At 35.4% G+C, this 144,179-nt stretch overlaps 3 protein-coding genes across 14 annotated transcripts in view; 2 read left to right on the top strand and 1 right to left on the bottom strand.

Moving 5' to 3' along the window:
• LOC107991483 (LOB domain-containing protein 4) overlaps positions 1-1,477 on the bottom strand; it is a 2,621-nt gene extending 1,144 nt beyond the window's left edge. Inside the window, exon 1 of the mRNA XM_051079649.1 lies at positions 1,151-1,477. Within this exon, the coding sequence (XP_050935606.1) occupies positions 1,151-1,333 (183 nt within the window). The 5' untranslated portion in view covers positions 1,334-1,477. The remainder of the gene's footprint in view (positions 1-1,150) is intronic.
• Positions 1,478-41,098: 39,621 nt separating this feature from the next.
• On the top strand, positions 41,099-105,253 carry LOC103496300 (molybdenum cofactor sulfurase). 12 transcript variants are annotated; one of them, XM_051079646.1, is made up of 22 exons: positions 41,102-41,405; positions 41,619-41,717; positions 43,305-43,363; positions 43,600-43,760; positions 44,155-44,306; positions 45,402-45,528; positions 49,737-49,839; positions 49,933-49,978; positions 60,216-60,254; positions 61,018-61,174; positions 62,014-62,116; positions 70,670-70,779; positions 73,127-73,200; positions 73,316-73,413; positions 85,004-85,103; positions 89,337-89,447; positions 94,042-94,106; positions 103,154-103,305; positions 103,432-103,664; positions 103,807-103,946; positions 104,386-104,496; positions 104,619-105,253. In XM_051079646.1, the coding sequence occupies exons 1-22, from the start codon at positions 41,294-41,296 to the stop codon at positions 104,724-104,726; spliced, it is 2,460 nt and encodes an 819-aa protein (XP_050935603.1). In that variant the 5' UTR covers positions 41,102-41,293; the 3' UTR covers positions 104,727-105,253. The 12 variants fall into 12 exon arrangements, 9 of the variants coding, with proteins under 9 accessions (XP_008456331.2, XP_008456324.2, XP_050935603.1 ...); XM_008458094.3 differs by having other exon boundaries at positions 70,670-70,786; positions 73,123-73,200; positions 73,312-73,413; XM_008458096.3 differs by having other exon boundaries at positions 41,104-41,405; positions 70,670-70,786; positions 73,123-73,200; positions 73,312-73,413; positions 103,810-103,946.
• A 22,885-nt stretch (positions 105,254-128,138) lies between these two features.
• LOC103496302 (transcription factor JUNGBRUNNEN 1-like) lies at positions 128,139-130,667 on the top strand. The gene is made up of 3 exons (XM_008458110.2): positions 128,139-128,389; positions 129,192-129,514; positions 130,145-130,667. Exons 1-3 carry the CDS (start codon positions 128,212-128,214, stop codon positions 130,586-130,588), a joined length of 945 nt encoding a protein of 314 aa, XP_008456332.2. The 5' UTR covers positions 128,139-128,211; the 3' UTR covers positions 130,589-130,667.
• Positions 130,668-144,179: the final 13,512 nt, after the last annotated feature.

The raw sequence follows: 144,179 nt of genomic DNA, 5'->3' as shown, positions 1-144,179 counted from the left end.
ATGACACAAATAATATTGATTTTATATAGTAAAATAAATTTAAAAAAAAAAAAAATAGAATCTTACCTTTCTTCTTGGAGCTACCGAAAAAGAAAAAAAGAAAAAAAAAAGGTTCAGGTTGATATTGTAATTTCACGAAAAAGCTATAAGGCTAAAGTTGAGGAGATTAAATAATTAATGAAAACATAATTGAAATAATACTTTGGTTTCATTAAGTGTTAATTAACCAAAGGGTATAGTTAATTAAAGTATGGTTTGATTAATTATTAAGTACAAAATAAAACAATCCCTCTTTACTCTTTCATACGCTAAGGAATCTCCTGAATTGGTCTTCCAACCAATTTTAGGGTTTGCTTTTTCAAAAAGTAGAGACACACTTTCTTTTTCTTTTCTTTTCTTTTTTTCTTTTTTTTTTTTGGAAAAAAAGTGGGCTCCTCAACCGTAATTAACCACTATAACGGAAAATAAATAGAAGATACCTAACATTTACATTACCATCTTGTTTAATTATCCAATTTCAAATTGTAATTTGAAATGGATTTATAATAATTAGTGACTTATCGTCATGGTTCTAATTGGTTGAGTGTGTCGGTTTTGTAGTTGTTGAAAATTTTCTTTTGCCTTGAAAAAGTTAATATCATGGTAATTAAATTACTAATTAGTGTATGAAAGAGAGAGAAGGAGATGTTTAATCTTGTCGTGTGGCTTATTATCAAAGTGAAAAAAGCAAGAGAAAACGATGGAACACCAATGGAAAAATATCCTGTAATTTTTTTAAATGAAAAAAATTTATTTTTATAAAACCCTACTTTTTTTTCTCTCTCTCTTTTAAGTTATTGTGGGCTGTTTTGTCAATTTGTGTGTGGTTAGTAGGGATAATATGATAATATAGAATGGTTGGCTCCTCATTGGCTACAAATGATCTAACTCATTATTTTAATTAACCGCTAATTTGAGTTTACTGCAGTAGGTTAAGCCAAAATTCAAGTCTCTCTCACTTCTATAATAATCCAAACTTCCTTCAATCAAAAAGAAACTAGTTTAATTACATTACCAAATTAAACATAAGGGAGAAAGAAAATGAATCATTCAAAAGAAGAGAGAAACTAAACCAATGTGTATCTAAGGAATCATAATTTGAGTTACTAACCTGTAACATCTTGTTAACATTACTAGCTCCAAAGACCTTATGAACGCTAGCAAATTTATGAGGCTCGTCGGCGGGGAAGTAAGGGGCGAAAACGCAATCTTGAGCACATCTACGGCGAAGAAGCTTGCAAGCTGCACATGGTGAAAGAGATGTACCTTGTTTTCTTCCACTAATCTCCTTCATTTCTCTTTAAGAGAATGCAAATTGTGATAGTTTTAATAACGTAAGTATCAAATTTTGTGGTAAATTTGGGTTTGGAAATAAGAGTCTGGAGGTTTATTTTAGAAGTAGAAGAAAAGAGAAAGGAAAAGTAGGGAGCGATGAGGAAGAAGTTGGAAGATGTTATATAGAGAAGTGATGGCAAATCTTTAGAGGGACCTACTAAAGAAGAACCCTTTAGATTTTCCCCATATCACCAGAATAAATTTTTTAAAATAATTTTATTTATTTATTTATTTATTTATTTATTTATTTATTTATTTATTTATTTATTTATTATTATTATTATTATTTTGTTGAGAGAAGATCTTTCTTTTGCCCCACAATTATATTATGATATTTTGTCTCCTCTCCATTTTTCTTTCGCATCTTTTTCATACTCTCTTTTCTTTAATTATATTTGTGTAAAGTTATTCAACAATACCCACTTATTGCAAATTTTTGTTATTATTATTATTTGTAATTTGGGACATTTTAATACTAGACCACATGCTATGAATTATATCATAAATTAAATTAATCCTCTAGCTTCTTCTCTTTTTTCGTTTAAATATTAATTTAAACTTGTTGATTTGATGTCATTAAGCAACTAGATCCAATCCCATGGAATTTGATAAATAATAATGTTATATTTTTCATATGAATATAAATATGTTTTAATTTTGATTGGATTTTTTTAGAAAAAAAAATCCAAGGGTGTGTGTGTTGATCACTTCAGTTGTTCCTTTCAATAGATTTTTAGATGGGTGAGTTACTTATTTAAGAGCTTCTTATCACTATTTTTCATAAAAATGTTTGATCATTTAATTAGGACAAAGAATTTGTAGTTTAGTTTGAATATATGTTTTTTTAAATTTTTTTTATTATTTTATGTTTAGAAGTATACTTACTTATGGAATAATCTTAGCTATTAAAAATAATGGATATCTAAAATTGTTTTCTTGTAACTTACCTCATTCATAGGGTTCTTAGAAAGAAAAAGAGAGAATTTAGAGAGAGAAAAACTATATTTTTAAATTAAAAATAAATATTTATTTTTAAATATAACAAAATGAACTATGTTGTAAAATGAGGTAAAACAAGAATATGAAAAATAAAAAATATATATAATATTAATCTAATTTAAATTTTTTTTATGACTCTGTTGATCACAATACAACAAATAAATTTTCTTAAAATATTATTTTAGTTTTTATTCTTTTAAGCTCTTCAATTTTAGTCTTAATATCAAAATGTTTAATCTTAATCAACATACTTTATAAAAAAACTAATAATCATAAATCTAGTATCACTAAATCAAACCCAGTTCAGTTAAGTAATGATTGCTGATCGTTTCTAAAAAAAAGCTTTTATAAATTAGCATTTTCACTATAGTTTTTGATGAAAAATATATACACATATTATATTTTATTTTTATGAAAATCATTATTATCATTATTTAATTAGTCTTTGTTTATCGTGAGAACCTTAATTTTAGGAGTCTTTTAAAAAATATAACAAAACGATAAAATATTTATACTATATAGAACAATTTCGAAAATGGAAAAAGCTCACATGTCTACCATATAAAATATCAACCACGTCATTTGGTACACAATCATTTAATTTGGTTACACGATCATTTAGATTTGATCGTTTAAATTTATTTTTTGTACACGATCGTTTAGATTGGCTAAACAATTTTTTTGTAAGATTCTTTTAGTACACAATCGTTTAGATTTATCTACATGATCGTTTATGTTTTTGTACACGATCGTTTAGATTTGGTTACCCAAATAAACGACGTTTCTTTCTAGTTTTTTATATTTAGTACACGATTTTGAACAACGAAATAAAAATTAAAAAAAATAGATCTTTTATATTTGATATACGATCTTGAACAAAAAAAAAGACGATGGAACAAACGAAGATGGGAAGAAAGGAAAAAAAAGAGAGAAACGATGGAACGAAAAGGAAAAAAAATGAAATAACAAATCTGAAATATTAAAAAAGATGACTAATTTTATGGACTTTATTATATCATGCATAAATATTTTACTGTTTGTTATTTGTATGAAAAATTCCCTTAATTTTAAAGGATTAACTTTAAAATTGATTAAAATTAATGGATGAACAAACCCACCCATAAAGATTTTGAGATGGTGTCATAACTTAAAATTTGAGAATTAACAACAGCATTAAGTTTAAATTTAGGAAATCATATGATATTCCTAATTAAAATATTGAATGTAGATAAAAAAAAAAAATTAAAGGTTTTATATTTACGAGTCCCCCAACTTTTTTTAGTTTCTTATATAATAGGGTACGGAGTGGAAGGAAGTAAAGTTTGCTTGAAGTTGAAGCTAATTTGGTCGTTAATTAAACGTTAAATATAGGTTATAAAATGAAATTGGCCGGGACTTTTACATACATTTATTTGACAAAATAACAATTTAATTATATATTTATACAGAAGGAAAAGATACGAATGACAAGATTGGAATCCAAAATGACGAAAGAATCACACGTGCTAATTTTGGACTTTTCTCCTATAATTAATAAGATCCTATACTATATGCTATGTGATCTAATTGATGTTAATCCTAATTTTTGTTAATTGTCTTTGTTTTTCTTTTCTTTTATTTGTTTTTTTTAAGCAAGTTACATCATTTGGATTCGATTTTCTTCAATTTTTTTTGTTTACATTATTTTCAATATTTTATGATATCAAACCAATATGGTCCATTCTCTCCACTCTTTCAAATTTATGCATTTAATTATCTTATCTTCTTATTGGTCAAATGGAGCTCTAGTCGTCTTTAAAAAGAACTTGAAAATTATTGTTATTATTTTGTACTATATCAGCATATAATAAACTTTGTGTTGTAGCACTTTGGTAGAGCTAAGCGTCGTAGTAAGAAAAACTTGCAAAACAGAAGTACGATAAAAAAATTGGCTGAGTCGTAATAACCAAATTGGTATACGAACACTCGATAGATACTTGTTTGCTCGAAAAACTAAAAGATTGGGAAAAAGGAGAGCTCGAGAGAGAAATAAGAGACAGTCCAATAGTTGGGTATTTATGACAGTCAAAATGGAAAACAATTCAAAATAAATTTTTAGCAAAAAATTATTTTATTCATCACCTCACCACACAACGCTCAACCAGAAGGATAGCAGCGACGTGCGTGGAGATATCACAAACCCACTTTTTCCTATCTCCTCTCTTCTCCTCTCCCCTTCCAAAACTTAGGTACCCCTGGAGCCCAAACCCACATATGAATGTGTTGGTATTTAAAGAAGCTTCCACATTGATTTCTTAGAAATGTAGGATGTAGAAGAAGGTATCTCATTACTCTTTCTATAGCATTCCAGTGTTTTAGGCTAGGTATGTAAACCTACATAGTAACCCTACAACATTAACTATATCTGGCTTAGTGCAGTCAGCAGCATATCTCAGACTGCCTACGATGCTCACATACTCAAATTGATTAATATTGTCACCAGTGTCTTTGTACAACTTAACACTAGGATCATAAGGTGTAAGTAATTGTACTTCTTTAGAATCTTCTCTATGTAATGGGATTGATCCAAAAAAATTTCCTTTTCAGTTACAATGATTTTGATACCTAGGATTATATTAGCTTCTCCTAAGTCTTTCATATCAAAACTTGCACTCACCATTGATTTTACATCATTTATGACATGCAAGTTTGATTCAAAGATTAACATGTCATCTACATATAAACATATGATAGTATGTAAGTCATTCTCAAACTTATAGTAGATGCATTTATCACTTTCATTTACTTTAAACCCTTTAGACATGATTAGATTATCAAACTTTTCATATCACTGCTTATGAGCTTGTTTTATGTCATAAAGGGAATATCTAGCTTATAAACCTCATATTCTTGACCATGAACTATGAAACCTTCAAGCTGTTCTATATAGATCTCATCTTCTAAATCATCGTTTAGGAATGCAGTCTTAACATACATCTGATGTACTAAGAGATTGTTCAGGGTAGCTATAGAAATCAATACTCTAATTGAGTTAATTCTAGTCACTGATCATGTGTAAAAAAAAGTCTTGGTTTTCCCTTTGTCTAAAAGCTTTTGCTACTAGTCTAGCCTCTTATACTTATCTACTGATACATCAGGTTTGAGTTTCTTCCTCAAAAACCATTTACAACTTATTTCTTTGCAGCCAGTAGGTAGGTCAACTAGGTGCCAGGTCTTGTTTGATTCAAGAGAGTTCATTTCATCATTTATAGCTTCTTGCCATAAGTTGGCATCTACTAAGGATAAGGCTTTTGTTAGATGTTTAGGATCTCCTTCTACATTGTACATTTCGAAGTCTTCTCCAAAGTCTTTTGTGGTTCTCACTCTCTTGCTTCTTCTAAGTTCAGAATCTATTTTCTTATTTTGGGTTTGGATCCTAACTAAAAGTAAGTTACTAGTGTTGGAATTTATGTCCGGAAACTCGTACTTTGTTATTTGATTCAATAAAATTTATTATTGAATGCTATAATCTTAAAACTAATAAATTAAGGTCTCGAGGCTTTTTTACTGAGTTTGTCAATACACTTGAACTTTATGTAGAGACACAAACATGGATTAAGTTCGAGTTAATAGCCCAAATAGTCTATAGTATATGAATAAGGTTGGGGGCCTCATTCTGGAAAAACATTATGGATGCTGCCCGCTCCGTAGTTAGTACAAACAATGTAATCCTGAATCGTTCATGTAGAGACATGGGAGTGGGGACATCCTATGTAAATGGTTTGCATAAGACTGGAACCACGAAATAGTTACTTTTAGTTATAATGCTGTAAACTATATAAACTGACTATTTCAATTATGATGACCAAGGTAACTTGATCTTAATCCTGAGCTAACTATGAACTTCTGTTCATTCGGTAGTATCCTTAGATCTACATAGGTGAGGGCAGCTCATCATCGCTGGCCCAATAAGTCTCTCATTTCAGGGATAAGACCGAGTAGATAGCTAAGGACATAGGGTGCAAGACATAATTCACTTCTACCCACTTCTGGGATAGTAGATAGGTTCTTCCCTTAAGGACTGAATCCAAATCTTGAACAAGGGGCCCCACCTTTTCATTGGCTCGAGAAGGATTTAGGTTTATAGGTTGGACCTTAAACCAATTGTTCAATATGTAATCTCGGGGGTAAAACGGTATTTTGACCCAACCAAGATTACGAACAACCTATGAAGGATCAACTTACTCATCATGGTTATATCAGGTGGACAGAAATATATCTATAGTGAGCGGAGTGCAACTAAGAGTCTTTAGTGGAATGACTCGTTAGTTAACGAATATTGATTAAGCTTGGTCCAAAAGAGTTTAGTCAGTTAATCTCGAATCGTTGGAGTCCATGATCTATAGGTCCATTAGGTTCCCCTACTAGCTCATATGGATTCAACTAAGAATAAAAATGTTGAAGTAACTCAAATTGTTCGACCTAAAAAAAAAGAGAGAAATCGACAAATATATAAGATATAAGTCGGTAGATATAAACTTTAAGCTTTGTATTTAAACATGATTTAAATAAAACTTTGACCGAAATTTATATTCAAATATGATTTGAATTTTAGAAAAATGAATGCAGATTCAAACTCGGGAGATTAGAATTAGTCAAGACGGATAAAATAGCAAAAAGTCAAAAAGTTGACTTTTAACTAAGAAAAGTCAAAGTTTGACTTTGACTTAATTGGTCAAATGACCAAATTGTCCATTTGACTAATTTCTTAATTAACTAAAAGTTAGTGGGAAATGTGTTAGCTTATTGTGAATTAGAAGTCACTAATTCCATTAAATAGTTAATGGATTAATTAGGTGTTGAGATTTATATGAAATAATTTGCACGTAATTTGCATGTAGATTTTATATATAAACTTCTCATTACAGAATGAGAAGATGATGTTTTCCCATAAATTACCTAAACGATACACCTACCTCCATCCTTTCTCTCTAAAAGTTTTACTTCACAAAAACGAGTCCCACAACTCGATTCTTGGTCCTGAGATTAGTAGGTCAATATAGTGGTTGTCCTTGCTCGTGATCTTCAGGCAGAGAAAAAGTTTTGGATCGAAGAATAAGTTGAGAACTACAAAAGGTAAGTTCATCGTTTACCTTTTACATTCTTCGTTTAGGTCCATCGTTTAGTAGTTGCATGTTTATTTCTAAATTGTTTAGATGCATATAGAGTAAAACATGATCCTTTTCTTCTGTTGCTGCATGCTTTTTGATGTTTTTCCCTTCAACTAGAACTTGAGTCTCCACTAGTTTGACTATTTATGCCCCCATTATCTCTAGTTTTAAAGGAAAATCTATCTTCAAAGAAGTCTGCATTGTTTGAGTTTACGATTACCTTATTAGTCATAGAACCTATAGGCTTTACTATTTTCAGCATATCCTATAAAGACACATTCATAGGCTCTACTGACTAGTTTTCTTCTCTTAGAACAGAAATTCTAACATAGGTTAGGCAACCCCAAGTTCTAAGATAAGACAAGTTTGGTGTTTTATTCTTAAGGACTTTGTAAGGTGAAGTTGTGTTTTTTTATTTAGGAATCCTATTAATTAAGAACATACTTAATTGTCTTAATTATTTCACCTTACCAAGATGGTGCTGCTCCTAAATCAAGCAAGATAGCAACTACTAACTCAGTTAGAGTTCTATTCTTCCTTTCAGCTTTTCAATTCATTTTAGGAGAATAAGGCGCACTTTTTTGTGTATTATTCCTTTTGAGTTATAAAACTCATTAAAAGAAATTGAATCATATTCAGTTTCTCAATTACTACGAACTCTCTTTATTGTTTTATTAAACTGATTTTCTACTTTAGTTACAAACACCTTAAATAATGACAGTTATAATCTGTCATAAAATGTTTCATTCGTGACATTTATTCTATGTCATGAAAAACCACTTTTCGTGACAGTTTTTACAACTGTCATGAAATACTTTCCATGACTGTCGCATCAATGACTCTAAAAAACTGTCACGAAAGCTTTTAATGACAGAATTTAACTGTCATCGTAGGCCATTTTTCTACTAGTGAACATGACAAAAGCATCAGTTTTATTTTTAAGCAAGTAAAATAAAAGTAAAATCAGAACGAACATCTGTAAAGGTTATAAAATATCTTTTAATGTTCCTAGTCTACAAGCCTTTGAATTCACATATAAATCAGAATGAATTAATTCTATAGGTTAAATTACTTTAGTTATAGATTTATGTGAAGCCTTAGTTATCTTAGGACGACTACAACATGCATATTTTTCAAATTCATGCAAAAAGATAACTTAGGAATCAAGTTTAACCTACTCATGTTGCTAGTTAATCTTTTATTTATGTGACATGCCAAATATTAAAAGAAGACAAGTTCTTATTCATTTCTAAGTTCAGTTTGAACATGCCATCAGTTGCATATACCTTCCCTACAAATACATTGTTTTTAGTTAAGGTAAAGAGATCCAATCCTATTGTTTGAGTGAAGCCCGCTTTGTTGAGGAGATAGCCCGAGACCTAGTTCTTCCAAATTTCAAGAGTGTGCAAGACTTCATTCAGGAATAGTGTCTTGCCAGATGTGAACTTTAGTTCCACTTCCCCAATGTCAACTACTTTGGTTGCGTGGTGATCCTTAGAAGGATGCTTTTGTTCTTAGTTTCATTATATTTTTTTAAATAGCCTAAGGTCATGACAAACATGGCATGATGAACCAGTCTCTAGCCACCAACCTTCCGACCCCTCGATCACATTTATCTCTGTGATCATAGCTACTAAATCCTCTTTTATTGGGTTTGCCTGCATAGCAGGACGATTCTTGTTTCTACAATTTCTAGCTAAGTGTCCAGGTTTATTATAATTATAGCACATAATATGTACCATACTTCTAGACTGGGGTTTCTGAGAGTTCTTCAGGTTGTTGGGACCTCAGTTCTAAATCTTCACTTTGTTCCCTTTCGATCATGCTTATGGACAACGTTCACCTTTTTCTTTTAGTCATACTTATGGGTCTCCTCCTCAACCCTCAGTCGGTGGTTAGACTCTTCAGTAAAAACTCCTTTGTCTTGTACCTTAGAGTATCTTTAAAGTCCTTCCACAGTGAAGGTAACTTGTCAATATAATAACAGCAACTTGAAACTGCTCGTTAAGTGGCATACCTTTACTAATTATTTTATAAGCAATTTTATGCAACTCGTGAGTGATTGAGCCTCCACAGATCTATCGTTAGTCATTTGGTACCGAAAATATTGACTTACTACGCACTTCTTGGATTCGACCTCTTCGGTGTTGTACTTCTTTTTGCAATGCATCCCAGCTTCTTTCGCGGTAGACATGGTACTGTAGTAATCATAAAGCTCGTCAATAATTCCATTCAAAATTAGATTCTTACATATGAAGTCGGACTCTGTCCATGCAGCATGGTTTTAGATCTCCTCCTTAGTTGGATTTTCGATTGGAATTGTTGGTTCTTCAGTATTGCAAGCGTTGGGCAACCTTTTTCAAGGTTAAAAAGAACAACATCTTTTATTTCCAGCGCTTGAAATTTGCTCCTCCGAAGTAGAATGGTCAGTTAAGATCTGAGGTCATATGTCGCCTTGAATTATACCGGCCAGTACAGACAAAGAAAAGTCTTTAAATTTTTGTAGCACTTCAATGGAGAAAAGCGTCGTAGTAAAACAAATCTACAGAAAAAAAAAACCATGTTAATTATAATAAATTGGTTGAGTCATGGATATCGCTCTATTTAAGACGTTTCACAGCTCTGCTTGGATGTACAAACAGACATCACGTGCCCCGTCATCCATAGGATAAAACAATCTCTAATTCATCATATAGGAATTCCATTGGAACCGAATCAGTATACCAACACTTGATAGATACTTGTTTTCTCGGAAAACTAAAAGGAAACAAAATGGGAAAAAGGAGAGCTCGAGAGAAAATAAGAGAGCTTGAGATTATCGGTGGTGTGTCAAATGAGAAGAGAAGTGGGTATATATAGTGGATGAGGGAGGCTACCAATGGTAAGAAAACTAATGACGGTCAAGAAATGGTCTGATATTATGATGGTCAAAAACAGTCCAACGGTTGGATATTTATGACGGTCAAAATGAAACGATCCGACGATTGAAAAGCTCCAACAATCGGATATTTATGACGGTCAAAATGAAATGTCCATCGATTCAACGAAATTAAATCAACATTTGAAAACGATTCAACAAAAATTAACTACGTAATTAAATCAGTTTGAAAAATTTTCAAAATAAATTTTTAGCAATAATAACCGTAGGGTTGCTCATGTATGTTTTCTAAACTGCGAGGCTTGCCCTTCTTTCTGCAGAATTATCGACAAAGTTAGAGCTATATATGTTCATATTAACAAGTAATTTTTTTATTATAATTATTTTTATGTTGCTTGATGGTGATAGGAATAGATTATTTTAAACCTATGTGATGTTATATTAGAAAATGAAGCTTGTGATTCAAGAATATATATTGGAAATCACATAAGGTCTCATTGTGGGGGCAAAATGTTTTTTTTTTTTTTTTCCTTTTAAAAATGACATGAAAATTTTGTTCTTGTTAGGTTTGAAGATTTTCTAAGAAATTACAGATGGAGGCTAGTAATTGTTTTTTCTTTGTTGGGTAGTGATGTGAATTTTTGCTTAAATCCAAAAGGAAAATGTATTAATTAGGTTTTTTTTTTTTTTTTTTTTTGAAGAAATGTAGGTTCATGTTCTCTCTTATTTATTGGAGCAAACGCACAGTATGAGTCCAAATTGAAAAAAAGTAATATTGTGATCTAATAATGTTAATTAGTAGAAAATATTCACTAATTAATGAAAATATTTAGGTTAAATGCATGGAGGTTTGTCCCCTTTTTATTTTAACCTTGTATTTTATTTCCATTATAATTAAAGTAAAACAGAACAATCCCTGCATACTTATTGAAAAGTAATAAAAAAAATATATATATATATATATTATATATATATATATATAAAAAAAAACAACTTGACAAAAAATTAAGTGATATAAACTTGAAGCAGGCCGTAAATTTAAACAAATATTCAATTATTACATATTTCAAGTTTTTCAATGCTTTCAAATACCCTAAACTAAGTCTTTGCTTAATTTAACTTGTTTTTTATATAGGTTATTAACAATACTAATGCGCTTTTGATTTTTCAAATTAATTAATTTAATGATACAGGGAAGGTGAATGGAATAGAAGCTCCTCCATATCCTGTCTATTTGTATCCATTCTCTCGAAAATGTTCCATCATAAATTATATTTTTAAACTATGATATATTTTCAAACAATTATTTATATTTATTTTTTAACTATGATATATTTTCAAACAATAATTTATATTTCTATTATTTTAGTGAGGGTCATAGCCGAGGGTGTGTGTAAAAAGAGAATGGAGTTTGAAAGCCTTAAAATTGCATATGAAGTTGAAGCCTTTCCAATTTTTTTTTTTTTTAAGGAAGTCGTATATCGGGCTACACGATTTCTATATAGTCACGTTCCACGTGAAGGGTCAAACTGGTCAGATGCCAATATGTATTAATAGAAGTCGTGTACCTTCGAAAATCAAAATCCCTCATAAATTATAATATTTTTGTCAATATTTTTAAAAATCCACTGTATTCTTAAAAATACTCCTCAAATAACTAGTAAATTATTAAAATTTGTTAATTAGGAGTCATTAGTTTGAAATGGTTAAAATTATTATTTTTTATGTTTAGAGTTTAATGATTCAAAATTAATTTAATTGTTGTTTGATATTATGTCATTTTTATTTGAATATGATTTCATACCATCAAAATCAATTTTGAATTATTAAATAAAAATATTATTGTGTGCAATTATCAATCTAATAAAAATAAATTTAGTTATCTCAAAATCAATCTCACTCATAGTTTATTAATTTGCTACATAATCTGTCACGTCAATTTAAGAGAATTGAATTTTATAAACGATAGTGTACTTGTATCATTATCAAAAGTCAAAAATAGTGGGTACGTGTGATCTTCATCAAGTATTGATATGGATCATACTCTTTTTCCTTATGTTTTAGTTTTTTTCTTATTAGTTTCTCTCCTTTTCACAATAATTAGAAAAGGGATTGTGAGAGAAAAGTTGACTTAGAAAAAATATATCTAACATTTTACATCACCTTTTTTGTAACAACCTAGACCAAGTTATTTCTAACTATTACAAGCTTTGTAAATGTACAAATTTTTTATTTAATTAAGGTTCGGAGAAAGATGTGTCAATAAAACTATCATATACGAATTAAAATTAATTATTTAAAATTTTTAAATAAACTATATTTGGATGGTAATATAAAATATCAATAAATATTTAAATTTAATTTGACTTAAAAAATGGTCAATAAAGGCACCTTTCTGTTTACACAAAAGTATATCAATTGCATCAAATAACGTGTGAATTTCCAAAATTTCAATTAATTGACGGCTAATAAACAACAATGAAAATGTCTTTGGCTGACATTTAGGTTGTGTTGGCAAGAACTTTATTAACACTTTGTGGCCATTAGGAAAGATTTTATTGATGGACATCAGGTCAAATTTAAGTACGCTTAAGCATAAACGTAAGGTGAAGGGGTCTCTTTTGGATTTGGAAAAAGGAACCATTCATGTATATATATTATCCCTCTATCCATCGCCTTTGGTTATGAGTGACTCTGACGATGACTTTCAAAATATTTTATGATGTTCGAGATCTACAAATACATTTTGATTATTTTCCGATCAATATATTCTTGGGGCTCAACTAAGGCCAACCTAGAAGTCGACTTTTTCCTTTAGAAATCTGCATTTGCCTATGTTGGCTCTCAAATTTCAACATATAACAAAATAGAGAAAAGGAGAGTAAAACTTGCCAAGAAATTTGTAGATGGGATATATGCCAAGAAATGTCGGTCGCGATGTACTAAAAATGGATAAACACGTGTGTCGGCAGTTGTGGATTAAGGAAAGAAACGCAAATATATATGGCATCGGCAGGCAATCTTTTGTTTTCTTGGACTCATACTTAGGGTTCATTGTTTCTATATCTTTTTTATAAGTCCAAATACAATATATGATGGGGATGTGAAGAAATTTCCAATTGTTTTTTATTGCTAAAGATTCAAAATAAGTTTTGATTCTTTAAGTGTCTTTTCCCACTGTTTCCAGACATAAATTTGCTAACCTAACGGAAATTTGTCTTCTTTTTTATTTCTCTCAGTATGAATAAGATACTCCTCATCAAAAATAATAGACCAGTACTTTAAAAACAAATCCGTCTTACTTCTCACTTTTGATGCACTTTACCTCGTATGTGTTCATAGGTTGGGTTATATACTTTATATTATTGTATATAATCACTAAATATAGATATTGAATATCAAAATCTATGCAATGTATACCTTTGAGAGTGAGTTGAGCAAGATTGTTAATTTTTACGAAGTTGTATATTTTAATAGTTTATAAATACACACATATTGTACATATAAATCTAAGGTTTTGTTTGCTAATAACTTAAAGGTTGTTGCTATGCATGTAATAAATATGTTTGGTTGGGGTAGAAATGATATATAAAAATTGAATAATACTAACAAACTAATTAAACGCCAATCGACCAATATAGTAATTATAACACACACGAAAATAATATTCAAACTAAAAGTAAGTCAAATAGCATGTAATAAGGCTTAAAAAAATTGAAAAACTAGAAACTTTAGGATCTTATAGAAACATGTTAATAATAGGCATAGACATATTGTTTATAAGTGCTGTCCTAAGGACAATTATTCGCTTTCCACACGGTAGAAGAATATTATAATGATCGTCGCGATTGGATACAAAGACTAAATTCCAGCATAACTGTAATTTTTCAAAATGCTCGATAGCTGCCAAAATATTTGTTATCAACTCAACTCAAGATCAAAAGGAAGAAATGAGAGAACATTTCAAATTGGTATGAGATACTCCAAATTGAGAAGTAAGTGGTTATTATAGGCTAGAAACTTAGAACTCTAAAAAAATTATATAAATACAAAATTGAAACATTTTTTAAATTTAACGTAATTGAGTCGCAACTACACAATTAAATCTCGTTTTCTTAGTATTTTAATATTCAAGAATGTTTCAATTTCTTTGGGGTAAAATATCTAATATAATACGTCAATTAGAAATTGAGAAGTTTTTTTTAGGACAACAATTCGGGGTTGGGTTAGGGAATTCGAACCTTGCTCAACTCTAAGATGAAAATGCATGTCAGTTAGTGTTGAACTAAAATCTGTTTTTTTTTTTTTTCTTTTTTTTCTTTTTTTGGTGAGTAGAGAAACATTCAAACATAAATAAAGGAAAATTGACATATACGTATAGGTCCTACCATGTCGGCTGTCTTATAATGTAGGTTTTGTGTTGTCTACTAACTTCTTTCTTTCAATAATGCAAACTACCGGTGTTGGGTTCGTTATTTATATTGTACACACTCAAAATTCGGTTATAAAATAGACTCAACGCCCACACAAAAATTTGGCCTTTTCATAGAAAAAAATATGAAAAAGTTGATCTAAAACCTTCACTTACTCATTATAAAACTTCTTTCGTGGAGCCGTTTCATTCTATTTGTGGCTAATAGTTTTCCATCATTACATATATGAATAAATTAATGTTAAAAATAATTTTAACCTGCCTTCTATTCATATTTACCGTATTTAAGATTGAACTCTATAAGTACCGTTGCACTATATTTTAAATTATTCTCTCCAACAGTAAATTGTTCTCTCTATGGGTAGACATAGCTAACATATTGTTGGTAAACCATATAAATTTCTATGTCAATTCTATATTGTTTTATGTTATTTTCTTCTTTTTTTCTTTTTTCTTTTTTTTTTTTTTTGTTATTTGTCGATTTCTTAACAAGGAAAATAGAAAATATTGAATGAAGCACCATAATTACATTAGTTAAGGTTAGAACATTAAAATAAGAGACAGTTGGAAAGTTTATAATAATTTAATTATAGATTGATGTATGATAATAAGCTTTGCATATAAAAAAATATATGTCTCATATTATAGAGGTCGATAGTCGTTACATCTGACACTTCGGCTTAGATGATACAACAATCTTTTCAAACATAATATTGTTACGTGATTAAGATCCTACAAATCCTTAATTGCTTGTATACTCAAATTAAGAAAAAAAACTTAAGAATTAAAAGGTGAAAAGAAATGTGATTTGGATTAAAAATCTTCCAAACTAACAAGTTCTCATTTATAATAGGAGGACCTTGTTATCACCCCCACTCAATTAACTATCATCTATTTCACTTTCTATTTGATAGGGAGAGTGAACTGACTAATTAGAAATAGAAAAACAAAACAACATTAAAAGAATAATATAAATAATAAATAATAGTAAATATCTTAAGAATATTCAAACAAGAAAACATCAAAAAAGAAAAAAATCAAAATTGTATCCAATAACTATTCGAAAGATATGCAAATTTTTTAATTAACCTTCGACTATTATCAATAATTCCTTATTGAACTTTCGTTTTTTTTTTTCTCTCAAAAGAAAGAGGGTCATATCATATGGTCAATCCCCACCGAAAGTACATACACCAAATCATATGAAGAAACTTGATATTATTTGGCCTACATGGAACCAAAATATAAGCTCTCTAGTCATTGTCAAATTGGCCATTCTCATATATACGATGGACAAAATATTATATGTTTTTAGGCATTTGCCTCTCTAATTGACCCCAATTTCAATTCACATTCATGTTCTTATGTCTTGTCTTGGAATTTAAAGAAGAAGCATGAGCTCTTCTCTTGATTGGATTAGGAATTATGCTTTGATTGATTATCTTTTGAACACATTTTAATCACACCATGTTCTCTTTAGCCTACTATGGGAATTGTCATCATTGATTTGTTTTAACTTATTGTATGTGTTTTCTTTCCATCATTTCAATCAATTCTTAATTACCTTTTCTACCTTTCATGTCTGCCTTATTAAATCAACGAGTTAGATTTTTTTATTTTATAAATATAACATAATTTATTTTGAAGTTAAATATGTACAATTTCTTTTCTGATGTCTTGATTATTGAACTCATCAACCAAACTCAGTTAGTAACAATAGAAGTTACTCAGTTAGTAACAATAGAAGTGAGATTTGAGAGATGTTGAATAGAAATTTTTTGACAAATCACTACATTATTTACTAAATTAATGACAAAAAAATATATAAATAATTAAATTTGAAACTAATTAAAAGTTGACTTATGTCTCAAATTGAAATTAAAGACATAAATTGACCAATTATGATGATGTTACATATTTTTATTATGATCGTTGGATAAAGTTAATTATTTTTGTCCCATTAAATTGAGCCAAAAAAAATAATCTTAATTTAGCTCAAATGCTAAGTATGACCCAAATCCATGTGGTTGAACCCATGAGTCTGGTCCATAGACCAACCAGGCCCAAGCTCATTGAGCCGACCAGAGAAATCTATAATAGAGGAGTTTTCCTCATTTATAGGGCACATAATTTTTTTTTACTCCAGAAGGTTTAGAGAGAATCTCATTAGACCAGTCAAAATACTCCATAACTTCTGAAACTGACTGACTACCCTCGAAGATCGAAGTTCCTTTGAAAATACAAACTTCCAAGACTTCAACTTCAAGAACATCACGTGCTCTGCTTTCTCAAATCAAGCATGCGTAGGGATTCAACTGAGAGAGAATCAGAAGATCAAATATTAGAAAATAAACCACATCACATCAAATCTACATAAATACAGCATCAACACAAGTTCAACTCCATGAAACATGTTTCTCTATAAACCTGATCATAAGAACAAATGTGATTAGACATTCTAGGTTAACCGACCGATGAAACATGTTTGCTCCCAAAATTGAAGAGGTTTAACTAATTCTTATGCGCCCAAATTTCAAGAAGTCATCCTCAAGCTTAAATTTAAAGGTAATTTACTTTGAATAATTTCATAAATTAGGGTTAGATTTTAAGTTCTAATATAGTGTTTTTTATAACATCTGAGGCAGATGGAAAAATATTCAGTTGGTTTTCTGTTGTAGTTGGATGCATGTGGTTTTGTTTGATGAATCTCAGAATTTTCATCAATCTCGCCTCGTGTAGATGAAGAATCTCGATTGAGATTGATGAAATTTTCTTGAGATTTGTTGAATGAGTCCCGTGATCTGTTGCATTTCATATGCATTTTGTAAGGTATTCTCAGGAATGATTTCACCTAAGATTGGGCTGAGATACATCAAAGAATGCATATAAAACCCTTATCTTATGGCATTTCAATACTCTTAAGTCGAGTACCATGATGAATTCATTTAGTTCTTGGTCAAGATTGACCCGAGATTTAAAATAGTAGACTTTTTTTTCTGTTACTTGTGTTTTCTGTTTTATAGATACCTCTTGTCATCAAAATCCGCAGTTTGAACTTCTTCCTTGCAAACTTGATGTGTTGTCGCATTTAGCGAAGACCGTCTGAAACATTAAAAAAGAATTATCACTTAAGCAACTTTATATATTTAGGAAAACTATCTTTGGACATTTCTTGGATGTCAAGTTGATGTTCAATGGACCTCTGTACCATTACATCTTATTAAGGGAGGTTGAGGAGCGACAGGATGACATAATTAGTTTTAAATTACTTGGTGATAAGGTCTCCTTCAGGCAGGAGGATGTGGACATTATAACCGGGTTGAGGTATAGGTCGATGTGAGGTTCAATTTGAAATTGAAAAATTCGTTAAATCAAGACAGTTACATTTGGGAGATAGGACAAACATGAATGAGTTTGAGTTGGACAAGGAGTACCCAAACCTTCAGTTTAAGAGTGACAAGGATGCAATGAAGATGTCTGTATTATATTTCATTGAGCTAGTGAGATGGATACGGAGAGGAGGCAACATATGGATTGGATCTTATTGGGCCTCATTGACAATTGAGAGGACTTCATCAACTACGACCAAGGTGAGTTGATATGAGTTAATACCCTTGCTAACTTGAAAGGGCCACGTAATGGAAAAGTAGAAGAAACTTGTGAGTAAAAGTCCCTAGAGTCATATAACCTTTATTGGTTTCCCTTCGCCTTTCAGGTTAGTAATTTTATGGTTTTTCATGTTTTTTCTCGTTGTCACTAATTTTGTACTTATTATTCTTTTGTTAATGTTGTTGATGCATTTTTAGGTGTGGGCATATGAGATAGTGTTGTCCATACATGGGTGGGTAGCCAATAGGTGTTCACATGATGTGATACCATTCATCATGCGTTGGAGTTGCATTTACTCCCTTGGGTTGAAGGTGATTGGGTCATAGGTTTACGGGTCGCAAATGATACATTTTGGTTTCTTTTCTTCTTCCACCTTTTCATTAGGGTCTAGGGGTAAGGGCATAGAGTTTAAGGTTTAGGGTTTAGTGTTTAATAACTAATACTTGTTTGTTGATGTTCGAAACTCAAGCCCATATACAGGTGATTGAGCCGACGAAAAAGAAGTGTGCATATCTGAATTGGATTCTTGATATTTCTTCTATAGAAGGTTATAAGAACAACCTCATTGCTCTTCTTCGAGTCGAGGATATTCCCCCTACCCATCCCCATGTCCAGCATCACCCTTTGCTCTTCATCGGGAAGCTAACCCTACTTCCTCTCCTCATGACACTGGTTGCCCTTCAACATACACGGAGGCCAAGTTAAACTAAGGGGTTGGACTCCAAACTGGATGACATTGAGTTCAAGTTGGACCACATGGACTCCATATTGGACTGCATGGAGATTCTTATGATATTAGTTAAAGACAATGTATGTATGACATGTGCAATCTAAGGTCTATAGTTGAGTCACTTAAGGTCGATTACTAAATCTTGATGGATTGTAGGAAAAGGATGCACCTCATTAAAGTAAGACGAAGAAGTTGGAAAACTTTCCACCCAATAAAGGAAAGAAACAAAAAAAAAAAGGTTGATGGACCCTCGGCCATAGTTCTTGTTCTAGAAGTCAAAGAGAAGTGGATACCAAGATACGTTCCCCTATGATTGATTGATAGAAATCAATGGAAGAAACGTACTTTCCTTAGAGGAAAAATTCGTGGAACAAAAATGAAGAAAGGATTGTTGTCTACACATTTCGAAAAAAGAATTTCTTTCAAACAATGGAGAAACACATAGGTGTTAAGAGATGTAAGTTAGACCCATATCTCATTTATTCATATAATATGTTGCTAATCCTTTACTTTTTTGTAGACTATAGATCTGTTGATGATGCACAAGCAAAAGAAGATGCTTTCAAGGATGGATCTAAGCATCTACCGGTTTACAGTATTTGATGTATCATTTATGGTTAGTTCTTTCTAGTTAAAAAGACTTTGTCAAAATCATATTGATAAATGTTATAGTACTTATAATTTTTCTTTTTCCCATTTATTAAGGATGTAATTCAGGAGGATGAAATAATCGCTGAACATCTGGATGACGATAAGGTGTTCATGCAAGATGGTAACAAGGTCATGTGGACGAACCATATTGTACATGTCCAACTATGGAATGATCAAAAGTTGAGATACTTCTTCAACTACACCATTGGTAGCATTAAGAATCGCATATCATAGTAAAAAAATAACTGGTTGTTCGGGCCAGTCAACATAAGACAACATTGGTTGATTGTTGTGACTGACATAAAGCATTGCAAGATGCATGTCTTCAACTCTATACCTAACTATAATGATCAAAGGATTATTGATGAAGTTCTCCAACAGTCGAGCATGTCATTCCCTCACTTATGATAGCGGTCAGACTTGACTCTTCAACTACACGATTCAACTATAACCCATGGCCAGTAAATAGAAGCGAAGAAGTGTTAAAATATGGGAAGTCATTGGATTGTGGTTTTTTTTTCCAGCTTAATTTGTTGTATGCCTTGTATATAATTCTCCAAAGGATTGTTTAGACCAAAATAATATGAAATCGTTTAGAAAACAATAAGTAGTCGAGTTATGGGCCAAAAAATATTTCTGGTATATTAACATAATTCTTGTAATAAATATCTTGTAATTAATTATTGTAATAATTAATTTTTAAATACATGTTTTGAACTAGTCTAAATGCTTTCATATTTTTCCATCAATCATAATTTAAACAAAGGATTATGTAAATAAGCTAAATAATACTATATAATTTAGAACTCGATTTAATCTTGCCTCAAGATTCATCGGGATACATACTAGAAAGGTTTAGTTTTTAGAACTCGATTCAATGTTGAATCCAGTAAACTAAGGTCCCTAGGCTATCTAGTGTAGACTTGAACTTTATGTAGAGACATAAGCGTGGATCAAGTTCCAGTTTATAACCCAAACGATCTATAGTGTATGAATAAGGTTAGCGCCTTGTTCTAGGAACACTATGGATGCGGTCCGCTCTATAGTTAGTACAAACGATGTGATCCTGAATTGTTCATGTAGAGACATGGGAGTGGAGGTATCCTATGTAAAGAGTTTGGATAAGACTAGAACCATGAAATAGTCACTTTTAAGTTATAACATTGTTGACTATATAAACTAACTATTTCAATTAAGATGACCTAGGTAACTTAATCTTAATCCTGAGCTAACTATGAACTTCTATTCAAATGGTATTATCCTTAGATCTGCGTCGGTGAAGCAACTCAACAATGCTGGCCCAATAAGCCTCCCATTTCAGTTGTAAGATCAGATGGATGGCTAGAGACATAGGGTGTAAGACGAAATTCACTCTTACACATTTTAAGGTTAATAGATAGGTTGTTTTCTTAAGGACTTAATCCAAGTCTTGAACAAGGGATCCCACCCTCTCATTGGCTAGAGAGGAATTCAGTTTATAGGTTGGACCTTAAACCAAATGTTTAATAAGGGATCAATGAGACTTAAGAAATAAGATGTAGTGTCAGGGGTAAAATGGTATTTTAACCTATCCAAGATTACGAACAACCTATGATGGATTAACTTACTGATCATGGTTATATCTGATGGAAAAAAATATATCTATAGTGAGGGGAGTGCAACGACGGGACTTTAGTGAAATAACCCGTTAGTTAACGAATGTCGATTAGCTTGGTCTAAAATGGTTTAGTCAGTTAATCTCAAATCACTGGAGCCTATGATCTATAGGTTCATTAAATTCCCCTACTAGCTCATATGAAATTAACTTTGAACAATATTTTGGAATAATTCGAACTGTTCGAATTAGGTAGAGAGAGAAACTGACGAATATATGTGATATAACCGCCGTTATAGAGCTTTATGTTTAAATATGATTTAAATATTAAAAATATGAATACGGATTCATATTCTAAAGCTTGAAATTTGTGGAAATGGTCAAAGTTGTAAAAAGTCAAAATTTAGACTTTTGACTTTAAAAAGTCAAACTTTCTCCGATTTTATATTCAAATGTGTTTTGAATTTTGGAAAAATGAATGCGAGTTCATATTCGAGAGGTCAAAATTAGTCAAGATGAACAAAATGATAAATAGTCAAAATGTTGATTTTTGACTTGAAAAAGTCAATGTTTGACTTTAACTTTAATGGTTAAATGACCAAAATGCCCTTGGACTAAGTTAGTGGGAAAATCCAACATTTTGTTGGATAATCCCACTAACACTTAGTGGGATAGGTGGCTACATTTAGTGGGATAGGTGGCTACATGAGATGTAAACACCTAGCCCATTAAGTTCCACTAATGGTTAGTGGATTATTAAGTGTTGAGATTTAATAAATCAATTACATGCAATTTTACACATAATTAATCTATTTAAAGGGCATTTTTCAGATATTTGAAAAACTTTTGAAAAATTTTGATTTTATGAATTTCAAAATTATTTTTCCAAACTTGTTTTTTCTCCCAAATCTCAAACCAAAATTCCTCCTCTATTTCCATCTCTATCTCAAATTCCTTTACTTAACAGGTCCCACAACCTGGTTCTAAGTTCGAAGAATAATGGGTCAACACTAGTGGTGGTCCCAAGTTCGTGATCATGACGAGATTTCAAGGATTGTGGAGCTTCAAAGGTAAGAATTTCTTTTAACCCTAATTAGTGTAATTAGGGTAGTCTTAAGCATGTTAACTTATAAATTAGTTTAGATGCATCTAGGGTAAAATTTCAATCCGTACTTCCGCTTTGCATGTATTATATTCCATCATTTTAAAGAGGCATTATTGGGGATCTATAATGTCGGTTTTAAACCAACATCAAAGCTCAACCGACATTAAAAGGCTTTAATAACACTATCAAAGATTTCAGTGAAAAATCGACATTAAATGTCTTTAATGTCCGTTTTAAATTAACATTAAAGCCCAACTGACATTAAAGGGCTTTAATAACACTATCAAAGATGTCTGTTGCCAACGGACATTAAAGGTCTTTAATCGGTTTTAAACCGACATTAAAGTCCAGTTTTGTACTAATGACTCCTTAAATTCGGGTCTGCTAGAACCTCACAGTGTGGAAATTTTGACTCTTTTTTTTCTCCCTTTGTGCCAAACAAATTTATGACTTTTTACGTATCTATCAAATAAAACGTCTAAGGTTTTAATTATAGATTTTTAGAGCTACCTAATAAGCTTAGGTTTTCCTAAGGTTTCACAATAAGCTTCAAATTCTCCAATTGAGCTTATTGACTATCTAGGCCAAAGACAAATTTGACCTAGATCTTTCGTGTGTGACCCGTTAGGTTAATTTAATATGGCAATGGGCCTATATTTCATTTTATGGCCCATAAGTCATAATTGGTCTCTAGCAAGACACTACGACTATCGATATTAAATTAAATTGGTGATCCAACATAACCTAATATAATTATTACTTTAATCCGTTTATCACGCGATATCTATAATTTAACAAAGTCACCTTATCTAATTCAATTGCTTTCCCGATCAATAAGCATACTAAAATAATAAATGACATTAATACCCTTATTAATTCATTTATAGCACGGTCATGCATTTCCACAGTTACGCTTAATTGAATGGCCCAAAGATATCTCTTCATAACAAGAGAGATATATTCCATATTGATTAATTATTGTCCACTACATAAATCATAGTGTATTCGAGAACAACCATCCAGTAAAGATAACGTTTGATTTCATCAAAATAGCTTAATTCTTATGTTTGACAATATAATAATCTCAAGTCTAAGGATCAAAACAATCAATTATTTGTGATAATTTATGGCACATGTCACTAGAAGAAATTTGGTCTTTAATGTCGGCTTAAACCCAACATCTTTATAAGCGTTATTAAAGGCCTTAATGTCGGTTTGGCTTTAATGTCGGTTTATAACCGACATCTTTGATGCTGTTATTGAAGACCTTCAATGTCGATTGGCCTTTAATGTCAGTGGAGAACCGACATTAAAGATATCTTCAATGTTGTTTTTAAACCGACATTAAAGGCCTCTTTATGTCAGGTTAAAAACGACATATTTGCCTTTTTCTAGGTTCGTTTTTTAAATTTATTTTTATTAAATTATTTCATTATTGTTCATTTTTTATGACGACGAAACTAACATTATTTGTCTCGAATTACGTCAAGAAATGTTTGTCATCGTATATTGTGAAACGTAAAAAAATTGCTTGCATGCTAACTATAGAATGCCTACTACTCAATGGCAAACCTTATATATTCTATTTCACCTGCAATGCACATAAGAACATCTAAAGTTCTAGCATACACTTTTCCACACATCCATATAGGACTACAACAAATACACATCATCTAACACCTAAATATAATCATATATATCAATAAATACAACTATATTCAACCATAAGACCAACTACTCCAAATCTTCCAATATATCCACCTATATATAATCAGACATATCAAACAACGCATGTTGCCCTCCATGGCAAACCAATAATAAACACCTGCAATGCACAAGATCCAACACCTAAAATTCCAGCACACTTTTCCACACTTCCATATAGGACTACAACAAATACGATCATCCAACACCTAAAATACCAACACACTTTTTCACACTTCCATAGAATACTACAACAAATACAATCATCCAACACCTATATATAATCATATATTTGAATAAACACACTATATCCAACCACCACAAATGAAAACTCAAAATCTAAAGATAATGTATAAGATCGTGATTAATAACTAATGTATGTGTATAACAGAAAGTTTCTCCACTAACTAAAGTATATGTACAAACTATATAACAAACAACAATTAGTACGGGACTGCTTGCCCTTCCAAAAACTATCGGATTGCACGTCCCTACAAAAACTTAATTCAAAACTTCAAGCGAAAAAACTCAAAACTGAGGTATATACAACAACCAGTTCCATCACAAACTAAAATCAACTACTAACTTAACTCGACCAAAAAAATATTTAAAAGCTTACACAAATCGACTAACAAAACTAGCCTTGGACCAGACTGTATTGATAGTGTTGTAGATTGTGGTAAACGCTTCCCTTTCATTCATGTATTGATGGTCAAACTTAGCTTCTTTCCAAAACCTTGACCTGGATCGGACTGTACTTCTTCTTCTAACCTCAACCAGTCCTCCTGGGGAATTAGAATGGAAGAATCCCTGTCTCAAATTTGCAACCTAATTTCCAACATAATAATAGACAAGATATGTAAAGAACAATTATCTACAGAAACACTACCCTCTAACCACTACATAACAAATGTAGAGGAATTCAAATAAGAACAAAATAGCACTTTCTAAGCATTACAATATTTATGAGCACCAATAATTTACCTTCTTTACATCCTCTCTAAGAACAGGCTTTAAATTTTTCAATGGTGTCTACATATAGAAAAAATTAACAAAAGCAACAAAGAAAATTAGAAAAGTTAGAAGCTTGCAACATATGGTTCTTCTACAACAACTCAAGATATAAACTACCCAGGAAATATTAACAGACCCTTGTTTTATCACGTATGACAAACATTAGTGTTGTTTTACGTGGACTAAATAATCTCATCATGACCTGCATACAACAGCAACCAAAATTTATTAAATTAATACTATAAAAGATACACCATGACCCCCAACCAAATTAAAGGGAATACCTGAAATACAGTTTTGAGGAAAGGCTTAATTGCAGCCTGCTCACGGCCAATATCGTGATACCACCTAAATTAAATTATAACAACTTCTTAAACAAGATAGTGTGGAAACAATAAATTTTAGAAGAAAATCAAACGGAAAAGCATGTTATAAGATAAAATAAATGTTTGAAAAACAAAACTAATGGCACTCACATATTTATTAGCACTATATCTGACACGACAAGCGCAAAGAGGGCACTTTGCTTCTCAAATGTAGTGTCGTTCTTAAAAAGAATGTGACAAAAGCAAATTAAGAAACAATCAAAGTATACATCATAGCTTGTTGTGATACAAAAAAAATAAGTATGTTCGCATAAATACATACATGAACATACATACATACATACACACATACATATCCTTAGATACACACACATACGTGTATCTGCAAAAAGAAGCATGGAATGATACTGAATTTAAAACATTGACAAACATATTTGTGGAATAAATAAATAAATAAATAGTAATAAAAGGCAAAAATAAACGAAATTACAAGCAAAAGAAACACATGAAAACCAAAAAGGGCATAAGAGTGCACCTCTCCTCGCTTTCTTTCATCAGTTCCTTCCAAATCCATCACAAGTGTACAAGGTTCGATATCGGCACATCTAGCCAACCATATACCTTTAGTTGTTTACGACCTAGAAAATGACATCAATTTTTCACTCTTCAGCCACAGAGCCCAAATAAACTAAAGATAGAAGGATTATTCCTTATCTACAAAAACCAAAGACATCAGGAGATGAGAATTATTTACCTCCCTTTAAAAGCATCCATCTCTCTGAAGTTGGCTCCAAACAAATTATTTAGTAGTGTACTCTTCCCTAAACATATTATATTATATATTAAAAAGCCAATAAGAATTTATCAAGAGACCATAAAACGAAGGGAATATATCAATCTGAGTTCAAATATTCAAATGTACAGAAGTAAACATAAAGGTTGAATAATTAAATTGAAGTTCACATCTAAAAATACAGTGGCAGAACACCAACTTTAAAAAAAAATAAAATAACTAAAGTACCCGCAGAACCCAAGAAACATGAACTTAAATTTATTGTTTTGGTACAACCATCTTCTGAAAGAAAACTACTTACCCTCAATATCAACCGAACAAGTGTCGCTCTTAATCTTCTTGTACAATCCCAGTTTACACCTTAGAAAATTTTACACAGTAAGGTCAATCAAAACACACATTATTACTAAATTATGACTAACAGTTTAATCATAAGATAGTGAACTTACCGCAATGGTACGGACGGCTGTAGTGAAGCTTTTCTTCATGTGTGGTGTATTGACATTGTTCTATAACTTTTTCTGAGTGAACAGGAACAATGTGTCGATCGCCTACAAGTAGTGAGTACCAACTCGTTAATGACCAAGATAATTGACATAATGAAAAGCGTAAAAATTTCAAATACATACGTAGTAATGTGGTTGGCGTTAAGAAATCTATGAACCACGAAAGCGCCTTCGAGCTTTTCACGGTCTTCCTCAACTCCTTTGCTCTCCTCGAATTTGCGAGGTATGCAAAAAACTGTTTATCAAACTTATTAAGAATCTTGCAAACAGAATTCTAGAGACACACCCTCTTCCTTCTCTTCTTCCTTTGTCATTGTTAAACAATGGACTTCGCAACTTCCACGTATCCCTCTCTTCCTTATTGTATTTCCTTAGGTATAACATCAGCAAAATCGAAAGGTGGGATGACCTCTACGTCAAAATCGGTAGATTGGATAATCGAGAATGAGCATACAATTAGTCTTATTACTAAAATCACCATAAACTTATACAATTTGTAACTCAATATACTTTTTCTTTCGGCTCTAGCAGAGCTTGGATTGGAGGTGGGGGAACATTCTTACCCCTCAAAGATATGCTTAATCGGTACGATACCTCTAGGATCTTCTCTGATAGATGTTCCCGTCTCGTTGTTAACATGTTGATCATCAATGTTCAGAGCGGAAACATCCACGAATACATCATCCACCTTGTTGTCAACCTCTGGTGCATTAAACGACGCACCTTCACCATCAAGCAAAGTCCCAATCGTCTCTCAAGAAAGACAAGTGTATAGTGGTTCACGTTGTTTTAGATGAAGAATCACATCCTTGTATTCCAAAGTAGTTTTGAGCATCATATATGTTGAATTTCATCTTGTAACACAATCAAAACCTAGTTTTATAATGCATGGAATTTGTAATTGACAAACTCATTCCTAAAATATTTCTTTCCTTTTTGGAGAAATGGTCCAAAAAATGAATCGTACCCCTGATCTTCTCTATACCATCAGAAATTGAAGTGAAACCATCTTTTACTATCAAATTCAAAATGTGTGCACAACAATGAATGTTGAACAAACGTCCATGCAACCAAAGTGTCCTTAAATCTAACTTTCTTAATAAAATTCAACCATTGCATCATTTCTTGAACAATTGTCTACTTTTAAAAGAGGACAATTTACGATCTATGTTCTGATGGAATATAAACTTTATTAATGCTTCAGAAAGTAAATGTCCAGTATGTGGATGCAGCACATGCACAAACTTATTACTACATAATAACATGTTAAAATGGAAACTAATAAATGTTGAACAAAAAATAGATTCTATGATAAAGATTTAAATTAAATTAACTCAAAAGTCTACTTTATAAAACCCATAAATCATCAATAAAATGTGTAGTGATCGTCATGTATCTCTTCTTCTGGCTTTCGCAGCCCACATGTTCGTAGTAAGGGCAACCCTACTTTTGTTGCTTTCCAAAAACTTCATTGTTTTAATTCTCTCTTCTTCATAAATTTTTATTATATTTGTCTTCATCGTGCTTCTTGAAATCATCTTAAACATTGGTTGAATACCACTAAAAAACTTTCTAAATCCTTTGTGTTCAACTATGTTTATTGGATATTCATGTAAACTTATGGCACAAGTAAGGTCTATTCTAGAAGCTTCATAAGCAAAGAGGGTTGAATTTAACACTAATGTTGTAACGCCCCAAAATTTGGAATTTAATTTATTATCTTAAGTGTAGTTATTGAAATTTTGGATGTTTTGAAATAAGTGATTTATGAACATTTGATTTTTATTAGACATCAAGAAAATATCTAATGGTGATATTTAATTAGGAAAAAGATTGATGTGATTGGTTGATTTTTTATTTTTAAAATGGAGATTTGATGGGTTTAAATAAGAAAGAGATTAAATTATTTTAATTGATTAAATTAGGGAAAAGAGAAAAGAAAAATAATAATAAGCATATTTTTTTTCTTTAAAAGGCCCATTGGGATCCGTGCACCATTAAACCATCATCTCCTTCATTGAGAAAGAAAAGAAAAACCCTACATCTTTTAAAAAAAATCCTAGCCGCCGCCTCAGGATCGTTCTGCCTTCGCCGTCCCTTTTTTCATCCGATCTCCCCTCATCTGGAAGTCGTCGCCAATCGTCTGCCTTCAGTCACGGTTCGTCGCTCCTACCCGAACCTGAAAACCCGAGCCGACCCTCATCGTGGCAGTCACCCGCTGGATCGTTCCGCCCTTGCCGCCACAAGACAAGTCGTCGACCATTAGAGTTTGCCGCTACCTGGTATGCGCTGCGTCGTCGAAAGACCGAGCACTCAATCCGTCGCCCATACCCGAACTCGGAAAACTGACCCGTACGCCTGCGCCCTTCTCCACGAGCCGATCCACCTCCAGCCATTCCGCACCTCTAGAAATTTGCGCGCCTCCATAGTCGCGTGAAGCCGAGCCGCCAGCGGCCAGCCACACGCGCATCCCTGCAAGTCGCGCGAAGAGCCGAGCCGCCCCAGTCGAGCACGCGCGCGAGCCATGCCGCCTGCCCGAGCCGCCCTGCGCGCATGAGCCGCTTGTCTGTGCCACCTTCTGCTTTCTAGCTGAGCCGCCTAGTCGTTTCACCTGTTTTCGAGCCACAAGCCTAATTTTGTGTCCTTTTTCCACATGTTTGGTAAGTTGATTGGGCTTTGGAACACCCAACTAAGATTTAAAAATTTTCGGATCTTAAATAATTTAACTTTGGGTTAAATTAAATTAATTTTCTTAAAGAACAGTTTGGACCAAGTAATTTTGGAGCATGAGATTTCTCCAGTTAAGGGCTCAAGCGTTGCAACCTCGACCTCGGGTAAGTTATTTCAACTGGTTTTTGGGTCCTTGGTCGTTTGATGATTAAGTTATGAAAATTGGTGTTTTCTAACCATTTAGAACTTCGCTGCTTGGAAAGCGTGATTCTACTGCTAGAATTCTGAGCAAATCCCCAGGTAAGAGATTCAACTACTAGACCTACGGGTAGAATTAAGAGATCGCAGACATTCTTATTTATGCACATTGATGACTAGGCTGCATAACGGAAAGACAATTAATGATGATATGGTTTGACATGATGATATGATATGACATGATGATATGACGTGACATGATGACGTGATGATGTTATGTTACGTGTATGCTATGGTTAGCATACATGTTAGCTTATCCTATTAGAGTCGTGCCTGCATGGGTGTCATTCGGGATCACCACCTATTTAGGATGCGGAGTCTGACGGGACCGCCAGTTTGACATTGATATAGACATGATTCGAGTGATTCGACGGGATCGCTCGCAGCCCGATTGTCTTAGTGTTTTCTCCGGGTACGCTACAGACCAGTTTGTCCTAGGTGCTCCTTTGGGTTCACCGAAGACCAGATTTTGTTCCTACGGGATCACATGTTGAACGTGTTCGGAAACATGCCAATTCTTGGGTACCATTTTCAGGACTCTAATAAGAAGTTAACAGGTACCTAGCGGGACTAGTAGTGGGACCCTTACTGAGTATTTTATACTCACTCTTTCCATTTCATATTTTTCAGGCAGAGGTAGAGGTAAGGGCAAGGGCATGCTGGCGAGCGACCAGAAGTGACCGTGGTGAGCCATAGGGATCTTATGCTTCCGCTTCATGTCGTAGTTCAGACTTTAACGCTTCATTTTAGTCTATTTTTTATTCGTTATTTTATTTCTTTAAAATTAGATAGGACCCGAGTTAGGATGTTATTTTTTACTTATCTCTAATGGTAGTTGTTTAGACTTTTAAATAAAAATTTTTGCAGTTTTGTTTCATTCTATCAAAACTTTACAAATTTCATTTGTCTTTTAAAATTTGTAATGGCTTCGACTTAGTATAAGGAGTTGAGTCGTTACAAATGTTCCCTCATTGGTTTTAGTGGGTCTCAAGCACGATTGTCTAATGTCTCTTTGTCTACGTAAAGGATAAATTTTGAAATGATGATTTAAATAATTTATTCCATTTCTTGATTCTTTGACTAACTTTTTTCCACAATAGTTACATATTGCTTTCATGGTATTATTTATTTTTTGTCTTTTATAATGATTCTATACAACTGATTTCAATATACTATTTTTTAGTAATTCCTCATTATTATCACTATCTAATGTAATATGTGTAGGTTGATCTTGACGACTTGAAGCACTATTCATTGGAGTTGATTCACTCATGTCATACATGTTGGAGTTGAACCACCTTGATCTAACTCATTATCATTAGATAAAGTCATTTTCACTTACAAATTGTCAAAATGCACAAATGAAATATTAAAATTTAATTTCTAATGCAAAAGCAACATCATTTAATTCCTGCTTGAAAAAATGATGCTTAAAACTTATATGTTGAATTCTTTGACATTAGTCATTATTATACTACATACATTAACACATAAAAAATCTTAAGAGGTTATGAGTACAAATGGGCAATGAATTGAAATCCAGCATTAGTTTATTACTATTGGTTATCACATGAAAGAATGGTACATATTGTGTAAATCTTGCTCAACAATTTCACATCAAAAAAATTTCACATCAAAAAATATATCATAGACTCTCAGTGTTGGAAAGAGAAGAGCGTTTGATCTAGAGGAAGGTGATCGCGGCTAGATTTGATGCAAAAGTGATGGGTAGAACTTAGAAGCAGAAAGAAAGGCAGCGTGGCTGGGAGAAAAAATGGATAGGGTCGCGCCGATGTCAATGGAGACTGGATGGAGATGGAATAGAGAAATGAAGAAAGGAAAGGAAGAAGAATTATAGAGAAAGGAAGAAAGGAAAGGACGAAGAAACGGTCGGCAGCTGTAACGTGAAGAAGAAAGTTAGAAAGAGATTCGATTTTTACTTTTTTACTTTTTACTTTTTGTATATATAAATAAATAAATAAAAATACATTTATATTTAATTATATATTTTTCTTTCGAGATGGGGGCAGAGTCGAAGCCCGGAAATGTATTTCTGGTCCACAACCTCGAGTTGCCAATGGGGAAAAAAGCTTCCCACTCACTCCCCCATTTTCTATGTAACCAAAGATTCTCCGTCTCATTCAAGACGAACCCCACGAGTTAAATGGGCATATCTAGCCAAGAGCTAGTATCGAACTTTCGTCGGTGTATTTCCAGAGACGGGAGATCCACTTTTCTGCCCACTCTTTGAGGTCAATCGTCGGTAGATACTTTCAATGAAACAAAAAAAACTAAGGAAATGTAGGCGGGTTGTCTACAAACCATCGAAAGAAGGTTGAACTGCTCACACTCTATGTTAGCATCAACAGATAGTAAAACTATCGATGCTTTAAGTGAGCGTTGGCAGTTTCACTGTTTAACAAACCATAACATTCTTTCTAGTAGTCGCACACAAAAAAGAAAAAGAAAAAAGCAAAGGGATTTTTTGATTGAAATCAGCCATTGTAATTGTTGATCATCCCACCACCATCTGCGACGCTTCTTAATTGTTTGAGATCACGTTTCGCCGCTTCTCCCACCTCCATTTGTCGGCCTTAAGGTAAATCTCACACTTAATTCTCTGGGCTGAGATTTTGGTTGGTGGAAACTAGAAAAGGAAGGGAATTATTAGAGAAAATTTTCTTTTAAAAAGAATTGAAGCGTACGCAAAAATCACAGAACCCTTCTATCTTGCATACTAATATCTCCCTCTTCTTTAGACTAAAGAAGAGGAGTGAAGAAGAGGGAAGTTAGAGAAAAATGGGAAAGTGGGAAAACCATCCAAGTTTCCTATTAATTTAATAAATTAATATTAATATTAAATTAATTAATTAATTAAATCATAGTTAATTAATATTTCATTTAAATCATATTTAAATGAATGTCTCTCGTATAATCTATAGTTTTAATTTAATTAATTTAATTAAATCAAATTTAATTAAAACAAGTTAAACTAAACTATTAATTAATTCTCCAATTAATTAATTTCTAAATTAAATATCTTATATTTAATTTAATCCAAATCTAAATCATATTCAAATATAAATTTCTCTCATAACATATAGTTTTAATATGTATCATATACTTATTAAATTTTAACCTATAATTTTAATATGAATCTAATTCACATTAAATTAACATTTGAACTCACTCAAATATTTTATTCTCTCATAAATTAATATTTAATCATATCCAAAATTATATTTATATAATAAAGTTTATTTAAAATATAAACTTTATATTATAAAGTGTCACCATACATTATATTAATTTCCAAAGTAAATTTGAACATTTCAAATTACAACCAATACAAATAAATCTCATTACCCTTTACAAGCTAGGAAGGGGACCTAATAGACCTACAATTAGAATCTACAATTATATGAGATTAATTAGCTAAACTCATTAACCACATTCATCAATATTTGTTAACTATGTATACACTCCATTAAAGACTCACAGCTGAACTGTTCTCACTATATATATATTTATGTGTCCATCGATATAGACCAATACTACTAAGTTAGTCCTTTACAAGTGTTTGTAACATCAATTGAGTCAAATTACCGTTTTATCCTGGGTTACTTCTAGTCCTTAAATACTAGTGCTCCTCTAATGAACAATTTGTTTATGATCCAATCACTAAATAGAAACCCCTATCGTACCATAGATAGGGTAGGGCCCTTTGTTCAAGTCCGAAGACATCATTTAAGGGAACACTTATCCACTTACCCTAAATTCGGGAATGAGTGAATTCCATCTTGTAAGATTATATTTTCAGCTCCCCATTCGGTCTTGTCCCCAAAATGATAAGCAGATTGAGTCGATAATCTGGCCACTCTTACCTATACAAATCAAAGGACAATCTCTCGCGAACAGAAGTTCATAATACACTCAAGATCAATACTAAGTTACCAATATCATCCTAATGAAACAGAAACCTAACTAGTTAACAGAGTTATATGTAGTGGTTACTATTTTGTGGTCCGGTCTTATGCAAACTTGTTGCATAGGATACCTTCACTCGCATGTCTCACCTACATGAACGCGTTGGATCATTGCATTTGTATCAAATACAAAGTGAGTCATATCCATAGTGTTACCAGGATAAGGTACCCAACCTTAACCCTATACTATAGACTCTTTAAGCTAATCTCAAATATTGATTCCTATATGTCTCTACATACTGTTTAAGACTCATCAAACAACTTAGGATGTAATTTATTGGATTTGGGTTATTAAGACTAAACTAATAATATAATCAATTACACTTATTGAAATTATAATAATAACACTTTATTAATAACGGTCAATGGATTATATTTACTATCTACAAGTTTTAGGACATACCTAACAAACTCCCACTTAAACTAAAACTCTAGTCTCTATGGGATGTACATAACAAAGTAATCCTCAAACATTTGAAATGGTAGAATGTACAATTATATTACATAAAACATATATATACAAATACAATAAACTAGGGCATCATTATACCCATTACACATCTCTCAGTTTTCCTAGATTACCTAATGTACATATCTCGTAGTCCTAGACTTTCTAGATGATCCTTGAACACTTTAGCCATGAGAGTCTTCATAAACATATCAGTAATGTTGTGCTTCGAAGTGAACTTAGTGACGATCACATCCCCTCGTGCACAATCTTTCGTATTGGGTGATACTTCCTCTATATGTACGTGGCTACAAGGTTCTTTAGAATTGGCTACTGCTCCATTGTTATCACAATATAGAGTGGTGGGAAAGTTCATGTTTGGAATTGGGTTGCCAGCCAAGTTTTAATGTTAGTCAAGAATCCCACATCATTCCCAATGAGGAGGATATCATCCACATAAAGTACTAAGCTACTTACCTTTGTTGATTTTCTTGTATACACAAGGTTCATCAACTTTTTGGTCAAAACGATAAGATTTACTCGCAGTATCAAATCTAATGTTCCAAGATCTGGATGCTTGTTACATCCAATTAATGGATCGATTCAACTTGCAAACATTTTGTTCCCAACCTTGAGTTATGAACCCCTCGGGCTGAGACATAAAGATACACTCATCAAGATTGCCATACAAAAAAACAGTTTTGACATCCATTTGCATATTTCATAATCATAAACTTTGGCTATGGACAAGAGAATCTTTATAGATTTTAATATAGCAATAGGGAAATAAGTTTCCTCATAGTCAACTCTTTCGCTTTGGGTATACCCTTTTGCTACAAGCCTAGCTTTGAAGGTCTGTACCTTCCCAGCTGAATCTCTCTTTCTCTTATAGATCCATTTGCACCTTATAGATTTTACCCCTTCAGGTAGATCTAGAAGCTCCTACACTGAATTGAAATACATAGACTCAATTTCAAGGTCCATGGCTTTAACCCATTGGTCCTTGTCTACATCATTCATTGCCTTTTTATAAGACAATGAATCCTCGACACCATCATCTGGTATGATAACTTGAGTTTCAGTTGAATCCAAGTAATGGTTAGGTTGTGATACAATCCTTCCACTGCGTCGAGGCATTCTCAACGATTAAGAAGGATGAAGCTAACCTGATGTGTTGTTTTATCAACTCTTGATGGGGGACCAGTTTCATCAACAACCCTTATTGATTCATCAGTAGCTTCATTTAATACTAATTTGTTTTGTGGTTTATGATCTCTCATGTCATCTTCTTCCAAAAAAGTAGCATTTTTCGATACAAACACTCTGTTTTCTTGTGAATTGAAGAATAGACCACCTCTCATTTATTTAGGGGAACCAACAAATTATCATAACCTTGAACGAGGTTCCAACTTCTTGGGATTTGTCACTAACACATTTGTTGGACAACCCCAGATTCTAAAGTGACTTAAACTAGGTTTACGTCCTCTCCATAACTAAAAGGTGTTTCAGAAACAATCTTCAAGGGAACATTGTTCAAGATATGACGTACAGTCTCTACTGCATACCCCCAAAACGAGCTAGGCAACTGAGCATAGCTCATCATTAAACGAACCATGTTTAACAAGGTTCTATTTCTCCTTTCTGATACACCATTTTATTGAGGTATACCAGGTATTGAGAGTTGGGATTGGATTTCATGTTCTTCATATAGTCCTGGAATCTCAAATCCATGTACTCTATACCTCGATCAAATCGAAATATTTTAATCGTTCTACTTAATAGACTTTCAAATTCAGCCTTATACTCCTTGAACTTTTCAAGAGCTTCAAACTTATGCTACATTAAGTATAAATAACCATACCTTGAATAATCATCTATAAACGAGATGAAGTATTTAAAACCTCCTCTAACTTTTACAACTTTTACATTCATTAGACCACAGAGGTCTGAATGTATAAGTTCTAGGGGCTCTTTGGCTCTATAACCTTTTCCAGTAAAAGGTCTTTTAGTCATATTTCCTTCAAAACAAGATTCACATGGAGGTAATGAATCATCTTCTAACTCGTTTAGAAGTCCATTCTTTACCAATCTTTCGTTCCGATCGAGATTAATGTGATCTAATCTTAAATGCCAAAGATAGATATTGTTATTTGGAGAAATTCTTTGCCTTTTATTTTTAGTGTTAGCAGTTTTAAACATCCCATGATTTAAATTTGCTTTTGCTTCATTAGGTCTTAATACATACAGGTTGTTTTCAAGCTTAGCCAAACAAATATGTACGCCATTCTTAGAAATGAACTCTTCATTCATATAAAAATTAATTGAGTACATATGTTCAATAAGACAAGAAACAAAGATTAAGTTCCTCTTGATTTTTGGAACTATGTACAAGTTTTCCAAAAACATGAATCTATTTCTAAAAAACAACTTAGCATCTTACACTGCACGAGCTGAAATGACATCTCCTGTTCCAACCTTGAACGTCATCTCACCCTCCTCGAGCTGCTTCAAGGAACTAGTTTCCTATAAAGAAGAACAAACATGGTTAGTAGCTCCTGAATCAAGTATCTAGACATTTTGGTTATTTTCCATTAAACAAGTTTTTAAGACAAGTAAATCACATTTACTTTCTTTTTCATTATTCTTCTAGCGAGGTGTTTGGGGCAATTTTTCTTACAATGTCCATTCATATTGCAGACGAAAGATTTTTCCTTATCAGCTACCTTAGCCTTCCTTTTGCTTTTAGCAACAGTAGCAGGACGTTTTCCCTTCTCTCCTTTCTTTTTCTGGATTTTCTTAAACCCAGAGGATAAAGGTTCATACTTGGTTTCAAAGGATAAACCTTTCTGAAACCTTTTGGAATGGGCAACATTTGCCTCTCCTTCTTTCTGTCCCTTAAACATCTCTGAAAGGGGGTCCATGATCTGATGTGCAATGACCATGGTCTCGTGTTTCTTGCTTAGTATGTAAAACATACTGGACAAGAATAGACACGGGCCTTGTTGTTAGCCTTTGTCCAATGGTCATATGCATCCCTGACAATTTGGGATGCATTTTGAGTAGGGGAAGGAGGACATTCCTCCATTAAGATGAAGAGTAGATCATCAATAACTAGAATCATAATCAGGTTTGACTTCCACGTAGCATAATTTTTATCGGTTAATTTTTTATTTTTAAGCAGTGCAATTATTGAGGAAGACATGTTGAAATAACAAACAATTGACCACATTAGTTATCTTTGTCTTAACTTATTACATAAAATAATCCAATCAATTCAGTAAAAACAAACAATTAAACAACCCTAATCAAACAAAAGATTTAGTTTTTGCAATGATATTTCAGAAGTTTAGAACAATAGTCGCCAAAGGGTGATCAATTACTCTTCTCTTGAATTGAAACAATCTCAGCTAATTACTAATATTAGAATAACTCTTATTCCTATATTTTTTTAAATCTACAAGTGGACGATCGTTTTGAAATTTATTAGTTTCTTAAAATACATAAAATTTCTCACCAAACACCAACGATGCATATTAAAAAATATCACTTTAATGTTATAATATTCTTAAGGTGGTGTAGGAAATTATTTTGAAAATCCAAAATAAATTTTCGTCTTTCTTTATGACTCTAATGTCATGCATGATTACTAGTAAATGAGAGTCATTTAAAAAGCAAAACAATATTTTTGAATCTTATTAATTCTTTTAAAATTTAAATAATAAAAGATAAGTTTTGATAATCATTTTTACTTGTATTGTAGGGTTTACTCTTCAAATCAAAATTGAAAATTTGTGTAGATCAATACTTTTTAATTAGTTGACCAATCACATCTTTGATGAATATCATTGATAGTGTTTTTAAAATTGTCTATTTTAAGAGACCCTTAAAAGAGGACATCAACTACTCCCCTTGAATCAAGTTGCATCATATGTATGTATGTTATATGTTTGCATGTATTTGTGTATGAGAATGAATGAAATAACATATCTTTAAGATATGCACATCTTACTTTTTAAAAATTTGACATATGATTGTATCCTATCATATCGGCATCCTCTGTATTTATAACATTTGAAGAATTTTCCAATATATAATATATTAGAGGTATAACTTGGTTTTGAAAATATTAGGAAGTGGGTATTTATTCAAAGTGGTTTGTAAAAAAAATGTAACATTCACATCCCTTATGAGTTTCTATTTAAATAAATGCTAAAATGATCTATATATTTCAAAATTTTATGGAAAAACTATTCTTTCAGTCATCAAGTTTCGATAAATATGTATTTTTGGCCTTTAAATTTTAAAAAGAAACCTTTTTAGTCCTATAATTATAACAATAAACTCATTTAGTCTCTAAATTTTCAAAATGTATATTTTTAGTCTCTGAGTTTTATAAAATATGTTTATAATGTCCTACAAGTATTTTATATTTGATTTTTTAAAAATAATTATATGATATTTAAAATTTTTAAAAAATAGTCTTAGAAGTTATTCTATTTAAAATGTCATATAATTATTTAAAATAAAAATATAAAGTTATTTAGGGGTCTTTAAATCTATTATAAAAAACTCAAAGATTAAAAAAATACATTTTAAAAACTCGAGTACCAAATGAATCTATTCTTATAAACCTGTAGGTTAAAAGTATCTATTTAAAATTCAGGGACCAAAGGTACATATTCATAAAAAATATAAGGATTAAAAAATACATTTTAAAGAGTGAAACGAGTTGGCATAAAAAAAACTTAAATGAATTTGTATGGCAACTCACTTTTAATTAATTCTTTTTAATTACAGATTACTCAGGACTTATTAGTCAACAACAACAATTTGGAGTTGATGTGGAAAGCTTATCCGTCTCCTAGTAAATGAGATATTTTTTAATAAAGCAAAAATTTATAATCTATCAATGTTTATCTGAGACTATATGATGAAATCTGAAAATTTTCTATATTTTATATATATTGTTACATCATTTATAATAATTTTCTTAAATTTTTTTATTTCTTTTATTCATTTTTGTATTAGAATAACTTTTGTAAATATATAAATTCTAGAGTAACTCGTGCAAAGTATATAAATTACCTCCATTATTCATATACTTAGTTTTAAAATAGCGTGCAAAATATATAATCATTTCAATGGATGCTTACAATTTTTCACATTTATGTTTATTTTATTTAAATTTCATTCATTTAAGAGATTAAGTAATCTTCACCATCTCAACAATATGTTCCTACTTCTAGATAGTTCATCATAGCCACATAATTGATGCTCAAAGGTGAAATATTACCAGCCAAAATGAAAATAACAAAGCTAAATTTAGTGAAAAAGAGGAAAAAGAAGACGAAGAATTAAGGAATCAAGATACATTTAACGAAAAAGAGAAAAGCGAGTATAAATACCCAATCGATAGTATTATGACGCTCGATCTAGAAGAGCATTGCAACACCACTGCAAAATTCCTATCTCTCTTTAGTGGGAGTCAACGCTACACGATCTTTCCTATTGAGAGTATTGCAACACTATAATGTAGCGCGCAACATTAGTTAAAATTCTAGCTATTGTTTTGTAATGTTGACTCCTAGCATTGCAATGCTAGATTCTAAATACAATTTGATCATTTTCCCTTCTCTTTTGACTCTTTGATGGATTAGGGCTCTAGATTGTTTACTTAGTTTTCTTTTTACTCACATCCAGTTTTACCTCTTAGATGTTGAAAGCCTACGAAGTTATAGAAACATATTAAATAGCATAAAGAACTTGATTTAAGCTAAGTAAAATAACACATTTCAAGTGCGATCATTTGTCTTTGCAAAAGATTCAAATAAAATTATTTGTTTCATTGATATATTTATACAAGGAAATATGCCTTTTGATGCTCACCAATAAAATTCCTTTTTTTTTTTTTATCAAAATAGTGCCACTGATATAATAATGTTTGACTCTAACTTTAAAGTTAGATGTTCAATTTTTCTTCCGAGAGTTTTAATAGAACCACACATTATTAACAAATTAGGTTTTATCTATTTATTTATTCATTATTACTATTTAAAGAATAATGACACATTAGTTTTACTTCAACTTACTTGTTATTAAGGAGTTTTTGCAAAAATAGCAATTTTTTTTGAAAATAAAGTCTATGTCATTATATTTTCTAAATTGCAAAAATAGCCAATTTAAAAGTGGATAACTATTTGATAATCCTCCGATAACCCTCTGATCACCGTCTGATAACCATTATATTTGCCATATTTGAAATATGCAAAAAAGATGTACTATTTGCTATTTTTTTCTAAATTTTTTTGTCATCTCATGCAATTTCAAAAGTATTAGTATGGTATAGTTAAATTACAAAATTTGAAAAAATTGACAAATACATATAAAACAATTACTATCCTAAGTTTAATTACAAAATTTAAATATTCAACTTTGACAAAATTAAAATTTTTAAAAAGCTAATAGCACTATTACATGAAAATTGAAACCTATCTAATCCAATTTCAAAATTAAATTCTATCTCAAATAAATAAGTGAGATTTAAAAGTACATCAAGACTAAGATTACATTTAATAAAAAATTCTTTAATTTAGCTTTTAAAAATTAAATTTATAAATATTTACTATATGTCTGGATCTTTTACTTTGTTATTTTCTCTCTATAAATACTTTAAAAGGTAGCTTTAAAAATCTATTTAGCTTAAATTTAAATATTTTATTTGAAAAAAATGAAAAGTAGCTTTTAAAAATCTATTTAGCTAAGATTGAACTATTTTATTTGGAAAAAAATGAAGAATAAAAGAATTTTACCCAACAACGTCTGACGTGTAAAGATAAAATTTCAAGGATCAAGTCGACGTGTCGTTCATTGTTATCTTCAGTACGCTTCGAAACGATCTGTAGTTTTATCACCAAACAGGAAAGACGTCAAGAATTCCCGGTCGGAACAAGCCACCGCTTTTCGAGCTCTGACGCATTCGCTTCACATTTTCCTCTTCTCTGCTTCCATCTCGTTCGGCATCTGTGAATTTCACAGCTCCGGTATTGTATGAATTGAGCCGGTGATCATGGGCGCGGCCAAGGAAGAGTTTCTCAGGGAGTTCGGTCGAGACTACGGCTATCCCGGCGGTCCAAAAACCATCGATGAAATTCGAGCCACTGAATTTAAGCGACTAGGTGGTAAGATTTCGATCCAGTTTTCAGAAAGTGATCGTAGTGGACCATGCTGTTGAAGCTGTCGATATCTTTTAGTCTCCGCCATCCTTTTTGCTCTATTTAATTATTAAAAGCCAGTATTTCAATTAGCTTGGAGTCAATCATTCAGAGTTCGTATTATTTTACTTCCTGTTTTCTCCGGCTTTTCTCCATTACTAATCATTCAGAATTCGGTAGGTATGGCCTACTTGGACCATGCAGGTGCAACTTTGTATTCCGAGTTACAAATGGAGTCGATCTTCAAAGATCTCACTGCTAATATATATGGCAATCCTCGTATCCTCTAAGTAATTTCATGAAAATTAGTTTTGCAATGCTCTGGAGTAGGTCTCTTTTTTTCACTCTAAACTTGGATGAGCTGTTGGAGATGAATTAAAGAGATGAGTATTTACTTCAGTGCTATAGCCTGTTCCTTTAAAGTTCTAGATGTTGTGTGGAAAATGACTTCTTCAAAGGTGCTTAACTCTAGCTTTTGTCTGGGATTGTATCAAGTACACTAACTTTAGACATTCAAGATTTGAATCAGTGAATCTGATTCAGACATAAGATGCTTAGGACACCAGATATTCTATTTTTGCACCAATAGTCTTGATTCTTACTAATTAATAAGTTAAGAAGCATGTATAAATTCAGCACAATAATATTGGGATGGTAGACAAGTGTGTGACTTACTTCTTCATGGTTTTATACTGCATCCTTTTTCGACATTCGAATAAAACACTTGGTCTTGCAGCGTGCTGCACTTGCATTAAAGAATAGTTGTAGAGCCCATCCTCAGGTTTGCTGCACGGTTGGGAGTTGGGATGTTTCAAATCTGAATCATCTTGTCACCTGCCAAACTTCACAGGCTCTTCTTTTTGTTTGATTGTTATTGTTGTTATTATTTTTATTTTTTGAAAGAGAAACATCCACTGAATTTCACTCCTGGGATGAGATTAACAAATGAAAAGAGAGAGTTTCTTGCCAAAGGAATCGCAATTTTTTCTTTTTCTAATGAGCCACCAGAGGTGTAGCTAAGATTAAAAAATATAAAAAATAAAACTATCGGAACTCTTCTACTATGTTCTTAAAGATGTGGTTATTTCTCTTGTTTCAAATGGTCAAAAGAAATTCCTTGTGAAATTTAGCCACAGTAGTTTGCTCTTCCTCTTTCAACTAGTGTCCGATCAACATGAGACCGTACAAGTGAAGGGTTTGCCGAAGAGAGCAAGATGCCAATTAAGAACCTTGAGAATTTTCTCCCGGAAAGTTGATGCAAACTGACAGGAGATAAATAAATGCCTCAAGTTTCCTCTGATTTCTTAAACTTAGAGCACTGTCCAGGGGACATAGGAAGCCAAAGGGACCTCTTTTGGAGTTTTCTCGTTGGTGCTGATACTAGCACGGCTCAATTTTCCATATGAAAACTTGATTTCTTTGGGTAGCTTTCTTTCTGGATATCCATAAAGAGATTTGCAATATCATATGTTCCTGCAGTTGTGAGGTTGGTGGAAAGGGATTTTGGTGAAAAGGATGCCTTGTTATCTAACTTCCCAAGCCAAACATCCTTCAATTGGGAAGTTAGATAACAAGGGTATTTATTTGAGAGATCTATTCGGTAATTTTAGCCTCCTTTAGGTCTATGCTCAGGACCCAAATCCCAACAAGAGTTGAAACCATTTCAAATCTCCTTGACTGTTCACTCTCTCCTGTTGGACAGTGTCACAGTGATTAAGGGTAATGGTTAGCTTAAGGGAAGGTTCACCTGGCTCTTCTTTTTGTGTTAGGATTTTTTTTTTCCTTTGGACTTCTGATGATTAGACCTTAGAAACGTACAATGTTGCATGAATTTATTACTTTTGAATTTTCTTAACCTATAGTTAGATAGCCAAAGTGATTCGAGCTTTGCCACTTCTGACATTGTAAGGAGTGCCCGTCAACAGGCAAGTGTACTTTAATCCATGTACTCTTTAATTCCTGGCCAAAGAACTCTGAATTTTTCTTTTTGCAATTATTTCAACTTATTTAGGTCTTATAACATTGAATTTCACAGCCACATAGCTTTGAAAAAAATGATATGGGGGAAATGTTTGGATTAATTATGATTTTCACTGTTCTCATGAGCAATCACATTTTCATCACTTCATATTTGTCGTAAGAATGATGCTGTGGAATGCAGGTCCTTGACTATCTCAAAGCATCTCCGAAAGACTACAAATGCATATTTTCTTCTGGTGCAACAGCAGCACTAAAATTAGTTGGTGAAGCTTTCCCATGGAGTCACCAGAGCAGCTTTGTGTACACAATGGAGAATCATAACAGTGTTCTTGGAATCAGGGAGTATCCTTCAAGTTCAGAGTGATTTCTGTTTGTTATTTCTTTCATGTTAACAGCTTTGGCCACCTTTATTTGTATGTTTTGTTCTTTTCAGGGGGTTTTATTTGGTGATGCTAAGTTTAAACATTATTTGTGATACAGTTATTATTGGCCATTTTATTGATTGTTCAATGTACTCTTAGGTAATTAGTTGCATTTTGACATTGTTTGTGACTGTATTTCACTTATTTAGTAGATGCTCATAGGCCAAATCCCTGTAAGATACAAATATGTTATCTGTATTCTGTTCTGTTTGCTTTTGCTTCTTAGAGCCTGTTTTTCTTTTCTGGTTTTCACTTGAGGAGATTCTCATTTTTTGTTGTTTATAATCCATGTCAAATTTCTTAAATGCTATAAGATATGCTCTTGAACAAGGCGCTCAAGCCTATGCTGTAAATATTGAAGAAGCAGAACATGATACATTCACAGGAAATGTTGCATCAGTGCGAGCAACAAAGCACCAAATACTAACGAGAAATGAAGCCAAGTTTCTTGATAAAGATCATACAGGTTTGTCTTCGGCTGTAGTGGGATAACTCATGTTATCACGTTCTAAGTGTGCAAGCTGTTTCTAGCCCATTTATAACTTATTTGAAACTTTCTGGTCTCAAAAGTTGGATCATTTGTTGGCGTTATATGGGGATTACCAGGTTTCCCCTTGGTTTAATAATTCATTGAAAACTTAATCTTCCTTTTTAAGTTAGGACAATCTTGTCAAGACCTAACAGTAACATTTAGTGTAAGAACATACCGTTGCTTTTCTTAAAAGTTATCCTCCTATAGGATATTTCCCAAACCTGCTGTTTTATGTGTCTGATGACTGAAATAGTTTTCTATTTTATCTATTCATTTTCTATAATCACTTAGACTTTGGGAAATGGCTTACCTAGTATGCTTTCACAGTGTCTGCTGGCTCTTAAAGTTGTAAACTGCAAAATATTTTTATGTGAGCAGCAACTGTTTGTGGATTATTTCTATTATTTTCCAAAGTATATGTACTTCATAATCATTCCAAATATGTGTATATGAGGTACCTATCTTGATTTATAATCATTCAAACGTCTATTTGGGGCGGATTTCAAGTGTTATGATTAACCTTCAGAAGGATTAATTTTAACTGTTGAGGCTATGGGTTTGATTTGGGACGGCTAGTCATGCCTCCATGTCCTAACTTCACTATGATCATTATATGAGTTGGTTCCTTTGCGATATCCTCATTCAAATTGGTTTGCTTAACTTGCTGATATCTGAGTTTCTATGTGTAAAGAAATTTGTTTAACTTCCTGATGCCTGAGTTTGTGTAAAGAAATTTAACTTCCCGAGTCTTGGGACTCATGGCCTGCATGCATGACTTCATCCATAATGTTTTCTTCTGGTTTATTTTGTGCTGTTCACTTGACACATTTTTTTCTCCAATAAAGAAAATCCATAATGTATTGTGCGATTTTAATCTAGATCCATCTTGTTTGCATTTAAGAGGTATAGAAAATTCCATGCTCATTATACATTTAGTCAGAGAATTTGACTTATGACTTTGATGCTGATAGCATCAATTTTGAAGGAGTTTCCGTAACTTCAGCTTTATCTTATGTACAACTTGTGCAGGCAGTGCGTATAACTTGTTTGCCTTCCCTTCAGAGTGCAATTTCTCTGGTTCGAAATTTAGCCTTGAATTGGTGAAGATTGTTAAAGAAGATTTGATTAGATATTCTGATGGCTCACCGTCTTTTAAGTAATTAATACCCCTATTCTGTCTTAAGTTTCCAACAGCTTTGATCCACTTATCATCATGTTTTGCAAGCATGCACTTCAAAATTATTTAACACAACATGAAATTTGGGGTGGTATATGGATAAATTGAGGTGATATAGATAATCAAACACGTTCATATTGATTTAAGATCCTTTTGTGCTACTGCTATCAAACCCTTTCTATTGATAACTGCTTATTGTTGATGGTATATGGATGCATGATTTGAATCCTATCTTTTTTGATTGAGATTATATTGTTTTTAACAGAATCATTCAATATAAGTTAACTTTTGTTATTGTTAGAATTAGTGGGCTTGGCCCAAGGAAAGATTTACCCGAATTTTCTTTCCTTTTCTATCATAAACCTGTTATCTATTTATTTTTCTTATTTATCTTTTGCTTATACGAAATAATAATAAGAAAGTCAGATTGTGATTTTTCTCCCGGTTCTTGGGTTTCCATGTAATTCGGTGTATTTTCTTTTTCCACTTTTAATATGGTATTAGAGGGGTAAAGATGAAATCCTAGGCGTCGATCTTGATGAAACCCAAACTGACCATGAGACAGCCGCCGTAGTCGCTGCCGTCGCCACCACTGTGGGGAAACTACTCCAATAGCTTCAAAAGCCGCCGATGAGTAGAAGTCTTACCCATGGAGCCAACTGCGCCACCTAGTGGAGGAAACCAACCGCACACACCCAACCCTTCTGCCCACACTCCGCTGCCTAGCGCGTGTGCCCACGCGCCGTCGTCTGACTCCTCCATCCTTCAGCCGGCCTACTCCCACCTAATTTCCCAAGTCCACTCGCAATACCCTTTGGTCAGCTGCACATCCACATGCCGCTGCTGCCCTCGTTTCACGTGCTGCCTTTGTTTCACACATCGTTGCCCTCCGATTCTTTACGGCAGCTGCACATTTGTGGTATCAGAATCGATCAACTCCATAATAAGTTAGGGTTGAATCTTCAGCACAATTCAAACCAACTGACTTGCACATGTATTTCAAGAACCCAGTAACTTCGTTCCCTACTTTGTCCTCGAATTAGTTCTCTGGCGCCATCTACAAGTGTCTTTCCAAGAGAGAAGCTGAATGACCATAACTATTTTTCTTGGTCTCAATTTGTCAAAATGTTTCTTGAGGGGCGTCATCAATTCGGTTTTATCCCCCACTCGGTCATGCTCGGGAACGTTTCTGGAGAGGGGAGGATTTTCTTATTCGGCCCATGTTGATTAATAGTATGGAACCACAAATTTGCAAGCCTCTGTTTTATGTAGCAACTGTGAAGTATCTATGGGACACTACTCAGAAACTTTATTCGAAGTGTCAAAACGTCTCTCGTCTATATACACTGAGGAAAGAAGTCCATGATTGCAAGCAAGGAACTCTGGATCTAACCTCTTACTAGAATAGACTTTCCTTACTCTTGCAACAGAGAGAATCTGTGCCTTCGCCATTCCAAATTCAGGTAAAAGTCCATTTAAAAAGATCATAATAGCCATCTTCTCTTGTTGAGCTTGTTGAACTTTAACATCAGGACTAAATGGTAACAACAAAGCATGCTCAACAGTTATCTTCTTAAGGCGCATAAAGTAGTTGGTAACAGACTCCACTTTTTGTTTAGCACGGAAAGATTGCATACAGACCTCAAACATTCTATGTACTTGCTCTTTACCTGAATATAGAAAATCCAAAAATTTCAAAAGTTCTTTAACAGACTCACAGTGATCAACCAATTCAATTATCTAACTCTCAATGGAGTTTTTGATCTGAAGATATAGACGGGCATCATCACGAAGCCAATCCTTCTTCTTCTTTTCATCTTCTGGAATATCCCCGGTCATATGATTATCCATATCCGTACTTCTCAAATAGAATAAGATTGTCCGATACCAATCATAATAATTAGATCCATTTAACTTATGTTCCGTGATCTTAGAGGCTAGGGGAATAACATTAGAAACTACCATATTCTTTATGTCGGCCATATTGGAGACACAAACTAATTGAAGTCCACACAGTCAAAACAAATCAATCCAAACAGCTGCAAGATTGGAACAAAACCAGCCACAACCCTAGAACGAGGTAGTAATCCTCAATTTCCGTCAAAATCGAATGATCTTTGATAGACCCAACTGCATAGAATGATTGGAAAACAGGATTCGAGGCAAGCCTAGAAGACGGAAGTCGAAATGGATGGCCCACGCGCTCCCACGCGCCGGCGTGCGGCAGCTGTACAGGAATCTTTCTGCGGCACGTAAAGCTCACGCGCGGCGTTTCTCTGCGATCAGCAACGACAGAATGCGGGGGACGGTGATGACCCTTCTTCTGAGCTGGGCAGTGTCGATAAACGGCCACTCGAAGATGGCCTAAACTTAAGCCCTAATGGAGAAGGAAACCACCAACTACGAAATTCGAAACCTTAAAGGCTCTGAGACCACGTACTCAAGAAGTCAGAGAAAAGTATCCTTCTTATTATCACAAAATAAAGTTACATATATATAGAGAACAAATAAACCCTAGACTGTATGTACAATTACGATAATGGACATATAATATAAATATATATATAACATAACAGTAATGAGACTGAACAAGATCATTCAGGTAATCTTCGTGCATATGATCCTTCTTTTGACATTCCTATTGTGCTTACGGAAGGTATCAGGTTCTGCACGAAATACCCTATTTGTAGCTGTCTCCTATAAGAGTCCACAGTTTAGTGCCTTCACAGCCAGCTTTGATTCTACCTTGATACCTTAAAATATCCACAGTGCTTTAGAGTGCTCTGAGTGGAAAACTGCAGCTGTGGAAGAGATGAGAGCGCTTGAAAAGAATAAGAATTGGGAGATTTGTACTTTTCCAGAGAGACAAAACCGTGAGATGTAAATAGGTATTCACACTTAAATACAAGGTAGATGGAACTCTTGATAGACAAAATGTTGCAAAAGGGTTTACTCCAACCTATGGTGGCGATTACTCAGGAACTTTTTCCCCAATTACAAAACTAAATATCGTCAGAGTCCCATTATATGATGCTGTGAAAAAATCCTGGCTCCTATATCAGCTAGATGTTAAGAATGCATTCTTGAATGGAGATTTGGAAGAGGAAGTCTATATGATCCCCTCTAGAGTTTGAAGCCCAGTTTGATCATTGAGTGTGCAAACTGAAAAAAATTCTTTTATAGGCTAAAACAATCACTGAGAGCATGGTTTGATAGATTTACTACCTTTGTGAAGTCCCAAGGTACAATTGGGGGCATTTTGGTCACACTTTGTTTTTGAAAGTCTTTGTTAGTGATATATAGTTCAATTTGCCTTCAACCATCAACTGAAGCTTTTGGGTGAATTTGTGGTTTAATATGGCATCAGAGCAGGTGGTTCAGAGAGGTTCTGTGTTCAAGCCCCTGCATTGTCATTTACTCTCTAATTAAAATTAATTTTTACTTGTTGGGTTTTTCAAATATTTCAAGTCCACAAGTGAGGGGGAGTGTTAGTGATATATAATTAAATTTTCCTTCAACCACCCGCTTAAGCTTTTGGGTGAATTGGTAGTATAATAGTCTCAAAGGTTGGGAAGATTGCCGTGTTGATTGTTTATGTTGATGACATTGTTTTATCTGGGGAGAGATCATCCAATTGAAAAAGAAGATGGGTGATGAGTTTAAAATTAAAAACTTGGGTAATATGAAGTATTTCCTTGGAATGGAGGTAGTTAGATCAAAAGAAGGTATCTTCATATCGCAGAGGAAGAGCCTTGATTTGTTGATGTTCTCACTAAGGGGCTTTTTAGACAGAGCTTTGATTCATGTTTTAGGAAGTTGAGTCTCATTGATATGTACGTCCCAACTTGAGGAGGAGTGTTTGAATTCGTGGGCTTGACCCAAGGAAAGATTTACCCTAATTGTCTATCATTTTTTATCATAAGTCTGTTATCTATTTATTTTTCCCATTTGTATCTTTTGTACAAAAGAAATAATAATAAGAGATCGTGATTTTTCTCCCAGTTCTCAGGTTTTCATGTAACTTGGTGTCTGTTTTCTTTTTCTGCTTTTAATAGTTATTAACTTCACTGTATAACCCTATTGTACTTTGAGTTAGGCTTATTTTTTAATAAATGAGATTGTTTCCTTTTAAAAATAGTTATTAACATCTATTTATTTGAATTTACATCTTTTCATTAAACATGCAGAGGATGCTGGAAGGTTTTGATCGATGCTGCAAAAGGATGTGCCACAGATCCGCCGGATTTATCCAAGTGTAATGCTGATTTTGTTGTTATATCTTTCTATAAGGTGTGTTCACAATATTTTGGATTCTATAAAGCCACTACCTTGCTGTGCTCGTTAAATCTTCTTAATAACTTTTCTTTATATTTTCTGATCTAGCTGTTTGGGTATCCAACTGGACTTGGAGCTCTCATAGTTCATACCGGTAAGGATCTCTTTAAGAAGTTTGTAATCTATTAAGTCACCCCATCCGCATAATTCAATTTAATATTGTTAGAATTAGTGGGCTTAGCCCATTGGGGAGATTTACGATAAATATTCTTTTCTTTTTTATCTCTTCGTACTTTTCTATTTATTCCCTCTTGTACTTATTGTATGATTATCAGAAAATAATGAAACTAAAAATATTGTGGTTTTTCTCCCGTTCTCGTGTTTCCACCTAAGCGGGTTTCATGTTTATTGCTTTCAATATGGTATCAGAGCGAAGCAACAATGAAATCCTAGAAAAAAGTTTAGGAAACACCCATACCAAAACAAAAGCTGCCACCGTTGTCGTCGCCACGGCCGCCGTGGACACCACCATGGAAAAACTACTCCAACGGATTCAGACGCCGTCGATCTATTCAATGGGCCAACCCTCGTCGCCATGTGCACAACCTTTCGGCCAGAAACCACTTCATGCGCCGCCTTTGTTAGGCGCGTGGGCCCATGCACCGCCGTCCGTTAGTCTCACCGCCCATTCCATCCACTTTTACGTGTCATCGCCTGTCCAATCGTCTCACCCTTCCGGTCATTTGCCGCAGCACGCGCCACCCATCGCCGTCGGACAGCAACCTCCAAAACTGTCACGTCTGTATAGCAATGCAAATCTGTATGTTGACCCTTTAGAGCAACCTTTCTTCTATAGGAACGGGGTTGACCAACGCCATAACAGATCGAGGATTGAAGCAGGCGAGTCATCGGCACCCTCCGATTGTGGACAACCATATGTTTGTGGTCTCGGGATTGACCAAACCTACAGGAGAGCTGTTTTTGAAGTTGGTGCATCCTTGGCACAGACCGATCTACCGATGTATTCTAAGAAATCGAAAATTTTGCTTCCTAACATGCCTTCAAATTATATAACTAACTCTGCTGCCTTTAGTGCTTGATCCTTGACCCATGATAATGAAAAGAATAATGGGAAACAAATTCTCGTTTGTGAGCACTGCAAGAAACAACGACATACCAAGGATCAGTGTTGTAAACTCCACGGTTCGCCCTCAAGAGGTAACAAACGTTCCTCCAACGAGCAATAAAACTCAGGACATATCGATGTTAGGGAGACTGCCAACACCTCTCAGCCAACTGGCCCTACTGCTAGCCAAACCAGCTCTCCTACTTTAAGTGTCATTGCTCAGTCAGGTATGTCTTAGTCCTTATTAGTTTTGATGGGAAGAATCCCTGGATTTTGGACTTGGGGGCCACAGATCACTTGATAAGTTTCTCGGAGCACTTCTTCTTTTATACCCCAGTGCCGGTAAATCCAGATAGCCGATGACTCTTTAGCTCTGATTGCTGGGAAAGGACATAGTTCTCTTTGACGGTTTCTTCGTCTAGAATGTTTTGCATGTGTCTAAGCTTTCTTACAATTTGTTATCTATCAGTAAGGTCATCCGTGAGCTGCACTGTAAAGCTACTTTCTTACCTGAATCTGTTTGCTTTTAGGACTTGAGTTCGGGGAGGACGATTGGCACTGCCCGGCATAGTAGGGGACTTTACATTCTTGATGATGCTACCTTCGGTAGTAGTATCTCTACGACTAGTTTACTGTCTTCCTATTTTAGCACTTCTAAACATGACTTTATGTTGTGGCATTTTTGGTTGGGTCACCCGAACTTTACTTATATGAAATATTTGTTTCCCCACCTCTTTTCTAAAATAGATGTCTCCTCGTTATCTTGTGATGTGTGCATTCGGGCAAAACAAAATCGGGTTTCTTTTCCTTTACAACCATATAAACCCACACAACCGTTTACCCTTATCCATAGTGACGTTTGGAGTCCAAGGTCACCACCTCATTTGGGAAAAGGTGGTTTGTAACTTTCATTGATGATTATACCTGTCTTACCTGGGTTTACCTTATCACCAATAAATCTGAGGTTTTCGTTATTTTCCAAAACTTCTATCACACCATTGAAACACAATTCCATAAAAAAAATGCTATACTTCGGAGTGATAATGGTCAGGAATTCCAAAACCATAACCTTAGTGAATTTCTAGCCTCCAAGGGGAATGTTCACTAAAATTCGTGCGCCTACACTTCTCAACAAAATGGAGTGGTCGAGTGAAAAAGCCGTCACCTTCTGGAAGTAGTTTGTTCCCTTATGCTTTCCACTTCCCTTCTTTCATACCTGTGGGGAGATGCTATTCTTACTGCAACTCATTTAATCAATAGAATGCCTTCTTGTATCCTCCACTTACAGACTTGTTTAGAATGTCTTAAGGAATCCTACCCCTCTACTCGTCTTGTTTCAGAGGTTCCTCTTCGTGTGTTTGGGTGTACCGCTTATGTCCATAATTTTGGCCCTAATCAGACCAAATTTACCCCTCGGGCTCAAGCTTGTGTGTTTGTTGGGTATCCCCTTCACCATCGCAGTTATAAATGTTTTCACCCACTGTCCTGGAAATACTTTGTCACTATGGATGTTACTTTCTGTGAGGATCGACCCTATTTTCCCGTTAGCCATTTTCAGGGTGAGAGTGTGAGTGAAGAGTCTAACAACACTTTTGAATTTATCGAATCTACTCCTAGTACTGTTTCTGACATTGATCCTCATCCTATAATCCTACCCACAAACCAAGTTTCTTGGAAAACGTGTTACAAGAGGAATATCAGAAAGGAAATCGGGTCCTCTACTAGTTAGCCACCGGCTTCAGTCCAAGATTTTGAACCTCCTTAAGATCAAGGTATGGAAAACTCTACTGAATCTTGTACTAATAATACAATGAGTGAGAATGACAGGTCTGATGTTGTTCTTGAAAATGTGGAAGAAAAGAACAGTGGTGAGGAGACTGAGGTCAGAACAGAAACCAGTAACAATGAAGCTGAACAGGGTCATACAGGGAAACTTGACAAGTAGGATCTTTCTCATCTTCCTATTGCACCGAGAAAAGGTACTAGGTCCTGTACAAAGTACTCCATATCTAATTATGTATAATACGAGAATCTCTTACCACAGTTCAGAGCTTTTACTGCCAGCCTTGACTTTACCACAATACCGAAAATTATTCGCATTACTTTAGAGTGTTCTGAATGGAAGAATGCTGTCATGGAAGAGATGAAAGCTTTTGAAAAAAGTAACACTTGGGAGATTTGTGCTCTATCCAAGAGACACAAGCCTGTGGGATGCAAATAGGTATTCACTCTCAAATACAAAGCAGATGGAACACTTGATAGACACAAGGCAAGGTTAGTTGCAAAAAGATTAATTATTCAGAAACTTTCTCTCTTGTTGCTAAGTTGAATATTGTTAGAGTCCTTTTTTCTTTTTCTGTAAACAAAGATTGACCTCTATATCAACTGGATGTTAAAAATGCTTTTCTGAATGGAGATCTAGTAGAGGAGGTCTACATGAGTCCCCCGCCTGGTTTTGAAGTCCAGTTTGGTCAGCAAGTTTGTAAACTCTAGAAATCCTTATATGGTCTAAAACAGTCACCCAGAGCATGGTTTGATAGATTCACTACTTTTGTCAAGTCCCAAGGGCACAGTCAGAGACACTCTGATCATATTTTATTTATAAAAGTTTCCAAAACAGGGAAGACTACAGTTCTGATAGTTTATGTGGATGACATCGTTTTGTCTAGAGATAATCAGGCAGAAATCAGTTAACTTAAGCAGAGAGTTAAAATTCGAAATCAAGGGTTTGGGAAATCTGAAATATTTCCTTGGAATGGAAGTGGCCAGATCTAAAGAAGGCATCTCCGTGTCTCTGAGAAAATACATCCTTGATTTGCTAACCGAGACAAGTATGTTGGGATGTCGTCCTTCTGACACTCCTATTGAATTCAACTGTAAACTAGGAAACTCTAATGATCAAGTTCCAGTTGATAAAGAACAATATTAGTGCCTTGTGGGTAAATTGATTTACTTATCTCATACTCGTCTTGATATTTCCTTTGCATTGCTAGCTAGTTTATGCAGGCTCCCAATGAGGAACACATGGAAGCTGTCAAAAGAATTCTGAGGTACTTAAAAACGACACTTGATAAATGGTTGATGTTTAGAAAGACTGATAGACCATTGAGACATATGCTGACTCAGACTGGGTAGGATCTGTTGTTGACAGAAAGTCTACCTCTGGTTATTGAACCTTTGTTTGGTGCAATCTTGTAACTTGGAAGAGTAAGAAACAAAGTGTTGTGGCCAGTGCTAAGTCCGAATATAGAGCTATGAGTTTGGGAATATGTGAGGAAATTTGACTTGAATGTGAAAGTCCTGTTTGATCTTCATCAAGAATGTGAAAGGCCTCATTGATATTTACGTCCCAACTTGAGGGGAGTGTTAGAATTAGTGGGCTTAGCCCATTGGGGAGATATACCCTAAATATTTTTTTCTTTTTTGTCTCTATGTACTTTTCTATTTATTCCCTCTTGTACCTATTATATGATTATTAGAAAATAATAAAACTAAAAACATCGTGGTTTTTCTCTCGGTTCTCGGATTTCCACGTAAGCCGGTTTTGTGTTTATTGCTTTCAATATATACACTTGGTTAGTGTCTGACGTATCACTAATATTTTAAATAAGAGGTGGCCTCAAGTGTCGAGACTTTTTCTCTTGAAGCAGCGAAGCATAAATTTCGAAACAATATGAGGCATAAGCCTCAATTTTAACAAAACAATTATACAAGTTATACAAACGTGTGATCAAATATATTACAGGTTCTCAAAAGTGTACGACATATGTGAACAACCGTTAAGCTCCAATATACCTGCAAGTTAATACCACCAGCATACACACAAACACAAGAATACTGGGAGGAAATATTATGTATTGAATCAATCAACACTATCAAAACAGTTCATCAAATGGTTCCCAGCCAAATAAGAGGACACATAGCAAAGAAGATGATCAACCCCAAAATACCTATATATATATTCCCTCTCTTCTACTGCCACGTGGTTCTAGGACCACTGACCATCCTAACTACCGTATTGTATATGTAGAACTTCCCTTTTTACCCCTCCTTTTATACACTTGGGTAATGGGTGGCCTAGCAATACCCCATGGATAAGAGACACCTTGTCCTCAAGGTGAAAATCTGGGTACTGATTTTTGAATACTGCGTAGGACTCCTAAGTGGCTTCATGAGTTGGTTGATCTTTCCATTGAACCAAACACTCCCAATCACGTTCAGCCTCATTCCAACGTATTTGGTTCACTTTTTCTGGTTCTAAAACCCATTCCATCGGATCATCGAACAACAAAATGTGGGGTTGGATTTGATGCTTGTCTCCCACCACTTTCTTAAGCTGTGACACGTGGAAAACCGGGTGTATTCTAGCTGTTTCTGGCAAGTCTAGCAGATAAGCCACCTCTCCGACTCTTCCTAACACCATATAAGGACCAAAAGTTTTGGGCGGAAGTTTTTTACATCGTTTTTTAGCCAAAGACTGCTGTCTATAAGGTTGTATTTTCAGGTAAACCCAATCAATAATGTCAAAAACCACGTCCCTATAGTGCACATCAGCAAACTTCTTCATTTGTTCTTGGGCATGTTGCAAATGACTCTTTAGGGCAGCTAGCATTTCATCTCTAGATTGCAATTGATATTCAACAGAATCATTTGGATTGGTGCCCGATTGGCCATATGAAATTATTGGCGGGGGCGGCCGTAAACAACAATAGAAGGGGTGCTCTTGATGGATGCTTGATAGGTTGTATTATACCAATATTCAGTCCATGCTATCTTCTCACTCCATGTCTTTGGTTTCTCATGACAAAAACTCCTTAAGTACAATTCCAAGCACTTGTTGACCATTTCCGATTGTCTGTCCATTTAGGGATGGTATGTCGTTGTTCTCTTCGACGGAACAATTCCTTCCAAAAGTGGCTAAGAAACACCCAATCCTGTAGGATACTATTGAACAGGGGTACCCATGGAGGTGAACTACTTCCTTGACAAATACCATGGCTGTTTCTTGGTCGAGAATGGGTGGCCCAAGGTTATGAAGTGGGTGTACTTGTTGAGGCGGTCTACTACTACCAACACCGTATCAAGCTCTTTGGAGCGTGGCAACCCTTGCACGAAGTCCATAGATATATCTTCCCAAATGCGGTCAGGAATAGGAAGTGGCTGTAATAGCCCAACCAAAGATAAAGCTTGAATTTTGTTTTGTTGACAAACATGACACTGGTCCACGTATGGTTTGATGTCATTCTTCATTCCTTTCCAGAACAACTGTTGCAATTCTTTTATATGTGCGCAACTGCATCAAATGTCCCCCAATCCTCGAGTCATGGAAAGTGTGTAGGATGATAGGTATTAAGCTCGAAGTCTTTGGAAGTTCTAATCTGTCCCTACAAAACAGTTTGTCTTGTCTTACAGAATAACGAGGAACACACTTCGGGTCTTGAACCACCCGGTCAAAGATTGCCTTAAGCTTCTCATTGGCTTGAACTTCCTTCTCAACTACCTCAATATCTAGCAAGGATGACACCATAATTACATTCAATTAAGCTTATACCAGAATACTTGAAAGGGCATCGACCGCCTTGTTCTCCGATCCCGCCCAATAATATATCTTAAAACAAATCCTATTAACTTCATTCACCACTTCTGGGCCCCTGGTAATATCTCTCTCTGTTCCAGGATATGTCTCAAGGCCTTTTGATGGGTATAAACTACAAATCGATGTCCCAACAAGTAGTGTCACAATTTCTCAACTGCTAACACTATTGCCATATGTTTTGGTCGTTTTTCCCTTGTATAGGCTGAGATCATCTTTGGGCAGTTTGTTTGGTTGTTTTTGTCTTTTCTTATTTTGCTTTTAGTATAATTCTCTTGTACTTTAAACATTAGTCTCATTTTCCATTATTAGTAAAGAGGCTTGTCTCTGTTTAAGGAAAAAAAAAAAACACTATTGTCATAAGCTCTCTTACAGATAGATTTTTCACGAGTCTTGTTAGAAAGTTGTTGGCTGAAGTAGGCAATCGGTCTCTTGTTCTGTGACAATACTAGTCCAAGACCAAACCCGGATGCATCTGTTTCAATTTCAAAAGGCAGGAAATCCGACAATGCTAGCACGGGTAACGTAACCATGGCCTTCTTGAGGGATTTGAAAGCTTTCGTTGCTTCCTCTGACCAACATAAATTATTTTTCTTTGTCAACCGTGTAAGAGGGGTGGTAATGGTACCGTACTACGCCATAAATCATCTATAATAACCGGTTAGCCCTAAGAAGCCTCTAAGTTCCTTCACATTGTTCGGGATTGGCCATTCCAGTATGGCTTTAATCTTTTCTTGGTCAGTTGCGAATTGGCACTTCTTTGGGTTAGCAAATAGACTATGTTGTCGTAATAACTGAAACACCATTATAAGATGCTCCAAATGGGTCCCTGCATCCTTGCTGTACACAAATATATCATCAAAAAACACTAGCAAAAATTTACGTAAGTAGGGTTGAAAAACCTGGTTTGTCATAGCTTGGAATTTAGCCGAAGCATTGGTTAGACCAAACGGCATGACTAAGAACTCATAGTGACCCTCATATGTTCTGAAAGTTGTGATTCTTATGTCCTTGTCGCGTACCCAGATTTGATGATAACCATATTTCAGACCTATCTTGGAGAATATGCTCGGCCCATTCAATTCATCCTAAAGTTCATCAATTATGGGTATAAAAAATTTACTGGTACAGTCGCCCGGTTTAGAGCCTTATAATCTACACATAATCTCCATCCTCCATCCTTCTTTTTAACTAGAATGACTGGACTAGAAAAGGGGCTGATGCTCGGTCTGATAATACTAGAAACCAGCACATCATTCACCAAATTTTCAATTTCATTTTTTTGAGCATGTGGTATGGTATGGCTTTATATTGATGGGATCGGTCCCCTCCAATTGTATTCTATGATCAATTTGTCGTATAGGTGGCAATCCATCTGGCATGTTGAATACATCCTCAAATTCTCGCTTGAGTTGCTTGAATTCCGATTGAAACTCCTCTATTTATTCCTTCACTACCTGTTGTCGGTCGGCTTTGGGGATTCCCATGGCTCTGAAATTAATTAAGAATCCTTGATCTTTCAGCTGCCATGTCTTGACTAGCATTTTCAGAGATACTTCCTTTCTCGCCAGCGATGGGTCCCCTTTGAGGATCACTTTTGGTATCTCCAAGTACAAAGGTCATAGTTAGCTCCTTCCAGCACCATGTCAAGGTTACCTAACTCCAGTGGTAGAAAATCCTCCACTATTGTCAGCACCAACAACCCCACCTTGACCCTTTACACATTTCTTGCCCTTGCACTGACTTCCCCGTACCTATAATGACTCCATAATTGGTTGTTTCTGCCATGGGTAGATTAAGGCTTTCCACCAATTTCAATGAGATGAAGTTGTGAGTCACCACAATCGACCATAATCATGATGTCTCTATCCTCCACCATGCCTTTGATTTTGAAAGTTCCAGGTGCTGTAAGACCTACCAGTAGTTCACCAACAATTCCACTACCGGGCTCACCTCCATCATCAATTCATCGCTCGTTATATCTCCCATCTCTGTGGCCTTAAGTTGTCAGAAGCAACATGAAGACGGAGCTCCTTGTTTTTGCAGCGGTGACCTTTACTAAACGGCTCGTTACACTGGTAACACAACCCCTTGTCGCACCGTGCCTGTAGCTCGGAATCTGTCCACCTTCGAGAGGTGTTTTTGCGTTGGCCATTTCCTCACGAGACATTAGGCTGTGTTCGAATGAGCAGGAACTTTTTCGGCAAGGGTTACCATACGAGTTACAAGGCTCTTTGAATTCTTTATTGCTGGTTTTTGGGCCGTTTTCCATATGGGTCCTGTGTCTTTCGGACCATTTCAATTTTTTCCTCATCTAATGGGGCCATATCCATCATGTCTTCAAGGTTAACAGTCCGCATGGCAAATACTTCTGTCTTAATCATTGGGTCAAGACCGTTCGTGAATGTCCCCACCAGAATGTCTTCGGCCATCTTCGGCAATGGTGGCAACAACTCTTCGAATTTCTGCAGGTAATCCTTTACCGATCCTTCCTGTTTTATAGCTCGCACATCTTGTCCCTTGTTCCCTAAAGCGAAAATGATGATACATCCTCTCATTCATTTCTTTCCATGATTGAAAACGCTTCCGGTTCTCTGCCCATCGGAATCAGCTCAATCCTTTTCCTTCAGACTCACCATTGCACTCTTCAGCTTCTCTTGCTCTTTCAGAAGGTGTAAGTGGAAATAATGCTGGTCCTATAAAACCAGCCATCCGGGTCTTCTTTATTGAATACCGACATCTCCAACTTCTTAAACTTAATCCGGTCTTGCCCTGCCCCTGTTTCTGCGCTCGGCGATGTCTCTCCTTCCCGTCTGTTTTTTCTTCAATGGTATCTTCCTCTCTCAGTTTCCGTTTTTCCCTTGCTCATCCCTGTCAGTTCCGAACCTCTTCTTGCCTCTGATGGTCGTCATACATCTACACCAACATCGCATGCATCTTTTCGACTGTCTTCTCTAACAGCTCTGATATCTGTTTCCAAGGCTGCTAAACATTCCTCTATCTGTTTTTGCATCATCTTACACCCTCCCCCCCCCCCCCCCCCCCCCCCACCAATGTTAAACTCCAAGATGCCTGCAAGTTAATACCACCAGCACACACACAAACACAGGATGGGAGAAAATATTCTGTATTGAATCAATCAACACTATCAAAACAGTCCAAATGGTTCCCAGCCCAATAAGAAGCTGTCCTCTCCCAATGAACAAAAGTTCATTACAAAACACATAACATCGAAGATGATCAACCCTAGCACAAAATACCTACATATATATTCCCTCTCTTCTACTGCCACGTGGTTCTAGGACCACTGACCATCCTAACTACCATATTGTCTATGCAGAATTTCCCTTTTTACCCCTCCTCTTATACACTTGGGTAATGGGTGGCCCAGCAAACTGACATTATGTTGATGCGATCTCTTTTGCTACAATGTAACGCCCTCTCTTGTTTTTCCTCCTCATTTCCAGAGACCCAAATAAAAAGAAATTAGTAGACCTTAGATTTTTCCTAAAATTAGTTTATTTCTCTCTCCCACTTTCTTTCTGAAGTAGATTTGACGGTAAAATATTTTAGAGCTATGTGTCACATAACAAAGTTAAATTGTATTATTGTTGGAAAGGTTTTTAACTTCTATTTTTCTAATGACGTCCTTTTATTCTTTGAATATCGCAGATGCTGCCAAGTTATTGAAGAGAACATACTTCAGTGGAGGTTTGTATTTAGCTATGATAACTGGAGGCCTTTCTCTTCTTCTTCGTTCCACTTAAAAAGTTAGAAAGAGGGAAATATCCTCAACCAAAACCATAGTTATGAAAAAGCCCTTCCCATCGACAATACTTAAAGAAAAGGAAGAGTAAGAGCTAGAGAGATAGCTCCAAGAGGAGACTACAATAGCAATAAGGTCAGAAGCTCCCGCCAATACTTTTCAAGCCTGCAAAAATTTGCCTTTTTTGTCCAAAACTTACCTGAGCTTTCTTCTTAAACCTTTGTGGCACAAAAGTTTTACGCCTTGTTGAATCTTGATTGGTAATACAAAAGCCTTCTGAAATCTCTCCTGTTCCTCCAACATATATCAAGTGTGTGGGGCCGGTTTAAGAATAGATGGTCATGTGGTCCTCCGTTCCTGCATTTCGAGATTACACCAAGCATATGGTGTATAAGAAGACTTCTAAGCTGGATTTTAGTACATTTTGTTAAACCCCTCATTCCAGAAGTTAACAGATCTCACTAGTTTCCAAACTATGCTGTTTTCTCTTTTACTGCATCGAAGAGCACCCAATTTAAAGAGAATGCTATAACACTTCTTCAACTTCCATCTATTCTAAGCTTCCAGCTTGCATTTCTTCACTTCAGACTCTATCAATAGCTAAACTGTGCTAACTAGTTAGGTTGCACAACCTGAGAAAAAGGTTTAGACTATCTGCAGACTGCAGGATAATTAATTGAAGTTGTCACAAATTTTCTAACTATGTAGGCACTGTTGCTGCTTCAATCGCTGACATTAACTATGTCAAACGAAGAGAGGGCATCGAGGAGCTCTTTGAAGATGGTACAATCCCATTCTTGAGCATAGCCTCTCTATGCCATGGGTTCAAAGTTCTAAATTCTCTAACAATACCTGCAATATCTCGGTATGCAAAATTCAACTTTTAGGTTGAATGCTTTCTCTGAAAATAAATAATGAAAAATCTTGTTCATCTACCCAGATTCTTTGGCTAAAATAATATAAAATAATATTTTTTTAATTGTTGAGACTTTTGTAGTTAGCTGCTCCTAAAATTGTTTTGATGATTCTTTCTGTTCTGACATGTGCTTTTAAAGTTAGGAATAGGCATGTTCACAATTTGATTCGATTTAGCCAAACCGAAAAACTAGGTTTGGATATATATCGAAGTTTGATTGTCTATGTATCAATGGTTCGATTTGATTTTTGATTTGGTTTTCAAATCTAATACTGAATCAGAACAATTTAGTTTCTTTATAATTTTAAACCAAACTAAATCAACCCCAAGTAAAAACCGAACTTTTAATTCGGTTTGGTTGGTTTTAGTGTACACATCTTTAGGATGTAACTGGGTTGTCCAATTTATTATTCTCAAATTCTTTGCATTTTTTCTGTTTTATGTGTTAGCTCTTCTGGATTAGATCTTTTGTAAAGTTTTTGTGTGGTGGTGTTTTAGATTCTTTTCTTACTTGGTGTTGCAATAGTATCCTTGTATTTCATTTTATATCTGCATCTTTCTCAGTTGTGGTAAGCATGTTTTGCGTTCTTACCACAAAAGCAACACTAATTTGTTAAGGCTATATTATATTATGTCCTTGTAATTGAGAATTTAATGGGTGACAAGAGCACTCATTGGTGATTAATCTCTCTGCATCTTTTATCGTTTCTGGTTACCTTTAATTGTTATGTTTATACTTTTTATCAACTGCTTATTTTACCATGCATACTCGACATCATTACCTTAAGGCATACTTCATCACTTGCCACGTACTTGAGGGACATCCTCGTGGCCCTGCGACATCCAAATGGAACGAGCGTATGCACTATCTATGGAAGTCGCTCTTCCAAGGTTAGTTCTAGTACAAACTTGTGTTTAGTTCAATTTTTTCCAAAAATTCCCATATTATTGGTTTGAAGGTTTTGTGTTCAAATAATGTTTACAAAAAGCTTTATTGTTGCACAAGAACCTAATGTGTTAAATTAGCTCTAAACCGAATCATCTAGGGACTATTTTACCCATCTGAAACCCTTTTTTTAGCTGGGTTTTTGTGGGCTTGGTTTTTTTGTATGTCCACGTATTCTTTCCTTCTTCTCAATGAAAGGATTGTTTCTATATAATATAAAAAAGCTTGAGGATGGGTCATGATATTTTTGATTTTTAACACACTGACGGGCATTCTTAACACTTACTTTACTTGTGTGCTTGGAAATTAGAAACTAGTACCAGATTTAACAAGTGGACTATTACATTACATGAGACACAAAAGAAGAAATGGAATGATACTGCAAATGTTCAAACTCAGGAACTTCTGCTTTTGATTCCATGTTAAATTGCATTTAGCTTTCAAACCCATAAAATTGTATATGGTTAGGATTTAGAAATATGAAAAACTCTGAAGAGAAAATATACCAAGTCATAAGATAGGCGTTCAGACATGATAAAGATTAAAATTATTACCATTTCACTACCTTTATTAACTTTCTAGACATTCAGTATATGGTAGTCAGTAACTTCTGTTACTGGTATAACAAGTCAGGCAATCACTAGGATGACAGATAGCTCTAGTGGGCTAAATACTGGCACTACATTACTTTCCATATCATAGATTGGCACCCACCTTTCCAGGTATTTGGTGTTACTCTTACCCTTATCTGGTCAGGTGGCTTATTCCACGCTACCATAGATCAGCAGGTAAAGGGACGAGCTTGATGACCCCAAAGTTCACCTGTCTTGAGCTCAAGCCAACAAAGATGGAGTACCATGATAAAAACATCATGAAATTGAGGTTTTATTTATTTATTTAATTTTTTGCTTTTTTGAAATGAAAACAAGCCTATGTATTAATGATAATGAATGAGACTAGAGCTTAAAGCACAAAAGTATTATACTAAGAGTAAAAAGAACTAGGAGAAAATACACGCAAAACTAAAACAAAGACTATACTCGGGCAACATAAATATGATGGTAATTCAAAAATGAACCCTGACAGAAAACAATGTGTCAGGCGTCCTATTAGATTTCATTATAGTAGGAGGAAGAAGGAGAAGTCACACGTGTGAAGCATGTGTAATTAGTTAGTGTCAAAGTTGGTTAGCTGTGGGTATAAATAGTTGTTGGTTTAGGCGGGAAAGGGAGTAAGTTTTGGATCTGAGAGTTTGTAGCTTGTTACTTCTTGAGAGAGAGAAGAACAAGGAGATTGTAACGTGAATTGAGGAATTCTCAATTCACTTCTGTGTAAGAAATCCTATACATCATTTGAATAAAGATTGAATTACATACCAAAAGGTAGGGTTCTATCATTTTGGTATCAGAGCATGATTCCGGAAGGTTTATCCGCCATGGTCCAAACACGGATTGGAGAACAACTAGAGGTAATTGATCAAGAAATCGCTGGACTGAAGAAGGAGTTGAGTAAAATGCTGGTGATCGAAGCGAGTTTGAGTGAGATCGCGAAGAACTTTGAACTGATGGGGCTGGAATCGGAGAAGCAACAATAAATGCTTCTTATGATGATGGAGTCGAACGCGAAGGAACGCTCGATGATGAGCGAGCGATTGACAGAATCAGCTGTGCATGATTCTGCGATCGTGAAAGGGAAGGAAAGCGAAGCTACGTCCAGCAAGGTTGCCGAAACGGACCGAAATATCGGAGATGTACGAAACAAGAAGAAAGCCGATAATGATGAAAATGCTGGAGATCGGAACAAATTTAAGAAGGTCGAAATGCCTGTGTTTAATGGAGAAGATCCTGATTCGTGGCTATTTCGCACCAAAAGGTATTTCCAAATACACAAACTTATCGAATCTAAAAAAATGCTTGTGTCGACGATTAGCTTTGATGGACCAGCCTTAAACTGGTACTGATCATAGGAGGAGAGAGATAGGTTCCTTAGTTGGTCGAACTTGAAGGAAAGATTGCTGGTTCAATTTAGATCTTAGAGAAGGAACAATTTGTGGTAGATTTCTTCGCATAAAACAAGAAACTATAGTAGAAGAGTATAGAAATTTGTTCGATAAACCTGTAGCATCTCTGTCTGACCTACAAGAAAGAGTAGTAGAGGAGACATTTATGAATGACTTATTTCCTTGGATTAGAGCTGAGGTAGCATTCTGTCATCCTAAATGTTTGGCTGAAATGATGCAAATAGCACAACTAGTTGAGAACAGATAAACAATCAAGGAAGAAATGGAAAATGATTTGAAGTTTCAGAAGGTGATAGTTGAATTGAAGGAGTTAGAACAGGAAAGCGGTAAATATTCAGTTTAGAATGGTATGCTGAGGTATAAGAACCGGTTAGTACTGTCAAAGACATCATCCCTAATTCCAGTTGTTCTAAATACTTACCATGACTCCGTTGTTGGGGTTCATTCTAGATTCCTAAGAACATACAAGAGATTAGCTAGTGAACTGTACTGGGAGGGTATAAAAGCTAATGTTAAGAAACATAGTGAAGAATGCTTGATGTGTCAACGAAACAAAACATTATCACTGTCTCCTGCTGGTTTGCAGGTACCTTTAGAAATTCCGCTGCAGATATGGACCATGAATTTTGTGGATGGACTGCCAAAAGCTAAAGGTTATGAAGTAATCTTGGTAGATGTGGATCGTTTAAGCAAATATGGCCATTTCTTGCCCCTTAAACATCCATATACAGCTAAGGTTGTAGCTGAACTTTTTGTAAAGGAGATAGTTAGACTCCATGGATTTCCTACATCTATTGTTTCAGATAGGGATAAAATCTTTCTCGGTCATTTTTGGAAGGAAATGTTTTGAATGTTTGGTACAAAATTGAATAAAAGCACTGCTTATCATCCTCAGTCCGACGACCAAACTGAAGTGGTGAATAGAGGTTTGGAGACGTACCTTAGATGTTTTTGTAGTGAGAAACTCAAAGAGTGGGTTAATTGGTTACCATGGGCTGAATTTTGGTATAATACCTCCTTCCAAAGAGCCCTAGGTGTAACCCCTTTTCAAGTGGTATATGGTTGGAAACCACCTTCTTTATTATCTTATGGTGATTGGTGATACTTCTAACTCTACATTGGATGAATAGTTGAGGGAAAGAGATATTGTTTTGGCAGCTTTACGAGAACACATTTTTTTGGTTCAAGAGCAAATGAAGAAGTATGCTGACGGGAAGAGAAGGGATGTTGAGTATCAGATTGGAGAGTTCGTTTTCTTATAAATCAAGCCCCATAGACAGTTGACATTAAGGAGAAAAAGGAATGAGAAGCTTTCTTCAAAATACCTCAGGCCCTATAAGATCTTTAGAGAAAATTGGTTCAATGGCTTACAAGCTAGAATTGCCAGAAAATACTTCCATCCATCCTGTATTCCATGTTTCCCAATTGAAGAAATTGGTGGGAGAGCATTCGAATGTACAGCCTACTATCCAGTATGTAAATGAAAATTTTGAATGGAAAGCTCAGCTTGAAGAAATCCTCGGTTATCAGAAGAACAAAGCTAGATGTTGGGAAGTCATGCTTTGTTGGGAAGGGTTACCGAGAGATGAAACGACCTGGAAAGTTATGAGGATATGCAACGACTTTACCCCGATCTTCACCTTGGGACAAGGTGAATTTAGAGAGGGAGAGTAATGTTAGACCTTCTATTCGATTTCATTATAGTAGGAGGAAGAAGGAGAAGTCACGTGTGAAGCATGTGTAATTATTGAGTGTCAAAGTCGGTTAGTTGTGGGTATAAATAGTTTTTGGTTTAGGCAAGAAAGGGAGTTAGTTTTGGATGTGAGAATTTGCAGCTTGTTACTTCTTGAGAGAGAAGAACAAGGAGATTGTAACGTGAATTGAGGAATTCTCAATTCACTTGTGTAAGAAATCCTATGCATCCCTTGAATAAAGATTGAATTACATACCAGAAGGTAGAGTTCTATCACAATGAACTAATCAAAGCCACTGGAAGGCAATACACCAGTAGAAAGCTAAATACAAAGAAAAACTTAAACGCTCTCTAAAGAAGAGCCCACTCAAGTCTAAATTCTTGCACACCCAATTCTTCAAGATGATAGGAGAAAGAGAATACCAAGAAGATGCAACCAGTTGCTTCAAAACTATCTTGCCAATGCACCCAATGCCTAGGAACTTGAAGAAATCTTTCAACCCACAAATTCTACCATAATGTTTTGGCATCAATAGTGTAGAGAAGTAGGACCTGATAAACAGCATAGATTTAATTGCCTGTTCCCATAAGGTATCCCCAGTAGTTGCTCTTGTTTGGCTGGCCAGAAATCGATGACCAACACAAAACCCATTATTAAGCTAGCGACAACAATTATGAGGCTTTACTCACTCACCAGCGTGAAGAAAAATCATGGAAAGACAAAAGTTAGGTTAGGTGGAGGAAATATGCTTAATCGAGGATTAATCTTCATTTGTTCTCGGCTTGTTGCCTTTTTGTTTTTATGTTTTGTATGGACAGATTATTATTATTATGATTGGCCTTGTATTTGTGGCTTTTTTGTTGTTCTTGTATTGAAAATAGGAGCCTAGTATAAAGGTTTTTATTTTCACTTCATCGATATGATAACGGCACTAAGGGGGTGTCAACCTAGTTGAGATGCCTTGGTGTGCTTGTTGATCCCCTAATTGTATAACCCTCATGTACATTGAGCTTTGTCTCTCTATTTTTCAATATTAATAATAGTGAGACTTATTTCCTTTTCAAAAAGAACAAAAAAAAAAAAAAAAAAGAAAGTGGGAAATCGGAGAGGTGGATGAAAATTGATAAGAGAAGGTGAGAATAATTGAGATTCCAAGTTCTAGGCTTTCAACTTGTAATAGGAATAGATGGTATGGGAACAGAAGGGTACACCAAATCGCCGTTAGTATGGTATGAATATGTTGGAAAGAGAAGGATACACGTACACTTTAAGGGACTTTGTTAGACCACCAACACTCTATTAGTATAGTGGGAGGGTGTGAAAGTAATTGTGGAAGGTAGTTAGGCGTGGAAATGAGGAATAGGAGAGAAGAGTTGCAGTTGGTCAGTAGGGATCATCTTTTTTTAAATGGAAATGAGCCTCCTCATTTCTATTAATGAAATGATACTATTGCTCTAAGTACAAGAGAATTATACAAAGAGCTAGGATCTCTAATGGTTAGTAGGGACTATTAGGTAGTAGAGAGAATGTGTAAGGGAGGTTACATATATCTTTGGGGTATGGGAGTATTTTATTTCACTTTTTGGTTTGAAGGGAGGCCCTATTGCCTTGGGGCAAGTTTTCCATTCAATAATACTTATATTGTAAGGAAGTTCGTTATAGTTTGTTTGGTAGGCAATTGTTAAGACCCTTTTCCTGCACTCAGAAAACCCAACACAATGCAAGAAATAGAGGCAGCATTCTGTGGATCTTTATTTATATAATAGGGAGAGTTCACAAGGAAAGATTAACAAAAAACACAAGAAGATAGTCACAATCAGAGAATGAAGGAAACAAATAACAAACGAACGACAAGCTTGATAGTCTCCAGCAATTCGAGAAGTTGGTGTCTTCCTGCAGCCTCCACAGCAGCCTTTCCTCCAAGAAATAACAGACGCCCCCCACTAATCCCTAAACATTCCTTAAATACCTCTATTTCCTCCGGTGGGACCCCCTTACTCAGAATATTCTTTATTCCCTTTTTTTTCTTAATTCTTTTCCTGGGCCGGGTTGTCTATGTGGGTATTCTGTTTTCTTCCCTTCTGCTTGTAGGTATGTATGATAGGGGGCCTTACAGCAATCTGAAAACAGAAATTTAAAAACAGAAATCTAAAAAGAAGTGATTCAATGAAAATACTCTTATCCACAGTGATGTTTAGGGACCGTCCAAGGTTACTATCGCTTATGGGAAATGGTGGTTTTTAACCTTCACTTGGTGGGTCCCTTAGATTCTACCAGTTCTACTCTTGTTACCTTATCCTCACCTGATCCGAACCCTATAACACGGTCTTATCTACAAACCAATTTCCTTGGATAACCTACTATAGGAGGAATATCAGAAAGGAAGTTAGGTCCCTTACTACTTTGCCAACTTTTGTCCAAGATTCTGAACCATCACAAGATCAAGGTGTGACTAATTCTAGTGATTCATATATTGATACTAAAATGGGTAAGAATAACAGGGTCGATACAACTGTTCTTGAAGACATGGGTGAAAATGGCAGTTTTGATGAGATTGAGGTCATGGTAGAAACGATAGGTGATGAGCTAAACCAGATCACTAAAGTAACTTTGATGAGGATGATTCATCTCTTGACATACCTATTGTGCTAAGGAAGGGTATCAAGTCCTGCACGAAGCACTCCTTTTGTAACTATGTCTCTTATGAGAATTTATCAACCTAATTCAGAGCCTTTATAGTCAGTCTTGACTCCACCACAATACCAAAGAACATCTACATTGCATTAGAGTATCCCGAGTGGAAAACTACAGTTATGGAAGAGATGAAAGCCCTCGAAATAACAAGTTGCGGGAGCTCTATGCTCTCCCCAAGGCATAAAATTATGGGCTATAAATGGGTGTCTACACTCAAGTATAAAGCAGTTGGAACTCTTGATTGACACAAGGCCAGATTAGTTGCAAAAGGGTTTACACAAACATATGGAGTTCACTACTCTGAGACCTTTTCTTCTGTTGCGAAGTTAAACACTGTCAGGGTCCTGTTGTTTGTTGTTGTGAATAAAGATTGGCTCTTACACCAATTGGATGTTAAAGACACGTTATTGGATGGAGACTTAGAAGAGGAAGTGTATGAGTACTCCAGGCTTTGGAGCTCAGTTTGACCATCGGGTTTGCAAGTTTCGAAAATCCTTGTATGGGTTGAAATAGTTGCCAAGAGCTTGGTTTGACAGGTTTGCTATTTTCGTCAAGTTCCAACGATATAGTTAGGTCACACCGATCACACTGTTCACAAAAGTCTCTAAGGCTGGGAAATTGTTGTGTTTATTGTCTAAGTTGATGACATTATGCTATTTGGTGATGACACTATTGAGATCATCCGATTGAAAAAGAAGATGGGAGATGAGTTTGAGATTAAAGGCTTGGGAAATCTAAAGTACTTCCTTGGGATGGAGGTAGCCATATCAAAAGAAGGTATCTCCGTTTCTCAAAGAAAGCACACCTTTGACTTGCTGGCTGAAATAGGTATGTTGGGATGCCGTCTTGCTGAAACGCCCATCGAGTTCAATGCTAAACTGGGAAATTTAGTTGATAAAGTTCTTGTTGATAAAGAAAAATATTAGTGTCTCGTGGAAAAGTTGATCTCTTATCCCATACTAGATCCGATATCTCCTATGTTGTTAGTATAGTCAGTCAGTTCATGTAGACTCCTTACGAGGAACAAATGGAGGCAATTAATAGAATTCCACAGTACTTGAAAACTGCTTGGTAAAGGGTTGATGTTCACGAAAACTAACAGGCGAAGTATTGAGGTCTATACTAATTCAGACTGGGTAGGTTGTGTTGATAGGAAATCCATCTCTGGGTACTGTACGTTTGTGTGGGGCAATCTTGTAACTTGGAGAAGTAAATGGAAGCAGTGCTGAAGCTGAGTATAGGGTAATGAGTCTAGGAATATGTGGGCAAATCTGGCTCTGTAATGTTTTATTTGATCTTTGTCAAGGCTATGAGGTGCTTATGAAACTATTCTGATAAGGTTGCTATTAGCATCGTTAATAACCTTGTTCGACATGATAGAACCAAACATTTGGAGATTGATAGACATTTCATTAAAGAAAGATTGGACAATGGTAGCATACGTATTTCTTACGTTCCTTACATTCTTTCAAATAAACAGGTTGCTAACATTCTCACCAAGGGGTTTCTCAGATAGAATTTTGATTCCTGTGTGTACAAGTTGGATCTTATTGGCATTTACGTCCCTACTTGATGGGAGTGTTAGAATTTGTGGGCTTGGGCTGCATTGAAAGCCCAAGGGTTACCCTAATTTTTCTTTCCTTTTTTATCTTGGTTCATGTTGCCTCTTTTATCTTCCCCTCTTGTATCTTTTGTGATTATGCGAAAATAGTAAGAAAATAATACCGTGGTTTTTCTTTTTGCACTAGGGTTTCCACGTAAATTTGTGTGTTAGTTTTTGTCATTATTTTCGGTAAGGTCCAATGTCTGAAGCCATATGAAAGTCAAGTGTGTATTTGAACAAATGAACGTCATTCATTTTTAAGGGTGCAGAACCCTGAAATGGAACTTAACCACGACTCTTATTCTATTTACTTTCATGCTCTTCATATGAATATTTGGTTCCATTATCATGCCTATGAAGTGATTTAGCATGCTACATAAACGTGATGTACTGATGAATTATGCTTTCTTGCGCTTTCAAATTTTCTCTTCAACTTTTGGTTCCAGTGAGAAGAGTTCTTATTATGTACTTAATATTTCCTTTCTAGACACTATGTAACGAAATGGGTCCTGTAGTCTCATTCAACTTGAGACAACCAGATGGATCTTGGGTTGGACATCGTGAAGTGGAAAAACTGGCCTCTTTGTCTGGGATTCAGTTAAGGGTAAATCTTTTTGTTTTTTGTTTTTTTGTTTTTTTTTTGCATTATACTGTTTAAATTTTATGTTTATAACTTCTATTTTAAATTATCTCTAATTGATTCTTCTCATCTGATTTTATTCTTCTTGATTTCTCTGTGATAAAAATATGAAAGTAGTCTTTATTGTGAATCAAAATCTTTGAATACGAGAAGAAAATTCATCTATTTAGAGAATTGTAGGGAAAACTAATCCGAATCCTAATTAACAAAAAAACTAATCCTAGTTATGATAAACAAGGGAATTAATCTAATCCTAATCAATTAAGAAAACTAATCCTAAGCCTAATCAATTAAGAATTTAGTTGAGATATCTAATTTACTCTAATCAATCCTACCACGTCATTCTATTACTAAAAAGATACTCGTCCTCGAGTTTTTAAAATGAAATAAAGAATTCAAAGTTTTGTTTGCTTTCTTTTTTTTTTCTTTTCTTTTTCGATAAAAAATCCCAAATAAAATTGTCACCTTGTGGAAATTTTGTACTGCAACTATGATTGAAGGAGCCCAATTAAAGAACTGTAGAGCATGACCATGACGTCATCAAAATTTTTCCTTGGTTGTCAAGAACTATGTACATTCCTGCCACCAAGATTTTGCTCGACCATTTTATGGAAAGTTGGAGTATCAAAGCAACTCATAAACCCGTTTGGAAAGTTGCTGTATAGCCCAAAATTTGTGAAGAAATGGTTTGAAATAAGCCCACAAACAGCAAATTGAAACTGGGGAGACGAAACTGAGGGTCATACAAATTCAAAGAGGTCGGAGCGTGTAAAGTACATGTCAAGAATTATATGTGTGTTTCTCCGTTTTGGTGTCACATGTCACGAATATGCTGAATCTCCTGTTCATTTGTTTCTGCAATACCCTTTTGCAGCTAACTTTTGGGACATTGTTCTTCATTCTTTTCGTTGGTCTTTTATTTGCCCTAATTCTGTCTCAGATGCTTTGGCTTCACTATTGGTGGGTCATCCTTTTGGTGGGACTAAGAAAATGGTTTGGTTGGCTATATTACATGAATGGTTTGGTTGGCTAGACTACATGCTTTGTTTTTGAGTTTATGGGGTGAATGGAACAGACGACTCTTCAGTGATTCTTTTTCCTCTTTTAATTATTTTATTTAGTTTGGTTTATGGCTTTTTCTTGGTGCAAAGCAAAGCGCCATTTTACTCATTACAACTTATTCTTTTTAGTCGGTAATTGTAGTTCTCTGATGTAATCACCTTTTGGTGTTTGGAGTTTACCCCTGATTTCATCTATTAACAAAATGTTTCTTTTACAAAAAAAGGAAAAAATGTTAGAAATTGAGCACACATGTTGAATCAGATTGCGGTGGGTAAAGTCAAATGTATCATGTGTTACCACATATTCTTTCTCATTGTCTTTCAAGTAATTGACTGCAAGAAAAAGATTCGAACTTCAAATTGGGTTGCCCATGTTTGTCGTCTATTCACCAAAAACACTTCCATCTAATATTACATTTTCTTCTTTCTTGAACACGACTTCCATAGCTTTTGCCCTAGATTTTTCTTCGATCATTTTTCTTCCTATGTCGGTCTACATGTGGATTCCAAAGTTCTTTTGCACTTTTTGTCTTATATGTTCCTTGCAAGATTCCACAACCTCGATTGAATTCTTGATCTTCTTTTAATCCAGCTAACTCCAGGTTTTGATTTTATTGAAATGTTGTTGTTATTATTATTATTATTATTATTATTATTATTATTATTAACTCTTTCCATTGTTCTGCAAGCTGATCAATGTTTTGACTCATCTTTCCCATCTCTTTTACTCCCTTCTTCATTTCCTCCATTCATTTGAGATTAGTGTACAAATTGACTTTTCTTGAATAAGTCTCAACCTCATAATTGTCTTAGGACTGATTCTTGGATTTTCTTGAATATGTCTAAGCATTTCAAACCTCGGGGACTAAAAGTGTAATTTGCCCTAAAATCAAACACTTTATTATGGATCAAAATTTGTGAATACAAGAAGACAATTCCTCCGTTGATAGAGTTGCAAAACAAAACTAATCCTAACCTGAATTAATCAAATAAACAAATCCTACTCCTAATAAACTAGGGAACTAATCATAATCTTAATCAGTCAATAAAATCAATCCTAATCCGAATCAATTAAGGATTTAACCAAGATATCCCAATTTACTCTTATCCTACCACATCAGTCACTATAATTCATTTTTTACTTGGCGGAAATTGATCATTCCAAAATTTTTGTGGTAAGAAAATTGTACTGATGTTTTGTTTGCTACTGACCATCTCTTCATTTTATTTTCTGTGTAGACAGGATGTTTTTGCAATCCTGGTGCATGTGCAAAATATCTTGGTCTATCTCATTCGGATCTTGCTACAAATATTGCGGTAAATGTTTTTGTTCCTACCTCAATATGTGGGTCATAAATAAATTTCTAAATTTCATTTTCCCTTCGACTCCAATTTCTTGTGTTCTCATGAATTGGCTACTTGGTCCAGGCAGGTCATGTCTGCTGGGATGATTGTGATATAATTAATGGAAAACCAACCGGTGCTGTGAGAGTATCCTTGGGATACATGTCAACTTATGAAGATATCAAGGTAAATTATTTATTTTCCGTTCTATTAATTCTTTTGGCCATGTGGGCTTGACAAATCAGGATAACTGGAATCATATCATAGGTGATTTGGAGGGGGTGTTTAATGAATTCTTTGAAAGGGGAATTTTGAACAGTTCGTTAGTGGAGACCTTGGTGTGTTTAATTCCTCGAAAGGGAAATGCAAACAAGATTAAGGAGTTTAGGCGTATCAGTCTTTTCACTAGTGTCTATAAGATCTTTGCTAAGGTTCTTGTCGATCGATTAAGGTATGCCTTATAAAATTTATGAGGCCCGAGGCCTCTTTTTGGAGGGTAAGCAGGTCCTGGATCAAGCTCTTATAGCTAATGAAGCTGTTATAATTAGTGGGTTGACCCTTAGAGTATTTATGGAAAGAATATGGGAAGATCTTCCCTATTTCCTAAATCTTTTCCATTTTTACTTCTTATTGTATTCTATTTATTCTCCTTCTTTGTACCTATTGTATTCATTCATTAGAAAATAATAAAACAATAATATCGTGGTTTTTCTTCCGGTAGTTAGGTTTCCACGTAAAACTTGGTTTCGTGTTTATTGCTTTCAATATGGTATTAGAGAAAAGCAACAACGAAACTCTAGAAAACAATTTAAGAGGAACCCAGACCAAACCAGCTGCCGTGCCACCGTCGCCGCCGTTGTCGTTGTAGTCACCGCCTTGGACACCGTCATGGAAAAATTAGTCCAACAACTTCAGAAACTACCGATCTACATAGTGGGACCACCCTTGCCGCCGTCAGTGCAACCCTCCGGCCAGGATCTCTCTCACGCGCCACCTTTGTTCGGCTCATGGCCCATGTGCTGCCACCATTTTGTCTCATCACCCATTCCAATCTCTTCTACTCGTCGTCAGCTGTCCAATGCTCATACCCTTCCGGTTATTTGCAGCCCCTCGTGCCGCCAGTGCCCTCCGATTATGGACATCCACCACAAAAACTATTAGATATGTTCATTCGCGCGCTGCTGTCTGTCTACCCTTTACTGCAACCCTTTATCTATAATAATGGGATTGATGGTGTCCATAACAGGTCAGGGGTTGAATGGGATGAGTCTTCGGCGCATCCCAAATCAATTGAGTTGTTGATGTATTTTAAGAACCCGCTAATTTCGCTTCTTAATGTGCCTTCGAATTATATAACTAACTCTGTTGCCTTTAGTGCTCGATTCTCGACCCGTGATAATGAGAAGAATAGTGGAAAACCAATCCTCGTTTATGAGCACTGTAAGAAACAATGACACACTAAGGATCAATGTTGGGAACTCTATGGTCGTTCCCCAGGAAGTAACAAACAACGTTCCTCCAACGAGTAACTAAACTCAGGGTGTGTCGGTGTTAGGGAGACTACCTGCACCTTTCAGTCCACTGGCCCTATGCTAGCCAAAACAACCCTACTGCTAGCCAGATCAGCCCTCCTACTCTAGGTGCCATTGCTCAGTCAGGTATACCTATTAATCCCTTAGCCTTATTAGTGTTAACGGGTAACATTCCTGGATTTTTGACTCGGGGGCCACGGATCACTTGACAGGTTTTTTAGAGTACTTTATCTCTTATACCCCGTGCCGGTAATGAGAAAATTTGGATAGCCGATGACACTTTAGCCCTGATTTCTGGAAAAGGACAAATAGTTCTCTTTGACGGTCTCTCTTCAAAATGTTTTGCATGTGCCTAAGTTGTCTTACAATTTATTATCTATCACCTGTGAGCAACATTGTAAAGCTACCTTCTTACCTGAATCTGTTTGTTTTCAGGATGTGAGCTCTGGGAGGACGATTGGCATTGATTAATATAGTAGGGGATTTTACATCCTTGATGATGATACCTTCAGTAGTAGTATCTCTAGTACTAGTTTACTGTCCTCCTATTGTAGTACTTCTGAACATAACTTTATGTTATGACATTCTCGGTTGGGTCACCCAAACTTTACTTGAAATATTTGTTTCCCCATCTATTTTCTAAAATTGACGTCTCCTCCCTATCTTGTGATGTGTGTATACGAACCAAACAACATCGAGTTTCATTTCTTTTACAACCATATAAATCCACACAACCGTTGCCTTTACCCATAGTGATATTTGGGTCCTTCCAAGGTCACCTCATCTGGGAAACGGTAGTTTGTAATATTCATTGATGATCATACTCGTTTTACTTGGGTCTACCTTATCACCGATAAATCTGAGGTTTCTTTATTGTCCAAAACTTCTACCACACCATTGAAACACAATTCCATAAAAAAATGATATTCTTCGGAGTGATAATGATCGGGAATTCCAAAACCATAACTTTAGTGAATTTTTAACCTCTAAAGGGATTGTTCACCAAAACTTATGCGCCTACCCTCCTCAACAAAATGGGGTGGCCAAACAAAAAAATCGTCATCTTTTGGAAGTAGCTTGTTCCCTTATGCGATCCACTTCCCTTCCTTCGTACCTGTTGGGAGATGCTATTCTTACAGAAACTCATTTAATCAATAGAATGTCTTCTTGTATCTTCCGCCTTCAGACTCACTTTGATTGTCTTAAGGAGTCCTACCCCTCTACTCATCTAGTTTATGAGGTTCTTCTTTGTACGTTTGAGTGTATTGCTTATGTCCATGATTTTGGCCCTAATCATACCACATTTACCCCTCGGACTCAGGCATGTGTGTTTGTTGGTTATCCCCTTCATCTGCGCGGTTATAAATGTTTTCACTCGCTGTCCAAGAAATACTTTTTCACTATGGATGTTACTTTCTGTGAGGACCGACTTTACTTTCTTGTTAGCCATCTTAGAGGGAGAGTGTGTATGAAGAGTCTAACAACACCTTCGAATTTATCGAACAAACTCTTAGTACTGTGTCTGATGCTGATCCTCATCCCATAGTCCTACCCAAAAACCAAGTTCCTTGGAAAATGTGGAAGGAAAGAGTAGTGGTGATGAGGCTGAGGTCAGAGCAAGAACCAGTAATAATGAAGCTGAATAGGGTCATACAGGAAAATTTGATGAGTATGTTCTGTCTCTCGACATTCCAATTGCTCTGAGAAAGGTATTGGGTCCTATACTAAACATCCCATTTGCAACTATGTTTCCTATGATAATCTTTCTTCAAAGCTTTTAAAGTAAGCCTTCACTCTACCATAATATCGAAAAATATCTACACTGCTTTAGAGTGTCCTGAATGGAAGAATGCTGTCATGGAAGAAATGAAGGCTCTTGAAAAGAATAGGACTTGGGAGATTTGTGCTCTACCCAAGGGACACAAAATTGTGGGATACAAATGGGTGTTCTCTCTCAAATAAAAAGCAGATGATACTCTTTACAGACACAAGGCAAGGTTAGTTGCAAAAGGATTTACTCAAGCCTATGGTGTTGACTAGTTGACTATTCAAAAACTTTTTCTTCAGTTGCTAAGTTGAATACTGTTAAAGTTCTGCTATCCGTTGCTGTGAACAAAGATTGGCCTCTATACCAGCTAGATGTTACGAATGCTTTTCTAAATGGAGACCTTGTAGAGGAAGTCTACATGAGCCCCCGCTTGGATTTGAAACCCAATTTGGTCAGCAAGTGTGTAAACTCCATAAATTCCTATATGGTCTGAAACAATCTCCTAAAGCATGGTTTGACAAATTCACTACCTTTATCAAGTTCTAAGGGAACAGTCAGGGACACTCTGATCATGCTTTATTTACAAAGGTTTCCAAGATTGGGAAGATGCTAGACCTCCGATCATTCAAGTTTACAAGAGAAGGGGTAAAAAGGGGAATTCCACCCAGACAGCTTGGTAGTTAGGATGGCCAGTGGTCCTCATGACACATGGCAGCAGGAGCACAAGAATATTAGGACTATATATAGGAGCTTTTGTATTAGGGTTGAGGTATCTTGATCATTAGGCATTTTGGAGTGAACATAGTTCATGGTGGAGAGTACAGCCCTCTTATTTGACTGAGTATCTTGTTGTTTTTTTGTTACTCTTTTGTGGCTGGTGAACTATTATCCATATATCAATATAACTACAGCTTACTCTCCTGTTATATAAATTTCTCTGTGAATTCTGCTGGAGTATTAGTGTACTGTGTGTGCTGTTTGGTTAATACTGTTGTAGAAAGAAAGGAGTCCTAACATTGGTATCAGAGCCATTCGACATCCTGGGGAGGTGGAAGAAGATGATGCAAAAATTAATCGAAGAACGATTGGATGCGTCGGAAAAGGAGATTGAAGCCATCAAAAAAGAGGTTCAACGCATACCTGTCCTAGAGAAGACGATGGAAAAAATGCACGCCATGTTAACCGAAATGTACGAGGATCGCCAAAGACAGCCTGGCAGTTCGGAACTGACCGGAGTGAGTACGGGTAAACGGAAAATGTGAACGGAAGATGTGGTCGACGGAGACGAGGAAGGGGAAACCTCTCTGAGTTTAGAACCGGGGGCAGGGCAAGATCGCATAAAGTTTAAAAAACTGGAGATGCCAGTTTTTAATGGGGAAGACCCGGATGGATGGATTTATAGGGCAGAGCACTATTTTCAGATGCATCTTCTGAATGAGCAGGAGAAGTTAAAGATAGCGATAGTCAGCATGGAAGGAAAAGGATTGTGCTGGTTCCGTTGGGCGGAGAATAGGAAACGCTTCCGATCGTGGAAAGAGTTAAAAGAGAGAATATACAACCGTTTTCGTAACAGAGAATATGGAACGGGTTGCGCGCGATTCTTGGCTATAAAACAGGAGGGATCGGTGGGAGAATACTTGCAGCGCTTTGAAGAGCTATCGGCGCCGTTACCGGAAATGGCGGAGGACGTCCTGGTAGGGGCATTCACGAATGGGTTGGACCCGGTTATTAGAACTGAAGTATTTGCAATGCGGGCCGTGGGCTTGGAGGACATGATGGATGCGGCCCGATTAGCTGAAGAGAAATTAGAGATAGCTAGGGCTTCGCAGGGCCCATATGCTAAGGATTTTAAATCAGCCCAGAAACACGCGCCAAAAAATGTTGAAACCCCTTCGACGAAAATGGTGACTTTAGCCGAGAGAATCCCTGCGAGTCTGAACCAAGCAAACAACTCACAGAACGGTGCGACAGGGATGGGCGGACGACGGGATACCGATTTTCGAAGGTGGACGGATTCTGAACTGGAAGCACGACGTTACAAGGGGCTGTGTTATCGATGCGACGAACCATTTAGCAAAGGCCATCGCTTCAAAAACAAAGAACTTCGCCTCTGTGTGGTCGCGGACGATTTGGAAGATGTTGAAATGGTGGATAGTGCGTACGAGGGAGAGATGGTGGAAGTTAGTCCGGTGGTAGAGTTGTCCCTGAATTCCGTTGTTGGGTTGACAGCACCAGGTACGTTCAAGCTAAAAGGAATGGTGGAAAACCAAGAAATAGTGATCATGGTGGATTGTGGGGCGACCCATAATTTCATCTCCCTGAAGCTGGTCGAGAATCTAAAATTACCTATGGCGGAAACAACGAATTACGGAGTTATTATGGGGTCCGGAAGGCGGTGCAAGGCCGCGGAATATGTAAAGGTATCACAGTGGGTCTGCCAGTGATATCCATAGTAGAGGACTTCTTGCCGCTGGAACTGGGTAACATCGATATGGTGCTGGGGATGCAGTGGCTGCAGAAACAGGGAGCAATGACAGTGGATTGGAAAGCCCTCACCATGACCTTTGTGGTCGGAGATACTAAGGTAATCCTAAAAGGGGATCCTTCGCTGACCCGAATGGAGATATCCTTGAAAGTGTTAGTTAAAACGTGGCAACCGGATGATCAGGGATTTCTAGTTAACTTCAGAGCCATGGGGATTCCCAAGGCAGACCGGGAATTAGTAGTGACAGATGCTGTGGAGGACTATCAATCAGAATTTGCACAGCTACAGCAGGAATTCAGCGATGTATTTGAAATGCCCGACGGACTGCCCCCGATACGACGAATCGACCATAGGATCCAGTTGAAAGAAGGTACGGATCCCATTAACGTGAGACCATACCGCTACCCACATGCCCAGAAAAACGAGATTGAAAGATTGGTGAATGATATGCTGGCTTCAGGAATCATACGACCGAGCACCAGCCCGTTTTCCAGCCCGGTTATCTTGGTAAAAAAGAAGGATGGGGGATGGCGGTTATGCGTCGACTATCGCGCTTTAAACCGAGCAACGGTACCGGATAAGTTCCCTATTCCCATGATTGATGAGCTGTTGGACGAGTTAAGTGGAGTGAGTATTTTCTCTAAAATAGACTTGAAATCCGGGTACCATCAAATCCGGGTACGGGATGAAGATATAAGCAAGACAGCTTTCAGAACGCACGAAGGTCATTACGAGTTCTTAGTCATGCCCTTCGGACTCACCAATGCGCCTGCAACATTCCAAGCATTGATGAATCAGGTTTTTCGGCCTTATTTACGCAAGTTTTTGCTGGTATTCTTTGACGACATTCTTGTGTACAGCAGGGACGTGGAAACACATCTAGAACATCTGACTATGGTGTTTCAGCTATTGAGACAGCATTGCCTCTTTGCTAACCGGCAGAAATGTCATTTTGCGAAGGACCGAATCGAGTACTTAGGCCATTGGGTGTCGGCCAAGGGAGTGGAAGCTGATCAGGAGAAGATTAAGGCCATGATAGAGTGGCCAATACCGAGGAATATACGGGAGCTTCGAGGGTTCTTAGGGCTGACCGGGTATTACCGTCGGTTTGTGGCAAATTATGGCGCCATTGCTACACCACTCACGAAACTAACCAAGAAGAATAATTTTCGTTGGTCGGAAGAGGCAACGAAAGCATTTGAACAACTTAAAAGAGCCATGGTCACACTCCCCGTGCTAGCATTACCTGACTTTCAGCTGCCCTTTGAAGTGGAAACCGACGCATCAGGTATCGGGTTAGGGGCTGTGTTAACGCAGAACAAAAGGCCCATCGCTTATTTCAGCCAAAAACTATCAGAAACGGCCCGAGAAAAATCTGTTTACGAGAGGGAGTTGATGGCCATAGTATTGGCTGTGGAAAAATGGCGGCATTACCTTTTGGGGCATCGATTCGTGGTATATACTGATCAGAAAGCATTGAGACATATTCTGGAGCAAAGGGAAATAGTACCCGGTGTGCAAAAGTGGCTGATGAAGCTGATCGGATTTGACTTTGAAATACGCTATAGAGCTGGACCCGAAAACAAAGCTGCGGACGCCTTGTCCCGTATGCCATTTGAGGCTGAGTTAAATGCCATTACTGTCCCTTCCTTGCTGGACATTACAGTGATCGAAAAAGAGGTACAAGCGGATGAAAAATTGAAGGCCATCTTTGATAGAATTGTGGCGGATCCGGACTGTGTTCCCCGATATACGATTCACCAAGGTAAGCTGTTTTATAAGGGCAGATTAGTTATTTCGAGAACTTCGAGCTTCATCCCGACTATATTACACACTTTCCATGATTCGGTCCTTGGGGGACATTCCGGACAGCTACGCACTTACAAAAGGATAGCAGCAGAATTGTTTTGGGACGGGATGAAAAAGGACATCAAACAGTATGTGGATCACTGCCATGTTTGCCAGCAAAACAAGATCCAAGCGTTATCTCCGGCCGGACTGTTACAACCTCTCCCTATTCCTAACCGTATTTGGGAAGATATTTCCATGGACTTTGTGGAGGGCCTCCCACGTTCCAAGGGATTTGACACGATATTGGTGGTAGTTGATCGCCTAAGCAAATACGCCCACTTTATCACCTTGGGTCACCCATTTTCAGCTAAAGTAGTGGCTTTGGTGTTCATCAAAGAGGTAGTGCGCCTCCATGGATATCCTCGCTCGATAGTATCCGACCGTGACCGAGTCTTTTTAAGCCACTTTTGGCAAGAGTTATTCCGCCTACAAGGGACTCAACTTAAGCGGAGCACGGCATACCATCCCCAAACCGATGGACAAACGGAGGTAGTGAACAAATGCTTGGAACTCTATTTAAGATGTTTGTGCCAAGAAAAGCAAAAGTCATGGAGTGATAAGGTGGCATGGGCTGAATATTGGTACAATACAAATTACCAATCGTCCATCAAAAATACTCCTTATGCGGTAGTTTATGGTCAGCCTCCTCCTCCCATCATTTCGTATGGTCAAACCGGGACAACGCTGAATGATTCAGTGGAGCAACAGTTGCAATCTCGAGATGAGATGTTGAAAGTGTTGAAGCGACATTTGCAGCACGCCCAAGAACGAATGAAGAAATTTGCCAATATCCATCGTCGGGATGTGGTGTTTGACATTGGGGACAAGGTATACTTAAAATTACAGCCTTATAGACAGCAGTCAGTAGCGAAAAAACGCTGTGAGAAACTATCACCAAGGTATTTTGGACCTTATACTGTGTTGGGTCGAGTAGGAGAGGTCGCCTATCTGCTGGACCTTCCGGAAACTGCTAAAATACATCCCGTCTTCCATGTATCGCAACTTAAGAAAGCAATAGGAGACAAACATCCAGTTTATCCGGACGTCACAGTGATAAATGACCAAATGGAGTTAGTGTTGGAACCAGAAAACTTGCTCCAACGCCGCTGGAACGAGGCTGAACGTGATTGGGAATATTTGGTGCAATGGAAAGACCAACCGAGCCATGAGGCAACATGGGAGTCATACGCGATGCTTCGACATCAATTTCCTAATTTCCACCTTGAGGACAAGGTGGCTCTTCTCCGTGGGGGTATTGCTAGACCTCCGATCATTCAAGTTTACAAGAGAAGGGGTAAAAAGGGGAATTCCACCCAGACAGCTTGGTAGTTAGGATGGCCAGTGGTCCTCATGACACATGGCAGCAGGAGCACAAGAATATTAGGACTATATATAGGAGCTTTTGTATTAGGGTTGAGGTATCTTGATCATTAGGCATTTTGGAGTGAACATAGTTCATGGTGGAGAGTACAGCCCTCTTATTTGGCTGAGTATCTTGTTGTTTTTTTGTTACTCTTTTGTGGCTGGTGAACTATTATCCATATATCAATATAACTACAGCTTACTCTCCTGTTATATAAATTTCTCTGTGAATTCTGCTGGAGTATTAGTGTACTGTGTGTGCTGTTTGGTTAATACTGTTGTAGAAAGAAAGGAGTCCTAACAGAAGATTGCAGTTATAATAATTTATGTGGGTGACTGGAGATGATAAAGCAGAAATCAGTAAACTAAAGCAGATAATGGGTGATGAATTTGAAATCAAGGATTTGGGAAATCTGAAATATTTCCTTGGAATGGAGGTGACCAGATCTAAAGAAGACATCTCCATGTCTTAGAGAAAATACATCCTTGATTTGCTAACTGAGGCAAGTATGTTGAGATGTTGTCTTGTCGACACTTCTATTGAATTCAACGGTAAAGAACAATATCAGCGCCTTATAGATAAATTGATTTACTTACCCCATACTCGTCTTGATATTTATTTTGCTGTGAGTGTTGTCAGTCAATTTATGTAAGCCCCCTACGAGGAACACATGGAAGCTATCAACAGAATTCTGAGATACTTGAAAACGACACTTGGTAAAGGGTTGATATTTAGGACATACAAAAGACTATTGAGGCATATACTTACTTGGACTGAGCAGGATCTGTTGTTGACAGAAAGTCTACCTCCAGTTATTGTACTTTTGATTGGGGCAATCTTGTAACTTGGAGGAATAAGAAGCAAAGTGTTGTGGCCAGGAGCAGTGCTGAGGCCCGATACCAAGCTATGAGTTTGGGAATATGTAAGGAAATTTGGCTCTAGAAAGTTCTGTCTGATCTTCATCAGGAATGTGAGATACCATTGAAGCTTCTTGGTGATAATAAAGCTGCTATTATTATTTCTAACGACCCAGTTCCACAGGATAGAACTAAACATGTTGAGATTGATTGACATTTCATCAAAGAAAGAGTTGACAGTGGGAGCATATGCATTCCGTACATTCCTTCGAGCCAACAAGTTGTTGATGTTCTTACCAAGGGCTTCTCAGACCAAACTTCGACTTTTGTGTTAGCAAGTTGGGCCTCATTGATATTTACGTCCCAGCTTGAGAGGGACTGTTAGAATTAGTGGACTTGGCCCCTAGAGTATTTATGGAAAGAATATTGGAAGATTTTCCCTATTTTCTAGATTTTTTTCCTTTTTTACTCATTGTACTCTATTTATTCTTCTCTTTTTACCTATTGTATTCATTCATCAAAAAATAATAAAACAACAATATTGTGGTTTTTCTCTCGGTACTCGGGTTCTCACGTAAGCCTTGGTTTCGTGTTTATTGCTTTCAATAGAAGCCATTGAGGAGTATAGGTTGAAGAAAAAGGAAGAAGTGGTGTTAAAACTTGATTTTGAGAAAGCGTATGACAATGTGGATTGAGGTTTTTTTTGAATAGAGTGATGATGAAGAAAAGGTTTTAGTTACAAGTCGAGAATGTGGAAGTTGGGGTGTGTCAGGAATGTGAAATATTCTATCCTCATCGATAGGCCCTGAGAAGGTCCATTCAATCTACTAGAGGTTTAAGACAGGGGACCTTTTATCTCCTTTCTTGTTCTTAATTGTTATGGATGTCTTTAAGTCACCTCATTTTTAAGGGGTGGGAAGGACACATATTTTTGGGAGGATCATTGGGTGGAGGAGATATCCATTTGCTCTTTATTTCTACATCTTTATCGTTTATCCTCTTCCAAAAATTGTATGGTCTCAAGGGAGAATCTTGTGTCTTTTTCTTTCGGGTTCTGTTGCACTTTGACGAATAGGAAAATGTTAGTGGTTGTCTCACTTCTTTCTTTGATCGAGGGGTGCAGTTTTAGAGAGGGGAGAAAGAATGTTCGTGCTTGAAGTCCTAATTCAAGTCAGGGTGTGTAAATCGTTGTTCAGTTTGTTGTTAGACTCATCCCCTTTTAGGGAGTCGGTTTTTGATGTGGTTTGGAGGATTAAGATTTTGAAGAAAGTGAGGTTCTTTATCTGACAAGTCTTGCTAGGCTAGGTTAAAATTGTTGATAGACTTATTAGGAGGAGGACCTTGCTTGTAGGGCCTTTTTATTGTTGGAAGGTGGAGGAGAACCCTGATCCTCTTTTTTGGGATTATCAGTATGTTCGAGCTATGTGAAGTTATTCTCTGTCGGAGTTTGGAGTCAACTATGTTGGCATCTCGTAACGCTTCAGCTTGGTGCTCCCTTATTAAAGAATTCAAAGCTTTTAGCATTTAGTAGATCGACCTAAATTGGAGGGCTTTTATTTTTCGAATTGCTATTTTTTCTGGTAGTTGTACTTTGGATATTTCTCTGTATTTCTTTTATTTTGGAATTTTTCTTGTAGTTGTTTTGTTATGGGCTGATCCTATTTGCTCAGGACTCTTCATATGCGGTGGGGATGGATTTGGCCTGTATTTTGATTGTTTGTTTTGATTCTGGTTATTAGAGAAAATACTTTGAGCATTAATCTCATGTTGAGGGTACATAATTTGGATGCTCTCTCTTAGATGTTCCTATAGAAAGCTGTCTTGTAGCAGAAACTCATGCAATTAATACAAGTACAAAGCTCTTTCTCAATTTTGACAACATTTTAGATGTTCTCATACAAAACTCTTATCTTATCGCAGAAATTCATTGATTTTGTGTCAACTTCCTTTGTCTCAACACGAACTCACGCTAGTGATGGATCACAATTTTGTGGAAGGTCAATCCATTTCGCAGACATAGGTTACTTTTCAATCTCTCTCAGCTTTAAGCTTATTAAATTCAATTTATTTGGTCTTTCTTTTGTTTGTTATTACCATTTTCCTGAATTAATGTCTAATATAAATATTTTAGTAAAGTTAATCATTTGAACTAATAAATAATAAGAGGATAATTTTTCTATATTATTTGACATGCAAGTAGTATTACTATAATTGCACTTTTGTTTTTATAAGAAACAAACATTTCATTGATAAAATGAAATAAGGGGAAACCCCAAGCACCTAAAGGTGATTACAAAAAGAAAGCCAATTGACAACTAAGACCGATAAGCTAAAGTTCTTAAAAGGGTGCCAAATTTTGCACCAATAGAAAGTTGTGGACAATACCATGTCAAAAAAAGAACTAAAAGATGAAAAAGAGTCTCGAAAAAAATGCCTATTACGCTCACCATAAAGTCCAAAAGAAAGTTCGAAGAACAGCCGGCCAAATAACCTTCTTGCAACCAATAAACGGGTGACCCACCATAAAGGAGTTGAGGATGTCTGAAATGTCATTGGACAAAGCAGTAGATCAACTAAAAGCCTAAAATATGAGATCCCAAAATTGTTGAGCAAAAGGGCAATGAATAAAAAGATGAGCAAGGGATTCAACATTAGTACAACACATAGTACACCGAGAAGGAGAGAGACAGTATGGCATATGACGTTGGAGACGATCGATAGTGTTTATAGCTTATGACTAAGTTCCTAAAGAAAAATTTTAATTTTCTTCTAGAAGTGATTTATCCAAATGATCAAATAAAAATCCCTTTCAAAAGGCTTGAGAGCACCTATCAAGTCATCAATCATAGATTTCACAGTAAACATAGATGAGGAGTCAATAGTCCATCTCCAAGAATTAGACACCATATGAAATTTGCTAGAAGACAAAATAGTAGATAGATACCCATTCTTGAATTTCATTATCAGTAATATTACGTCTAAAGTGCAAGTCCCAAGTCTCAGTATCAGCAAGCCAGATTTTAGCAATAGAGATATCAAGAGTACAAGAGAGAAGAAGCAAATAAGGAAAAATCCCAGAGAGAATAGCACAAACATGCCATCAATCTTTCCAAAAAGAGATAGTGTCACCCTTACCAAGTCAATGTTGAGTCCTAGAAAATACAAAGGCAGCAGTATGGCAAATGGAGCTCCATGGGGACTTTGACGACCTTCTAACAATAGTCAGCCAAACTCAAGAGGGATAATTGTACTTAACCACAATGAGTTAATGCCAGATCCACCTCTTCAAAAGGGCAGAATTTCGATGATGAAAATTGCCAATGTCAAGACCACCAAGAAGCTTAGGGCGCTGAGTAGTAATCCAATTAACATTATGCATGCCATTTTCATCACATAAACCATCCCAACAAAAATCACGAATCAGTTTCTCCTAACAATTAATCACAATCGTAGGGGCATGAAAAAGAGAGAGATAATAAGTAGGCAAGCTTAAAAGGGTGGCTTGAATAAGTGTATGCCGATCACCCTTGCAGATGTAGGCATATTTCTCTGGTTATGGAGTTTTTGTTGGAACTTCTACAATTGGTTGCCAGAAAATCATCAACTTAGAGTTGCCACCAAGGGGAAGGCCAAGATAAGAAGCTGACCGTTGTCCCTTCTTACACCCAAAAACAGTCACCATCCAATCCAGATCATCATCAGGGATATGGATGCCAAGGAGCCTACTTTTATAGAGATTAATAGATAAACCAGAAGCTTGTTTAAAGACATGAATAACCTCAAACAAACATGTAAGGGCAGCACGGTCAGCAGTGGAAAGGATCAAAGTGTCGTCAGCAAATGACAAGTGATTCTAGATAAAACTCGATGCACCAATGGGGTGAGTGGCTATCAAATTTTTAGATAGACTATGGTCCAACAGACGACTTACGCAATTGACAACCAATATAAAAAGAAAAGGAGAAAGAGGAGAGTATGGATTATTTTACCACGAGATCTACCATTAGTAATAATGCACTAGAGACACATCCTTGAATCCACTTATGCCAAACCCTTCCAAAGCCTTTAGCTTGGAGAATTGCATCTAAGAAGTCCTAATCAACTATTTCAAAAGCTTTTTCACAATCAAGTTTAATAATCAGATCTTTCTTGGTTTCATGAAACCAATCATCCACCAATTCGTTAGCCATAAGGGATGCATCCAGAATCGGTCTATTTTCAACAAAAGCAAGCTGATTTAAAGCAATGGTAGATGGAAGAACCTGTTTCAATCGATTCGATAAGACTAGAGCAATAATCTTGTAAGCACACGAGATGAGGCTGATTGGTCAATAATCAGTGGCCATTCTAGCATCCAATTTCTTTGGAATGAGACAAATATAGGTTTCATTTAGGGAGGCATTGATAATTCCGAAGTAAAAAAATCATGGACCACATTCATAATGTCATCTTTTAAATAGTCCAGAAAGTTGGTCCTGTTGCCTATATTATCCAACTCTCGGAGCTGAGAGATAATGGATGGAAATTTATAGCCTCTTGTTATTCCATGAACAAAGGAACATTTTTAATGCTTTGAGCTTCATAAACATCCATGTCCAGGCCAACCAACAACCTTATTGTTTGTCCACCAAGTTTGCACAAGTTGCCGAAATGATGGAGTAGAGAGCCAGGAGTTCTCAAATTTGAAAGGGTATGGACCCCAATCATGGACCCCAATCAATATCACTTGCAGTCATAGCAGGAGAGAAATGATCCAAAGTGACACAATCTAATCATTCCAATACCTTATATGCATCTTTCCCCTTGGTGAATCCTGTGTAGAAATCATTCCAAGTTTCTGCCCCATCTATTTATGCATTGTTTTTTTGCTTCCTATTTTTGGCTGTTTGTTTTAGAGGCCTTTGGTTGGTTTTTGCCGTCCTAATAATATCATCGATCTGCTTGCATCAACTTTGGTGGGTCTTCCATTTGGTGGTACTAAGAAGACTCTTTGGTTGGCTCTTACTCTAACGTTTTTTAGGCTTCTGTAGGGTGAACGAAATGGTCATCTTTTCAGGTTCATTTTTTTCTTTCTATTGTTTTATGGATTTGGTTCTTTCTACTACTTTATTTTGGTGTAAATCAAAGCACATTTTGATTTCTTAATTTCCAATTGGAGAGCTTTTTATGAAATCACCAATAGGTGTTGGGGACTTCACTCCCTTATTTTATCAATCAATGAAATTATTTATTCTTCTTCACAAAATAATAGGTGCTTACTAACAGGGTGTTTAGACGCTCATAAATAATGGATTTGTAATGTAATATAATGTAATGAAAAAACCCATGCTGCGTTTGATTGGGCGCCTTAGACCTGATTACAATACTGAACTCATTCCATTTTCACAATTTTTAACCCAGCTCTCTTTTCCACATTTTTTTTATGCTTCACAATCCCATTTTTCAGTTCCACCCTTGATTTCTCACACATTTCAATACCCTTCAAAATTCTAATAATTCTGATTTATTTCCAGCTCCCCAAACATCCCTTTTTATTTATAAAGTAATTAAAACCGGAGAATTCCCTCTGGGAAACTTGATCTCTATTAGACAAAATAACTACAAAGTTGGATATGGAGATTACATCCCTCACCTTGCGCAAACTACTTATACAATGCAATCCCTCTTCAATTCTTTCTATCAATATATTACAATGTTTATTCATGCTAAGTTTTAACTCTCGCCCTTATAGAGTATTCTTTTTCTTTTTTCAATCTCAAGATGTAGCTTGCAGAAGTATTCTTCAATTTACTCAAATCGATCTGTATTGCTGAATGGGTCTAGTGTAATTGTACTATTTTTAAAAATAGAAACAGCTTCTTGCAGCTCAATGAACGAGAATTATACTAAGACCAAAAAGAATAAAAAAAAGACTTGAAAGAACAATCACAACAAAAGTATAAGAGTTCAAAACCTTCAAGACCCTGAACAAAACAAAGAAAGTCTGAAAAACAAAGCAAAACTCAAAAACTTCAAAGTCTTTCAAGGAGAAACACTAAAGAGAACTGAGAACTTGCACCTGAAAGCTTCAAAATGGATGGATTGAGAGGACACATAAAGAAAAGACAATCAACCATGTTGCTTCGATTCTGACATGATGAAAAAGATTTCTTTTGTTCTAGTGTAATTGTACTAAGTTATAGGGATCCAGGATGCCTTGATTTTGTATTTACTTGCGTTACTGATCACCTCTTCATTTTTTAATTTATTCCAGGTTTTGAGAACAGATATTCAGCTTCTCGATTTCACTTGAAGTCTATTACTGTCTATCCAATCAAATCATGTGCAGGGTTCAGCATGGATAGATGGCCGTTAAGCAGTGGAGGTATACATTTACTCGTATATTGTTGTGCATTTTGCTGATTATAGTTAACTGTTAGCACCAATAATTTCTTCACAAGACCTTTGATCGTGGCTTGATACATCTGTTGGAGAGCTTGAAAATGATTAGGGGCTAGGAGTAATAAATTTTCGCTATGACTATCTGAAATCTCAAGAAAAGCCATAGATCAATTTTTTTATCCATGGAGGGAGTAATAGAGCGAGACAGAAAACTAAATCAATGCTGACAATTTTTTTAATGATACTGGTTTCTCCCACTGAAAAAAAAAAAGAAGAAAAAACTGAACATTAGTGTTTTTTTTTTTTTGAAGAACTTAATCGTAGAAAATTAGTTTGTGTAAGGGATCTAATTCACATCACGTTCCCAGTTAGTTTTTTTTTTTTTTTCTGGGGGGGGGGGGGGTTGCTATGCGCTGGTGACAGCTTGATGGTATACACGTAATGTTTCTTGAATTAATTTTCTTCTTTATTTAATATTCTATTTGTTGAGATGATGGAGTAGTAATTCTGTAGGAATAAACTTTAAGTCTGTTTTTAACTGCTTCTTTTAATTGTGTGGCTGTCCAGGTTGTTATCTCTGTCAGTTATCAGTTAGGTTGTTATTTTAGTTATCAGTTAGTTTGTTATTTCCTGCCCTGCTGTGTATAAATAGGCTTCTTGCCATCTCTTATAAAAATATCAATAAAAAAGATTACTCTTTTAATAATCTTTAAGCATTTTACATCATGAGATGCTGAGAATCCCATCCTGAAATAACTAAAGAGATTCATACTCCTTATTAGATAGATGGGATACTCCTGTCGTTGACAATTGGTTTTTAGTGTTGGATGATATAACAGTAAATTTACCTTCACCCATCAGTTTAAGCTTTTGATCAATTGGTGACATAAGATGATATTAGAGTAAGTGGTCCTGGAAGGTCCGGTGTTTAAGTCCCTGCATTATTGTTTCCTCTCCAATTAAAAATTGATCTTCACTTACGGTGCATTCTTCATATTTCTAGCCCACAAGTGAGGGGGAGTTTGAATGATATATTATTAAATTTACCTTTGTACTCAAGAATTCAGAGTAAAAGTTACATGTGCATAGAGAACAAAGAAACCTTAGACTGTATGTACAATTACGATAGTGGACATATAATACAAATATATATCATAACACTCTCCCTCAACCTGGAGCAAATATGTTGATCATGTCCAACTTGTTGCACAGATAGCTTAATCTTGCTCCATTTATAGCTTTGGTCAGAATATCTCTTAATTGTTCTTTAGTCTTCACATATCCTGTGGACACCAACTTTTCTTGGATTTTCTCACGAATAAAGTGACAATCCACCTCAATGTGTTTAGTTCGTTCATGAACTGCAGCTTGGTTATCAAACCATAATTTAGCTGGTACTGTAATACTGAAGCCTATTTCAGATAATAGTTGTTGAATCCATACTATTTTGCACACAGATTGCGTCATAGCTTTATTTTGACTCAGCTCTCGAACGAGAAACAACATTTTGTTTCTTTCTCTTCCATGATACCAAGTTTGCCTACAAAGACACAATATCCAGAAGTCAATCTCCCGTCCTATCGAGATCCAAGCCCAATCAGCATCAGAAAAACATTCAACTCTCCTATGTCTATGATCTTTATATAGGATCCCACGTCCAGGAGCAACTTTTAGATAACACAGAATCTGCTCTACTGCAACCCAATGATCCATTGAAGGGGAAAATATGAACTGACTTACAACATCTACAGAATAAGCAATGTTTGGTCGAGTCACTGTTGAGTAGTTCAACTTCCCAACTAATCTCCTATATCCCTTGGGATCTTTACATAATTCTCCTTTGTTAACAAGTTGCTGATTCGGCATCATCAGAGTACCACTTGGTTTGGCCCTTAATTTTCCTGTCTTAGACAATAAATCAAGTACATATTTTCGTTGAGACAAATAAATACCTTTCTTGCTCTTATCACTTCAATGCCCAAATCTTTTGTAGAAACTGACTCTAAAGGAAAGTTTTGATCGATAAAATACCGGATGCATCATTTCCAGTAATAACAATATCATCAACATATGAAATAACAGATGAATAATGCTATGTTCGCACAAGTAAGAGCCAAAGAGTATGAGAAAAATTTTCACCCGCATTCTCAGTGCGCAAAGTTTTAAGAGACATTAAATTGATTTTTTATTTCAACATGAAAGGCACAAAAAATGAAGTAATAACTCATAATGATTTTTCATTAAATATAACCAAGTTAGACGAGTATGATCGTCAACAAAAGTAACAAAATAACGAGAGCCTGAGACACAATTGGACACGAATCTCAAATATCAGAATAAACTAACTCAAATGGAGCATTTGCTCGTTTATTGACTCGAGGACTCAAATTAAGACGACGAAATTTAGCAAATTGACATGAATTAGAATTCAAGGAGGACAAAGACCTAAACTTGGGATAAAGCTTCTTCAACACAAACAAAGAATGATGGCCCAAACGAAAATGAAATTCTAAAGGAGTAGGAACGACAGGACACGCCACAACTTGCGATACTTGGTGATCAATGAGATAAAGGCCTCCTAACTCATATCCTGTACCGATAATTTTCTTCGTCACACGATCATGAAACAAGCAATAACCAGGAAAGAACAAGACAACACAATTATGGTGATGAGTAAGTTAACTAATAGAAATTAAATTAAAGGATAAGTTAGGCAAATGTAACACAGAAGACAGAGAAAAGGATGGGGTAAAGTGAATAGTGCTAGAGCGGAGAACAGAGGATGTGGAGCCATCTACCAATGTGATAGATGGAAAAGGGGCAGGGGACAACGACCTAGAAAATAGATGAGAATTATTTGTCATATGTGGTGTGGCACCAAGTCTATGACCCATTTGGTAGATGATGTAAGAAGATACTTTGTATTACCTTGGGCAACAGTGGATGCAACAGGAGTAGAGGAAGATGACGCTTGTAATGAATCTTAGTAGTTCTGAAACTTAGCAAACTCATCTGTAGAAATAATAATCGACGCCACTAGCATATCACATGTGGAAGCTCTCTGGGCATTTTGAGATCTTGACTATTCTTATATAACAATTTCCGACAATCACGTTTCATATGGCTTAGCTTATGACAGTAGTTACTAACAATCTCTGCAGAATATCGTTTTCGATGATCATAACTATTTCTTTAAAAATTGCTATCCATCGCTCGAGGTGCCCGGGGGTTGTTGTTCTTGCTAATGAGAGCACTACTGGATTGAGGAATAGACACACCAGTCGGAGAGCTTTCACTTCGAAAGACACGAGTAAAAGCATTGTCTAATGATGGAATCTTAGAGTTAGAGAGGATCTGTGCCTTCACCATTCCAAATTCAAGTAAGAGGCCATTCAAAAAGATCATAACAACCTTCTTCTCTTGTTGAGCTTGTTGAACTTTGACATCAGGAATAAAGAGTAGCAACAAAGCAAGCTCGGCAATTATCTTCTTAAGATAACAGACTCTGCTTTTTGTTCAGCATAAAAAAACTGCATACAAATCTCAAACATTCTATGTACTTGCTCTTTACCTGAATATAGAAAATCCAAAAGTTCTTTAACAGACTCACAGTGATCAACCAGTCCAATTACCTCACTCTCAATGGAGTTTTTGATCTGAAGATATAGACAGGCATCATGACGAAGCCAATCCTTCTTCTGCTTTGCATCTTCCAGGGGATCTTCGATCATATGATCATTCTTCTTAGTACTCAAATAGAACAAAATTGTCCGATGCCAATCATAATAATTAGGTCCATTTAACTTATGTTCTGTGATCTTAGAGGCTAAGGGTATGACGATAGAAACTAACAAATTTTTTATATCGGCCATACTGGAGGCATATACTGATTGTAGTCCACACACAAACAAAAGAAATCAATCCAAAATTGAATAATTAATCTTCAATGGGCCCAACTGCACAGACTGATTGGGAAAGAAGATTCGAGACAAGCCTAGAAGACAGAGGTCAAAACGGAGGCGGCATGCGCTCCCACACGCTGGCGCGTGGAGGCTGTGCAGAAATGTTCCAGCGGCACATGAAGCTCATGTGCGAAGTTTCCTGACGATCAGCAACGGCAGATTGCGGTGGACAGCAGTGGCGCTTCTTATGAGCCGGGCGGTTTCGACAAACGGCCACTCAAAGATGACCTATGGAGAAGGAAGCCACCAACTATGATATTCCAAACCCTAACATCTTTGATACCATGCTCAAGAATTAGAGAAAAGTGTATGTTTCATTTATTTATAATCAGAATAAAGTTATATATATAGAGAGAACAAAAAAACCCTAGACTATATGTACAATTATGATAATAGACATATAATATAAATATATATCATAACAACCTTCCCCCATCAACCTAAGCTTTTGGGTCGGTGATTTAAGACTATTATTACACAAATGTAGGCTTCAATAATATCCGAGGTTTACAGATGGTCATTATTTTCATTGTGGTTATGTTGATTTTTCCTAATTTAGCCATCTATTTTTATTATTATTATTATTTTATTGAACTCTCCCTTCAATATGAGTAGGGCTTCTTCATGATCGGGAGTGGCTACTTCAAAGCTTGACGGGGGAAACTCTTACACAGAAGAAGGTGAGTCTTCAACATCTTCTTTCTTTAGATATTTTCTTTTAACACGTATGAACACCTCAACATTGCAAGAAAGTCAATAACTGATATAGTAAAAACCAACATTTGTTTGCTCAAACCTTTAGAAACCCGGCGATACATTCGGCTCAAATTTTATGATTTCAAGCCTTTTGGATGGTTTTTGATCAAACTGTTCTCCAACAGCATATGGTTAATTACACTTTGTGCTGTAGACACTTTTGAGTGTATCCAAATCTAAGAAGCACAGATACGGATATGAGACACAAATTTGACAAGACATGAACACGGTGAGACACCATATTTTAAAATTCTAGGGCATGATACGGCAATGACACATTTATTAAAATATAGAGTTTTTAAAGTATAGATTATTTTTATACCAAATGAAAATCCAAGGAGATTTATTTACTTACAATTTCTCTAATCCTTTAGATATTGTCAGATTAAACCAAGTTATGAAGGACGAAAGATTTTGAGGAAGTTTCTTATAGCTCCAAGTTTGACTTTCTCCTTCCTTCGAACTCCATCCCTAGCAAGCAAAGGAAATCCATCTGAAAAGTCACTTGGAGGAGTCCTGGAGTCACATACTTGCAGCATTAAAGATAATATTAGTGTTGTCTCTTTGAATAGGAATGCCAACAAGATATTAATTACCATGAAGGCCAATAATAATGTTCAGTCTGGAGTTGCATTTACTCCACCAAAAAACGAAGAGATGCTATTAAAGAAGAGAGAAAAGAGTGCAGAAGACAGCTATGATTTTAATTTAGTGGGTCCCTGGCACCTTCTAACTCTTATTTTCGAAAATATGGCATGAAAAGACAAAAAAAGAGTAGAGCAAAGGTCACCCAATTTTAAAAAAAAAGCATGTTGTATTTTTCCTATTGATAACAGCGACGCCAAGTCAACATTTTTAAATCCAATCTCTAACAGTCTCCTTACGGTTCATCAATAGTTGTACACCCTTGCTTCTTCTCCAACTACTGTGTTACCGAGCAAGTCAGCCAACAAAGAAGAAAGATCTTCTCCTTCCTTGTCAGCTCGGTTTAACAAAGCTAAAAAGAATTCTTGTCCTCCAAAGTTCTTCTTGAAGCATTTTATAAGGAAAAGGACTTCCTTCAACAATGTTTGGACTGCTCTTTTCAATTTTGAGTCTTTTGGAGCTTGTTCAATCAAGGCTCAAGAGAAGCACTCCCAGGGTCTAACAATCTTTCAAATCTTTGTTCACTGATGTAAATTCGGATCTCTTGGAAGTTTTCAGCTCTCTAGTCCAAGCTACTGGTTGCAATATCAGGTTAGCCGATCCTCAAACTAAGCTTCATCCTTTCTCCTTCTCTGAATTCAAACCAACCGCCTCACATGTGTTCTTTTGCGAGGTACATTGAACTCTCAACAAGTGTGCAAGCAAATTATAAGCAAGGTGCAATATGGGATTGCTAATCCAGAGGAAGTTGACAGTCTCGATGCCCAAGAAACTCGACACAAATGTTGAATCTGTCCCAAGTGTAAGTAGTGAGGAATTAGAAGAGATTAAAGCAAGGGAAGAGGTTGAAGATTCTGAGATTTTAGAGAACATAATCAGCGATGTCCGCTAGTTGTATTTGGAGGAAGGTATAGAAGAAGAACAACCTTCTCTCCAGAAATTCAAAGAAGAAATCCCACAACACGTGCATGACATCATCGAAGCTTATGGTATATCTTTCCTTTGAGCTCTATAAACTCTATCTCCAAGCATTGAAAGTAGTCTTGGATGTGGTAGTGGGATTACAAGGGAGCTAGGAGTTAGTAAAAAAGGTCGGTAGTTAGGAAGCAGATAAAGAAGATAACCCCGATTTTGGTTTTGCTACTAGTAACAAAAAGTAAAGTTTTACTCCAGGTTTTTCAAATCCTCGTGGAGTTCTCTTGTACTTTTGATGCTTATGAACTGTTTGTAAAAAGATTTTTGGATCACAAATGAATATGGACAATATGATCATAAAGTTTTACGCATTTATTGAGACAAAAATCCATGATCAAGTAACCAAAAAATTCATAATCCAAAGAATAAGAAGTATTGCTCACAAAGTTTAGATCAAGATTTGGGGGCAACGGTTATAGGTGAAAAAGTAAGCACTTATTTAGCAAAATGCTTAAGCTTAAGTGACCCAAGGGATCTTTCTAGAAGATAGGTGCTTATCTCACTAAATGTCTAACAATCAACTCTAATATATGCATACCAAGGCCAACTACTAGGATGGCCATGAGGCCAAGAAAGCCATGGAGACTGATGACTAGGTAGACTTAGGCTGGGCCCTTGGAGCTTTATGAAAAGTCGACCCTAAGGGCTAGTGAAGGTCCGAACTCTAGAATTTAAACGATTTAAAGATAAATTCTTTCCATAACCTAATTTATATTTTGGTATGGTGATGGGAATTACGTTGAAGTGTGTTAAATGGTAGAAAAGAGAACACAAAGTTAACGTGGAAAACCCTAGAACAGGGAGAAAAACTATGATAGAGAATCTCTTTTATTATTTTCACACACAATAAAAGTACTTGTTTCTAGATTTATTTAAAGGTCTTGATGGTTCATTTTTCAATGTAAAAGTTTCATTTTTGTCAAAATCATCGATCTGCTTATTTGCCCAAAGCTAAATTACAAAGCTTCTTTACCTTTTTCCTTAATTCACGTAGCTGCTTGGGGTCTATCTAAAGTTTCAACTCATCATGTTAAGCGTTGGTTCATCACCTTTATAGATGATTATACTCGTTTAACTTGACTTTATTTGTTGACTAACTCAGAGGTAAAAGAGTTTTTTGTTAGATTTGACAATATGATTGAAACTCGATTCCCAACTAAAATCTACATCCTTAACTCTAATAATGGCACTGAATATTTTGATGAACATTTAACCAGTACATGAAAAGGGTATTTTTCATCAAGCTACATGTCAAAATACTTCTCAGCAAAATGGAATTGTTGAGCGAGCGCATAAACATTTACTTGAAATTGCTTGTGCCCTTATGTTTTCTATGAATGTCCCAAAATACTTATGGAGTGATGTAGTCCTTATAGCTCTCTACCTAATCAATCAAATGCCAACTAAGATTTTGAATTTTAAACTCTTCGAAATCATTTAAAAAATTATTTTCCTATGTTTTGTTGTTTCCCGAACTTACCCATTAAATTATTTGGTTGCACTGCTTATGTTCATAATCCCAACCCTACTCACACTAAACTTGACCCTCGAGCTATTAAATGCATTTTTGTTGGCCGGCTATGTCTCCCATAAGAAGGCCTACAAATTTTTTGACCCTTCGACCAAAACGTATTTTGGGAGTTTAGATGTCTTTTTTTGGAAAATCAACCTTTTCTTAGTCAAAATTCTCTTCATAGGATGCCTCCTAACCTTGAAAATAATTTTTGTGACACTTCCCCTAACCTAAACATCATTGATTTCAAAATTATGAGTTTCAATTCTTTGATACCAAGTGTGAAAAGTTATTCTTTAGGTGGAGAAACACTACATGACTTACTTGACAAGTAAAAAACCTAAACTACGTGTTTATACTAAAAGAGGCTTGACTCAAAGGAATCGAGAACAAACAGTTGATCTGTCACAGAACCAATCTAATACCCCGATAAATGATTTTGAAGATCCAGATAACATACATTCTCTTTTTACTTCTTCTAATTCTCCTGGTTCTTCTCATAATTCTTTATCTGATGTCTCTGATCTTGATATTCCAATTGTCCATAGGAAAGGTACTTGTAAATGTGTCAAGTATCTCATTGAAAACTATCTTTCTTATAATAAGTTGTCTGACAATCATAAAGCGTTCACATCCAAAACAACTAACCTATTTATTCCAAGGAATATACAAGAGACCCAGAATGATTAAAATTGAAAATTAACAGTGATAGAAGAGGTGAATGCATTGATATAAAATTAAAATTGCACATGGGACATAGTTGAACTACCAAAAGAAAAGATAACAATTGCATGCAAGTCCTATTGTTTAAAATTGCACATTGCACATGTTCACAGTAAAATGTAAAGCTGGTGGTAGTGTTGAAAGGTACAAGGCTAGATTGGTTGCTAAGGATTTACTTAGACATATGGAGTTGATTATTAAGAAACATTTGCTATAGTTGTTAAAATCAATTCTTTAGAATTTTGTTGCCTGTTGCAGTTAACTTTGATTGACCTATTTGTCAACTAGATGTTAAGAATGTCTTTTTCAGTGGGAACTGGAAAAAGAGGTATTTATGGATTTGCCACCTAGTTTTGAGGTAGATCTTGGGATTAACAAAGTGTTCAAGTTAAAGAGATCATTATACTGTCTTAAACATTCTTCTAGAGCCTGGTTTGAATGCTTTGAAAAAGCAGTCACGAGCTATGGATTTAGTCAAAGTCAAGTCGATCATACAATGTTCTACAAACGTACAAGAAATGACAAGAAGGTTGTGGTTTTGATAGTTTATGCTGATGATATCATTGTTACAGGTAATGATGAGGTTGACTTTTGTGATGAAAAAGTTAGTAGATGATTTCCAAATAAAAGACCTAGGAACTTCAAAAGTACTTCCTAGACATAGAGTTTGCCAAGTCTAAAAGTAGCATTCTTGTCAACTAAAAGAAGTATATTCTTGATTTGTTAAAAGAGACAAGTTTACTTGGTTGCAAAGTAGTAAAAACTCCTATCGTGTAGAATTGGAAATTGGAAGCTACAACCAAGAATGAGATAAAGGAAAGAGAAAGGTACCAGAGAATTGTGGGGAGACTCATATATCTTTCTGACATACACCCTAACATTGCTTTTGTAGTTAGTATGGTAAATCAGTTCATGCATGCTCCTGGACACGCTAACTTTGATGCAATTTATAGAATTCTAAAATATTTGAAAGGTACTCTAGAAAAATGTATATTGTTTCAAAGACATGACCATCTTAATGTTGTAGTTTATACTGATGTCGATTGGGTATATAGCACAACTGATAGAAGACCCACTTCTGGAAACTGCTCCTTTGTTGGACAAAATCTTGTTATTTGGCGAAGTAAAAATAGAGCGTGGTTGCAAAAAGTAGTGCAGAAGCAAAATTTAGAGCTTTAGCCCATGCTATTTGTGAGGGTATATGGATAAGAAGATTATTGGAAGAATTGAGATTCACTCAGACAATGCCATGTGCATTTACTGTGATAACAAGGCAGCAATTTCCATTGCCCACAATTAAGTCCTTCATGAAAGGACGAAAAACTTTGTAAAGGCAAAGATCAATGCAAGAGTAACATGCATACCCTATCTTCCAACAATAGAACAAATTGCAGATGTATTAAGTAAAGGCTTTATGAAGTGGCAATTCAACCAAATTGATTGACAAGTTGGCAATGATTGATATCTTCCAACTAATTTGCGGGGGAGTGTTGATTATTTCCTTTCTTATATTATATTTTATTGTATTGGTTGTATTATATTTGCCTAAATTATTTTTTCCTTCTTTTCAATGGGATGTTCTATTTAAGAAACCCTTTATCTCTTTGTGAAATATACAAGAAATATATTATTTTGGCAAGGTGACACTGCTCGAGGGACCCCAAACATCACTATGAATAAGGGTGAACATCTAAGAAGATTTTTAAGGTTGAGACGGAAAGGAGACTCTTTGCTGTTTTGCACGAATGTACACATCACAAGCTAGAGAAGAGCCATCAACTTTATTAAATAAATGAGGAAATACATTGGAAATGTGGGTGGCCAAGGGGAAAATTCTACAACATACAAATATTTTTCTGAAGTTGAAAAATAAGAAGACAACCTAATAGTCCAACGATTCCTAGAGGGAGCATCATTGTCAAGGAGATAGAGTCCCCTATTGGGTCGGTCAATGCCAATCATCTTTCTCGAGCTCAAGTCCTAAAGAAAACATTACATGGTGAGGAGCAATTTGATAATTCAGATCTCTAGTTATCTTACTAATAGATAGCAAATTATAAGTTATTTTAGGTACATGCAACACATTTTGCAAAGTTGAACCATCAAAAGAAGAAATATGGCCCTTGCTCACACAAGTCACAATAGGGGGCAAAGGACCCATCTACCATTCGAATCTTTTTATTACCATCACTTGGAAAATATGATAGAAAATTATAATAGGATCCAGTCAAATGATCTGTAGCCCTTGAATCAAGTATCCATAATTTCCTACCATTTATTTTGAGGAGACTTCAGAATTTAGAGGTACCTGATTAAACAACGGTCCTAAGGTAAGAGGCATCAAGGTCACTTTGACAATTCACCTGATATAGTGATTGGCGAGCACTTGTCGACTAACTCATAAGAGTTTGACTAGGGTTGGGCTTGTCATTTGGAGGACGTCTTCTACCATTTGGTGGTCTACAATGTAACTTCCAGCATTGTTCTTTCATATGCCAGTTTTTGTTGGAATATTCACACACTGGGGTATGTTTTCCATTTTGCTTGTCACTATTAGAACCAAATAATTTTTGCACCGAAAACAACATAATCAATAGTAGATACAACCATGATGTTCATAGCTCTAACTTTGTCTTCCTCTGGATGCACCTTAAAACACACTTCCATAAGAGAAGGTATAGGCCTCTGTCCCAACATACGGCCTCACACTGCATCGAACTTAAGTTCGCACCAGCTAGGAAATCATAAACACAATTGATTTCCTCAATCTTGGAATACATGACACCTCCGCACGGACAATCCTAGACAATTTTACGACACATTCATCTCCTGCTAGATTGAGGACAATTTGTTAAAGTATGAAGTGACATCCGTCGTCTCCTGTTTGTACTTATGAGTTTGTTTACGTAGAGTGTAGAGATGAGACAATAGAGAATTTCTGAACTGCATCCTAGATATCTCAAGCAGTTGTAACATACAACAAATTCCCTGTCTGAGGTTCCATTCTACTAATCAGTGATGATCGCTTCTGCTCCTTTCCAAATGCACTCCTGAGGATCCCTAGTCTAGGTCTTGGTATCTCGCTAGTTGGATACCCAAACTTGTGACGCCCCTCAGAGACCATTTTATGGATTGGGGTTGGGAGAAATAGTGTTAGTCATTCAACTTTTCTCTTGCAGTTAACCCTCTAGAATTTTTCATAGAGCCAGACAAATAGTTTGCTGTAGTTAAAGTAGGGAAAGAGGTCACTTGATTCTCTAGGTGCATCAGTAGACCGGAAGGAATGTCATAATTTATTGTACTAGAAGCACCGGGGGTTGTCCCAAGAACAACGATTTGTTGCTGAAAACTTGTATGAAGATTAGCCAACTCTTGTTAAACCATTATCGAGGATAACCTATCAAAAACCTTGATGTTCATAACTATGCGACGCGTGATGAGGAAGTCCCAATTGCTGTGAGAAGCTTGTTGCTGCAGCAGGAAATTTACCTCTGCGGTAGGCTGACGACCCACAAATCTACGTTTCAGCTAGGGTTTCCATGAAAGGGTTGTCCAGTGCTATAATTGGACGGATATGCAAAGACGGAAGATAATGGATCAACAATGACTTGGACAGCAGTGGAAAAACTCGCGACTCTGGCGGCTGTGGAGTTGGTTGGTGGCCGTTGTGGCTAAAGCAAGACAAGGGAAAAACTAAGATGGTTGGTTTTTGCCATTGGCAGCTAGGGTTTTGTCACCACACTCTGATACGGTAACACCTTGGGTTTAGGAGGGGACATGAATGAAACAAGATCACATTCGAATCAGAGGATTTTAAGGACATGAAAGTAAAGTTAGAAAATATTGAAAAGAATTGGAAATTACTAGCTATACCAACAAGGTGCACCTTCTTTTTCGATGGCTCAATTATAGGAACTCCAAAGTTAGCTTTTAACAATTCTATGTTTGGTGACCTGAATCTTTCTAGGATGCATATGAGTTAGAACAAAGCATAGTGAAAGGACCCATGTTGGTTTGTGGACAACTTTCACTCTAAGAATGACATAGCCGAGTTGCAGAGAATGTAAGGGAATGTCGTAGCCGTCAGTTGCCGAATTCAGATTCTAAATCATTGTCAAAATCTTGGGTATGGGGCGTTATACCTACCAAGTTAAATAGGGAAAACCCTAGGACAGGAAGAAAAAACCACGATAGAAAATCTCTTTTATTATTTTCACATACAACGAAAGTTACAAGAGAAAACTATATATAAGCTCTAGCAACCTCTAAAGCAAAAAAGGAAAGAAACTTGGGGTAAAATAAAATATTAAAATATAATATCTTCGAGCTATAAACAATGAACGTAACCTCTTATTTCCAACGAAGTGTGATAAGGAAATGATTTTGTTTGTAATGCTAGATCGAAAGAACCATGTGCTAGGCCACCAATCCTATTTACATACCATAGGAAAAATAAGAAGAAACATGAAGCCAATGAAAGAGAGACAAGTGGCAAGAAGGATCATGGCCATGAGACCAGCCCCGAGGTAACACGTGTTGAAGGGGAAGAAAGCAAGGAGGAGGGGGACCAGAAAGTGGGACCCACAGTTAGTTAGTCGTGGGCAATAAAAAGGGAACAGGAGGGCAGAGAGGGGTACGAATGTTTTTGGTGCAGAGAGGGCAGGAGCAGCCACCTCCAGAAAGGGGAGGGGTGACACCAGGTTACCGTTTTATTTTTGGTGCTTAAATAGCCTTAGGTTGGAGAGGAAGGGGAGGAAGGATTGAGGGAGTTCTTGTTTTTCGTCTGTGTCCTTGTTGTTACATTTTGTGTGTGTTTTGTTTCACCAGCTAATTTTGTTCTGTCAAGTCTTGGAGAGGATATTGTCATTAATCTTTGAAGTGTCTTAATACTTGATTTTTGTGCTGTAATCTGGTTTTGGAAAGTAAAAGAAAAGGAACGAGGTAGTGTCTTAACACCATGTTACTTTTGCTTGAGTCTCAGCACGTTGTTAAGGGTTTTCTGCTCCCTGCTTGAACTTTGTTTCGAGAAATTATGATATGGCTTAGATGATAGACCTTCATTCTTGTTCAAATATTTGTAATTGTGTTTTAATTCATCTGAAATTGGTTTTTTAGGTTCCTGAAATGTCACTTCTACGTACTTATATTGACCTCAGTCAGGGTATATTGTATATTGAATCCCCACGTTGCAAAGGGAGACTGCAGATTACCCTAAATTCAAGTCCTTGCAATGACAAGAGAGAACAAATAAGTTGGCATGGTCAGATGTGAGTATTACAATGTAATAGAATTACAAATTGCATGGCCTGACATTTTGGGGTGGGGCCTTTCTGTTTCCCTGACAGACCTATGAATTTTGAAGGTTGAAACTAATTTGTCGTTCCATTCTTTAGATATCAAGTTCAGGGTTACAACAAGGAAGTTGATACTTGGTTTAGTACAGCCATTGGTCGGCCATGTACTTTGTTGCGCCATATGAGTTCTAGTCATTGTGTCAGCTCGTGTGAGAGAGATGGCATTGGTACCTGTAGAGAATCACGAAGTCGCCTGAATTTTCCCAATGAAGCCCAATTCTTGCTGATATCTGAGGAGAGTGTATCAGACCTCAATAACAGATTGAATTCCAGTAGGCAATTCCATCCTGTAACTTTTCTAGTGGCATCTGTTTAATACTTTTCGATGAATTTGTATCAACTCACTGTAATTCAGATGTGGACTTAGCTTCATTGAATTCCAAATGTGGTGATCTCAAGTTGCGTGGTTTTTAGCAGATGCTGGAAAGGACGTTCGTAGAACATCAATTCAAATTAATCCTATGAGGTTCCGGCCAAATCTTGTTATATCTGGAGGCAGACCTTATGCTGAAGATGAGTGGAGAAATATCAAAATTGGCAACAAATACTTCAGAGTAAGTTCTCCTTACAATCGATGCAAATCAATGACTGATATTCTGCTGAATGTTGTACTTAAACTAGAATGCTATGATAAATCTATTGTAACCCTGCCTCTTTGAAAATCGTTCTAAAATGTCAGATTTATGTAATTATAGATTAAGAAAAGATTAAGTCGATGGTTTATAGTAAATTTAATTTTATGTTGTACTCCTTCATTTCTGAGCTTGAAAATTTAAAAGGTCTGGAAAGTTGGTTATCAACATTAACTAAAGAGCAAATAACTTTACAATAGCAGTTTGAGATCACGACTTCTTTTACTGTACTACAATTACCACTAAATTCAAAGCTTAAATTGATGGGCTGTAAAGAAGTTATATCAATACCTTTGGAGGTATATATATTCATTAGATGTTGTATCACTCTGTTTATAAACATATCTGTTTACAATTCCAGTCGTTAGGTGGATGCAACCGTTGCCAGATGATCAATTTTGTTATTGATGCTGAACAAGTCCAGAAGACAAACGAACCTTTAGCTACTTTAGCATCATACCGTAGGGTGAAGGTTAGTGTTTTTTTTTTTTTTTTTTTTTTTTTTTTTTTTTAATGTTATTCTCAATTTTTAATTAAATGTATATTTTTAATGTAAAAGACCTAACATTAGGTTAACGACCTATTCCATTGAAGCAGGGGAAAATCTTGTTTGGGGTACTGCTGAGATATGAAAGTGAGGCTGGAGAAGGGAAGACCGATGACTTATGGCTTCAGGTTGGAGAAAGTATAATCCCAGAATAGCTTCTTGACATATATACTGACTCGGTAAAGTATTAAAATAGGGAAGTCATTATCTCCCTTCCTTACCCGCCCTCAAGATTAGTTTTAAGATAAAGTAGTTAGTTAATTCAGGTGTAAAGTAAAGAAATAATGATAGACTAAAAGTAAAAAATGTATTTATTTGAGATAGGAACTCACAGGTTTAGGATTAAAAAAGAGGGACCAATTTGATGGTCATAAAAGATGGACATTATTCTATACACACAAAGATATTCAACAAGATGGAGATCTGTTGAATTTATAGTCAAAAGGGATAGATAAGGGAATCGGGGAGAAAAGCTCCTCGTCGATTTCTTTTGGAGGAAGATGGCCTGCCATGCTTTTCTTCCATCATGAATTCCGACTCTCTAGCTACAATAATAAGGATGGCGATGGAAACCTTTTTTTTTTCCCTCTCGATTGATGTATTGATCACTATCTTATATTATATGTATTATTAAATATTTGAAGTCAAAAGATGTTAAAAGGATTACTGATATTTGTTATTAGTTTTTTTTTTTTCTTCTAAATTTTATATTATAATGCTTTTTTTTTTTTTTTTTTTTTTTTTACTATAGAAGTTTGGTCCTCTCCACGGTTTAAAAAAATGATTTTCATAAACTTTTTCTTTCTTCCAGACATTAATGGAAAGTGAAATTTTGGAGTGTATACACTACCTGGTTTTTAAACCCAGCCTTAACTTTGGTCATAAAACTGTAAAATTGCAAACTTGATGTTCTTACCTCTAAAACTATCCTTTTAGATGATTTAGAATAGCACTCTTCAAAGAACTCAATCATCTAAAAAGACTGGTCAATTCAATTTAACCTATACAGTTTAATTTGGGTTGGGTTCGAATAAATAAATTTTATCCGTTGGGTCGGTTGTTCAACTAATCTTGACTTACTATTAACTTCTAATTCTTTTTATAATACAATTACATCTCTATAGAGTTTTCTTTAATTTAATTTTTATTTTTTTGGATAATCTTTTTTCCAACTTTTAGTAAATAATATTATATAAATCTAAATCGATTTGTTAATCTTAATGAATATATGAAAATAATTCAATCAATTTGCTTTGTTCAAATAAATGATCCAAACGTCCATTTTTTTTTTTTAAATAACGGTAATTTCATTGAAATTTACAACCATCCACAATCTTAGTTTGGAACTTTGATATTCTTGGTCTTAAATCATATTTTATGACTTCCATAAGAGATTTAAATCCTAACTTTTTGGTATTTTCTCAAAAAAAAAAAAAAAAAAAAAACCCCAAACTTTTGGTCAAAGTCATGACGTTTTAACTTCCAGTTGAGGTAGTTATGCTTCTTTGAGCCATTCAATTATTCCTATAAGACAGATCAATATAGAAGTAAGTTCAAAGCATTAGTGAATACAGCAAAATACAACAATATTTTTAAATATAGAAAGATTTAAATTCTTAGTCTCATAACCTTTTAATCGTAGACTATGTAGCTATATTTCTTATAGGAGTTTATTACCAAGTACTTATTTATATAATTTTTGAATTATTAGCTTTGAATGTGCTCGATATTTTTTTTTTTAATCTACTTGAAAATTTTGGAACCCTAAATTGTAAGTCCAATTAACATTTTCATAAAAATGTTGCTTTTACAAGATTTTTACTCCCTTGACTCACCAATTGGGTTTAACTCTCTTAAGGTATCAATTCTACTGTACAAATGAGAAACATGTCAATTTATTATCTCTTAAGACAAAAACTCACTATCATAGGAATCAAATTCACTCGATAGTTTAATTTCATATTTTAATATTTGAAAACTCAAATGATATTCAAAATTACTTTCGTTCCAGAAAAAGAAAGAAAGTACACAAAAACTTCTTTCTCCAACTTCACATATATATCTTAATACTAAAATAGTTTGTCCCAATAAAACCAAAACCAAATGGGTTGCCATCAAAAATATTTCCTAAGATAACATTGACGTCATTCTCGGATATTATTCAATTTTATTGTTAAAATCTGGAATAGTTGATTTTTTATTACACCCCAATTTGAATAGTCTTGATTAGAATCTAAGCCACAGCTTCATAAATATTCAAACTTTTTTTTGCTATCTCTTTCTCTCTCTATGAATTAAATTAATACTACAAGAACTTAGATTCATTGAATGGTTAAGGGCTGCTACCCAATTCTAGATCGTCACCTCACATGGAAGTTAGCCGCCGTTGTCATTCTCCAAAAATTATTGCTAAAATATTGATTTTTTAAAACCTTATAATATTGATTTAAATATTTAAATCTTATAGTAATGTTCTCTTTTTAAAGAGGAACTTTAAAAAGATTGGAAGAAAATAAGATAAAGACAAACAACAAGTGGATATCATAATGTGGGTCTTAAATTACACGTACACTAACAACATATAGTTTATGTTTCAATGTTTGGTTTCCCAACAACAAATGTTAAACAATAATAAATAATAATAGAAAAAAAAGAACTTAGGATCAAAATTTACTTCAACAATAGATTTGGCAATCCAATCCTATGAAATTTCATCGATGCTTCTTTCTTTTTTCATTTTTCGATGAACTGTGGATCAGAATAAAGAAAAAGAAATGAAAATTCAGCCGCCCCTTATCAGAACTGAAAATCTGATTTTGTTTGATTAAATGTTGTACCTTAGTTTATAGAACAATATCTTATGTTGTACTTTGACTACCCTTAGCTTTTGCTAACTACACAATACGTTCGTTCATGTCTCAAAGATAATTTAAGAGCTTGTTAATATCCACCAAAATTTAAAACGAAGTCTACTTTCTTATTAATTGTTTTCGACTATACATTTAACTTTTTAAAATTTGCAAGCTATGTTATTTTATTCTTCTTCGAGTACGATATTATCTATCTATGTATGTATATAACAAGAACAAAATCGGGGACGAGCCATTGGATCTCATACACATGACGGTGTCCTTTGATGAGGAAGTTTTTGTTTTTGGTAAAAAGCCACTTACTATTACTACAAGAATAGCATAAAAAATAATAGTAAAATTTAAAGCTATAATAATCAATTTGGCATAATTTCGAACAGAAAGAAAAAGACAACAAGAAATAAAGTTCACTACATGAAAAATAAATTTCTCACATGCCTCAGTTACAAAATTATTCTTTCAAAACTTTTTATTGCAATTCTGAGACTAGAGAATACAAAATTATCTAATAATTAAAGCTTGAAGTGTTTAATTGATTACAACTAAGGTTGCTTGAAACCAGTAATACAAATACTTATTTTTTATAGTGTGGACTTTCTAAATATTTTTTTAATGTGTGAATTGCATTTCTAATATTTTGTTAAACTCATTTTTTACTTAATACACAACCTAATTAATTGATGAATGACACAGAAGAGATAGATGATCGAGGTCATGGAACTGGAAGAGGAGGAAAGAAGGAGAAAGGAGAGGAAGTGATCTCCTTATTAAGATATATGATTAAATTAACATATTTGTCAAATCAGACAAAATTAATAACTTATTAAAAGTCAAATTAGCACAACAACCCTTTTAAATTACTTTTCCAATTTGATAAATTGATTGTCTCATTTTATAATCATATGATTGGTTTCCTTTTTAGTTTTTAAGAATGTAGCTTATAAATTTTCCACTATCTTTTACTATGATTTTTTATCGATACTTTCAATATATTAATTCAAAATTTTAAAATTAAAAAAATAGGTTTTCTTTAATAACTATTTATCTTTTTAAAGTTGAAGTTATAAACACTTAATATTTTTATTGTTTCATACTCTACTTATTACTCAAGTTCATCAATATTGTTAGAAATTTTCCAAATACTATGAAGTTGAGACCCCACTCTATGTTTTTTACCATACTATTGAACATTGTATTTAAACTTCTATCTATATAATCAAGTCTAATTTATTAACGATGTATTGACTTCGTATCCATTTTCGGTTCTTAAAATTATTTCTTATTTCATTATTAAATGTATTTAGTTCTAAATATTGATTTATATGCTTAAAGTTTATTAGTTTATTATTTAAATAAGTTTTCTCTAAAAATTTACACAAAAAATTATAATACTTTTATAAATTCTCATGTTATCCACAATTTGTTCGAAATATTTCTTCTATATATCTATAAACTTGAGTTAACGATATTTTGTGAATCTGATTTGAATTTACATTATTAGACTGTAGAATGCAGGAGGAGTTTGCCTATATTATGTAGGGTCACATTCATATTGTATAGCTCTTATTTAATATATATTTGTATAAACAAATGAATATTTGTTTGGTGGGATCAATGTTTAAATAAATATACTGTGGTTATCATATTCATATAGTATTTTAATATGTAAAGTTTCTGGAAGTTATGAATATGATAGGCTTCGTCCATTAACTTTATTACAACAAGAAGAATATTATTGTTTTAGGGTAGGGGATCGACAACCTGGTACAACATTAATTATTCTCACTTTCACAATTCAAATATCACCTTTTTTCTTTTAAACAAAATATACATTTTTTAAATTTTTATTTATTATTCAATCACTTTTCTTTTTTTATATTTTTTATTGTTAATTATTTTTAGTTTTAGTCCCATATTGTTTAAATTAATTTGTATTTAACCCTCAAGTTTAATAACTCCAAATTTCATGTTTGTGTGTTTATAATTTGTATGTTGGAGCACTTCAAACGTTAGACATGTTTAAGAAGTCTTTTTGGGTTTTAAAAAATTTATTTCACTGATTTACGTTATTGTAAATTGTAACGGAGTGGTTATAATTAAGTTAGCAAGATCAACTAACTATTTCTAATCACGAGGGTGGATGTGATATGATAATGTGGTTAACTATTTCTAAGTATTATGTTATTGTTTATCAATAATACATGGTCGTAGTTTATTAATGTCTATCATTAATAGACAAGCGGTACTTTGTTGTATTTGTAAAAATTATCCTTATTGAAATATCATACGAGTTAGGAGTGTAAACAAGTTGGGAGACACTCTTGACCTATCACATATTTTCGGGTTGGTTGAGTTGGCAACTCGAATAACTCAAATTAATTTTCCAATCAAACTCGTAAAATATAAGTTGGGTTGAGTTGTCGAGTTGTATTTTTTTTCATTCCTAATTATTTGTAAAGTTTAACTTTTTTCTAATGAAAATGTTGTTATGCTATTAGATTTTTGTACCATACAATCGTTTAACTTTCTATACTATCACAATCATTTACCCTACAACCTCCTACACTGTAACGACCCAACTCCTTATACTGAGTCGAAGTCATTACTAAATGTAGAACAAGTGGTTTAAGTCATACAATTTAGTAAAAACGCATAAGGTTTGAGAAATTTATTTATGAAAATCCAAACAAAGTAATATGCAAAAATGAAATTTCGTTCTAAAGTCCTACTCGGGCCCTATCTACTTTAAAAAATGGTAAATAGTGAAGAATACTCAAACTCAGGTACTAACGTCAAAAACAAGAATAAGCGGAAGCAGAAATCCCTATGGCTCGCCACGGTCACTTCTGGTCGCTCGCCAGCTTGCCCTTGCCCTTACCTCGTCCTCTACCTGAAAAAAAATATGACATGAAGAGAGTGAGTATAAAATACTCAGTAAGGGACCCACTATTAGTCCCACTAGGTGCCTGTTAGCTTCCTATCAGAGTCCTGTAACTGGTACCCAATCTCTGGCACGTTCTCGAACACGTGCAACATGCGCTCCCGTAGGAACGTAACTCTGGTCTTCGGTGTCCCGGGGGACTCCTAGGACAATCGGGATGCGAGGACCCCGTCGAGTCACTCGAGTCATATCTATATCCATGCTAGACTAGTGTCCCGTCGGACCACACAGTCCTAAATAGGTGGTGATCCCGAAGGACACCCATGCAGGTACGACTCTAATAGGCTAAGCTAACAGGTACCCTAACCACAACATACATACACATGGCATCATCATATAATCATAACAGATTAATCATCATCTCACTCTCCATCTCAACACCCGTCGTACAGCCATAACAGTTCTCGTCATCACAACATCATGCTATAATATAACCATATCATCAATCGCATCATACTATCATTAATTTCATGCATCGTACAGTCTAGTCCTCAACATGCACAATTGAAGGTATACGTGACCTCATAATTCTAAACATGGAGCTAGTAGTAGAAATCTCTTACCTGGAGATTTACTTGGCGAGTTCTAACCGCGAGGCAAGTGTGCTTTCCAAGCAACGAGGTCCTAACTGTTTAATACGCCAAAATTCGTAATTAAGTCACCAACGACTAACGGTTCAAAACTCAGTTGAAATGACTTACCCTAGAAAGAGGTTGCAATGCTTGAGCCCCTACTGAAGAAATCCCACGCTGTAGCAGTTACTTGGTCCAAGACGTCCCTTAAGGAAAATAATTTAATTTAATTCCAAATTAAATTATTTAGTGTCCAAAAACATTGAGTCTTACTGGGTAATGCCAAAATAATTAATTTAATTACCAAAAATTGGATGGAAGGAGCCAAATTAGGCTTGGCGGCTCGGCTGGAAAAAGGACAGGGACCGGCTCGACTTGGAGGTTGAAGATCGGCTCGGCTCGAGGCGTAGACAGGCGCGGCTCGTGGTGTAGACAGGCGCGGCTCGACTCGGTACAGAGGCTACGCACGTGCGGCTCGCACGCGGGCGCTGCTCGGCTCGCGGGTGCACGTGGCTCGAGTTCCGAGTCGGAGGCACGCGGCGCGGGCCGGGCTTCGGGTCACGGAGTGGAGGCTTCGGCCGGGTCAGGTCCTCGTGCGACGAGGCATTGGCTTCTGGATTCGGGTGGCGCGACGGCTGCGGGTGGTCCGGCTACACCACGGCTTCGCTCGGTGACGGCTGCAGACGGAAGTTTCGGCTGCGTTGCATCGGATCGAAGCGGCGCGACGCGGCTGGGCGTGGGAACGTCGGCGATGCGGAAGCGGCTGGCTGACGGATCGGCTGCGAATCGGAAAGGGTGACGCGGGCTCGGCTTCGGGCGACGGCTGCGAGAGACGGGCTGCACCGGCGGACACTCGGCGTGCGCGGATCGGCTTGGACGGATCTTCCGACGCGGCTGGAAGCTCGGCGACGTCTCGGGTGGACTGCAGACTCGGCTGAGCTGCTGAACAGAGAGGGGAAGGCTTGGCGGCTCGGGTTCGCGGCGGCGGCGTGCGGCTTATGACTCTTCAACTGGCGGCGTGCGGCTTATGACTCTTCCAAAAATAAAAAATATTGTTTTATTTTTTTCTCCCTTTTTCTCTTTTCTTTTCCCCTCTTTCTTTCTTTGATTTTTTTTTTCTTCTTCTTTATGCACGAGACCCGAGGCTTTTATAAAACAATATCTCTTTTCTTTTCCCTTAAATAACCCAAACCAACCATCTTCTCTCTCTCCAAATCTCACCAAATTCAACCAACCCTCCTTTCAATTAACATTAATTCACCAAATAATTTCTAAATACTAAAATAGATAAAATAATAAAAAAATACATAATATTTAAACAAAATGGAAAATCCCAAACTTTAATAAACCGAAAAATTCAAAATGATAAGGTTCTCCCAATAATTTGAATTTTCCAAGACCATACATAAATATTAATAGCAAAATGAACAAAAACGAGTTTGTTGGGGCGTTACATACTCCTCTCCTTAGAAAGCTTTCGTCCTCGAAAGCTCTAATCGTCGAACAGCTCGGGGTACAGGGCTCGCATGTCCTCTTCTCTCTCCCACGTGGCCTCTTCAACTCCATGGTTCCGCCAAAGAACTTTGACCAGTGAAATTTCTCGACTACGAAGCTTCTTGACCTCCCTTGCCAAGACCTCGACAGGCTGCTCCTCATAGCTCAAGTTCTCGCTGATCTGCAGTGGCTCGAAGTCCACCACATGCGTCGGGTCTGCGACATACCTCCTCAACATGGAGACATGGAATACGTCATGCACTGCAGAAAAAGATGGGGGTAGCGCCAAGCGATAAGCCACAGGGCCAATCCGCTCCAGTATCTCAAACGGTCCTACGAAACGTGGGCTCAACTTCCCCTTCTTCTCAAACCTCAGAACACCTTTCTTTAGTGCTACCTTCAGAAAGACCATGTTTCCCACCTCAAACTCGAGATCCTTACGTCGTACATCAGCATAACTCTTCTGTCTGCTCTGTGCTGTCAGCATACGAGCTCGGATCTTCTGTATGGCTACATTGGTAGTCGGCACTAACTCGGGGCCTAGCATCCTTTGCTCTCCAACCTCGCCTCAGCAGACAGGAGATCTACAGCACTTGCCATACAGAGCCTTAAACGGTGCCATATCGATAGTAGCTTGGTAGCTGTTATTATAGGCAAACTCCATCAGATGCAGATGAGAGTCCCAACTTCCTGAAAACTCTAGCACGCAAGCCCGCAGCATGTCTTCCAAAATCAGGTTCAATCTCTCTGTCTGACCATCAGTCTGAGGGTGGAATGTCGTGCTGAAGTCTAACCTCGTACCTAATGCAAGTTGAAGTCCTTTCCAGAACTTCGATGTGAAACGAGTGTCTCTGTCTGAAATGATGGATACGGGTACTCCATGTAGTCTCACAATCTCTGTCATATATAACTGCCCCCACTTACTGACAGTGTAAGTAGATTTCCCTGGCACGAAATGGGCCGACTTCGTGAGTCTGTCGACAACAACCCAGATCACTTTATAGCCCTTTAGGGTCTTGGGCAGTCCCGTAATAAAATCCATCGACACACTCCCCCACTTCCACCCTGGCACACTCAAGGGTTGCAACAACCCGGCTGGACGCTGTCTAGGTGCCTTCACCTGCTGGCACACCAAACACCTACTGACAAAGTCTGCCTCTTCCCTCTTCATGTTTCTCCACCAATAGACACTCCTTAAGTCCTGGTACATCTTCGTGCTCCCAGGGTGCATGGTAAAGCACTTGTCTTGACTACGTTGTCTTCCAGCACACACAAGCGTCCCTCAAACATAAGGCCATCGTCAGAGGATATGGAAAAGTTCTCACCTTGCCCTGTCTCTACCATACGACGCTTCTCGACCAAGTAAAGATCATCCAGCTGGGCAACGATGATCTTTTGCCTCAAGGTTGGCTGAACTGACAACTGAGCCAACTGTGCGGTAACCTCCCCTACTGAGACTGCAATCTCGGCTCTCTCAAAATCTCTGAGTAAGGGAGTTTGCTTGGTGACCAGCGCTGCTGAATGTGCAACCTTCCTACTCAGTGCGTCAGCCACTACATTTGCTTTACCTGGGTGGTACAGGATCTCGCAGTCATAGTCTTTCACCAACTCGAGCCACCTCCTCTACCTCATGTTCAACTCCTTCTGAGTGAAGAAGTACTTCAGGCTCTTAGGGTCAGTGTAAATCTGTATCTTCTCACCGTACAGGTAGTGCCTCCATATCTTCAGTGCAAAGACTACAGCTGCCAACTCCAAGTCGTGGGTAGGGTAGTTCTGCTCATGATTCTTCAACTGGCGGGAGGCATAAGCAACTACCTTACCTTGCTGCATCAGGACACAGCCCAATCCCTTCTTGGAGGCATCACTATAGATCACAAAGCTTCCCGACCCATCGGGCACTGTCAGAACTGGTGCAGTCACCAGCTTCTGCTTGAGCTCCTGAAAGCTACTCTCGCATGCTGGGCTCCAGACAAAAAGGGGTTCCCTTCCTGGTCAACTGGGTCAACGGGCTGGCTATACGTGAGAAGTCTTCCACGAACCTCCTGTAGTAACCTGCCAAGCCCAGAAAACTTCGAATTTCACTAACTGTGGACGGTCGAGGCCAGTTGGTCACCGCTTCAATCTTTGCTGGATCCACAGAAACTCCCTCACTGGAAACCACGTGGCCAAGGAACGTCACCTTCCTTAACCAGAATTCACACTTGGAGAACTTGGCATACAACTTGTTGGCTCGAAGAGTCTCCAAAACCTGGTGCAAGTGCTCCTCGTGCTCAGCCTCAGTTTTAGAGTAAATCAAGATGTCATCAATGAAGACTATGACGAACGAGTCTAGAAAGTCCTGAAATACCCTTTTCATCAAATTCATGAACACTGCAGGAGCGTTAGTCAAGCCGAAAGACATCACAACGAACTTGTAATGTCCGTACCTCGAACGAAAGGTCGTCTTGGGAATGTCACTGTCCCTAATCCTCAACTGGTGATAGCCTGACCGCAGGTCGATCTTGGAAAAGACAGTGGCTCCCTGCAACTGATCGAACAAGTCATCAATCCTGGGCAAGGGGTAGCGGTTTCTAACTGTCACCTTGTTCAGCTCTCGGTAGTCAATACAAAGGCGCATCGACCCATCCTTCTTCTTCACAAACAACACTAGGGCTCCCCAAGGTGACACACTGGGCCGGATGAAACCCTTGTCCAGCAACTCCTGTAACTGGACCTTCAACTCTTTTAGCTCGGCTGGAGCCATTCTGTAAGGGGCCCTCGAGATAGGGGCAGTGTCCCGCTCTAACTCGATGGCGAAGTCTACCTCCCTGGGAGGCGGAAGTCCTGGGAGTTCGTTGGGGAAAACATCAGGGTACTCCCTTACCACTGGTTCAGAAGATAGGGAAACTTCTGGCTCTCTAATATCTACTACGCTTGCCAAGATGCCCCAAGTACCCTGGCTGAGTAGTTTACTAGCCTTCATGGTTGAGATGACCTTGGGTATACATACCATGCCTGCCCCCCTAAATTTGAAACTAGCCCCGGAGGGAGGGTTAAAGACAACTTCCTTACCAAAACAGTCTATATTTGCATGGTTAGCTGACAGCCAATCCATGCCTAAAATCACGTTAAAATCCTGCATGTCTAACACTAGTAAGGTCACGTCTAACATATGATTCGCTATCTCTACCCGACATGCCTTTATTTTTTCTTTGGACAACAGGACCTCCCCAGATGGAGTAGAAACAGACAAAACACTACCCAAAGGTTCTACCTCCAAACCCACATGCTGAACGAAAACAGAGGATATAAACGAGTGGGATGACCCAGAGTCAAATAGTACAAAAGCATAATGCCCCAAAATTGGGAGCGTACCTGTCACCACTGTACCAGCTCGCTCGGCCTCCTGCCGGGTAGTGGCAAAAACTCTCCCCTACTAGGAAGCAGAAGGCTGGTGCGGTGTCGTCTTAAAGGGTTTCCGAGGACACGCATCAGCAGTGTGCCCCGGCTGTCTGCACCTGAAGCAGACTCCACTTCCAGCCAAGCAACAACCTCCATGGACTCTCCCACAGGTGGTACAGGCGGGTAGCTCTCTCAGGGTCCTCCCGGCTGCTGCAAGCTCTCGTCGGTGTCTCTGAAAGACACCTTCTGACCTCAGAGTCCGCTGTGATATCACGTCAGGCTGCGTCTCCACCTTTCTCTTCTGTCCTAAGGCTGTCCCTCTGCTGGCAGCCTTAGACGAATCAACTCTCTCATGCAGGCTCAAATCCAGTGCTATGCGTAATGCATCCGCATGAGTGCCTGGCCGGAGAGCTCGAACGATGCCCTGAAGGTCTAGTCTGAGACCTCTAACGAATTTCTCAGTCCTGGCGGCCTCATCCCTTACCACATCGGGAGCGAAACGGGACAGCATGTCGAGCTCGGCGTCATACTGCTCCACAGTCATGTCGCCTTGCTCCAAGTTTAGGAACTCTTGCAGCTTGGCGTGTTTCACATTGGCGGAGAAGAACTTAGCATAGAAGTTCTCCTTGAACTGCTCCCAAGTTATCTTGCTAACGTCCCCTCCCAGCATTCTCTCAGCAGTCTCTCACCAGGCGGTGCCCCTATCCTCCAAGAAGAAGACTGCACACTGCACCTTCTGGTCTTCTGGGCACTTCATGTACCGGAAGATAGTCTCTATTGACGTCAACCACATTTGGGCCTTTGTGGGGTTGTCCATGGATCCATCGAAGGTCTTAGGATTATACTTCCTAAAGTCCCGTAAGTGTTTAGCCTCGGCCGACAGTTGAAATGGCACGGGTTGAGCTTCCGCTGGGGCTAGAGGAACGACGGTCTGGGCCTGAACAGGGGCGGCCTGGTTCTGTTGGGCGGCGAGGAAAGGCGCCAAAGCAGCTTGCAGCATGTCCTGATAACGCTGCTCCATCGCGGCGAGATCCGCCTGGGTGACCGGTGCGTTAGGGTCGACCGCCGGCGCAGCAGGTTGCGCCTCCAACTGGCCACGACCGGCTCCTCTACCTCCCCTAGCACCTCCTCGTCGTGCACCTCTGCGTGGCGGCATTCTCCCTAAAATTCACCAACAAAACTTTTCACCACAAGAACTTAACACTCCTAATCCTAGATCTAGTCTATTCAGGCAACATTATAATCTTAACGTTAGCAAAGCTTTAGACATACCTGGTGAGTGACGAAGGACCGTATAGCCATAGGGTGAAGTAAAACCAAAACAAAACAATGACTTACATCGTAGGTCAGTCTACAGAACCTAAAACACTGTGCTCTGATACCAACTGTAACGACCCAACTCTTTATTCTGAGTCGAAGTCATTACTAAATGTAGAACAAGTGGTTTAAGTCATACAATTTAGTAAAAACGCATAAGGTTTGAGAAATTTATTTATGAAAATCCAAACAAAGTAATATGCAAAAATGAAATTTCGTTCTAAAGTCCTACTCGGGCCCTATCTACTTTAAAAAATGGTAAATAGTGAAGAATACTCAAACTCAGGTACTAACGTCAAAAACAAGAATAAGCGGAAGTAGAAATCCTTATGGCTCGCCACGGTCACTTCTGGTCGCTCGCCAGCTTGCCCTTGCCCTTACCTCGTCCTCTACCTGAAAATAAACATGACATGAAGAGAGTGAGTATAAAATACTCAGTAAGGGACCCACTACTAGTCCCACTAGGTGCCTGTTAGCTTCCTATCAGAGTCCTGTAACTGGTACCCAATCTCTGGCACGTTCCCGAACACGTGTAACATGCGCTCCCGTAGGAACGTAACTCTGGTCTTCGGTGTCCCGGGGGACTCCTAGGACAATCGGGATGCGAGGACCCCGTCGAGTCACTTGAGTCATATCTATATCCATGCTAGACTAGTGTCCCGTCGGACCACACAGTCCTAAATAGGTGGTGATCCCGAAGGACACCCTGCAGGTACGACTCTAATAGGCTAAGCTAACAGGTACCCTAACCACAACATACATACACATGGCATCATCATATAATCATAACAGATTAATCATCATCTCACTCTCCATCTCAACACCCGTCGTACAGCCATAACAGTTCTCGTCATCACAACATCATGCTATAATATAACCATATCATCAATCGCATCATACTATCATTAATTTCATGCATCGTACAATCTAGTCCTTAACATGCACAATTGAAGGTATACGTGACCTCATAATTCTAAACATGGAGCTAGTAGTAGAAATCTCTTACCTGGAGATTTACTTGGCGAGTTCTAACCGCGAGGCAAGTGTGCTTTCCAAGCAACGAGGTCCTAACTGTTTAATACGCCAAAATTCGTAATTAAGTCACCAACGACTAACGGTTCAAAACTCAGTTGAAATGACTTACCCTAGAAAGAGGTTGCAATGTTTGAGCCCCTACTGAAGAAATCCCACGCTGCAGCAGTTACTTGGTCCAAGACGTCCCTTAAGGAAAATAATTTAATTTAATTCTAAATTAAATTATTTAGTGTCCAAAAACATTAAGTCTTACTGGGTAATGCCAAAATAATTAATTTAATTACCAAAAATTGGATGGAAGGAGCCAAATTAGGCTTGGCGGCTCGGCTGGAAAAAGGACAGGGACTGGCTCGACTTGGAGGTTGAAGATCGGCTCGGCTCGCGGCGCAGACAGGCGCGGCTCGTGGTGTAGACAGGCACGCTCGACTCGGTACAGAGGCTACGCACGTGCGGCTCGCACGCGGGCGCTGCTCGGCTCGCGGGTGCACGCGTCTCGGGTTCCGAGTCGGAGGCACGCGGCGCGGGCCGGGCTTCGGGTCACGGAGCGGGCTTCATAAATATTCAAGTCCTCGCGCGACGAGGCGTTGGCTTCTGGATTTGGGTGGCGCGACGGCTGCGGGTGGTCCGGCTACACCACGGCTTCGCTCGGTGACGGCTACAGACGGAAGTTTCGGCTGCGCTGCATCGGATCGAAGCGGCGCGACGCGGCTGGGTGTGTGAACGTCGGCGATGCGGAAGCGGCTGGCTGACGGATCGGCTGCGGATCGAAAAGGGTGACGCGGGCTCGGCTTTGGGCGACGGCTGCGAGAGACGGGCTGCACCGGCGGACGCTCGGCGTGCGCGGATCGGCTTGGACGGATCTTTCGACGCGGCTGGAAGCTCGACGACGTCTCGGGTGGACTGCAGACTCGGCTGAGCTTCTGAACAGAGAGGGGAAGGCTTGGCGGCTCGGGTTCGCGACGGCGGCGTGCTGCTTATGACTCTTCAACTAGCGGCGTGCGGCTTATGACTCTTCCAAAAATAAAAAATATTGTTTTATTTTTTTTCTCACTTTTTCTCTTTTCTTTTCCCCTCTTTCTTTCTTTGATTTTTTTTCTTCTTCTTTATGCACGAGACCCAAGGCTTTTATAAAACAATATCTCTTTTCTTTTCCCTTAAATAACCCAAACCAACCATCTTCTCTCTCTCCAAATCTCACCAAATTCAACCAACCCTCCTTTCAATTAACATTAATTCACCAAATAATTTCTAAATACTAAAATAGATAAAATAATAAAAAAAATACTTAATATTTAAACAAAATGGAAAATACCAAACTTTAATAAACCGGAAAATTCAAAATGATAAGGTTCTCCCAATAATTTGAATTTTCCAAGACCATACATAAATATTAATAGCAAAATGAACAAAAACGAGTTTGTTGGGCCGTTACATACACGATCGTTTAGAAAACTAAACGATCATGTAAGAGGTTGAACGATTGTATAGAAAACTAAACGATTACATGATTGTAATTTTAAACGATCGTTTACCATCTTATGCAGTTGTTTAACTTTCAACCTTCGAATGATCGTTTACCCTATAACTTCCTACACGATCGTTTAGTTTTCTATATACGATTGTTCAACATCTTACACAATCGTTTAGCTTTCTATACGATTGTAATTTACACTCTTACGCGATTATTTAGGTTTCTACCTTCAGACGGTCGTTTACTAATTCTTATACGACCGACTAACTTTTCATACGATCGTTTTATATATATATAATTCGGGTTGGGTTGGGTTGGTTTAAAATATCGAGTTATTCGAGTATGAAAATTTTGAACCAAAAATCTTGAGAAAAGATAATAAACCTTGAGAAAAGATAATAGCTTTACCACATTTGCTAATTTGATTAATCTTTTTTTTCTTTTTTAAATTATTTGAGAGAGAGAATGTATATCAAAAGAAATAACTAATTAAGAAAAGAAAAACAAAGCTATTATCATTCAATATTAAATATAATACAACCATATTAGATACCTCTTCAAATCAAATGTCCCCATCATTTCCTAGGAAAGCAATGTTGGGTAATTAGTTCATTCTATATGATTATCAAATTGTCTTTTTTAGAAAACAATATTTTTATTATAAAATATTAAAATTATTAATTGAGACAAATAACAATTTATATTTAAACTATATTATTAGTGTTGTATCAATTAAGACCTTAAACTAGTAATTGTGTATTGCTATTAATTTCTAAACTTTCGTAAGTATATCGACTCATACTCTCTTCCATATTTTGTAGGATCAATATCGTGTGAAACTTATAAATTAAATCGAATAAACTTTTAAATTTTCATAAATCTATCTATATATGTGTGAATAATTACGTCTTGATTAATTACTTATCAAACACATGTTTTAGCTTCTTCAAATATTAATTATACAAAATGAATGTTTAAGGTAAATATATTTATGATTTGAATCTAACTTAAGATCATGAACCATTCATTTTTGAAAATTTTTGGAGTTTAATTCATAAGGTTATAAATTTTACATGAAAATTGTTCAAACAAAATAAAAAATAATAGAATATAAATTAATACACTTCTCAAGAATCATTAAAATTGGATATTATTCTATGAAGAGAGAAATAAAAGAAAATATATATATATATATATATATATATATATATATATATAAATATTTGTTGGTGAGAGGTATTCGTGGTGATGTGTTGACTTGGCAGATACAAAAAAATAGTAGCCAAATTTTATAAGAAATAAAATTAATGAAGTCTTGAGCTGTGTGTCACTCTTTCTTCAGGGGCTTTTCCCTTAGATTCTTCATTTCTAAATTTGATGGCTTCATTATATTGTTGACATTCTAGAACCTAACTTTGGGTTTCACTAATTTTAAAACTTAATCCAACCACCCTATCACTTATACTCTCTCTCTCTCTCTCTCTCTCTCTCTCTTTTTTTTTTTGTTTGGGAGCCACCCTTAATATATTCTCTAACTTCTACATTTATAATTTATTTTAAGATCTAACGAAACACTTCGATTCCATTCTTCTTTTTCATATGGGTATGAAATTGAATTTACGTAAATTTTTAGAGAGCAATTAAAATGATCCGTACATATAATTAAGTATTAAAGTTGCCCTGAATTTTACTTTCAAAACAATGGATTTACCATAACACAATTACGATCAAAATTTATTGTCCTAACTATTAAATAATTAAACTAATTTAAAAAATTATAAAAATATAGTTTTTTTTTGGCTAAATTATAGGTAACGTCGTTATAATTGTTGACCTTTATAAAAAAGATACTCCTAAACTTTCAAAATTTTATTTGATATCCTCATTTTTTTTAAAAGGAAAAAATTAAAATTAAAAAAAAAAAAAAGGAAAGAAGAATTTATGATCTTATGAATGATAAAACCATTCACCCTACACTTTATTCAACTTCCTCTTCAATTTGTTGTCACAGTTGTTTCAATCTATAACTTAATATACCTTTATATTTTCCCTCTTTTTCTTCTCTCTTCTTTGATCCTTTTTATTACCTTTTCCCTCATGGTCTAATCTCTAAAACTAGCGCCTTCGTAGGTATATATCGATGATAAAAATTTGAGCATATATAATTTAACTATAAATCTCTCGACTATCCTAGATATCACTTGAATACTTATGAAAAAAAAAAAAAAAGTAAGGTATCCCCTAATCACTATATCTAGCTAGCTAGCTATGTCACTGTATGTAGATAAGAAAAAAATTATTTTCAATTTCTAATCTAAGAAATATGTATATTCATGTTTTATACCAAATAGTTTATCCATATTAAATATCTTAGATAATAATATTATCCAAGAAACTGAGATTAAATGTTAAAAAAATAAATAAATAGAATGATTGAACTAATCGCTGAATTAAAAAGTGAATTATAAAGTGTCTTTTTCAAGTAATTGCCTCTTTTTTTTTTTTTTCTTCTATTGATGATAGTACTTCTAGAAGTTCTATAAAGTTCTATAAAGGAGGAATATACAATGGTATATTTTTTAATGAAAGTTCTTTTTTCCTTTTTTAACAATAGATTGCAACAAAATCACATGTATATACATTTTCTTATTTCCCTTTTTTTTATTTTTTGTAATATTATAGACTACAAGGCACTAAATTTCCTCATCTTGTCTTTTCATTAAAAATAATCATTTTGACTTTATTCAAACACTAACAGAACAAGAGAATTCCTTAAACACAGATGCATTATTATTACCGTTAATGTGATGTGTATGCATACATATATATATACATACATATATATATATAATCAAACACTGCTCCTATCAACATTGCTTAGCTAGAGAGCACCACATATGGTGCTTCATTGTCTGTTCCCTTTTTATGCTTTATAACATGTGATTATCAACTTAATGACAGCAGTACTATGGTATTATTACATTATTATTAATTCATTTCTCTTCATAATTTGCAACTAATCTTTATCCCATAGATTTATTTATTGGAACTAGTGGGGGCAAAATAAAATATATTTTCTTAAGAGTCTAATGATACAAATTTAATGGTACAATTTGATGCTACTTCCCAACCATTTTTAGTTTCCATCTTGTCGTTTTACTGCAAAATTAAATTATTATTAGAATCTCTAATGTAGTTCCTTTTTTAAAAATAAAAAATAAAAAAGAATAAAATAATTATTTTCTTACTTCTAAGTTATACCTAAAGAATAAATTTTATATAAACTAAATTAAAACCACAAGTTTTTGGGTATCCTCAAAAGTTTGGACTAGTGAGAATTGAGATTTGCAAAATGAATCTCTTTCAATGAGCCAATTTTACCATCAATTTATGTTTCTAGTCGTTCAATAATGGAAACAAAAGTGAGGGATATAAATGATCTAAAACCAAAATTGAGATTTCAAGAGTTATGGTCATGGTTAGTAATCCTTAATCAACTTTGGTACCCAGTGATAAAACATTTTCATTGGTGAAGCAATCGCAATGGATCCACAATTACAAATGTAATTGTATTGTTTTCTTTTTAATTATATTTACTTAGTCAATTTGCATATGTAATGCATTACGATTGAGCTATGTTATTTACATTTTGCAACTTATAAGTAGAGATGAATAATGTAATGTTACTAACTACCTCTTAGCTTTTTAAAAAATTATGACAGTTGTGATAACATTGTAAATTGATATTGGAATATAATTGTTATGCAAATTTAGTATTAAGCGTCAAATTTTGAAAACGAAAATAATAGCGTTTATATCATATTCTATTTAATTCGAGATTGTTCATGTATCTTTTGTGTTTATTTGACTATTTTATAAGTTTCAAGCAGCTAAAAAGTAAAGCGGTCCATTAGTGACCGGGGTAAAAGGGATCGAAAAGGAGTTTAAATACATCAATTCGAAAAAAGGTTGCCAAAATGCGTCTCTGAGGGCAAGGCACTAATCACACAGCACCAAGGTGCTTCAAAGTCCATATACATTAATCTGCCCGTTAGGAATTCGAACATACATTTAGATGACAAAAAAAATTTAGAAAAAATAACTCATAGCATTTCTTTTTTTCATATTGCGAATATGATAAATATGACAAGTAATTAATGATATCAGACAGTTATCAGATGGCTATCAGACGACTATCAGAGAGTTATTAAATGGCTATCAAAGAGTTATCCTCTTTTAAATTTGCTACTTTTGCAATTTAAAAAATGTAGTGACATTGACCCTATTATCATAATTTTTTTTGTTATTTTTGTAAATGCCTCTATTAATTAATTACCAATACGAAGAAAACTAAAGGTAAATGTACACAACAATAACATTCACCAACAACATTAATGCATAAAACGCATCCTAAAATTACTAGACATCAAAAACATACATTTAAAAAACATACATATTATTTATAAATCCTAAACCAAAATAAAGAAGGAAAAAAACCATATACTTACCTGAAGAAGGTGGCGTGGTATGAGACGGGTCACAAGCGGCAAGCGGCGGACGGACTTTGTCGAGGTTGAACGGCGAGTGGCGGTCCTCTCTTCAATTGTCTCCCTCTCGGCTCTTTGTGTCTCTTTCTCTTCCAGATGTAGGTTTACAAATCTGGAAGAGAGTTTTTTATAGGGAAACTTCCAATGCACCAAAATAAACGTTAGGAGTTCTCTAACATTCCAAACGCCATTAGTTACACATACTACAAGAAATAGGGGCTCTCTCGACGCAGAAATAGGCATCGGCGAAGGCACCGTTGGAACAAAGGTCCATCCCCAACGCCTAGAAATATATGTCGATCGAGACAAGTAATCTCAACGTCGTGGTTTAAGACGTCAAGAGAAGATAAATTAATATTTAATTCTTGCATTTTCTCCGACGTTTATATGCACAACGTCGGAAAAAGTGTAGTCATTCCCGTCGTCTATGTTGACTACGTCGGATAAAAGTATACAATAAAATAATTGTTCAACTTCCCCCGATACCATGCAAGAGGCGTCGGGAGAGGTGGACCCTATTCCCAATGTCATAAGTAAAACATCGTAAGATGTGGAAACTGTTCCCGATGTTTTACTTATTACGTCAAGAATAGGCGGTGTCTCTCGATGTTTTCACAATGCGTCGAATTCCCCTATAAAAACTCACTTCCAGTTCTGTAATCTACAAAACTGAAAAGAAGAAGGCCGAGTGAGTTGAGAGAGGGCCCGAGAAGGAGAGCAATCCATCTTTTGTCATCATTTGTCGTTGCCCCATATTCCCTTCGACGTAGCTCGTAATAATCGTCGCCGTCCTTATCTCGTCGTTCGTCATCATCTGTCATCCCCGCTTTTCATTCCGGTAAGTGGTTTAGTTTAGTTTAGTTATTGTTTTGTTTTAGTTAATTAGTTTTAGTATTTAGATTTCAAATTAGTTTTAGGTTTTAGATTTCAAATTAGTTTTAGTATTTAGATTTTTAATTAGTTGTAGGTTTTAATATTGAATTCGAATTTGAAATGTTGTTAGGAATGTGCAAAGAAGGATATTGAACATTATTATGAGTTGCGTCGAAGGAAGTACGAGGCTGTTTCAAACAAAAACAACTCCTGCTCTGGTGGTTCTAGAAAATTAATTGGGAAGAGAGAAGCAGAAAATGACAAGATCGAGAACCGAACATGTGAGTCATAGAAAGTTCCCCTTGCATATTAAGTAAATGCGAAATCTACTTCGCATGCATTAGAAAGTTTAGTTAGTATTTACAACTGCTCAGTAGATCTTTAATATGCATTAATAAATATATACACGAAACATATACTGTTTTTAAACGAAAGTATTTGCAAGGAGAGAATCTTGTTATTGTCTAAAAGTTCGAGTATTTATTGAATAAAATGTTGCTTCGAGTTAAATTCATTGGTTACAATGTAATACCTAGGTTTAGTAATGAATATATTAATGTCATTTGAGATGCTTATTTCTATAGGTCTGAATAAAATTGTGCTTAGTTTACCTTTTTCTTTGATGGTATAGTTGTCCATATATAATTTTATGACATTATTTTGAATTGCTACCAGTTTTCCATATGATTAGTTTTTGCAAGCTATGTTGCAATCATTTTAAATTCATGCGCATACACACATGAAACAAATTTGGGACTATTCGTGTACAATGGGAATTACTTATTCACATGATCAAGATACCTGTCTTTCCTAGGTACTGGAGGATGCTTTGTTGAGATAATTTATGCACACATGACGTGTTTCCTGACAATGTTTTCTACAACTCGAAAATAAAATTTTCTTCTGGGTCTAATGATTTCAAGAACATCAAAACCTCTTCAACGACTGCTACAGTCATGCTGAGGCAATGAGCAAAAGTTGGGGAAACTAGCGTCTGCGACTCTTAGGATTATGTTTTTAGTTTTTATTATTCATGTAATTTCTAAATCTACAAACACGTGTACTTTTTTAATATTTGAATTAATTTTAATATAAATTTGATTTGGCATTTTAATAAATTTTTTATTAATTTTATGTTAATATTTTTTAGAATTTGATTGAATTTAAATCGAATCGAATCCTAATAGCAAAAAAAATTTAAATAATAATAAATTTAAAAAATATATATTATAAAAATGTTTTCCTGACGCATAAAACACGTCAGGCATGGACACCTATTCCCAACCTTTGGCCAGACATCAGACAAGGCATTTCCCGACGTCTTGCCCAAGTCGGCAAAGCACCTATCGCACAAAAGCTTTTGCCGAAGTCGTCGGGTTTGCACGTCAGTTTTGCCTATCACGATGCAGTACTAGCAACACTCTCCCTGACGTAGCTTTCAGAATCGAGATAGACATTCTTGACACGTTTTGTGATTTTACTGATGCATGTGTGCGTTAGGCAAACCCCTACTTTTTGTCGTGACATTGGGTATGCCCACACAACTTCAGACGTTTACATGCATAGCATCGAGATAAAAACAATAGTTATTTGAATGTTTTCTTTCTGTCAACGTCCTGCATGCACACCTCAAGATTTGTGTGGGCATTCCCTATGTGCAACTAATGGTGTTAGGAATACCCACAAAATCCCGACATGTGCATGCATGGTGTTAAGATAAAAACAAAAATAATTTAAATGTTTCCTTTTTGTTGATGTCGTGCATGCATGCGCACGTTAGAAATATTTGTGTGGGCATTCCTGATGTTTAGTTAACTGCGTTGGGAATTCCCACACAGTTCCTCACGTGTTACACGCAGCGATGGAGAATAGTCAATCTTCTGATGTGTCTTACTGCATTGACAGAGACCCTTATCTCCCAACGCTTCATCTTCTGACGTGCTAAAGAAGCATCGAAATATAATGATTTTCATGTCGTGCTAGTTGTGTTTTTCTTTTTCACTCTTCTACATTTGTTGTATAGTTAGTTTCCATCAATCCTTTTAACTCTTTTAAAAATAAATAAATAAACAAAATGTGGCCCCACAAAGTAAAGGTGGTCTTAGAATCACTTCCTCCCCTTTGCGAATGGCTTTGGATATTCATTTTGGAGCATATATATAGACTTTAGAAGAGAAATTATCATAATGCCAATTACAACCAATATTATTTTGGTGAAATTATTTCAACGCACATGACATTGCCACCCTTTGCAAAAACATCGGTTGGCTTCAACTTGTCAACTCAAAAGAAACAACCTATAACATCTTCAATACGTCGATTGCTTTTTGCTGGTCTACCTAGCTCAAAAGAAATAATCACACCTTCAATAACAGTACTTCAAGTAGTGTAAATCAAATATAGGAAATTAATTTGGTTGTGTTTATGTAACGGCCTCTGTCTCTTTTCCTCCTGGTATGGGGCTTCTCCCTAGCCTTCATTGCTCTTATTTCAGCTTCGTTCATGTACTCCCCTATTTCCCCCTGTTCTTTATTGATTACTTTTATGATAAGGGTATTATAAATATGTATTAACTTAATCGAGATATTTTAGTGCATTACCATAGTAAAAATTTTATCATTATTAAAGAAAGAAAGATATGAATACAAAAATGCAAGTTGATAAAAAAAAAAAAAAGAAAAAAAAACCCCTTGATATATGGGTTACTGAGCTAAAAAAAGAGAGGAAACATCTAACCACTTTCTCAAAAGAAACAAAATCTAAAAATAGACTAAGTGCCAAATATATATCAGTATTAATAGTATATGTAGATCATAATTTCACTTTAAACTCCAAAAGAATATTAAATATTTTGTAAAGACCAATTTGGAGGGTTTCAAGAACATGGTGTTCCGGAGGAAAATTAAAGGGGTTTGTTTAATTTTGTATTAATTTATAATTTTGTAGTCAAATAAAAAAAAATTCCTCTAACATTTTTAATACACACTCCACACCTTCACCTCAGGTTCCATCTCCATAACCCTATAAATATAAGGTTCTAATTCTAATCCCAATTACTTTAACTTAAGTTTTGTCTAATTAAACTCCTTTCATTTTGAGTCCTTTTCCCCCCTCTTCTTCACAATTGCTCAAAAGAAAAATGTTTGCAGAGCCTGAGATTGATGATTATCAATTCCCACTTCCAGGGTTCAGATTCCACCCTACTGATGAAGAACTCGTCGGATTTTATCTCCGGAGAAAGGTCGATAAAAAGGTGATCGGTACCGAGCTCATCAAGTCCATTGATATCTATAAGCATAATCCTTGGGATCTTCCTAGTATGATTCAATTACTCTCTCATACCTATATGTTTCACTTCCATAAATTCATTTTATCCTTTTGTTGAAACGTATTTAATTTTGCATACTTTTATATAGGTTTAGCTTAATGATTTTAAGCAAAAAGTACTTTCATAATTTCATAGTATATTCTTTTAAGTATAATAATATATTTTGGGTTTAATCTCAAGAGCTAAATTTTTCAAGATTTCTTTTCTTAAAAAGATGTAATTTTGCATTCATTTATTTATATGAAAGTAGTTTAAAGATTTGAAAAGACTAACCTTATACATCATAGTTTCAATAAAAGAAAAAAAAAAAAAAACACTGAAGTTTTGATCTTGGATTTATCTGAACAAGAGATAAAACTTTCATATGATCTTGTGTTGGATTCTCCCAAAAAAAATTAGTATAATTTACTATAATTAATAAAAAAAAAATCTATAATTTTGTAGTTTAAAAAAGGAGATATAAGAAATACAATTACCAAAGCAATTTAGATCTATTCCAAAGGTTTATTAGATCTGTTTCCAAGGTTTTCATAGATTGCTTGCTTCTTTTAAGTTATTCGGAGACATTAAGATAAATATGATTGATGAACAGTTGTCGTGTTCATATAATATTTTAATTAGCTAAACCCCTATGTACTCATAATTCAATATATATTATTTAATTTTCCTTTGTTTTGTCATTTTTCTATACGTTCATTGAACTATATATACACACATAATTTAAACGAAATTAAATATACATGTTTTAATTTTAATAAATGAAAACTAATAATTGTGTAATGTGAATGCAGATGGGAGTAATAATTTAGGAGAGAAAGAATGGTACTTCTTTTGCAAAAGAGGAAAAAAATACAAGAACAGTATAAGACCAAATAGGGTAACAGGATCAGGATTTTGGAAAGCAACAGGAATTGATAAAGCAATTTATAATGGATCACAGGGAAGCAATATTATTATTGGTCTTAAGAAAACTCTTGTTTATTACAAAGGAAATGCTGGTAGAGGCACTAAAACTGAGTGGATGATGCATGAATTTCGTCTTCCTAATCCTCACATTACTACTTCTTCTATCTTTGGAAGAATCACTACTACTTCTAATAAACTTCAAGATGCTGTAAGTTCAACATCACATATCCTTTTTCTTTAACCTCTTTCCTAATATCATTTTTTGTTTCTACGTTTTTTTTTTAATTTTAAATTTCGATAAAAGTTCAACTTTTTAAGAGGCATGTTGTTTCACAGTACATCGATCTTAAATGATTAAATTCATTTTTTCTCAAATTTTTTCTAGCAAAATATGAGATTGAGGTATAGTAGTAGGCACACCTACATATCTCACTTTATAAATCAATCTCAAACACGTTTTTAATGCAAAATTATTTTGAACCTGAGAAATTTGTTTTCTAACAAATTCAAAATTACTCTTATATATGAACTAAACTTCATACAAGAATTTGTTCCTCTCTCTGCAGGTTCAAGTTTTTTCATACAAGAATTTGTTCCTCTATAAGAACATATTACACTTCTTCCATAATATTACAAAAGTTCCTCTCTTGTATTAAGTTTCTGAGTTCATAGTTGTTTAACCTAGTAATTATTTTTTTTTTTTTTGGTGTGTGTTTAATATATAAACTCTCATACTCTAAACTCATAAGATCATCATTTTTTAAGAATTAATCATGTATATTTATAATATTTTGTATATATATTAATATTTACGTGTATTTATATGAATTAATTGCAGGAAATTTGGACACTGTGTCGAATATTCAAAAGAAGTGTTTCAAGTACAAAATATGCACCAAATTGGAGGGAGATAGCAGGAGGAAATGGAGGTTCAATATTTGGAGAAATGAATAATAATAATGCCAATGCATATAGTGAAGAATGTTATGATAATGAAAGCAATTACATAAGCTTCAGCTCTTCCTTAATTAATTTTGAGGAAAAAAAGCCTATAATCAATAATGATAATAATAACAACCATAATCCATTGATGATGATGATGAATTTTAGCTCCATTTCTGAAGAACAAGAAGCTCCTTCCTCATCTACAATTGAAGAATCATCACCATCAAGCTACTCAAATTTTGATGGAGATGCAACTGATCTATTTGGATACAAAGATAGGAACAAGCTTCAATTACTTAACCAAGATTTTTCTAATTTTATTCATCATCATCCTTGATTTTCTTCATCCCATCATGTATTATGTGTAAATAAATTAAAATCATCCCCCAAAATTGGAAGAAGTTTTTGCACTTTTCAGGGGTTACCTATATGATTATGATATATTGGGTTTGATTAATTTCGACTATACCCAATTTTCATTTTGGTGAGAGAGTTTTATACGTTGACATAAAATTATGTAGCTTTGCTACAAGAAATTCATTGTTCCACGATATTTAGTGAAAAAAGTGGCTACATAAGATGAAGACACCTAACTCACTAAACTCCACTAATAGTTAGTGGAATGTGAAGTGTTGACATTTTGGTGAACTAAATACATGCATTTTTGCATGTAATTAGGTGAAGTGAAGAAAAAGTTTTGCAAAATTTTTGTAACTTGAATTTACAAAATATTTTTACTATTTTCTCAACACTTAGTTTGACCACAAAATTCTATATCTCTCTCAAATCCTTCACCATTTGGGTCCCCACAACTCGATTCTAAGTTTGGAGAATAGTGGATAAACACTTGGATTTGGAGGCTTCGAAGGTATGTATTCGATAAACCCTAATTTTATTCATTTAGGGTAATTTTTGCATGTTAATTCCTAAATTGTATAGGTGTAATTAGAGTAAAATTGTTCCTGTTTTTTGATGCGCGTGTCTCATTTTCCTTCATCCTTTTAAAGTTTGTTGCTTTCAATTTAGACATGCCCCCCTCCGCCTTCTCATTGTGATTAGAATATAAAAGTTGAATCATATTCACTTGAATCCTTTAGGGGCCATTTGGATTGAGGGAACAAGAATGGGAATAACATTGCTAGGAATAAATTATATTTTGGAATATATATAATGCATGGAATAAGATGTCTACGAATTAATTATAAGTTTATTTGGTTGTGTAGGAAATGTTATCACGATCGTTTGTACCCTACAACCTTCTACACGATCGTCTAGTTTTTTATATGATCGTTCAACCTCTTACACGATCATTTAGCTTTCTATACAATCATTTACCCTCTTATGCAATCGTTTAGCTTTCTACACGATTGTTTACTTCTTGCACGATTTGCTAACTTTCCATACAATCATTTAACTTCCTACACGATCGTTTAACAAAATACTCCTTTAAAACTTAATGAAAACAAAATATGATAATGATTTTGAACAAATCATTCAAATTAAAACGAAATTAAAGTTGTTGATCCACAGATCCACAAGCAATAACAATACTCCCACTTCCCCAATCATCCTCCACAGGCAAACAAGATCAAAACAATAAATTAGTCGTGAAAAGCTTTTGTTGCTCTCCCTAAACTAGGAATTGAACGAGAGGGAAGTAGAGAGAGAGAGAATCAAACCAATGTGACGCTTTCGGTGACGACGTACTGGAGAACAAGAAACCATAGAAGGGAATTTATTATAGATTAAATAAGGAACAATTCAACCGTTGAGGAAAGAAGAAAAATTGTGAAAATAAAATTAAAAAGAAAAAAACAAGAAGAAGAGAAGAAAAGATATGGTTGATCGATGAAGGAAGAAGAACTACCTGTTGAGGGTGGGAATCACAAACCCTTGCTTCTCGACATGATTGGAAATCCTTCCCTTGTGTTGAATGATAAACTCAGCTGGGAAGTATCCTCCCATCAACGAATCATGTGGACTTTGTAAGCCCATACCCATTTCTAACCTCTTTACCCACAAACCAAACAGCCCCTTGTGGAATTTGTTGCTTTTGATTTAGATATGTCTCCCCTTCTTATCGTGGTTAGAATGTTTGAGTTGAATCATATTGATTAGTGTCATTATGCTTTAAAGTGCCTATGTTTCGTTTTTTGAGTTGAATCTTAATTTATAAAGTTCGTTGCTTTTGATGTAGACATGCCCCCCAATTGTGAATTAAAATGTTTAAGTTGAATCATATTGAGTAAATCCTTATGGAGTTTGTTGCTTTTGATTTAGACATGCCCTCCCCCCTCCTCCCCAATTATGGTTAGAATGTTTGAGTTGATCATACTAAGTAGTATCATCATGCTTTAAAGTGCCTAAGTTTCGTTTTTTGCTTACATATTTTACTTATTTATTCTGTTAATGCTTACATATTTCAGATTTGACGCTCAAATGATCTTCTATACAAGATTCTGATGTTGACTTTGGATGAATATGAAAAGAATTTTGGTTGGTATCCTATAATTTTGTTAGGAAAGATCATTTCATGTTTCCAAGACTCGTAGGAATTTTCGTTATATGCACACTACTTTTGGAACTAACTTTGTACATCCATTTACTTAACGTAACTTCATATTTATAACTTAGGTTGACATTACTCGAACTCTTTATGAAGTTATCGAAGTTTCTTGACATATACTTCTTGTGATGAAGTTGGTGTTATTACATGTTGCCTAGTGATAGTTCTTTATTATTTGACATTTTATAACATGTTTATATAGTAAATTTGATATTATTTTTTTATTTGATAAAATACTTTTACTGGCGCTTTCAATAACATCGGAAATGCATTGGTTTTTTAAACTAAAAAACTTTAGTAATTTTTAGTGGCACTAAATATTGATTTTAATATGTTGCAAAAGATGTTTGTAACGGTTACAAATTAACCTTAAGAAACAGCATTATTTGCCACTAAAACATCATCTTTAGAGATGAATATACTATGTCACTGTGTAAAAGATAAATAGTGACAATAAATGTGTTACTAAAACTAAGCATTTAGTAACGTGCAAATGTCAGCACACATTTAGTGGCACGTATTTATTGCGTCGCTGAAACTTTTAGCTATGCAGATATTGCGACAATCTTAGTGATGAATGTCACGACGTCTCCTAAAAATGTTTTTTCTGTTTTAGTAACATTTTTTGTACGCCATTAAAAATTCAATTTCTTGTAGTACTTTAATATCGTCGGTCTCGTGATTAAATAATATTAGAAGGACCTTGTTGTATAGACGTTTGAGAATGGTTATATAAAATCAGATTTAATAGTACAGAAAATATATATATATATATATATATATATATATATTTAAAAATGTCAAATTATACATTGAATTAAGTTTGAGTGATTAAATATATTTTAGAGTGAGATTTAAAATCTGAGAAAGGTGAATTAACAATTTTAAAATCAATCAAAAATATGATTTGATCTGGGCTTTAAATTAGTTTTAAAGCACACTGCTAACGGAGAAAAAAAAACCCCCCTTTAGTATGCTTAATTAGAGGACTTGGGATAAAAAATGTTGCATTGAAACATTGGAATTTATTGTTATTAATTAAAAGAAATGGCAAACAAATATATAATAGAGAAACCTAAGACTTTGTTTTGTTTTAGTAACTATTTGGTATTAATTTTATTCCTTCCCAACTTTAGTAGTGTGTTGCTTCTTTTTCGAGTAAAGAGTTAGAATAATTCTTAGGAAAATAAAAAAAATAATAAAAAAGTAAAATAATGATAAAAAATTATTTAAAAATGAAAGTGGTATTTATAGACTTAATTTTCAAAAGCTAAAAGAAAAAACAAATAATTATGGAAGTGAGCCTAAATATTTTTAGTACAAGTACGATCATAATGAGAGATATTTGAACCTCTTATGTCCAAAGATAACGATGATATCTATACCATTAACTAAGCGTAACTTAGCAAATAAGGTTTAAACATTTGAGTTAATTATGTATTGATGTTGACTTTCTTGAATATGGAAGAAAACTTCATAGAGAAACATTTGACTTTTCGTGGAGCAAAATTGAAAACATCTTTCTTTGAAGTTTTAGAAATCTGACCAAATCTGTCTCTTTGAAACAATCACTTTTAAGAAAAAAAATAAAACAAAATTTCAATCTCAAATTCCGTTTACGCTTTATGTGTTGTATGCTAAAATGTAAACTGCAAAAATGTATTTGACATTTACATTGACCAATTAACAATAAACTTAGTTTGAAGTGGAGAAGTATGTGTAGTTTACAAAAGAAAAAAGAAAAAAATAACTTTTATATATGAGTGTGATGTTTGCCATATACATTTTCACGATTAAGTCTGAGACTTATAAAACGATTGTTCAAAACTGAAAAAAGTATGAGAATGAGCTTACAAGTTACATTATATAAAGAGATATAATGACATATTTAATTTATATTGGAAAATTGACCTAAGGTGGTACGTTGATGTTAGTTCTATCAAGATTAGGAAACACCCGATATGACTTTTTTCTTAATTCCAAACACGTTGGGATTATAAACTTAATTAGTCTAATGTCTAATTGGCTTAGAATTTATTCGAGTTCAAGTCCATTTCATTTTAGACTTATTTGTTCTGATCTTTGTTTAGCCTTGTGCAAATTTTTGTCGGATCTATTATCATCTATAACATTTCATATTATTCAAACACTTAATTCATTTCAAATTAGAACTAAATCAAAATTCTTCCGAATCCGAAGGTTTAACTTAAAGAAAAGAGTATATATGTGTGTATTTGACAAATATATCATGTCAACATTTCATGCCCACAAAAGGTGGAGCATATAGAAAGCAATGGAAAAAATTGACTTTTCTTGTATTAGACCTCTCATATTCATGTATTCTATTCCACATATTTTAAACAATTATTATTAACTCAATTTTTTAGAAAAAAAATTATTAATCATGATATATTGTATTAGCCTTCATATATCTTTTTGTTAAAGTCAGAACACTTTCCCATTCAATTTGATTGTCAACTTTCAACGTAGTGCCCACAAACTTAAGAATATTTAAGTTTAATTTAACAAGAGACTTTTAAAAAATAAAATTTTCTAATTAACCTTGACTGAAATGATCTTTTTCACTGGTAAGGTAAACATACAATAGGAGAAAGTTATCGTAAATGAGAAAAGATGACCGAAAATATATACAAATTTTATCTATAATAGCTTTGATAACATAAGTGAAATTTTTTGTTTTGGTATTAAAGTAGTGTGATTAATATATTAATTACATATGTATACATATATTTATGCAAATATTGAGCCAATTCTAGTTATATGTTTATTAGTTATAGAAAGAAAGATTAAAAGCTGCAGGAAAAAAAAAAGGATGTATGTTATGTACATGTAGGGTTTCATTATGTATGTATATATAAAATAATAATGTTGAGGCCGGCAAAGAATTTTAGAAATTTTTGTTTAATTAAAAAGAAAAAGAATTTAAAAATGTTAGAAAGTTTCATAAATGAAGGAAAAGAAGAGGCTAAAAGAAGCCGGCCACTTTGTATTTATTTTTATTATTTCTATTTCTTTATTTGTGGTTCTTTTCTAATAACAAATTAGTTTTACTTACTCCATCTTAAATAAAAATTGGTTGTTTTTTACTCAAATTAATGGTCTCAAATAAAACATAATCTCACGACTTTTTGACCAGATGACTTTGACTTTTATTTCTTATCATGTTTTTGTCCATAACCTATTGGATTGTATCGCTTTCTTTTTTCCTTCCCCAACTATTTTTTACTAACAACCAATCAACTTTGACTTCTTTAATTCTTTGCTTCTTATAAAATTGGTTGTTTTGGATTACAGAGAATTAGAGTTACCATAAGCTTAGTATTAGGATAAATTTAAGGTTATGATAAGATATGTTTCGGATAAGGATTGTAGAAGAAGTATTGTAATAAGATGTGTGGGAAAAAGGTTATGGAGGAAGTGTTATGATAAAATGTGTGAAGAAAGGATTATGTAAATAGTGTTATGGAATTTATATATATATATATATATATATATATATATATATATATATATATATATATATATATATATATATATATATATTTAATTCATACTATAAATCCAACACCAAATTTCGAATACTTAATTTACCAAATCGTCCTAGGTTTCGTAAATTAATTTGTCTTAATTTCTTTAAATATAACATTTATTTTCTACCTTTTTTAAGTAATCATTACGTGCAAATAATTTTTTTTAATTCATATTCTAAATCCAAAACACGAATTTCATATATTTAATTTATCAAATCGTTATAGTTCTTGTAAAATAATTTACCTTAATTTATTTAACTACAATGTTCATGTTCAATATTTTTAAGTATAAATTACGTTTCAATAAATTGATTTTTATGAATGTGAAATGCAACTCGGAAACATGTAAATAAGTGCAAATAAACTAGTTTTTACCAACTCTAGTTTTGTTTTCTCATGGAAAATTACAATGAATTTAGTTTTTAGGTTTCTCTTCAATTTATTTTAGTCTACTTTTAAAATATTAAATTTAATTTATATTAACTTTAATTTTTATTCTTTTTAACGATGATTTATATACTTTCAAAATATTTATTTTAATCATTCTGTAACAATTATTGGATAAAAATTCATGAACTTACAATCTCTATAGCAAAAGATTTAATGTGTTAACATTATGAAAGTAAGAAAATATAGACAAACTACTTCTAAATAATAGATTTATTGAATGACAGCCCCACTAATTTTTAATTTAATCAAATAGTGCTTATAGTTAATTTGCTAATTGTTGTAATCAATTTATGGTAGTTTGTTAAAATTTTACCATTGAATAGAAATTTCTTAGATATTTAAGCTAATTAACAAAATACAATGATATGAATTAGAACCTAGAGTTGATTGAAGATAATTAAAATTTTTGTAATCACAATAAATTACTTAATTCAATAGTAGAGGAAGAAATTAAAACTTTAATTATGTAATTGTATCAAATTCATAACTTAAAAACAAGTCGTGTTTTTAAAATAAAAAGATTAAAATTACCAAAACTCATAAGTATAAAAATTATAAATGAGAAAAAAAATGGATTAAGGAAGAGTTGAGGAAGTGTCAAGGGAGGGTTAAGAAAGAGTTGAGTAAAGGTTGAGGGGGGAGATTATGGGGTCTAGGGTTATGATAACCCTTCTCCCAAACGAGGATTGGGATACATAGTCCAACCCTTCCCTTTATAACTCTTTCCCTAAACATGCCATAACTTTCTACAATTATGATGGTATGATATTGTTCATTTCTCACGACCATTGGTTTTGTTTACATCGATATTATGTTGTCCGTTAAATATTCCATGTGAAACTTTTGTTACCAATTTCCTATTGGTGGTACCAAAGATGAGTACACCTTAATACTTAAGTTAATAGAAGAGTTCAATTAAGCACTGAGAATTCTATTTCTTAGCCCTAAAGGTGTAGGAATTAAAACATTTATAGTATGATGTTGTTGAAATACATTTCGAACATGTTCACTTTGTGTTGTCCCATTAAGGTTGCAAGTTTCGAGCCAGTACAAGCTCGACTAAATTATTATTCGTTCTACTTATTACAACAACAAACCCTCTAAATATCTCTACAATTATATGATATTGTCTACTTTTTAGTATAGACTCTCGTAAATTTGCTTTTTGGTACCATCTCAAAAGCTCTCATACTAAAGAAGATGATTGTCTTCACTTATATATTCAAGATCATCATTTAATCTAATCGACGTGAGACTTTTTTGCCGTATTTCCAACACTTTTGTGATATGGATCGAGCTTGACAAAATTGACCCAACATTCGAGAAATTGACTTTTTGTTTAGGAACACACCTGAAACTCCCAAGTGTCTCTCGAGATGTCCTTGGCCTTAAAAGCCTAATTTTTAGATCGAAGTTGTCCCAATAGTCCAAACATCAGTAACTTCTAATATAATGATTAAAAATGTTTATATGGTAAAAAAAAGATTAAAATGAGTAATCATATCCAAAACACAGTCAATATTCAAAAAACAATAGTTTAGCTTTAAAATATAAACTAATAATAATTTATATTATTTGGATGGAAAGAAACTCCTAAAAATTTGACAATTTATAAGATGTAGAAAGAGACATGATTAGGTTTGAGACACTAAGGTTTAAAGTAATCTTTTGTTTATCGTTTTTTAAAAAATGAATTGGGGAGTAGAAGAATAGTCAGTGGTCTTTTCATTTTACACTATTATTTTATATCGTAATTGGTTTTGAATTGGTTTAGTTTCTCTTCTCTAGTTTAGAAGGTCTAGTTATTTATAGATAAATTATTTAGGCTTATCCACTTTAGCTAAATTTTTCCCTTATGATCTTAAAATAGAAAAACTTACATAAATGTAACAAAATTATAAACTATTTACGGTCCGTGTAACAAATTTCATAAGGTTAGTCATTTTTTAAATATTTCAAGTTTGCCCTTTCATTTTTATATTCTTCCTCGCGATTCATTTTCCTTTGTTATTTCGTTTTCCTCTGCGATTTCGTCTTTCCATCATTTTTATTATTTTTCAATTATTTATTTATGTTGTTTAATCTTTCCATCGTTTTTCTTTTTGACCTCTTCATTTTTTTTCACTTCGATTTCTTTCCATCATCTTTCTACTTTGCTGCGATTTCTTTCTATCGTCTTTCTTCTTTTCTTTTTTTTTTTACGCATTTACATTTGGTAACCAAATCTAAACTAACTATATATAACAAACTAGCAAAATCTAAAAGATCGTGTATAAAAAATCTTGAAAAAAAATCATTTAAATTGGAGTAGCCAAATATAAATGATCGTGTAAAAAAAATAAAAGATTGAGTATAAAGAATCTTGAAAAAAAAATCATTTAGATTGGAGTAGCCAAATGTAAACATTTGAGGCTCCAACGTCGACATGCTCAAAATTCTATGGATTTGTATAAAATACATAAACGGGCATTCCCTAAATGGTTTTGAGCACAGGTATATAACAAATTTAAGTGTGACATGTACGAACTAACGTATTTAAGCATGTGAGAAATCTATAATGATTGTCACATTCATTTCAGTTGTTAGAACTGCGTGAGTCTGCAAACCTATCTGATGATTTCTTCTCACTACCGACGGGCCCATCCTTTGACGTTCGTTGTTACAATGGATGCATCATAGGTGGTGTAAGATTTCACACTATTGAACTTGATTCCCGACGTACTACTCAAAACAGTGAAATAATGGTCATTGGTAAAAGTGATGCAAGTGGAACTAGCGACAATAATTTCTACGGTGTTCTGGACGAAGTGTCGCACGTACAATATCCGTTGGGAAGAAATGTATGGCTATTTAAGTGTCGGTGGTATGACACCGACGGAAACAAAAGTCAAAGAACACACGTTGAAGTAGGCTATAAATCTCTCAACACATCCCGTTTTTGGTACGCGGAGGAACCTGTAATTCTTGCAACTCAAGTACGTCATGTTTTTTAAGTAGATGATCCAAAAAATGGTAGCAATTGGAAAGTTGTGAAAGTCATCCAAAATAAGCATATATGGGACGTGCCAGAAGTGGAGGATGTTTAGAATGACCATATTAATATACTAGAAGTTTTTGTAAGCCATCAAGTGATGACCACATCGTGGATGACACTTTATGTAGAAATGACGTTGATCCCACAATCGTTGAAAGACTGGTTGTACGTCATGTCATTTGACGACTTCATCGATGATGTGGATGAACACTTATCACAAACAAGCGATGACGAATTATAATGACAAATTAAACCACATACCCACATATTTATATCTAGTTTATATATTTTGATTCTAGCTATGTGTTCGTATTTGCTTATTGAATGTTTATTTTTTATGTCCACAGCCATTATGTCATATCGACGATCAAATTTTATGGAGACGAACGATATGTTCATCCAGTTTGAGGACGATTTAGATAACATCGCGGGAGGGTTGCCATCTGTGGGCGACAATACGGGTGATTCTAAGAAGTTTCTTCATTTTAACTTCATTTTCTAAGAATTCTTTTTTCTAACTTTATATGTTATTATCGATTTATTGAGCAGGATCTTCTTCTCAACAAGCGACTCCGACTCCTAGGAGACGTGCGCAGCCTCGACTCTTGGAGTTAGAGCGCCACGTTGCAATAAATTGGCACATTCCGATGATGATCGCCCCTGTAGTGGAGAAGCCCATTTTCCCACACGTCGTTCGCTTTAACCAGACGATAGGCATATGCGTGCAAAAGATATTTCCCGTCCATTGTCTTAAGTGGGCGGACGTTGGGAGAGAATACATTGAGGTCGTCAAGGGCAACCTCCAGGTAATTAAATGCACTACACATTTATATATGATTTAATTTGAAACATATCTAACTTTAACCAATCTAATGTGTTATGTTTGTAATGTGTAGCAATTTTTTATGCTTGATTTCAATGATTAAGCAATGAACAGGTTTATTGAGCATCAGATGCTCACGACTTTTAAAGAGTTGAGACCGACTATCACAGACATTTCAAAAAGTACAGCGACCCGGAGGAGGCTCGTGTCAACCCACCAAACGCATTGGTTGGACGTGATGAGAATTGGCACTTCCTCTGTGACCACTATATCAGCCGTGCATTCCAGGTATTTGTCATGATTAATTATGATAACAAGTTTTAATATGTATAAGAAATAAACAATATAGATAAACAATATAATTGTTTTAATGCAGGAGCAATCACAGACGAACAAAGCTGCTAGACAGAAGCAGCCTTACAATCATAGTAGCGGGTCCAAGTCGTTTCTACAACGACAGTATGAGGTCGCTGAGAAAAAAGGGAAGTCGGTCGATCCTGTGGAATTATTCCGGGAAACACACGTTCGAGCTGGGACATTCGTGTCGCAGGCCGCCGAGGATGCGCATGTAAGTTATGCCCTTACTAATTATCCACTTCCATTGTATATTTTTGCGCGTTACCTAACATAGTTTTTAAATTTGTTGTAGAATCAAATGCTGGAACTCTAATCCCAGCCTACCCCAGAGGGTAGTCAGCCACTCTCTAAGGATGAGATATGCGATCAGGTGTTGGGTAGACGACCAGGCTACTCAAAAGGCCTTGATTGGGGACCCAAGCCGAAGGCCCACAAAACGGTGAGTGCAAGCAGTTCGTCGACATCTTCTTCGCAGTCCACAGAAAATGAGATTTAATTACAAGCTATACTTTATGAAGCTTTGGAACGGATTGAAGTACAAGATAGAAATCACCAAGCATTAGCTTCACAAGTGGAAAGCATGAAAAAGATGATAGAAGAATTAACTTGTGCATAACAGGGACCACCACATGATCCCTAGCTCTGCAGTACGTATATGTCTCTATTATTCTTAAGTTTTTACAATATATGATAATGTACTAAACTTAGTTATTTTTATATCATTTTTAGGACCGAAGGTGTAGAATGACGCGCATACGCACCTCGTTGGGAGACTTTTTCTTATGTTTGTGTTTTTTCTATTTTGAGAACTATATTTTTTGTAGTGAACTTATTCGTAATATTAATTTTAATTATTTTTTTTAATTTGTGTTTGTATATTTCTTAATTTATTTTAATTTATATTCATTTTTTTAATTTAATCCAAAACGTCGGAAAAATATTTGAGCAAAATATTTTAAAGAAAAATTAGAAATAAAATATTAAAAAATATATATATAAAAAGGAATTCCCAACGTAATGAAACGTCGGAAAAAAAAACGTCGAAAAAGAGGAATTCCCGACACCGCAAGGTGCGTCGGCATAAGGTGCATCGGAAAAGAGGTATTCCTGACGCCACCTTTGCTGACGCCTTTGTCCCGACGTCCTGTTGTACGTCGGGATATCCTTTCCCGACGTACTTTTCATTTTCGCGACGTTTTTTGGCTTCGGGAGTACCCCTGTCTCTTGTAGTGTCCCTTCTGTCTTTGATTCAGTTTGTTGTTTTTCCTTGGAATATTGAGGTTGTTGAGTCATTGAATTAGAAACTATTGTTCGATGTTTTGTATTCCTTGATCTTGTATCTTCTTTATGTTCGTCCCATTTGATTTTTCAACCCCACAAGTTACAATGATTAAAGATGTTTCCTCGCTACAATCTTCTCTCCCTATCGGTTTCCCTGAAGCACAGACTTGTCAATTAGTGGAAAGAATGGAGGCACAACCCATTTGCTTCCTAATCACTATTTACAACCACTACACTCAATGCATTTGTTTAGGCATTTTTCTTTTTAAATATGTACTTATTCTCTTTTTCCTCTACCACTCTTTTCTATGCTACCTGTCTACTTCTATTCCAAAAACGACGTACTTCAAGTCTCTCCCAAGATCATGTTCGGTAGAAAGAAAGGCATATGTTTTATCAGTGGACAAATATTCTAGTTCTCTACAATTTTGGCTTACTGAGGTGGGAGTCCACATGTCCTTCTCTATTTCGTTTACAACATATTCCCTCGACCAGTTCAGAAGTATTTTCAAGACTTTTATTTTCACCCTATCCACAAACAGATTTTTTTTTAAAACAAGGTATGAAGATCATTATGTTTGGGTACGTAAAATAAAAATAGATGTAGCAATATTGTGGGAGTGTTCAAGGTTAACTATAAGAGCAAAAAGTCATATATTCTTATCCCTGAAGGTACAAAGAAAAGCGGTTGGTTTTCTTTCTTATCAATGATAACTCCACATGTAGAAGTTGAAGCGAGAACAAGACCACCGGTGGAAAAAGAATGCAAGCTCAAAAAGTCCAGTGATTCGCAGTCATCCTCAGACTCTAACTCCTCGAGGAAATCTTAGGCAAAGGTACTGTTAGAAAGTTGTTCTAGTGATAGTGACTCCTCTCAATATTCCTCAGACTCCATCTCTTCAACAGGACCTACAAAGATGATTAATACCAAAAGCTGCTCGAACCTAGAAAATGCTTTAGCAGTGACCAGATGCTTCTTTCATGACAATTGGAATAAGATCTTGAGCCATCTATGGAAACAACTGAACAAAGGTTTTTCTTACAAACCCTTTTATTCTGATAAAGTTCTTGTGCATTTTTAAGATCCCGAGAGACCAAAGCTTCTTTGTAATAATAGGGGCTAGTCTACCGTTGGTAACTACTCAGTAAAATTTGAAATGTGGTCCCCCCCCCCCCACCTCCCATGTAAGACCAAGACTTATTCCAAGCTACGGAGGATGAACAAATTTTAAAGGTATCTTGCTCTATTTGTGGAATATGAAAACTTTCTCTCAAATCATAAATGTTTGTGAAGGTTTTCTTCAGATGAATTCTAATATAAAACTTGGTCTGAATCTGATTAAAGCTAAAATAAATATTAAATATAACTACTCAGACCTCCTTTCTACATGCATCCGTATAACAAATGATTTGGGTGACAACTTCACTATCCAAACTATTTCCCACACTCAAGGCAAATGGTTGATAAAAATAAACTTGAGGAAGCATGGGACGTTCAAATCACAAGCTGCCACTAATTTTGATGAATTCAACCCTAATGCGGAGCAATTTACGTTCATCGGAAGTGAAGCTCTGCCATCGAAGCATCCAACCTCCGACAAGAATTTGGTCATAAATTCTGACATGATAGAGGTTTTAATTGCAAGTAATAATGAAGATATTTCTCCAGTTTCTCAAGAAATCTCTAACTCATGCCCATTCGAGAGATCAAGATCTTGGCAAGATTAACTCACCAAAGACAGTTATTAATGATACGTTGAGTAAAGGCAAAAATCCTTTAATGCACCATTTTGAAATTTGCGACTCTTCAAAATCAAAACAAAAGAAAGTCACATTCTCATCTCCAAATATTAAATGCTTCAGATA

This window comes from Cucumis melo, chromosome 11 (assembly GCF_025177605.1).
Source record: "Cucumis melo cultivar AY chromosome 11, USDA_Cmelo_AY_1.0, whole genome shotgun sequence".
Taxonomy (NCBI): domain Eukaryota; kingdom Viridiplantae; phylum Streptophyta; class Magnoliopsida; order Cucurbitales; family Cucurbitaceae; genus Cucumis; species Cucumis melo.
The sequence above is the reverse complement of the archived record's forward strand: the minus strand, read 5'-3'. Positions and strand labels throughout refer to the sequence as shown.

Bases quoted from the DNA above. Each gene is read 5' to 3' on its own strand.
- LOC103496300 (XM_008458094.3), top strand. From the start codon at position 41,294: ATGGGCGCGGCCAAGGAAGAGTTTCTCAGGGAGTTCGGTCGAGACTAC. The intron at 61,175-62,013 runs GTATGCAAAATT...CATTACCTTAAG, and splicing joins ACAATACCTGCAATATCTCG to GCATACTTCATCACTTGCCA. The intron at 73,201-73,311 runs GTAAATGTTTTT...TACTTGGTCCAG, and splicing joins ATCTTGCTACAAATATTGCG to GCAGGTCATGTCTGCTGGGA.
- LOC103496302 (XM_008458110.2), top strand. From the start codon at position 128,212: ATGTTTGCAGAGCCTGAGATTGATGATTATCAATTCCCACTTCCAGGG. The intron at 128,390-129,191 runs GTATGATTCAAT...ATGTGAATGCAG, and splicing joins TAATCCTTGGGATCTTCCTA to ATGGGAGTAATAATTTAGGA. The intron at 129,515-130,144 runs GTAAGTTCAACA...AATTAATTGCAG, and splicing joins CTAATAAACTTCAAGATGCT to GAAATTTGGACACTGTGTCG.